This window comes from Pseudophryne corroboree, chromosome 2 (assembly GCF_028390025.1).
Source record: "Pseudophryne corroboree isolate aPseCor3 chromosome 2, aPseCor3.hap2, whole genome shotgun sequence".
NCBI lineage: Eukaryota > Metazoa > Chordata > Amphibia > Anura > Myobatrachidae > Pseudophryne > Pseudophryne corroboree.
In genome coordinates this window covers 407,855,263-407,999,441 of record NC_086445.1, presented here as the reverse complement: position 1 = coordinate 407,999,441, position 144,179 = coordinate 407,855,263, and the positions used below count along the sequence as shown (strand labels likewise).

At 45.3% G+C, this 144,179-nt stretch overlaps 1 protein-coding gene across 1 annotated transcript; it reads left to right on the top strand.

Annotated features, from left to right (window-relative positions):
• The first annotated feature begins 24,214 nt into the window (after positions 1 to 24,214).
• Positions 24,215 to 120,584, top strand: IL18R1 (interleukin 18 receptor 1). The gene is made up of 7 exons (XM_063957136.1): positions 24,215 to 24,373; positions 62,678 to 62,746; positions 96,050 to 96,203; positions 112,558 to 112,697; positions 116,718 to 116,879; positions 117,222 to 117,377; positions 119,393 to 120,584. The coding sequence occupies exons 1-7, from the start codon at positions 24,244 to 24,246 to the stop codon at positions 119,767 to 119,769; spliced, it is 1,188 nt and encodes a 395-aa protein (XP_063813206.1). The 5' UTR covers positions 24,215 to 24,243; the 3' UTR covers positions 119,770 to 120,584.
• The last annotated feature ends 23,595 nt before the right edge of the window (positions 120,585 to 144,179 follow it).

Below are 144,179 nucleotides of genomic sequence, written 5' to 3'. Positions count from 1 at the left end.
CTGCGACCGATAAGCGTGTGTGTGTAAAACCCCTATCAAATACGTACATGTTGCGTAAGCACGCCGGCACGCTGTAAGCACAAAGTAGCTACACGTGCGGCGGAATACACTTTAAAATCCCTAACAGGAAAGGAATGCGACACCAATTGTATATGCAATGTTGAGGTCCAACCCAGCAACAAATATTTACTCAAAAGGGGGTTACAATAGTAATACAATCACATAAGAGAATAGGCTACAATCAATAGATACATAGGTTTGTTCGCCAGCACCACCCGGTCCCGGTCCTCAGTCAATCTGGATAGATGACCTTCAGAGAATGTGTCTGACTGGCCAGGAGGCTTGGCTTTTATACATTAGTCCAAATCATGAAACAATAGAAACTGTATTCTCTTCACCCATAGGTCAGGGGTCATAGGTCGGTTTGAATAGGTGGGCGATGCCTGGTCCAGGTGCACTGGCAGATGTTCTCCACTGGGTTCCCACCAAATATCAAGAGTACAGTAAATATAGTGTAACATTAATATTCTGTTCCTGCGCATATCTATGCGCAGGGGCATGCTAACTTCTGCAAACTGCTACCGGAATATTGCTCTTAAAATACTGTACAGCTGGATACCAAACACCACCTGCTAACCTAATTCTGTCCCCTCATATCCTGTAAAGTCGAATCCCTCTGTTGTTATACCTTGGAAGTAAATGTAACTCGCTGGTGTGCATGTAGACTATGTCTAAATTACGTGCTATGTGGATTAAATATGAAATATGTCTTTGTGGCTTTTCCATGCGAATGCATATGCCACGGTAATTACTCATACCATGCGCTGATATGCAGGACCTCATTAGTCAATATACGCAACGTGCGAGTGTGCGCACGTACGGCGGAACAAGCACGCGCACGGAGGCCATTTGTGTGGAGTTTGTATGTGATGCGTGAGACCCTAATATTTTCGACTTCAACAGTCCACCCTTTGGCAGTCAACAATAACTGCCACATATTACTAATAAAACTGAAAATATTACATGTACATTATATACAAATTTCAAATATCCGGGGAAGATTTGTAGGTGGGAAATGTATAGCCTAGTGGGATAGGAAAAAGCATGTATGTATGAATTAATGTCTGAGGGGCATGTATCATCATGCCGTATATGTTCTAAGTAAGCTTCGAGGTATTGCGAAGTATACATTAACTCCTTCTCATCCCCTATTAAGTGCTGTTGGCAGCACTTCTCAATTACCTGTTTTAATTACTTTCACTTGCTGCCTCCCCCCTTTTTGAAGCCCAGCATCTCCTGACAGCCCCTGTCTCCTACCCCCACCACTTCTGTCACTAATACCTATACAACATTCATGAACTCCACTAAAGATTTCTTCTGAGTAGGGTGTTTGATTAGAATTCAACAAAATATATGTTTGAATCCTGGGTGGGGCAGTATATCGAAATATGTCATGTAATCAGTGGCGGAACTACCGCCAGTGCAAGCAGTGTCTTGCACTGGGGCCCGCCACTGTCCAGGGGCCCAAAGCATGTAATGAGTCAAACTGAGAGGAGAGGAGCGCAGTGGCCACGGGGGGTGGGGGGGGGTGGAGGGAGCCGCAGCAGCGCTGTGTAATTGGTGCAGGTGCTGCTGCTGTCCCTTTCCTTCACCATAGGCTGTCCTCCGACGCTGTGAATGCTGGGAAGCGCATCCCAGCATTCACAGCGGCGGAGAACAGCCTATGGTGAAGGACAGGGACAGCTGCAGCAGCGCCTCCACAAATTACACAGCGCTGCTGCGGCTCCCTCCTCCACCTTCTCTCCTGCCCAGGATCTCTGCAAGAAGCTGCACCGATGAGCCTGACTGCCAGCGGAGAGAGTAAGTATCATTCTTTCTTTCTTTCTTTTCTGTCTACCTTAATGTGTAAAAAGGGGGATGCTGTCTGCCGTAATGTGTAAAAAGGAGGACTGGCTGCCATAATGTGTAAAAAGAGGATGCTGTCTGGCATAATGTGTAAAAAGGGGGACGCTGTCTGCCATAATGTGTAAAAAGGGGGATGCTGTCTGTCATAATGTGTAAAAAGGGGGACGCTGTCTGCCATAATGTGTAAAAAGGGGGACACTGTCTGCCTTAATGTGTAAAAAGGGGATGCTGTCTGCCTTAATGTGTAAAAAGGGGACGCTGTCTGCCGTAATGTGTAAAAAGGGGACGCTGTCTGCCTTAACGTGTAAAAAATGGGACACTGTCTGCCTTAATGTGTAAAAAGGGGGACGCTGTCTGCCGTAATGTGTAAAAAGGGGACGCTGTCTACCGTAATGTGTAAAAAGGGGGACGCTGTCTGCTGTAATGTGTATAAAGGGGACGCTCTCTGCCGTTATGTGTAAAAAGGGAATGCTGTCTGCCGTTATGTATAAAAAGGGGGATGCTGTCTGCCGTAATGTGTAAAAAGGGGGACGCTGTCTGCCGTAATGTGTTAAAAGGGGGACTGTTTGCCGTAAGGTGTAAAAGGGGCTCTATCTGGTGTAGTGGTGCTACTGTGCGGCGTAATTTGAATAATGGAGACCACTGTGCACCGTTATATGAATTGGTATTATTTTGTGGCCACATCCCTTCCCCACGAAGCCACACCCCTATATTTTTTGCACACGCCCACGGCGCGCACTGCCCCTGTTTTGCATGGAGGGGTGGGGCTCCAATGCCGTTTCTTGCACACAGTGCTAAAATGTCTAGTTACGGCACTGAGATATATATATATATATATATATATATATACACACACATTTGACAGGCACTCCACATAGATTCTGTAGTACCTGGGTGAACTCCCACGAACTCAAATGGAACAATAGACAGCAATGGCAACGAGCAGCACTTCAAGACTTAAAAAAAAAAAAAAAATCAGCTACCACAGTATATAAGTGTTATCGTTTCAGGTGCCTTTATTTAGCGCCTTTCGTCTGGACACTAATATGAAAGACAAACCATGAGGGTCATTCAGATCTGATCACTGCTGTGCTTTTTCGCACAGAGGGCACTCAGGTCCTAACAGCACATGTGTCTGAGCCGCAATGCGCACGCACGTTGTACAGCTACAATGGGCATCGCCGGTTAGCAACGGGATAGTGCGAAGGATCCATTCACAGGCCGTTTGTGGGTGGCAACTGACTGTTTACAGGGTGTGTCCGGAAAAACGCAGGCGTGTCCAAGCGTTTTGAGGGAGTGTGTCTGATGTCAGCTCTGGCCCCAATCAGCTGGATTCAATTGCACTGTAAGAGTAGGTCCTGGGCTGCGCAGAGACTGCACAAACTGATTTTTAGCAGCTCTGCTAACACATAGGAACACACACTTGCACAGCGAAAATACACTGTCCCTGTTGGTGGCGACTATCTGATTGCAGGACAGCAAAAAAAGCAGCCCAGCGATCAGATCTGAATTAGGAGCAGCACAGGTGGCGGGCCAGTAACCATAAGAACCAAATCTAAACATAAGCAGACACAGAAAAACATATATAAATGACAGTGGGACACATTATATTACAATAACAAACTGCTATTGACAGCTTATGCAGCATGGGCTAGTTTCCAAATAGGTAGCAACTACAATCTGTTATGTATCTCTAGCATAGATGCATATTCATTATGTTATTTGTAAATATTTACCAGAGACTAGTGTATTTCTATAACTATCCGTACCTGAGGCAATACGGCCCCAGCTAGATAAGGTGGGCAGACTATTGACTTATGACATTACTTAATGACAGTGTTTAAATAACACATATAAACAGGCACAACAAGACATCAAAGAAAGCACAACAGGGACAAATTCTCATTCAAACCCGCAGGCAAAACTGTGTTCAAGTCATAGATCCACTTTGACTTTAACTGCAGCAGTTTCTTATTTTCTATCCCCTCCCCTTATCATGGGGGGAACATGATCCACCAGCTTACATCGTAGTGTAGCCATCGACTGGCCAGCCTCTTTGAAGTGTCTCGCCACCGGCTGATACGCATTTTTTTTTTCCAATGACAATCTGTTGACAGATCTGTGCTGTGCTGCTCTTTCACAAAAAGAACATATTGTTTCTTTGATGTATGCTAGCCCGCAAAAGCACTTTATTATGTATATGACATATTTCGAAGTACATGTAAGAACATGTCTGATGGTGATCTTTTTTCCAGAATGTGGATGCTACACCATCGAGCCAGTTTCCAAATATCTACAGGTCGTACAACCAGTACATCTATATGAAGAAGGTTTGCTTAGAAAATGTGACCTTAACTCTCCACCTTGATTAGTTATGTCATTGTGGACTAGCCAGTCCTTGAGGTTTCTCCCTCTCCGATGACAATTGAGCAGGTGGCTGTCTTTCAGTGTTGGTATTGTTTTATCAGTTTTTATAATCAGACAAAGCCTCCTTGCCTTCTTTCTTCACCACAGTACTTGCCACATTAAATGTTGTAATTAGTGGAATTACTTTACGTTTTGATATTGTTTTCTTCATCAATTATTTATCACGTGTTACTGCTAGCGCTTTTTTCTTTTTCTTTTTCCAAATCACACTTGGATATCCTCTTTGAAGATATTTTTGAATCATTCCATCAATCTTTGACTCTGCATCCATAGGGTTGCTAATTATTCTTCTTCCTCAAAGAAATTGTGAGAATGGTAGCCCTTTCTTCAATGCCTCTGAATGGCAACTCGTTGCATATAACAATGTGTTCTTATTTGTGGGCTTGTGATATACCGAAGTCTCCAATCCCTCACCTTTTCTAGTGATGGATAATGGATGGCATCAGTACTAGATTTGAAAGTAAACTTAATTTTGGTATCCAACAAATTGTCTTCATGTTTCAATGAACACCTCTTGCTTGCCTGACCAAATTACAAGAAGGTCATCTATATATTGCATAAACACAATCATGCCTTCAGAAAAAGGTTAATTCTGCAAGAATAATTCCTCTCTATAACCAGCATACTGTATAAGCGTTTGCAAATGAAGGGGCCACATTGCTCCCCATTGCGCAACCTTCTCGTTGCAAGCAATACTGTCCATAATAGTAGAAAAAGTTCCTAGCGTCATTTCTACCAATTGTAAGATTTTTTTACATCAGATCCTTTGTAATGGGGGTTCCTGTCTAAAAGGACTCTAATAGCATTGATCCCTTCAGCATGAGGGATGTTGGTATATAAGCTTACATCAATGCTGCTTAATACACAATCCTCAGGCAGCTTGGTACAGTTCTTCAGTAATAACAGCAATTGTGTTGTATCCAAAAGCACCATCGGTTCCGCTTGTATCACCAGTTGCAGAAAGTAATCTAAATATCTGGCTATATTGCTGTATAAAGAGCCCCGAGCCAAGATTATCGGATGTCCAGGCAGCATGATAAGGCTTTTGTGTACCTTAGGTAGTGCATATAAGACAGGAGTGACAGGATGGTCTACTGTTAATGCATTCAAAGTAATCATATCAATCACTGCTTTCTGTTGTGCTTTTAAGAGGATTCCATCAATCTCTTGTTTATATTTAATTGTCGGATTAGCGGAGAGTTTGCTATATACATGTTAGTCCCCCAATTGTCGATATATTTCCTCATTGTAGCTTGTCAGGTCTTGTAGCACTATGGCACCACCTTTGTCCGCTACTTTTATTTCCAAAGTACTATTACCACTTAAGTTCTTAAGTGCTTCATACTCACCCTTGGTGAGGTAAGATGGTAATCTTGGTAGTTGTTTAGCCTCCGTATCCACCAAGGATTCCAGCATCCATGAACAGCTTCTTATCGATGCATTGAGTTTGGGGGTCAAAGTGTGACCTTGGCCTTAAAGGATGTTCCAGGGGTTCGGTAAGAGGCATCTCATTTTGCTTGCCAAAGTGCTCTTTTAATTTCAAATTTCTCTGATGTTTCCACGCATTAATTTTCCACCTTTTGAAGTTTCAAAATTTTCCACTTTTAAATTTTCTGTTACGTATCTCTAGCATAGATGCATATTCTTTATGTTATTTGTAAATATTTACCAGAGACAAGTATATTTCTTTTTTTCCAAAATATTTTTATTGAGGTCAAAAAGGCATGTTGAATCATAACAGATGAGGACATATAATGACATATAATTCAACTGTACCTGGGGCCACATTAGCCACCCGGAACCGTCGTGTATGAAAAGAAAGAGAAAATAGAATCCGAAGCCCAGAACAGAGAACCTCACATTTTCACTTTTTACATCGATACGTTTAGATATATGTTATATCATAGTATTGTGTAACCAAATAGCAAAGTTAGTAAACATAAAATATGATGGAACAGCTAATGTGTTCCTGCTAATTAGCAGATTCTTTGCCAAGCAGTAAAGCATATTAATGCGTCTCCCCCTTTGGGGATCGCTAAATCCTAAAACAATAAAAATACTAACAGTATTAACAACATTATTAACATTATTAATCGTACCTGCCAGGACCCGGGGGCCGCCGACCCATCCACGGAGACATCAACAGTGTGATAAGAAGAGATAGACGATAGATATCCAGTGTTAGGGAGTAGGAGGAGGTAGATGTAAGAACTTAAGGGTCAGGTGCGGGCAATCAGAGTTGAGATGATGAGAGGGAATAGAAAGCAAGAAAACAAGAGAAGAGTAGAAGGTAGGGAAGAGGAGAGGGGGCTAGGGTGCAGTTATGGAAGAGCGATGGGGGGTCATCTGCTAGAACTTGGTGTCCGTACCAGGTGGTGCAGTGAAAGCTTTGTTTGATGGCTGTTTTTGTCGGAGTGGGTAGTGTGTTGATAAATCGTCTCCAGCAGTGAAACAGGGTGGGGGTTAATATTTCTTTGTTAAGGGAAGTCTCCAGCCAGTCCATCGTGAATAGGAATAGTAGTCTAGAGGTAGCTAGAGGTAGTGTGGGAGGGGTATTGGATATCCATTGTTGTAATATGGCCTTCCTGCCCACCGCTGAGAGGATCATAATTAGTTTCGTGTCTCGAGAGGGAATATCGTTTTGGTCACGGACATACCCGAATAGCGCCCAAGAGGCAGTACATCGGAAGCGCAAGCCCAACTCGGCAGTTCCGTAGGTGTGTAGTTCTGTCCAAAATTTTTGGATGTGGCTGCAGTGCCAGAAGCAGTGCATAAGATCTGCTATTAATGAAGAGCATTTTAAGCATTTAGCCGAGTCGGACAAGCCCATCAAATGGCTCCTCCTTGGTGATATGTAGGCTCTGTGTAGTATTTTGTATGCCATTTCTTGATAGAGGCTGGCAGGGATAAGTTTGAGGGAGCTCGCAAAGCTATCCACTATGTTCTCCGGGGACATTGACGGGATTTGGGTGGACCATGTTTGTATTTGTGTGAGGTCTGTAGTGGGTATGTGTTCCGTGCGTATGCGGGTATATATTGCTGAGATGGAGCAGGTCCCTGAGCGCAGAAGTGCGTCCAGAGAGTTAACCAGGTCTGGGGCAGTAAGATGTGAGAGGGTCGATCGTATGTAGTGTGATATTTGGTAGAAATAAAAGCGATGGCGGAGGCTAATTCCATATTTGGTTGACACCTCCGTGAAGGTGAGTATTCTTTTGTTGGAGTCGAGAAGGTTTCCTATACATGTGATACCTGAGGTGTGCCAATTGGTAAAGGGGATATGGGCCTGACCATTTTGGAATTGTGTATTTCCGACCAAAGGGAGAAAGAGTGAGTAGGTGTGGTGTAGCTTAAGAGATCTGCGGGAGAGTCTCCACGCTACAATAGTAGAGGTTAATAGAGGGTTATCCAAATGAAGGTTAGATATTTCCGATTTGTTTGCATGGAGGATGTAGCTGAGGGATAGGGGGGCACAGAATTGGGAGTCGACTAGTGAGTCGGTAAAGGTAGATGTTCCGTGGATCCAGTCCACAGCGAATCGGAGGAGACAAGCATGGTTGTACTGCTCCACGCTCGGCAGATTCACCCCTCCGTTTTGTATTGTTTGGGTTAACTTAAAAAGACTTATCCTGGGTCGTTTATTGGCCCAGATAAATTTCGAGATCGAGGAATTGAGATGAGATACATCAGCTTTTGAGAGTATGATGGGCAACATCTGCAGAACGTAGAGCAGTCTGGGGAAACTAACCATTTTGACCAGATTACAGCGCCCCAAGAGATTTAAGGGTAGTGTTTGCCATAGCGTAAGTTCTGTCTGAATCTTAATGAGAATTGGGTGGATGTTGTCGGTGTATAGATGGGTGGGGTCAGCGGGTAGTATGATGCCTAGATATGTAATGTGGGTGCTAGCCCATCGGAATGGGAAGGGGGTATCCCAGCCTTTAGTAATCTGGGGAAATATGGCCAATGCTTCCGACTTGTCGAAATTGACGGTGAAGCCTGCAAAAGAGGAAAAGCGGTCAATAGCTTCATGTAGTGCTGTTATCGACTGTCGTGGGTTGGAGGTAAGTATAAGGATGTCGTCTGCAAACGCCATAAGTTTAATTTCCCTGTTGCCAATTTTTATACCACGAAAGGTGGGTAAGTTGGTGATATATCGTATAAGGGGTTCTAGGGCGATGTTGAAGAGGAGGGGGGAAAGGGGGCAACCCTGTCTAGTTCCTCTCTCTAGGAGAAAGGGTGGGGAGGGGGTATTGTTAACTATCACCTGCGCAGATGGATTAATGTAGAGAGAGTCAACCAGTCCCCGAAACGTCTCGCCAAATCGCTGGTAGAGTAGAACTCTTGTTAAGTGAGGCCAGGCGATCTTGTGGAAAGCTTTTTCAGCGTCCAGGTTGATTAGGATGTTGTCTGTGATATTATTGGTGTGGGAGTGAGTAATGGCTGCCAGCGCCACTCTGATGCCTCGCACTGATTGTCTGTGTTTAAGAAATCCCATCTGCGCTGGCGATATAATACGGGAAAGGCATAGCTGTAGTCGATTGGCCATCAGTTTGGTGAGGACTTTAAAGTCTTGATTAAGGAGTGAGATCGGTCTGTAGGACCCAGGCAGGGAGGGGTCTTAGCCTGGTTTTGGTATGACAATAATTGTGGCTTCGTTAAATCTAATGGGGATTTGTTTAGAGGTGAGAATATGGTTATAGAGTGATGTGAGGGTAGGGGCGAGTTCGTCTCTTAATATTTTGTAAAATTCCGCTCCGTATCCATCTGGGCCGGGGCTTTTGTTGTTTGGTAGGGTCTTAATGACCTCCACCACCTCCTCCACTGTTATCGGTTTATCTAGGGAGTCCCTCTCCTCTTGGGTCAAAATGGGGAGGTCTGCTTCCTTCAAAAATTATTGGTTGGCAGCAGGATCATCAGGGCCTTTGGTATATAAAGATTGGTAGAAATTTCTAAATTCTGAACAAATGAGGTCAGGAGTGGTGGTCAGTTTGTCTGCATGCATGATCGCGTTGACCCAGTTACGGGATTTGGGTCCTTTGATTAAATTTGCTAATAATTTGCCTGATTTGTTACCCCATCTGTGGAGTCTATTCCGCTGATAGTCGTAGGAGAGCTGAGCCCGTTCCGTGAGAAATGTATCATATACAAGCTTGGCTGAGAGGTACGCCTCTTTGTGGGCGGGGGTGTCGTGTTGTGTGTAGCTGCGGTATGTTGAGGTGAGAGTGGAGCTCAGGGCGTGTAGTTGGGAGGAAAAATTTTTCCGTTTGGCGTGTGTATAGGACATGATGTGTCCCCTAAGGACGGCCTTTGCCGCCCCCCAAAAGATTGGTGAATCTAATTGTTGATCGCTATTGTCTGAGGTGTAGTTATGCCAGGACTGTTTGAGGTGAAGCATAAAATCAGTAGACTGGCGGAGGTAGGCTGGAAATCGCCATCTCAAGGCGGTGCGTTGTGGTAATCCTAGTTGGAGACGGAGAGATATAGGGGCGTGGTCCGAGATGATAATATTCTCGATAGACGTATAAGTGATTTTGGGTAGGAGATTGGTGCCGGTAAAGATGTAGTCGATTCTGGAGTGGGATGAATGGGGGTGGGAATAAAAGGAATAGTCTTTTTGGGTGGGGTGGAGTATTCTCCACGGGTCTAGGAGGTTTAGTTGGGTACAGAAGGAGGAGAGCAAGTGGGTGTGGGGAGTAGAGGTAGTAGCACTTACCCTGGATCTGTCCATGGATGGGTCGACGACCGTGTTAAAATCTCCGCCAACTATCAAGTTTTGGCCTCCCCAGGTTATAAGGGTCGATAGCAGATCTGCAAAAAAAGAATCTGGTGAAGTATTTGGTGCATATACGTTAAGGAGAGTGTATGTCGTGTTTTGTATGTTTATATCTAATAATAAAAATCTGCCCTCTGGGTCAAGCTGTTTTCTGAGGATTGAGTGTTGTAGGTTGGCATGGATTAAAATCGCCACACCCCTAGATTTCGCGTGATAGGGAGAAGATATGCAACTCCCTATCCACGGGGCACGGAGGGTGTGTCTAGGATCATCCAACCAGTGTGTCTCTTGTAAAAATACAATCTGAGGAGACAAACGTTTCAAATGAGCCAGCACTTTTTTCCGTTTGACCGGGTGATTAAGGCCCTCTACGTTCCAAGATACCATGTGGAGTAGTGTGGCCACGGGGTCTACGTCTATGGGAGTTTGTGAGTGGGAGTCGGAGGGCATATTATCCCACTCCCATCGGGAAAAATATCATTAGAAAGGTTGGAAGGATAAGATGGGGTCCCACCCCGACCCAGCGAACGGGGGGGGGGAGTTTCCCAGTGGGGGGAGGGGGCTCCGACTCAGGCAGGCACAACTGACAAAACATAAAAACAATAACATAAGTAGTTTCCAACTATGGAAACCTAAACAACAGAAAATATACATGAGTGCGGGATATTCGCACTCCTTATATTCTGCATTTGAGACCCGAAAAGAAGGTTCGGATAGTGTTTAGCCATAATCAAAAAGAGTCACATGGTGATCAAGTGGAAGGAAGGGCGAAGTGTAGCCTAGCTTCGTCTGGATCTTCAAAGAACTTCGGACGTCCGTCTTCAAAAACTCTGAGGCGCGCTGGGTATAGTAGTGCGAATTTGATCTTTGCCTCGAAGAGGTGTCTGCATATGGGGGCAAACTCTTTGCGTTTCGCCGCCACCACAGCTGAGAAGTCCTGAAAGATGAGAAGGCGTTCTCCGTTGATCGTCAGATTGGCTGTTTTTCGGTATTGGTCTAGGAGTCTCGTTTTATCTGCGTAATTTAAGATCCTCATGATGACCGGACGTGGGCGGCCTGATGGGTTTTTCCGTTCCGGGCCTAATCTGTGTGCTCTTTCAATGATCAGGGGGGATCCCTTGAGGTTCATGGACAGTTGTTCTGGGATGGCTAGTGAGAGGAGATCTAAGCGCTCGTGGCCTTTTACGGATTCGGGGATACCGATGACTCGTAGGTTATTTCTTCTGCTGCGATTTTCCAAGTCATCGAGCTTATCCGAGAGATCCGCGACTTCGAGTTGTTTCGCCTGTAAGGATCTTTGAGCTTCAGTCAGGTCATCCTCTAGGGCCGAGATCCTTTGCTCTGCCTCATCCAGGCGAGTGGAGTGTTGGGTTAATAGAGTTGATGATGATTCGATAGCTTCCTTTATGCCCGCTAGTTTTTCGTCGAGAAGAGGGCCTAGTACCGCCAGTAGGTCTTTGTGCTTCATCTTGGGTTGTTTGGCAGGCAGTTTAGATTTGCGGGAGCTTCTGGAAAGTGAGCGTGTAGTAGAGTGATCAGAGTCCGATGAGTGTATTTCCGGGGTGTCCTCTCGGGTTTGTTGGTCAGTCCCTGCGGGCATTACGGATAGGGGTATCAATAATTTTTCCATGCAGGGTCGCCCAGAGGGGGAGGTTAAGGCTAGAAACACTAGGTGCTTAGGTAGTAAATGATGTAGTGGGTCTCATGTGCTAGGTGGTTATTTATTGCTGGTCTTCATTTAGTGCGTTGCAGGTGCTCATCAAATATGGCATCTAGCTCACTAAAGCAGAGATCAGGGTGAGGGGGGTATGGGTATCTCTTGACCGATGTTGAGGAGGTTGTCAGAGGTATGGATAAGAGTTGCAATAGGCTTGATTTTCGCTATCAGCAGCCGCCGCCCCGATTCCGCAGTCCGGGTCTGGTGAGAGCGGGGTGTTGAGGGATGTCTGACAGGGAGGCAGGTGTCGGCTGAGTCCTCAGGCTTCCGGCGCGGGAGCCGCCGAAGTTGAGGCCTCGGCTTTTGCTCTGTGACTGGGCCGCAATCTGCGGGAGCGTCCACGTTGCTCCCCGATTCCGCGGTCCGGGTCTGATGAGAGCGGGGTGTTGAGGGGAGGGTTAGTGAGTGGGGGTAATGGATAGGAGCGGGTCTTGACGGTCCTGGAGGGGATTTTTGATGTTTTAAAGCAGGAGCTCCTCCAGGCTGCGACTGCTCTTCTCCTGTGCCAGGCCACGCCCCCCAGGCCTCACCTCCTACATCCGCAGGGTACACCCGTCGGTTCCACAAACCTCACCAGCTGTTGCAGGTCTCTGTTATACAGGAGAATATACCCCAGGTCGCCAGGGAGCAATGTGATTAATATAAAATTTGATCCCAAGGCAGGAGTTCCAGCTCAACACATCCGCTCGGGCTGCTGCCAAGCCACGCCCCTCCACATCGGTTATTTCAAGATGATATACAATGATGATGATGATTCCCCTCCGGTTGTCAGAGAGGAGACCTGTGGGCATGCAGGATTATAGGGATAAATGTGTAGCAGCTGTAAATCCAGAAGCAACCACCAGAGGGAGCTCCTATTACAGCCTATCTCCAGCTATGAAGCAGGATGGGTGCCTCGCCAACCTCAAGATGGCCGCCGCCAGTCGATGAGACCAGGTCCCTCCGGAGCTCTCCTGGTCGCCATCCACCGTCAGCGGGGTGGGGGAGCTATCAAACGGGGGTATGTGAGGCGGGGGGGCGGGTGTCAGGCGTCCGCGGTGGCCGGGGGGCCGGCGAGGCAGCGCAGATGATGGGGTTTTAGGCGGCGCCAACCACAAGATGGCCGCCGGACGTCCGTTCTGTGTGTCCCGGCCACTGTCTCCTGCAGGCCGCACGGTCTCCGGTCCTCTCTGGGGCTTTGGGGGTTTACTGGGCAGGGTGTCCGACCTCCGGAGAGCTGCTTAGGTGGAGGGGAAAGTCTGTGCAACCGCCGCTCCGGGCCCGGCGGTCCCCCGTCCTCACCCCAAAATCGAGGCCCCGGCTTCAGGGACAGAGGTAGGCCGCAATCCGCAGGGGGCAGCGCAGGGCCCCCCCGATTCCGCAGCCTCAACCTCTGTATGCAGGGTGGTTCAGCAGGGCTTAGGGGCTGTGTGATTATACAGAAGCCCTCAGATTTGGGCCAGGGGGTCCCTCTTAAAAAGTTGCTGGCTGGAGCTCTGCACAATCCTGACCTCCCTCGATGCCAGCCAGGCCACGCCGACAAGTATATTTCTATAACTATCCTTACCTGAGGCAATACGGCCCCAGCTAGATAAGGTGAGTAGACTATTGACTTTTCAAAATCAATGTGTATAAATGTGGATATACAACACTGCGCAGTAAAAAGAATAGTGCAGCCCAAATCCAATATTAAATGGGGGACGAAACACCAATTCCCAACAAACTGGACAAAATAAATAAATAAATAAAGGATTCCTGGCGCTCTTTCCTTATAGATTTAAATTACCCTTAGTGGGGATATTACAATAGCAGAAATAGTGGGTGGAACGCAAATACGTCACTTCCAGCTGGCGAACCCGGAAGTAACAGCGGAATTGATTGTTTCAGTTAATTAAAGTTATTGGAAGGGGTATATAAGGACTATTGGTTTGAGGTTCCATATCCAGCTTGAAAAAGGTCATGTTTATGACTGAAACGCGTTGCTGTTATATGGAGAAAGACTGAAGACTGTGCCAGGTGCAGTGGGACTTCATGCTGAATCTGCCCAGTGTGGTGGTGCTAGGCTATTCAGCCTAGAACATACAAATGAAAGAGCGCTATTCACATCCAAAGTGGATTTTATTTTACAATACCCAAATATAGCAAATTTCTATGCCGGCCGGCAATACATATACATATATTAAAAATAACAATATAGCTATTTAGAATCCTAAAAGCAGATAAATGAATGATTATATTCAAAGCAATCCTTTACACCTGCTTATTTAAGAACAAACGTCCCACTTGTTTATTTACGTCTCCTTATTCCTCAGATATCCAGAGTTATTGCTATACTTTCAATCAGCCGGATTTTCTGTGAATGCCTTAAGTCCAGCAATAAAACATTTTATATTCACAAACGTTGTTCACTTGCTCCCCAGCCTTATGCTAGAACGTGCTTATGTCCATATATCCGTTTATACTGATTAATGGAGCATGTATTAGTCATATATAAGGTGCATCCTTGTTCACAGCTGGTTCATGTTTTAAAGTGATTAGTGCAGAGGTATTTCTTATGACCAAAAAGTAGGTATACTATGCATATACTTCTATTTGTTCACAATGCAGGTATTATTCCTCCTGGCTTATTCGCCGTGGTAAGCTTTATATATAATAAATACGACCTTGAGCTTTATCCCCGGAAAAAGTGCTTTGTCCTCCCGGCCGGTGCTAGTATTCTCGGCCTTATCTGGAGTCCGTGGGCAGATGAATCATCTAGCGCTCCCCTCCTAAAGGGTGATATACAGCCGGCCAGCTGATACTGATACGGTATCAGCTGGCCGGCTGTATATCACCCTTTAGGAGGGGAGCGCTGGATGATTCATCTGCCCACGGACTCCAGATAAGGCCGAGAATACGAGCACCGGCCGGGAGGACAAAGCACTTTTTCCGGGGATAAAGCGCAAGGTCGTATTTATTATATATAAAGCTTACCACGGCGAATAAGCCAGGAGGAATAATACCTGCATTGTGAACAAATAGAAGTATATGCATAGTATACCTACTTTTTGGTCATAAGAAATACCTCTGCACTAATCACTTTAAAACATGAACCAGCTGTGAACAAGGATGCACCTTATATATGACTAATACATGCTCCATTAATCAGTATAAACGGATGTATGGACATAAGCACGTTCTAGCATAAGGCTGGGGAGCAAGTGAACAACGTTTGTGAATATAAAATGTTTTATTGCTAGACTTAAGGCATTCACAGAAAATCCGGCTGATTGAAAGTATAGCAATAACTCTGGATATCTGAGGAATAAGGAGACGTAAATAAACAAGTGGGACGTTTGTTCTTAAATAAGCAGGTGTAAAGGATTGCTTTGAATATAATCATTCATTTATCTGTTTTTAGGATTCTAAATAGCTATATTGTTATTTTTAATATATGTATATGTATTGCCGGCCGGCATAGAAATTTGCTATATTTGGGTATTGTAAAATAAAATCCACTTTGGATGTGAATAGCGCTCTTTCATTTGTATGTTTTAGTCTTGATTTTAGGGACAAATAACCAATTGCCCCTGAAGGAGCAGCTTTTACATCCGTAGAATCATAGCGCCAGGAATTGTTTGGTTTTTTACTATTCAGCCTAGGACTGCATTTGCTACCTTTTTAAAGCTAGCCCACCGCAATCATCACTATTGGTGAGATACTTTGATCTTTGCACAGAAGTCACCTTTATCTATTGCACTTTATTTATGAATTTGTCCTTTTTAAATCTATTATGTGTGCATATTTGCATTTGTGGCGTTTTTAGTGGTATGCCATTAAAATATATTTTTTCATGTCTACAATACGAAATTTTTATTGTAATATCCCCACTATGGGTAATTTATATCTATAAAGAAAGAGCGCCAGGAATCCTTTATTTATTTATTTATTTATTTATTTTGTCCAGGCTATTGACTTATGGCATTACTTAATGACAGTGTTTGAATAATACATAAAAACAGGCACAACAAGACATCAAAGGAAGCGCAACAGTGACAGATTCTCATTTAAGCCCGCAGGCGTAACTGTGTTCAATTCAAATATTCACTTTGACTCTAACTGCAGTAGTTTCTTCTTATTTCCATCCCCTCCTCTTATCATGGGGGGAACATGATCCACCAGCTTATATTGTAGTGTAGCCATCGATTGTCCAGCCTCTTTGAAGTGTCTCGCCATTTCCACATTTTTTCCTTCCAATGATTGTCTGATGGCAGATCTGTGCTGTGCTGCTTCACGAAAAGAACACCTTGTCTTCCCGATGTATGTTAGCCCGCAAGGGCACTTTATAATGTATATGAAATATTTTGAGAACATGTCTGATGGTGATCTTTTGTCCAGAATGCGGATGCCACACCATCGAGCCAGTTTCCAAATAGCTACAGGTATTATAACCAGTACATCTATATGACCCAGGAGGTTTACTTAGAAAATGTGACCTTAACTCCCGACCTTGATTAGTTATGTTGTTGTGGACTAACCAGTCTTTGAGGTTTCTCCCTCTCTGATGACAATTGAGCAGGTGGCTGTCTTTCAGTGTTGGTATTGTTTTATCAGTTTTTATAATCGGCCAAAGCCTTCTTGCATTCTTTCTTCACCACAGTACCTGCCACATTAAATGTTATAATTAGTGGAACTACTTTATGTTTTGGTTTTGTTTTCTTCATCGAGCATTGATCATGTGTTAATGCCATCCATTATCTCGATGTATCCATCACTAGAAAAAGTGAAGGATTGGAGACTTCGGTATATCACAAGCCCACAGATAAGAACACGTTGTTATATGCGACGAGTTGCCATCCAGAGGCAATGAAGAAAGTGCTACCATTCTCCCAATTTCTTTGAGCAAGAAGAATAATTAGCAACCCTGCGGATGCAGAGTCAGAGATTGATGGAATAATTCAAAAATATCTTCAAAGAGGGTATCCAAAGTGTGATTTGGAAAAAGTTAAGCAAAAAGGGCTAGCATTAACATGTGACCAATGCTTGATAAAGAAGACAAAACCAGAACGTAAAATAAATGTCAAGAGTGTCACAGACAAGAACACAAAACCCAAGATTTGGGCCGGTGCACATTAGAGATGAGCGGGTTCGGTTTCTCTGAATCCGAACCCGCCAGAACTTCATGGTTTTTTTCACGGGTCCGAGCAGACTCAGATCTTCCCGCCTTGCTCGGTTAACCCGAGCGCGCCCGAACGTCATCATGACGCTGTCGGATTCTCGCGAGACTCGGATTCTATATAAGGAGCCGCGCGTCGCCGCCATTTTCACACGTGCATTGAGATTGATAGGGAGAGGACGTGGCTGGCGTCCTCTCCATTTAGATTATAAGAGACTGAGAGAGATTTACTGGAGCTGACTAGGAGGAGTACTGTTACTGTAGAAGTGTAGAGACTGAGTGGAGAGAGTTTACTAGTGAGGACAGTGCAGTTTACTTTATAATCCGTTCTCTGCCTGAAAAAAGCGATACACAGCACACAGTGACTCAGTCACATACCATATCTGTGTGCACTGCTCAGGCTCAGGCCAGTGTGCTGCATCATCTATTATCTATATATAATATTATATATATCTGTCTGACTGCTCAGCTCACACAGCTTATAATTGTGGGGGAGACTGGGGAGCACTACTGCAGTGCCAGTTATAGGTTATAGCAGGAGCCAGGAGTACATAATATATTATATAGTGAGTGACCACCAGACACACAGTGCAGTTTATTTAATATATCCGTTCTCTGCCTGAAAAAAGCGATACACACAGTGACTCAGTCAGTCACATACCATATCTGTGTGCACTGCTCAGGCTCAGGCCAGTGTGCTGCATCATCTATTATCTATATATAATATTATATATATCTGTCTGACTGCTCAGCTCACACAGCTTATAATTGTGGGGGAGACTGGGGAGCACTACTGCAGTGCCAGTTATAGGTTATAGCAGGAGCCAGGAGTACATAATATATTATATAGTGAGTGACCACCAGACACACAGTGCAGTTTATTTAATATATCCGTTCTCTGCCTGAAAAAAGCGATACACACAGTGACTCAGTCAGTCACATACCATATCTGTGTGCACTGCTCAGGCTCAGGCCAGTGTGCTGCATCATCTATTATCTATATATAATATTATATATATCTGTCTGACTGCTCAGCTCACACAGCTTATAATTGTGGGGGAGACTGGGGAGCACTACTGCAGTGCCAGTTATAGGTTATAGCAGGAGCCAGGAGTACATAATATATTATATAGTGAGTGACCACCAGACACACAGTGCAGTTTATTTAATATATCCGTTCTCTGCCTGAAAAAAGCGATACACACAGTGACTCAGTCAGTCACATACCATATCTGTGTGCACTGTGCAGTGCACTGCTCAGGCTCAGGCCAGTGTGCTGCATCATCTATATATATTATATATCTGTCTGACTGCTCAGCTCACACAGCTTATAATTGTGGGGGAGACTGGGGAGCACTACTGCAGTGCCAGTTATAGGTTATAGCAGGAGCCAGGAGTACATATTATATTAAAATTAAACAGTGCACACTTTTGCTGCAGGAGTGCCACTGCCAGTGTGACTGACCAGTGACCTGACCACACTGACCACCAGTATAGTTAGTAGTATACTTATATTGTGATTGCCTGAAAAAGTTAAACACTCGTCGTGTGACTTCACTTGTGTGTTTTTTTTTTTTTTTATTCTATAAAAATAAAACTCATTCTGCTGACAGACAGTGTCCAGCAGGTCCGTCATTATATAATATATAATATATACCTGTCCGGCTGCAGTAGTGATATATATATATTTTTTATATCATTTATCATCCAGTCGCAGCAGACACAGTACGGTAGTTCACGGCTGTGGCTACCTCTGTGTCTCTGCACTCGGCAGGCAGTCCGTCCATAATTGTAATACCACCTAACCGTGGATTTTTTTCATTCTTCTTTATACATACATAGTTACATAGACATCTTCTCTTTATCAACCAGTCTATATTAGCTGCAGACACAGTACAGTACGGTAGTTCACGGCTGTGGCTACCTCTGTGTCTGCACTCGGCAGGCAGTCCGTCCATAATTGTATACCACCTAACCGTGGTTTTTTTTCATTCTTCTTTATACATACATAGTTACATAGACATCTTCTCTTTATCAACCAGTCTATATTAGCTGCAGACACAGTACAGTACGGTAGTTCACGGCTGTGGCTACCTCTGTGTCTGCACTCGGCAGGCAGTCCGTCCATAATTGTATACCACCTAACCGTGGATTTTTTTCATTCTTCTTTATACATACATAGTTACATAGACATCTTCTCTTTATCAACCAGTCTATATTAGCTGCAGACACAGTACAGTACGGTAGTTCACGGCTGTGGCTACCTCTGTGTCTGCAGTCGGCAGGCAGTCCATAATTGTATACTAGTATCCATCTCCATTGTTTACCTGAGGTGCCTTTTAGTTGTGCCTATTAAAATATGGAGAACAAAAATGTTGAGGTTCCAAAATTAGGGAAAGATCAAGATCCACTTCCACCTCGTGCTGAAGTTGCTGCCACTAGTCATGGCCGAGACGATGAAATGCCAGCAACGTCGTCTGCCAAGGCCGATGCCCAATGTCATAGTACAGAGCATGTCAAATCCAAAACACCAAATATCAGAAAAAAAAGGACTCCAAAACCTAAAATAAAATTGTCGGAGGAGAAGCGTAAACTTGCCAATATGCCATTTACCACACGGAGTGGCAAGGAACGGCTGAGGCCCTGGCCTATGTTCATGGCTAGTGGTTCAGCTTCACATGAGGATGGAAGCACTCAGCCTCTCGCTAGAAAAATGAAAAGACTCAAGCTGGCAAAAGCAGCACAGCAAAGAACTGTGCATTCTTCGAAATCCCAAATCCACAAGGAGAGTCCAATTGTGTCGGTTGCGATGCCTGACCTTCCCAACACTGGACGTGAAGAGCATGCGCCTTCCACCATTTGCACGCCCCCTGCAAGTGCTGGAAGGAGCACCCGCAGTCCAGTTCCTGATAGTCAGATTGAAGATGTCAGTGTTGAAGTACACCAGGATGAGGAGGATATGGGTGTTGCTGGCGCTGGGGAGGAAATTGACCAGGAGGATTCTGATGGTGAGGTGGTTTGTTTAAGTCAGGCACCCGGGGAGACACCTGTTGTCCGTGGGAGGAATATGGCCGTTGACATGCCAGGTGAAAATACCAAAAAAATCAGCTCTTCGGTGTGGAGGTATTTCACCAGAAATGCGGACAACAGGTGTCAAGCCGTGTGTTCCCTTTGTCAAGCTGTAATAAGTAGGGGTAAGGACGTTAACCACCTCGGAACATCCTCCCTTATACGTCACCTGCAGCGCATTCATAATAAGTCAGTGACAAGTTCAAAAACTTTGGGTGACAGCGGAAGCAGTCCACTGACCAGTAAATCCCTTCCTCTTGTAACCAAGCTCACGCAAACCACCCCACCAACTCCCTCAGTGTCAATTTCCTCCTTCCCCAGGAATGCCAATAGTCCTGCAGGCCATGTCACTGGCAATTCTGACGAGTCCTCTCCTGCCTGGGATTCCTCCGATGCATCCTTGCGTGTAACGCCTACTGCTGCTGGCGCTGCTGTTGTTGCCGCTGGGAGTCGATGGTCATCCCAGAGGGGAAGTCGTAAGCCCACTTGTACTACTTCCAGTAAGCAATTGACTGTTCAACAGTCCTTTGCGAGGAAGATGAAATATCACAGCAGTCATCCTACTGCAAAGCGGATAACTGAGGCCTTGACAACTATGTTGGTGTTAGACGTGCGTCCGGTATCCGCCGTTAGTTCACAGGGAACTAGACAATTTATTGAGGCAGTGTGCCCCCGTTACCAAATACCATCTAGGTTCCACTTCTCTAGGCAGGCGATACCGAGAATGTACACGGACGTCAGAAAAAGACTCACCAGTGTCCTAAAAAATGCAGTTGTACCCAATGTCCACTTAACCACGGACATGTGGACAAGTGGAGCAGGGCAGGGTCAGGACTATATGACTGTGACAGCCCACTGGGTAGATGTATGGACTCCCGCCGCAAGAACAGCAGCGGCGGCACCAGTAGCAGCATCTCGCAAACGCCAACTCTTTCCTAGGCAGGCTACGCTTTGTATCACCGCTTTCCAGAATACGCACACAGCTGAAAACCTCTTACGGCAACTGAGGAAGATCATCGCGGAATGGCTTACCCCAATTGGACTCTCCTGTGGATTTGTGGCATCGGACAACGCCAGCAATATTGTGTGTGCATTAAATATGGGCAAATTCCAGCACGTCCCATGTTTTGCACATACCTTGAATTTGGTGGTGCAGAATTTTTTAAAAAACGACAGGGGCGTGCAAGAGATGCTGTCGGTGGCCAGAAGAATTGCGGGACACTTTCGGCGTACAGGCACCACGTACAGAAGACTGGAGCACCACCAAAAACTACTGAACCTGCCCTGCCATCATCTGAAGCAAGAAGTGGAAACGAGGTGGAATTCAACCCTCTATATGCTTCAGAGGTTGGAGGAGCAGCAAAAGGCCATTCAAGCCTATACAATTGAGCACGATATAGTAGGTGGAATGCACCTGTCTCAAGCGCAGTGGAGAATGATTTCAACGTTGTGCAAGGTTCTGATGCCCTTTGAACTTGCCACACGTGAAGTCAGTTCAGACACTGCCAGCCTGAGTCAGGTCATTCCCCTCATCAGGCTTTTGCAGAAGAAGCTGGAGACATTGAAGGAGGAGCTAACACGGAGCGATTCCGCTAGGCATGTGGGACTTGTGGATGGAGCCCTTAATTCGCTTAACAAGGATTCACGGGTGGTCAATCTGTTGAAATCAGAGCACTACATTTTGGCCACCGTGCTCGATCCTAGATTTAAAGCCTACCTTGGATCTCTCTTTCCGGCAGACACAAGTCTGCTGGGGTTGAAAGACCTGCTGGTGACAAAATTGTCAAGTCAAGCGGAACGCGACCTGTCAACATCTCCTCCTTCACATTCTCCCGCAACTGGGGGTGCGAGGAAAAGGCTCAGAATTCCGAGCCCACCCGCTGGCGGTGATGCAGGGCAGTCTGGAGCGACTGCTGATGCTGACATCTGGTCCGGACTGAAGGACCTGACAACGATTACGGACATGTCGTCTACTGTCACTGCATATGATTCTCTCAACATTGATAGAATGGTGGAGGATTATATGAGTGACCGCATCCAAGTAGGCACGTCACACAGTCCGTACTTATACTGGCAGGAAAAAGAGGCAATTTGGAGGCCCTTGCACAAACTGGCTTTATTCTACCTAAGTTGCCCTCCCACAAGTGTGTACTCCGAAAGAGTGTTTAGTGCCGCCGCTCACCTTGTCAGCAATCGGCGTACGAGGTTACATCCAGAAAATGTGGAGAAGATGATGTTCATTAAAATGAATTATAATCAATTCCTCCGCGGAGACATTGACCAGCAGCAATTGCCTCCACAAAGTACACAGGGAGCTGAGATGGTGGATTCCAGTGGGGACGAATTGATAATCTGTGAGGAGGGGGATGTACACGGTGATATATCGGAGGGTGATGATGAGGTGGACATCTTGCCTCTGTAGAGCCAGTTTGTGCAAGGAGAGATTAATTGCTTCTTTTTTGGGGGGGTCCAAACCAACCCGTCATATCAGTCACAGTCGTGTGGCAGACCCTGTCACTGAAATGATGGGTTGGTTAAAGTGTGCATGTCCTGTTTTGTTTATACAACATAAGGGTGGGTGGGAGGGCCCAAGGACAATTCCATCTTGCACCTCTTTTTCTTTTCTTTTTCTTTGCATCATGTGCTGATTGGGGAGGGTTTTTTGGAAGGGACATCCTGCGTGACACTGCAGTGCCACTCCTAAATGGGCCCGGTGTTTGTGTCGGCCACTAGGGTCGCTAATCTTACTCACACAGTCAGCTACCTCATTGCGCCTCTTTTTTTCTTTGCGTCATGTGCTGTTTGGGGAGGGTTTTTTGGAAGGGACATCCTGCGTGACACTGCAGTGCCACTCCTAGATGGGCCCGGTGTTTGTGTCGGCCACTAGGGTCGCTAATCTTACTCACACAGCTACCTCATTGCGCCTCTTTTTTTCTTTGCGTCATGTGCTGTTTGGAGAGGGTTTTTTGGAAGGGACATCCTGCGTGACACTGCAGTGCCACTCCTAGATGGGCCCGGTGTTTGTGTCGGCCACTAGGGTCGCTAATCTTACTCACACAGCTACCTCATTGCGCCTCTTTTTTTCTTTGCGTCATGTGCTGTTTGGGGAGGGTTTTTTGGAAGGGCCATCCTGCGTGACACTGCAGTGCCACTCCTAGATGGGCCCGGTGTTTGTGTCGGCCACTAGGGTCGCTAATCTTACTCACACAGCTACCTCATTGCGCCTCTTTTTTTCTTTGCGTCATGTGCTGTTTGGGGAGGGTTTTTTGGAAGGGACATCCTGCGTGACACTGCAGTGCCACTCCTAGATGGGCCCGGTGTTTGTGTCGGCCACTAGGGTCGCTTATCTTACTCACACAGCGACCTCGGTGCAAATTTTAGGACTAAAAATAATATTGTGAGGTGTGAGGTATTCAGAATAGACTGAAAATGAGTGTAAATTATGGTTTTTGAGGTTAATAATACTTTGGGATCAAAATGACCCCCAAATTCTATGATTTAAGCTGTTTTTTAGTGTTTTTTGAAAAAAACACCCGAATCCAAAACACACCCGAATCCGACAAAAAAAATTCGGTGAGGTTTTGCCAAAACGCGTTCGAACCCAAAACACGGCCGCGGAACCGAACCCAAAACCAAAACACAAAACCCGAAAAATTTCAGGCGCTCATCTCTAGTGCACATCCCTAATAATAATAAATAATAATAATAATAATAATTGTATAATACTGTATTTTTTGGGAAGCATTGTTGACGGTCTTCTGTCTCTCGCAAGGCCACTTAAATCTCTTGTATTATCCTCACTCGTGAGAGGGTTGGGTATGAGTTAACGGCGGTCAGGATGTCGGCATTCAGTGTACTGACGCAGGCATCCTGACAATTGTTAGAACCAAAACCAAAACTGAAGAACAAAAACAAAACACTGAGTGTAGTTTTTCCCAAAACCAAAACACGAGGGTGCATCTCCCGTTCTAATACAGTAGTTCCTCCTACTAACGAGAACCTCCTGCATCAGAAATTTTAAAAGCTGTATTAAACACGTAACAGTGTTTTCGTAAAAACAAAAAGATTGCCCAACATTTTCCTGCAGAAAAAACTTCAGCAGCAGTAATTTCATAATTGCTTCCTTAAAAAAAAAAGAGCATGAATTGCACGTGAGTTCTCACATTCTTAGTCTGATGTGTCACAGGAAACCAATGCAAGTGCTGAGTGGTCTGTTGAATGCCAGCTAGTATTCTATCACTGCTGATTACAGGCCAACAACAAAATAGTTCAACCTGTGAAGGCAAAACAATGTTGAAGGAAAAAATAGTCTGCTTCCTTACTGTGTTGGTATATCTGCTGAAATTAGGTAAGTGCTTTATTTTCTGCATTAGAGACAATTACAGTATGTGTCTGTTTCATTAGTTTCTGATAGGACAAGGAATATCATGTTTAAATAGTAGGTATGTTACCTCCATCTGTGATTTGCATTTATGTGTTTTAGAATTGTTCCTAAAGCAGAAATTATACTGTATGTCAACTATGGATACAACTACAGTATGTTTTAGTGACCTACACATAGGACATTGAAATTTGCATTTATTCCCTTACTAATAGTTACTGCATTTGAAAACTACACATGATACTGCAGAATTTCAAACTTGTGCCATTATTACAAGGCTTTCAAATAAAATGACTAACAACTAGCTGTGCTCTTCAATGTGAGAGATGTCGAAAAGAGCAAAAGGTCTGCACAAACGTAAAACGTCTATGAAAATTAGTGTTTCATGACTGACAATCAGTTCACAAAAGTGGAGCTCAAAAGAAATCCATAATTTAGAGAAATGTTATATTTGTAGGGGAATTCAATTGTGCACTGGAAATCTAAAAAGCACTGCGATGCCAGGTTCTCCCATTCAATTAAAGAAAATGAGACGTGTCTTTTTTCACGCACGCCCAGAGCAAGTCTGATTTTTCCTAAAATCGTTACATTTAGGAAAAATCTGCGAGACTTGCTCTGGTACCCTTGCAGAACCCCCTCCCCAAGGACTAATTAAGTTTCCAATTAGCTTAATTAGTCCCTGATTACTCACCTTCACAAGTGGTGTCGTCTTCCTCCAGCATCGGGATCTTGTCTTCTACAACAGTGGTGTGTGTCTTAAAGTATGTGTGAGTGTGTGTGTAAGTATGTGTATGTGAGTGTGACTCCCGTGTGTGTGTGTGACCCTCTCCCGGAGGCAGCAGCAGGGAGAACTAGAGAAAACCACTGGGTGCTGCGGAGACCACTGGACTGGTATAATTTTTCTTTCGCACCATGGGGTTTTCAAAGCTGAAAACCCCAAGTGCATTTTTTCAAATTGGATACCGCGGTTATCGGGATTGCTCATATCATATGACTGACTGAAGCTGAATCTGTGTAAAAAGTGTTCCAATGCAAGCAGCCATGTTTTTGTCTCCCATTGAGTTCTATTGTGCTACATCTGCTAATTTTTATGTCAGTAAAACCATTTCATGTGCGGTTACCGTCGCAGTCTAGCATTTCTAGGACAACGTGAGAGGCTTTCGCTGCATATGCAATGTGATATAGGGGTCTATTCATGAAGCAGTGAAAACTGTGGAGAAGTGAGCCAGTGGAGAAGAACCAATCAGCATTGAAGTAACATTTATAATTTGCATAGTATTAAATCATACAGAGCAGCTGATTGGTTGCCATGGGCAACTTCTCCACTGGCTCAATCTCCTCTCTTTTCACTGCTTCATGAACCCCTAAGACTTAAAATTTTAAGAAAATATAGTACGCTACTCCAGAGTGTCTCAGGCATGCCAGGCATCTGTACCCTATGATATCTAGATGCTAAGTGTATGAGGACACTTAGCCGATTTCTATATTTCTGTTATAATACCATGTATTCATCTCCATCACATGTGCACTGAGGCACTTAACTGGTGTAAACATTTTGGGGCTCATTAATCAACGAGTGCTAAAACTCCTTAAAATATGAATAAAAAGAAGCGCTAAATGTAGATCATATAATATTGCGCTAATACCTGTAGGAAAAAACGGGGGTTAAATTAATTTCTACAGCCCTTTTTGTGTTTAATTATTATGAAAAAAGAATAGCTGAACACATGTATAATATAAAAATAGGATTTTGATAACCTACCGGTAAATCCTTTTCTCCTAGTCCGTAGAGGATGCTGGGGACGACATCAAGACCATGGGGTATAGACGGGATCTGCAGGAGACATGGGCGCTCCAAAGACTTTTCATTGGGTGTGAACTGGCTCCTCCCTCTATGCCCCTCCTCCAGACTTCAGTTGTAGGAACTGTGCCCAGGGAGACTGACATTTTGAGGAAAGGAATTACTTAACTAGTGGTGAGATATCTACCAACTCACACCCTCAACCATGCCGCACACATGGCATTCAACATAACACATGCCAACAGGCATGAACTAATTGCAGCAACATGCTGAAACCAAGATAACGCAACTTGTGTAACTCGAATAACTAAACTGCAGGTAAAGTACGCACTGGGATGGGCACCAAGCATCCTCTACGGACTAGGAGAAAAGGATTTACCGGTAGGTTATCAAAATCATATTTTCTCATACGTCCTAGAGGATGCTGGGGACGACATCGAGACCATGGAGTCTATACCAAAGCTCCAGTACGGACGAGAGAGTGCGGATGACCCTGCAGCACCGATTGACCAAACTTTAGGTCCTCATCGGCCAAGGTGTCAAACTTGTAAAACTTAGCAAATGTGTTTGACCCTGACCAAGTAGCTGCTCGGCAAAGTTGTACCAAGACACATATTTTCTCCAAATATGGTGGTAATGTTTTGATGTTACTCCCTTTCTGGCCTGAATAAGGGTGGGGATGACCTCCTTAGGAATACCCTTCCTGGCTAGGATACGGCGCTCAACAGCCACACCGTCAAACGTAGCCTCGGTAAGTCTTGGTACACATACGGCCCCTGCTGCAGCAGGTCCTCCCGAGGAGGAAGAGGCCGAGGATCTCCTATGAGTAACTGCTGAAGATCTGGGTACCAAGCCCTCCTTGGCCAGTCTGGGGCAATGAAGATTGCTTGAACCCTTGTCTTTCTTATGATCCTGAGTACTTTTGGGATCAGCGGAAGTGGAGGGAAAACATACACTGACGGAAACACCCACTGGGTCACCAGTGCATCCACTGCTACTGCTTGAGGATCTCTCGACCTGGAACAGTATCTCTGAAAGACGAGACACCATCATGTCTATTTGAGGAACTCCCCAAAGCCTTGTCACCTTGCAAAGACTTCTTGGTGGAGGCCCCACTCTCCTGGATGGAGATCGTGTCTGCTGAGGAAGTCTGCTTCCCAGTTGTCTACTCCCGGAATGAATATTGCCGACAGAGCTTGTAGATGTTTTTCTGCCCAGCGGGGGATTTTTGTAGCCTCTGCCATTGCCGCTCTGTTTTTCGTTCCGCCCTGCCTGTTTATGTATGCGACTGCTGTTACATTGTCCGCCTGGATCTGCACGGGACGGTCTTGAAGAAGATGTACCGCTTGTTGAATGCCGTTGTAAATGGCTCTTAGCTCCAGAACGTTTATGTGAAGGCAGGCTTCCTGTTGTGACCAACGTCCCTGGAAGTTTTCTCCCTGAGAGACTGCTCCCCAGCCTCGGAGACTTGCATCCGTGGTTACTAGGACCCAGTCCTGAATCCCGAACCTGCGTCCCTCTAGCAGGTGAGAGCTGTGCAACCACCACAGGAGCGAAATCCTGGTTTTTGACGACAGGATTATCTTTCTGTGCATGTGTAGGTGTGACCCCGACCACTTGTCCAACAGGTCCCACTGGAATACTCTGGCATGGAACCTGCCAAACTGTATGGCCTCGTAGGCCGCCACCATCTTCCCCAACAACCAAATGCACTGATGGATCGACACACTTGATGGTTTCAATATCTGTTTTACCATTTTCTTGATTTCCAGAGCCTTTTCCAGTGGAAGAAATACTCTCTGAACTTCTGTGTCCAGAATCATCCCAAGGAAAGACAAACTTGTCGTCGGTTCCAACTGTGACTTTGGGTAATTTATGATCCACCCGTGTTGTTGGAGTATTGACAGAGAGAGGGATATGTTTTGTAATAACTGCTCCCTGGATCTCGCCTTTATCAGGAAGTCATCCAGATAAGGGATTATATTGACTCCTTTCTGATGAAGGAGGACCATCATCTCCACCATCACCTTGGTGAATACCCTCGGCGCCGTGGAGAGACCGAAAGATAACATCTGGAATTGGTAATGGCAATCCTGAATCACGAATCTCAGATAAGCCTGGTGAGGAGGATGAATGGGAACATGCAGGTAAGCATCCTTTATGTCCACCGACACTAAGTAGTCCCCCTCCTCCAGACTGGCAATCACCGCCCAAAGTGATTCCATCCTGAACTTGAACCTATTCAGGAAGAAATTCAGATCTTTTAGATTTAGGATCGGTCTGACCGAGCCGTCCGGCTTCGGAACAACAAAGAGGCTTGAATAAAAACCCCGCCCTTGTTGTGACAATGGTACCAGGACTATGACCTTGTCTTGACATAATTTTTGGATTGCCACTGTTGCTGCTTCTCTCTCTGGCGGAGAAGATGGCAAGGTCGATTTGAAAAATCGGCATGGGGGAACATCTTGAAACTCTACTTTGTATCCCTGGGATACTATTTGCAACACCCAGGGATCCAGGCCAGACAGAATCCAATCCTGGCTAAAGAGTTTGAGATGTGCCTCAACCCGAGCGGCCTCCCGCAAGGGAGTTCCAGCGTCATGCTGGGGATTTGGCAGAATTAGGGGTAGACTTCTGCTCTTGGGAACCTGCAGCCGGTGTGGGCTTCTTTCCCCTTCCCCTACCAGCAAAGAAGGGGGAACCTCTCGCCTTTTTGTATTTATTGGTCCAAAAGGACTGCATTTGCGGGTGATAGGTCTTTTTTGCCGGTGCAAGCGCAGAGGGCAAAAATGTTGACTTACCTGCGGTAGCCGCCGAGACTAACGCATCCAGGCCATCGCCAAATAAGATCTCACCTTTATATGGGAGAGCCTCCATGTTTCTTTTGGAATCTGCATCCGCGTTCCACTGGCGAATCCACAACGCCCACCTAGCCGATACTGCCATGGTAGCGGCTTGTGAACTCAAGAGTCCAATATCCTTCATTGCTTCCAACATGTAGGCGGCAGCGTCCTTGATATTCCCTAACTTAAGGAGTATCTCATCTTTATCAATCGTGTCAATTTCTGATGACACGCTTTCTGACCATTTTTCAATAGCGCGACTCACCCATGCGCAGGCAATAGTGGGCCTGAGCAGTGTGCCATTGGTAACATAAATGGATTTCAATGTCGTTTCCATTTTGCGGTCTGCCGGCTCTTTAAGAGAAGCAGTGCCAGGAGCAGGGAGAATTACCTACTTTGTCAACCTGGAAAGTGCACTGTCTAACACAGGGGGTGACTCCCATTTTTTCCTGTCTTCAACCGGGAAAGGATAAGCTATGTGAATCCTTTTGAGAATACAACATTTTTTATCAGGATTCACCCACATCCCTTCAAACAGAGCATTTAGTTTGTGTGAAGGAGGGAACGTGACTTTGGATTTCTTTTCCTTACATAAATAAGCTTTCTCCTGAGGTACAGGGGTGCTTTCTGTAACCTCCAACACGTCCCTTATAGCCACAATCATATATTGTATACTTTTTGCCAATTTATGATCTATGTCTCTGGATTCACTATCGTCGACACAAGAATCAGAATCCGTGTCGGTATCAGTGTTTACAACATTTGCAAATGGTCTCTTATGTGACCCAGAGGGGCCGCCCGCATAAGAAATAATAGCATCCTGAAAAATCACATCTTCCACAGATTTTCCCCAGCATGCGGCCTTAGATTCAGACTTATCCAATCTACGGTTAATCAGATGCATACTGTCACGTAGCTCTTTCACCCATGCAGGCTCTTGGTGTGCCGGTAGCGCCACCACATTACAACTCTGTGTCCCTAAAATGGCTTCCTCCGGGGAGGAACTCCCTGCCTCAGACATGCCTCACACGTGTACACCACACTCACAGACACATTGGGGGTAAATCCAAGTTGATTGCAGCAGGAATTTTGTTAGCAGTTGGGCAAAACCATGTGCACTGCAGGGGAGGCAGATATAACATGTGCAGAGAGAGAAAGGTTTGGGTGGGTTATTTTGTTTCTGTGCAGGGTAAATACTGGCTGCTTTATTTTTACGCTGCAATTTAGATTGCAGATTGAACACACCACACCCAAATCTAACTCTCTCTGCACATGTTACATCTGCCCCCCCTGCAGTGCACATGGTTTTGCCCAACTGCTAACAAAATTCCTGCTGCGATCAACTTGGAATTACCCCCACTCTGACTTATTTTGGGGACAGACCCATAGTAAAGTCTGTCAGAGAGACACAGGATAGGAGCAGCCAGCTCACAAACCCAGTGCCAGTATTGCCTGTGAACACAGTATGTCCACAGCCCAAAAGCGTTTTTAAATAGTAATATACATGATCAAATGCACCACAATCGCTTTGTGCCCCCCTCTTATAGCACCCTGTACTTGTCAGAAGTGGAGGAGAGGACCAGCGTGTTCTCTGCAGCCTGAGGAGAGAGAGAGAAAATGGCGCTGAGTAGTGTGCTGGCTGCTTGAGGAAGAAGCCCCGTCCCCGCAATGGCGCATCCTTACACTCATACAAACACTGTAATATTTATACTGGCGGGGGTAGGGCTGTGCCAGCGGCATCTTATGCCCCCTTTTAGCCAGTTTGAGGCATTTTTCTTTCTGCCCAGGGCGCCCACCCCCCCACGCCTGCACCCTGCTGTGCCTGTGTGTGTGGGCAGCAATGGCGCGCTGCGCTCCCGCCAGCTGCACCGCACCTCAGCCGTCACTTACTTGATTGAAAATCATTCTTCTCATAATCACCTGTCTTCTGACTTCTGGCTCTGTGAGGGGGGGTGACGGCGTGCTGTGGGAGTGAGCATCTAGACACGGCTAGTGTTCAGTTCCCTTCAAGAGCTAATGGTGTCCTGTCAGCCAGAAGCAGAGCCATGAAACTCTGAGGAAGTTGGTTCTGCTTCGAAAGTTCTGCCCCCTCAGTCCCACGAAGCAGGGAGTCTGATGCCAGCAGATCTCCTGAAAATAAAAAAACCTAACATAAGTCTTTTCAGAGAAACTCAGTAGAGCTCCTCTGGAGTGCATCCAGTCGACCTGGGCACATTTCTAAAACTGAAGTCTGGAGGAGGGGCATAGAGGGAGGAGCCAGTTCACACCCAATGAAAAGGCTTTGGAGTGCCCATGTCTCCTGCGGATCCCGTCTATACCCCACGGTCTTGATGTTGTCCCCAGCATCCTCTAGGACGTATGAGAAAAGGGATTGCAAACCCACAGCCTCTCAAAATACTTTTCGGACATGCATGAAAGAAATCCAGTCGGACTCCAATTTATGGGTATTCAAAAAATCACCCAGAATAGGAGAGGTGGCGACATAATGCAGGAATTGAAAAGAAGTGAATCAAAGTGGATTTTTCAACTACAAACATTGGAATCACCAGGGTTAAACATACATTTTGAATTTAATTGCTTATTATGAACCCAAATTTTCCCTTTTTCCCCATTTTTTATTACTTAATTAATATACATGTATACATTTTTAATTATATATATATTGCGCAATACCTGGTGCTACTAAATAGCACCATAACTCCTATGAGGACTATCGGTTTTATAATAAAAACTATTTTTAACTTCATTTAACTTAATTGGTACTAATTAACTAATAAAGAGTGTGCTATAAAGGAAGGATCCCCAGATCACCAGTGTCATCCTTGAGAAAGCGCGACCCCACCCGAAACGCATTGGTGAAACAGTGACTGTTGTATTGGAGACCGGCAGGGTTAAAGTGACGTCACAAGCTGAGCAAGAGCGCGAGCACGGCCGGACGCTGCAGGGGAGCCAGCCAGAGAAAGAGGTAAAGACCGCCGAAAGAAAGAGGAAAGTAGCGATAGGGACAGCTAGCTTTAAACACCTAGGGGTCTATTCATGAAGCAGTGAGTCGGTGGAGAAGTTGCCCATGGCAACCAATCAGCATTGATGTAACATTTATAATTTGCATACTATAACAGTATACAGAGCAGCTGCTAGTGATAAAAGTGGAGAAGTGAGCCAGTGGAGAAGTTGCCCATGGCAACCAATCAGCATTGATGTAACATTTATAATTTGCATACTTTAAAATTATACAGAGCAGCTGATTGGATCCACTCATTTCACTGGTTCATAAATAGACCCCCCAGAATCACTTAGCCTGCACGCGGCCCTTAAAGGCGGCTATATTGGAATCCTGGCCCTCATTCCGAGTTGTTCGCTCGGTATTTTTCATCGCATCGCAATGAAAATCCGCTTAGTACGCATGCGCAATGTTCGCACTGCGACTGCGCCAAGTAACTTTGCTATGTAGAAAGTAATTTTACTCACGGCTTTTTCATCGCTCCGGCGATCGTAATGTGATTGACAGGAAATGGGTGTTACTGGGCGGAAACACGGCGTTTCAGGGGCGTGTGGCTGAAAACGCTACCGTTTCCGGAAAAAACGCAGGAGTGGCCGGAGAAACGGTGGGAGTGCCTGGGCGAACGCTGGGTGTGTTTGTGACGTCAAACAGGAACGACAAGCACTGAACTGATCGCACAGGCAGAGTAAGTCTGAAGCTACTCTGAAACTGCTAAGTAGTTAGTAATCGCAATATTGCGAATACATCGGTCGCAATTTTAAGAAGCTAAGATTCACTCCCAGTAGGCGGCGGCTTAGCGTGTGTAACTCTGCTAAATTCGCCTTGCGACCGATCAACTCGGAATGAGGGCCCCTGGCATCTCAAGCATGGACTCCTTTTAATTAAACACAAAAGGGCTGTAAATATTATATTATCTACATTTAGCGCTCCTTTCTATTTTTTTTTTCTTCAAATAACTTTTTATTGAGTCATCATGAAAGTCACAAAAAGCACATAAATCATAAGGTTATAATACACAAACATTAAGATCAAGTAGTATACATCAACAGTGTCTACATTAATCATCGGTTAAGACATTATTCTTCCAAAAAGAGAGGTTTACAGTAATCATGCTAGTGTTATCGTATATGATATAAGCAACCCAGAAGGAGGCCGCCACAGCCATCCACTCCTAGACCAGGGATACCGGTTGTTCCTGTGTGGCCAGTCTAGTTAGGTACCACGTGGTGTTTTTGAGGCTGTTATGAATGTTTAGGCGTGTGGTAAGGGGCAGGGTGGGGATGTAGGATTCCCACAGGTGAAAGAATCGTTCCACTTGTTTACCCCTGTCTACAATGGCCTCCACCCAGTCCATCCTAAATATATGATGTAACTTGTTTAGGAATAGTGGTATCTGTGGCGGTGTACTATCTATCCAACCCTGTAGTATAGTCTTTTTCCCCGCAGCGCTTAGGGCTATCAGTAGTTTTTTACATTCCGATGGCATGCGGAGGGCAGGATCAATAATGCCCAAGACTGCCCATTCAGGGGTGAAGGGCACGTGGGTAATTAGATTTGCCTCCGCATATCTCCTAACCAGGTGCCAGAAGTATTGCACAATCGGGCATGTCCACAAACAGTGAAAAGTGTCTGCTTCACTCTGATGACATTTTGGACAAGAGTGCGAGTCGGTTGCTCCCATGTGGAAGCGCCGTAGTGGGGATAAGTAGGTGTTATGATATACATTAAGAAACAACTCAGTGTACATGCTTGCCGGGAGGACCTTTCTGGAGTAAAGTAGCGATTTTTCCATAGTTGGTATGGTCAGATCAGGAAAGTGAGCCAACCAAGAGGACATGCCACCCCTCACAGTAGCGTGATCTAATATTTTTCTTAAGAAAGTGTAGTGGATAGAAATGGCCTTATATCTCGGTACCGGATGTGTTAAGAGGCTATCCAGGGAGTTGGTCCAGTCCCCATCCGCAAAATGTGCGAGGACATGTCTGACATAGAATTGTGTCTGTAGATATGGAAGGGAAGATGAGACAATCACCTCATGCCTAGCTGAGACCTCTGAGAGGGTGAGCGGGCGGCGGTCTCCCACTGCCACTAGTGAGCGAATTGATGTTATGCCCTCCTCCCTCCAAGTCTGGAAGGGGTGAGCAGCCATGCCGTCTAAGAAGTCTGGGTTTTTAATAAGGGGTAGATGTAAGGAGTAGTATGGATTTAGTTTTGCATTGTGTCGCAGTATGTGCCACATCTTCCTGGTAGACCATAGAAGAGGGTTAGACCGAATGTGTTCAGGTATTTCCCAGTCATGCTGATGGAGGAAACATGTCAAGGCTACAGTCGGAAGGAAGCTTTGTTCGAGGGATGTATTTGTGTAAATAGAGCTGTTTTGCAACCAGTCCCTCAAGTGTCTTAAAAGAGCAGCGTGGTTATAAACCACTACATCTGGGAAATTAATACCCCCATTGGATTTAGGCTGAGTAAGCTTACGTAGCGCGATACGAGCTCGGCCCCCCTTCCATATGAAGGTTCTAATAAGTTTATTAATCTGCTGTGAGTCCTGCTTCGTTAACAGTATGGGAAGTGTTTGCAAGGGGTATAGTAGGCGAGGTATTGCCACCATTTTCAGAAGATTGGCCCTACCAAGGTATGACAGTGGAAGGCGTTCCCATCTCTTGACATCATCGGTCAAGGTGTGTAATACCTTATGTACGTTGATTTTATAGAGTTCTGAAATATAACGTGGGACACAAATACCCAAGTATGTGATATATGTGGACACCCAATGAAAGGGGAAACGTGTGGCCCAAGTTGGACATGTTACAGCGCCGCACAACAGCAGGGCCTTCGATTTGTCCATATTAATACTAAAACCCGATATGCGGCCAAATTAAGTAATCCTGTCCATGATCTGAGCTAGGGAACATTCGGGGTCCGAAATATAAAGGAGGATGTCGTCAGCGAAGGCTGATAGTTTAATTTCCTGACTACCCACTTTTATCCCTCTAAAAACAGACCAGTCCTGCAATGTTCTAAGCAGTGGGTCAAGGGCCAAGTTAAATAGGAGGGGCGATAAAGGGCATCCCTGACGGGTTCCCCTTTCCAAGAAAAAACGTTGTCCTCTGATCCCGTTAATTAGGAGCGAGGCAGATGGAGTGCTGTAGATATATCGTATATAGTTAATAAAACTCACATCAAACCCCCTTTTCTCCAACACAGTAAATAAGTGTGGCCATAGTACCATGTTGAAAGCCTTATTGGCGTCGAGGCTAAGAAGCATGTTAGAGTCTGTGCAGGGAGACTGGGATGCCGCCACCGCCGCCAGTGCCGTGCGGATCGCCTTAACCGCATGTCTGCCAGTCACAAAACCCATTTGTGTCTTGGTGAGAATATCAGGAAGGATGGATTGGAGTCTCGTTGCCATAATCTTAGCTAAAAGTTTGTAATCTACATTTAGGAGACTAATTGGTCTGTAGGAGGAGAGGAAATTTGGGTCCCTGTCAGGTTTAGGGATAAGTGTAATAAAAGCTTCATTAAAAAGCGGGGACGGGGAACTCCGTTCGTGTATTGCAGTTCCAATAAAGAGGGGACAATTTGGGCCTGTAACATGCGGTAATAATCACCCGACAAACCATCTGGGCCCGGGGACTTACCATGGGGCAAATTAGAGATGGCGGCGTTAACTTCCTCCGCCGTTATTGGACCCATAAGGGCTTCTCTCTGGTCTCTGGTCAGAGGGGGCAGCACGTCATTCGTGAGCAACTGTGTTTGTGTTGCAGTGTCTATTTGTGTCGATTGGAACAAGGACTGAAAGTAGGAATGGAATTGTTCTACTATTTCCTGCGACTTTGTGATAACCCGACCGGTCCTGGGGTGATGTATGGTAGTTATAACATGACGTTTTTGGGGAGGTCTAGAGATGACCGCCAATAATCTACCAGCCTTATTGCCCCATCTGTAGAATTTATTTTTGGTGTAGTCTAAGGAATGTTTCGCTTGGGTGGCTAAGTAGGTTTCAAGTAGGCGCCTGGCCTGTTTGTATTCGTCAAGAGTAGCCTCTGTAGGGTTAGCAGTATATGTTTGGAAGGTCCTAGACATAGTAGCTTTTAACGTTGTGTATTCCAATTTAGAGTCTCTTTTCTTCCGAGAGACATAACTAATAATATGACCCCTCATCACTGCCTTTGAGGCATTCCAGAAAATCTCGGGCTTGTCCCAATATTCTATGTTGTCATCAACGTAATTGGTCCAATGATAGGTTAGGTATGATTTAAAATCCTCTGAATTTGCCAAATATTGCGGGAACCGCCAAGTACGATTTGTCGGGTGCATATGGGGATGGGCCAGCGCTAGCGTGACGGGGGCATGAACAGAGATCAATATATCGAGTATGTCTACCCCCGCGATCTGGGATACTAAGTCATCAGCTATTAAAAACCTGTCAATACGAGACAAGGTTCCATGTGCTAGCGACAAATGGGTATGTGTCCTGTCAGTCGGGTGCAGCAATCTCCATGGGTCAGAGAGGTCTAGTGAGTCTCGAAAGGCCAATAGATGCCTGCTCTGGGAGTCAGTAGTTCTCGGCACACTTGGTGATCTGTCAACTGTGGGGTCATCCACCATGTTATAGTCCCCCCCCACTATCAAGGAGTAGTTAGTTCTGCTTAAAAGAATGTGGGCAATGTCCTGAATAAATGTATGTGTATTGACATTGGGGGCGTATAAATTGACAAGTGTGTATTTGGTATGAAAAAGCTCTATGTCCATAATGATATACCTGCCTTCGGGATCTATGATTTCTGACAGGATAGTAACAGGTAGGTTTTTCTGAAAAAGTATCGCTACCCCTCTGGACTTCATTCGAAAGGGGGCAGTTATACAGGGGCCAAGCCATGGTGCCTTCAGGACATTTTCCTCCCCCACCAGCCAGTGGGTCTCCTGTAAGAAAATAACATCTGGGTGGAAACGTTTGAGGTGTGCGGTCACACGTCGTCGCTTGATTGGGGAGTTGAGTCCCCCTACATTCCAGGAAATTAGTTGTATCGGTTTCGGGGGTAGTACCTCATCTGAGGAAGGGACTACAAACGGCATGGCTACCCAATCCCCTCTGGGCAATGTGAAACTTGACTGGTAATCAATAAATTCAGGCGGACAGCGGCGGCCCCCCTCCCACACCTAGGTCGCCAGAACATCAGCAATTTCAACCATACAAACACCAGCATGACATAAAATCTATAAAACAGTCTTAATGTGTGAAACAACAATATTGAACCATGATGACTCGTAACTCCTTTTTCCAGAATTTTCTCAACTTCCAAAACCGTAGTGGGCACCAACTGGGTCCAGTGGTGTGCACACAAAAATTCAACAAAATAAGTATTAAATTATTAAGGTGAACACTTATAGAATAGTACTATATTATCTATAAACTGAATACTACACCAATCAATGGCTAGCACATATCCGCCCGAGGCGGGAGTTCCCGATACAATCGACCCGTTGTTCCCTCCCGACCAACACCCTATCCATTAGGCGATTTTGATGGGGATTTATGAGTCAGAAAACGAGATCTCGCCACTTCCGGGTCCGTGTAAAACATCTGATTACCGTTCTCTGTGACCCGTAATTTAGCTGGATACAACAGAGCAAACCTGATGTGTTTACTGTGTAAATAGGAACAAACTTCAGAGAATTCCTTTAGTTTCTGAGCCACTGCAACTGAGAAGTCTTGGAATATCAAGATTTTATGACCTTTGACCAACAGTTCTCTAGTTTTACGGTAGGCCGAGAGAACCTGTTCTTTGGCTCTATAATCAAGGTAGCGAGCAATGACCGGGCGCGAGCGCTGCTGCGCTCCGTCCTGCATCGCACCCAACCTATGGACTCTTTCGAGATGTGGGATTTCCATATCGTCTATAATTCCCAACGAGTTTGGGAGGTCTACAGAGAGATATGAGGAGAGGGCCTGGCCCATCAAGGACTCCGGAACAACTATAAATCTGAGGTTATTCCTACGAGATCTATTCTCCAGGTCCTCAACTTTATCCTGCAGTTGCTGTATATGGGTATGCTGGGAAGCTATCCCCGCCTGACAGGATTAGACCAGGTCCTCAGTGTCTCCCAGTCTTGTTTCCAACGCGGTAAGACGCGTTGCATGAGAGTCTATGCGAGCCAGGCCCGATTCTTTAGCCGTTAGAGGAGGGGTTTTGTCACTGGGCAAATTAGGTGGTTCCGACCCGTGTCCAACTGGGGAGGGTGGACCTGATTTAGGGAGGGGCTCTTTCCCCTTTCCCCCCTTATAGGAAGTGTTGGACTGTTTCGGGGCATGGTCTTGTTGAGGTATTTGTCCATACCCCAGAGGGTGAAAAATGGGGCAATCAACGTCACCTCTAAGTACTGTTTCCCCTAATATGGACAGTGGCAAAGATACAGAAGCAGTTACATATAGAGCTCGGGCGGAGGTGCTAGGCCAAGCCTATTATCTAAAGCATACCGCAACCCGCATGGGAGACCCCGACTTGGGTGCAAACCTATATCTTGAAAACAATTTGAGATGTCAAGCTATACAGAATGGAAATATCGAATAAAAATAACAAACGTCACATTTGGGCCACAGCGGGCAAAGAGGAGAAGAAAATTATCTCACACAGAATACTTTGAAGCAGAAAAATAACAAACGTCATATAGAAGTTCCCATATGGGAAGAACAGAGAAATATCGCATAGAATTCCTGGTATGTGCAAAATAACAAACGTCACATTAAGCTCTCCGCAGGAGGAGGAAGGAGAATATATCACGCAGAATCCTCAGCGTGAGAAAAAACAATAAACATTACATAAAAATTCCCAGCAGGAGAAAAACAAAAAATATCACATTCAATAGTGTGAGAAATTCAACTAAAAGCAATATTATATATATCCATAAACCATATGTTATGTCAAGCAATACAGAATAGAGAATCTAGCAAAATAACAAGCGTCACAGAAGATTCTCCGCAGGGGAAAAAAAATAAAAAATTAAGATAAAATACAACATTCAATAAAATATGAAAAATAACAAACAGCACAAATAAATTCCAAAAGGAACCAGTGGACAGCGGGGTAAAATTAGGATGCGTAATGAGTCAAAGACTGCAAATAAGGTCTGTGGCCGGCAGTCAAGTAGGCCAAATGGAAAGTTCTCTTCTGAGAGTAGGATTTGCCGGAGCAGTACCAACCGGTACCACGTAGTGTCCGATGATACGGGAGGCCTCCCAGCAGGAGTAAATAGAGGCAATGTTCCCAGCCTAATACCGGTATTGAGGTCACCGGAGGTGTATGAAGGACGGGGTAGGGAAAGGAAAAAAAAAAGAAAGGGGAGGGGGGAGTTTGTAGAGAAGGTCTGAGGGAAAGGGCAGAACACAAGGTGGGAAGGGAAAAGGGTGTTAGTTGGGGCAAAAACAAATACCGGGTGAGTAGGAGATGATGTCTAGAGAGAGCATGGCAGACAGCCCACAACTACCAGAAGGGAGTATCCAAATTTCCTCTAGGGATGCTGCCGGCCGGGATCACTTCTGATGGCAGCCACCCACATCGATTTTGCACCAGCACTCCCGCCCAGAAGGCTACAAACGTCCAGTGAATTGTCCAGGACAGGTCTCAGATGGTGATTCCCGCTGCAGCCGCAAAGGGTCTCTTTAGTTCCACGTCAGGCCACAGGATCGGCAGCCGGGACACCTGGATCCGACGATGAATAAGTGCCCCGTCAGTCTGTCCACTTCAGGTCCACCTCGGCAGCAGTGTGAGGCAGCAGGGCATCAGGCGTATCAGCCGGGTCGCGTCTGCAATACTTGACAGAGATCACCTGTTCAGTAGGAGAGTCAGGCGTCTGCAGGCGGCCGCGGCAACTGAGGGCACACTCAGACAGCCAGACAGCTCGGCGGCACGTCCAGGGAGGTCAGTGTTCCGTCTTCACTTGCCAGAACCACCCCGTCTTAACCCACGGGAAACAGAGGAGATGACCAGCCCGAAGCAGCGCTATACCGCCGGAGTTAGCAACGCGCCTATGCGCCGGCCACTGTGTCCCCGGTGGGAGAGGGACTTGCTGTTAGCGCGGCTGGATGAAAGCACAGCAGGGAGATTGCGGGTGCCGGGATCCCCACGTCGCACTGTCCCCGCCCTTCTCCACTCCCGCAGCCCACAGCCAGGAACTCGTCAGGGGAAGCCAGGTAAGAGTAACAATCAAAGAAAAGGTATCGCCTGCACTCCACAGAGGGTGAGTTGGGAATGGCGTCTTAGGCTGTCACACAGGCCATCCGTTTCGAAGGCCTGACCCTGGTGTAGGAAGATCGCTCCTGGGCAAAAGTGGCATCTATCTCCTCCTCTCAGCGTGATCTTTGCCATAAATCAACTATCCAAGCTGGAAAGTGAAATTAGGAGGAGGATGAGGGTAGATTGGAAAGTTGCCACTGGGAGCTCAATTAAAATGCGGCCATGCTGGATGCCCCGCCCACCCGCGCTCCTTTCTATTAACATTTTAAGGACTTTTTATTTGACGGAGCAGCTTTGGTAACCATACAGGGCACACGGCTTTTGCATTTCCGAGTGCTAAAACTCGTGAATGATAAAACTCATTGCATATGATAACTGGTGCTCCTTCCAATCAGCTTCTGTCATGTGTTCGGCTCCTAAATGTGTTTGAAAAATGACATTTGGGATCTAATTGGCTGGAGGACCATTTATCATAAGCAATGTATTTTATCATTCAGTTCTATGACTCGTTGAGAGATATGGATTATATATTCATTTCTCTGACGTCCTAGTGGATGCTGGGAACTCCGTAAGGACCATGGGGGATAGACGGGCTCCGCAGGAGACTGGGCACTCTAAAAGAAAGATTAGGTACTATCTGGTGTGCACTGGCTCCTCCCTCTATGCCCCTCCTCCAGACCTCAGTTAGATTTCTGTGCCCGGCCGAGCTGGATGCACACTAGGCGCTCTCCTGAGCTCCTAGAAAGAAAGTATATGTTAGGTTTTTTATTTTACAGTGAGACCTGCTGGCAACAGGCTCACTGCAACGAGGGACTAAGGGGAGAAGAAGCGAACCTACCTGCTTGCAGCTAGCTTGGGCTTCTTAGGCTACTGGACACCATTAGCTCCAGAGGGATCGACCGCAGGACCCGTCCTTGGTGTTCGTTTCCGGAGCCGCGCCGCCGTCCCCCTTACAGAGCCAGAAGCATGAAGATGGTCCGGAAAATCGTCGGCAGAAGACTTCAGTCTTCACCAAGGTAGCGCACAGCACTGCAGCTGTGCGCCATTGCTCCTCATACACACTTCACACTCCGGTCACTGAGGGTGCAGGGCGCTGGGGGGGGGGGGGGGGGGCGCCCTGAGCAGCAATAAAAACACCTTGGCTGGCAAAATAATCACAATATATAGCCCCAGAGGCTATATATGTGATAATTACCCCTGCCAGAATCCATAAAAAAGCAGGAGAAAAGTCCACAAAAAAGGGGCGGAGCTATCTCCCTCGGCACACTGGCGCCATTTTCTCTTCACAGTGTAGCTGGAAGACAGCTCCCCAGGCTCTCCCCTGTAGTTCTCAGGCTCAAAGGGTTAAAAAGAGAGGGGGGGCACTAAATTTAGGCGCGATATTGTTTATACAAGCAGCTATTGGGGAAAATTCACTCAGTGATAGTGTTTATCCCTACATTATATAGCGATCTGGTGTGTGCTGGCATACTCTCTCTCTGTCTCCCCAAAGGGCTGTGTGGGGTCCTGTCCGAGCATTCCCTGTGTGTGTGCGGTGTGTCGGTACGGCTGTGTCGACATGTTTGATGAGGAGGCTTATGTGGAGGCGGAGCAGATGCCGATAAATGGGATGTCGCCCCCTGGGGGCCGACACCAGAGTGGATGGATAGGTGGAAGGTATTAACCGACAGTGTCAACTCCTTACATAAAAGGCTGGATGACGTAACAGCTATGGGACAGCCGGCTTCTCAGCCCGCGCCTGCCCAGGCGTCTCAAAGGCCATCAGGGGCTCAAAAACGCCCGCTCCCTCAGATGGCAGACACAGATGTCGACACGGAGTCTGACTCCAGTGTCGACGAGGTTGAGACATATACACAATCCACTAGGAACATCCGTTACATGATCCCGGCAATAAAAAATGTGTTACACATTTCTGACATTAACCCAAGTACCACTAAAAAAGGGTTTTATGTTTGGGGAGAAAAAGCAGGCAGTGTTTTGTTCCCCCATCAAATGAGTGAATGAAGTGTGAAAAAGCGTGGGTTCCCCCGATAAGAAACTGGTAATTTCTAAAAAGTTACTGATGGCGTACCTTTTCCCGCCAGAGGATAAGTTACGCTGGGAGATATCCCCTAGGGTGGTTAAGGCGCTCACACGTTTGTCAAAAAAGGTGGCACTGCCGTCTTAGGATACGGCCACTTTGAAGGTACCTGCTGATAAAAAGCAGGAGGCTATCCTGAAGTCTGTATTTACACACTCAGGTACTAGACTGAGACCTGCAGATAGTGCTGCTGCAGCGTGGTCTGTAACCCTGTCAAACAGGGATACTATTTTGCGAACATAAGTCGTCGTCTTATATATGAGGGATGCACAGAGGGATATTTTGCCGGCTGGCATCCAGAATTAATGCAATGGCCATTCTGTCTGGAGGGTATTAGAGACCCGACACTGGACAGGTGATGCTGACTTTAAAAGGCACATAGAGCCTTATAAGGGTGAGGAATTGTTTGGGGATGGTCTCTGGGACCTCGTATCCACAGCAACAGCTGGGAAGAAATTTTTTTACCTCAGGTTTCCTCACAGCCTAAGAAAGCACTGTATTATCAGGTACAGTCCTTTCGGCTTCAGAAAAGCAAGCGGGTCAAAGGCGCTTCCTTTCTGCACAGTGACGAGGGAAGAGGGAAAAAGCTGCACCAGTCAGCCAGTTCCCAGAATCAAAATTCTTCCCCCGCTTCCTCTGAGTCCACCGCATGACGCGGGGGCTCCACAGGCGTAGCCAGGTACGGTGGGGGGCCGCCGCAAAAATTTCAGCGATCAGTGGGCTCGCTCACAGGTGGATCCCTGGATCCTTCAAGTAGTATCTCAGGGGTACAGGCTGGAATTCGAGGCGTCTCCCCCCTGCCGTTTCCTCAAATCTGCCTGGCCGACAACTCCCTCAGGCAGGGAGGCTGTGCTAGAGGCAATTCACAAGCTGTATTCCCAGCAGGTGATAGTCAAGGTGCCCCTACTTCAACAAGGACGGGGTTACTATTCCACACTGTTTGTGGTACCGAAACCGGACGGTTCGGTGAGACCCATTTTAAATTTGAAGTCCTTGAACACATACATAAAAAAATTCAAGTTCAAGATGGAATCGCTCAGGGCGGTTATTGCAAGCCTGGAGGAGGGGGATTACATGGTATCCCTGGACATCAAGGATGCTTACCTACATGTCCCCATTTACCATCCTCACCAGGAGTACCTCAGATTTGTGGTACAGGATTGCCATTACCAATTCCAAACACTGCCGTTTGGACTGTCCACGGCACCGAGGGTCTTTACCAAGGTAATGGCAGAAATGATGATACTCCTTCGAAAAAAGGGAGTTTTTAATTATCCCGTACTTGGACGATCTCCTTATAAAGGCGAGGTCCATGGAGCAGTTGTTGGTCGGAGTAGCACTATCTCGGGAAGTGCTACAACAGCACGGATGGATTCTATACATTCCAAAGTCACAGCTGGTTCCTACCACACGCCTGCTGTTCCTGGGGATGGTTCTGGACACAGAACAGAAAAAAAGTGTTTCTCCCGCAGGAGAAAGCCAAGGAGCTGTCATCTCTAGTCAGAGACCTCCTGAAACCAAAACAGGTATCGGTGCATCACTGCACACGAGTCCTGGGAAAAATGGTAGCTTCTTACGAAGCAAAATTCCATTCGGCAGGTTCCATGCAAGAACCTTTCAGTGGGACCTCTTGGACAAGTGGTCGGAATCGCATCTTCAGATGCATCGGCTGATACCCTGGTCCTTGGAGACAGGGTTATCTGTACTGTGGTGGCTGCAGAGTGCTCATCTTCAAGAGGGCCGCAGATTCGGCATACAGGACTGGGTCCTGGTAACCACGGATGCCAGCCTTCGAGGCTGGGGGGCAGTCACACAGGGAAGAAATTTCCAAGGACTTTGGTCAAGTCAGGAGTCGTCCCTACACATAAATATTCTGGAACTGAGGGCCATTTACAATGCCCTAAGTCTGGCAAGGCCTCTGCTTCAAAACCAGCCGGTACTGATCCAATCAGACAACATCACGGCAGTCGCCCATGTAAACCGACAGGGCGGCACAAGAAGCAGGATGGCGATGGCAGAAGCCACAAGGATTCTCCGATGGGCGGAAAATCACGTCTTAGCACTGTCAGCAGTGTTCATTCCGGGAGTGGACAACTGGGAAGCAGACTTCCTCAGCAGACACGACCGACACCCGGGAGAGTGGGGACTTCATCCAGAAGTCTTCCAACTGTTGGTAAACCGTTGGGAAAGGCCACAGGTGGACATGATGGCGTCCCGCCTAAACAAAAAACTAGATATTGCGCCAGGTCAAGGGACCCTCAGGCAATAGCTGTGGACGCTCTAGTGACACTGTGGGTGTACCAGTCGGTTTATGTATTCCCTCCTCTGCCTCTCATACCAAAGGTACTGAGAATAATAAGAATACGAGGAGTAAGAACGATACTCGTGGTTCCGGATGGGCCAAGAAGAGCTTGGTACCCAGAACTTCAAGAAATAATATCAGAGGACCCATGGCCTCTACCGCTCAGACAGGATCTGCTACAGCAGGGGCCCTGTCTGTTCCAAGACTTACCGCGGCTGCGTTGGACGGCATGGCGGTTGAATTCCGGATCCTAAAGCAAAAGGGCATTCCGGAGGAAGTCATTCCTACGCTGATAAAAGCCAGGAAAGAAGTAACCGCAAACCATTATCACCGTATTTGGCGAAAATATGTTGCGTGGTGTGAGGCCAGGAATGCCCCAACAGAGGAATTTCAGCTGGGTCGTTTTCTGCACTTCCTACAGTCAGGAGTGACTATGGGCCTAAAATTGGGTTCCATTAAGGTCCAGATTTCGGCTCTGTCGATTTTCTTCCAGAAAGAACTGGCTTCACTGCCTGGAGTTCAGACATTTGTAAAAGGAGTGCTACATATTCAGCCCCTTTTTTGTGCCTTCTGTGGCACCTTGGGATCTCAACGTGGTGTTGAGTTTCCTAAAATCACATTGGTTTGAGCCACTTAAAACTGTGGATTTGAAATATCTCACGTGGAAAGTGGTCATGTTATTGGCCTTGGCTTCGGCCAGGCGTGTGTCAGAATTGGCGGCTTTGTCATGTAAAGCCCTTATCTGATTTTCCATATGGATAGGGCAGAATTGAGGACTCGTCCCCAGTTTCTCCCTAAGGTGGTATCAGCTTTTCACTTGAACCAACCTATTGTAGTGCCTGCGGCTACTAGGGACTTGGAAGATTCCAAGTTACTGGACGTAGTCAGGGCCTTAAAAATGTATATTTCCAGGACGGCTGGAGTCAGGAAAACTGACTCGTTTTTTATCCTGTAGGCACCCAACAAAATAGGTGCTCCTGCTTCTAAGCAGACTATTGCTCGCTGAATTTGTAGCACAATTCAGCTGGAGCATTCTGCGGCTGGATTGCCGCATCCTAAATCAGTAACAGCCCATTCCACGAGGAAAGTGGGCTCATCTTGGGCGGCTGCCCGAGGGGTCTCGGCTTTACAACTTTGCCGAGCTGCAACTTGGTCAGGGGCAAACACGTTTGCTAAATTCTACAAATTTGATACCCTGGCTGAGGAGGACCTTGAGTTCTCTCATTCGGTGCTGCAGAGTCATCCGCACTCTCCCGCCCGTTTGGGAGCTTTGGTATAATCCCCATGGTCCTTACGGAGTTCCCAGCATCCACTAGGACGTCAGAGAAAATAAGATTTTACTCACCGGTAAATCTATTTCTCGTAGTCCGTAGTGGATGCTGGGCGCCCATCCCAAGTGCGGATTGTCTGCAATACTTGTATATAGTTATTGCCTAACTAAAGGGTTATTGTTGAGCCATCTGTTGAGAGGCTCAGTTATATTTCATACTGTTAACTGGGTATAGTATCACGAGTTATACAGTGTGATTGGTGTGGCTGGTATGAGTCTTACCCGGGATTCAAAATCCTTCCTTATTGTGTCAGCTCTTCCGGGCACAGTATCCTAACTGAGGTCTGGAGGAGGGGCATAGAGGGAGGAGCCAGTGCACACCAGATAGTACCTAATCTTTCTTTTAGAGTGCCCAGTCTCCTGCGGAGCCCGTCAATCCCCCATGGTCCTTACGGAGTTCCCAGCATCCACTACGGACTACGAGAAATAGATTTACCGGTGAGTAAAATCTTATTTTTTCTTATAACACATTGGGAAGTATGAGAAAAATTAAAAGTAGCTGAACAACAAACACAGCACTATTTTGTTCTAAAAAGTGGAGTTACATTTATTCATTTAAAAAGTATGGACATTAAACTTTTTTCAGAAGCTCCCTGACCACCCAGTGCATCATTATGTGATCATGTGAGCAAACTTAAATTGAAATGAAACAGTATGTAGAAAAGTATATTGTGATGTGAACCATTTCAACTATAGCTTTTCTTGGATTGACTGTATCACATAACATTGAAAATATTCTGGGACTATTTACCATATTTACCTTTTTGAAAGGTAGCACAGAATAAAAGTAACACCTATGAAAGTAACACAGAAACATAGAAATTAAAGAAATAAAAAAAAAACCTCTGGAACTCTCACACACTCCTTCATCTTATTCCAATAATAGAATCGATGTCTTGCAGTGTACCAAATATAGCAATAAAACTAAGGGGGTCATTCCGAGTTGATCGCCCGCTAGCTACTTTTTGCAGCCGTGCAAACGCATAGTCACCGCCCACGGGGGAGTGTGTTTTCGCTTTGCAAGTGTGCGAACGCGTGTGCAGCCGTGCGGGATGAAAAAGTTTTTTGCAGTTTCTGAGTAGCTCTGGACTTACTCAGCCATTGCGATCACTTCAGTCTTTTTGGTCCCGGAATTGATGTCAGACACCCGCCCAGTAAACACCTGGACACGATTGCGTTTTTCCAAACACTCCCTAAAAACGGTCAGTTGACACCCATAAATGCCCTCTTCCTGTCAATCTCCTTGCGATCGGCTGCGCGATTGGATTCTTCATTAAATCCATTGCCCAGTAACGAACCTCTTTGTACCCGTACGACGCACGTGCGCATTGCGGTGCATATGCAAGCGCAGTAGTAACCTGTTCGCTGTGCTGCGAAAAACTGCAGCAAGCGATCAACTCGGAATGACCCCCTAAGTTTCCAACATTTCTGTCAACACGTTCCTGCATCTCAGCTGACTGCAGCATCAGCTAATCCACCAGACAGATGAGACCGCCACTCGGTGCAGGTAAGTTTTAACTTCTTGTTTTACACCAGGATCAGGTGGCTTGAGCAACAGCAGGAGGGGTAGGGCAGAAAAAGAGGAGGGAAAGGGGAGGGGGTGTTAGCAGAGCCAGGCAGCAGGCGGCCAGGGAAGGTACAACGAGAACAAGAAAGGAGGTAGTCGGGCTGTAGTGATAGGGAGTCGGGGAAGGTAGGAGTAGCGGGGTTCTCATGCACTGCCACATTCTCACTGTATTTTTACTGAAAAATACAGTGAGAAGTGTTTGGAGGGGATTTGCAGGGATAGAAATCTCTCACAAGCACTGTCCCTGTGAATGATTTTTGATACTGCCAAGTGATATTTCCGCTGCCTCCATTTTGTGGGAGTGCAGAGGCCAGGGTTTCCATCTTTCAACAGAGATATCCTGGCCTCAGTGATGGATCTGCAGTGGCCGGTCTGCTAAACCACATGGGTTAATAGTTAATAGTGTCGCCTATATATATTATATTATATAACCAGGCACAATGTGATTAAAAGTCCTGAAATTTAAATAACCAATTTGAAAAGCCATCAAATAAATGTGTATGGTACATATAAAAACAGTTATTCTCAATAAACTCAAAAAAATAGGATTTTAATTACCTACCAGTAAATCCTTTTCTCGTAGTCCGTAGAGGATGCTGGGGTCCATTTTAGTACCATGGGGTATAGACGGTTCCGCAGGAGCCTTCGGCACTTTAAGACTTTTCAAGAGTGTGAACCGGCTCCTCCTTCCTCTATGCCCCTCCTCCAGACCTCAGTATAGGAACTGTGCCCGAGGAGACCGACAACTTCGAGAGAAGAATTATCATTAAACTAGTGGCGAGAGTCACACCAGCTCACACCATACAAAACATGCCGCCTAACATGGCCTTCAACATAACCCATGCTAACGTGCATGCATAACGCAACAGCTGTGAACATCTTAACACATGAGAACCTGTGTAAAAAGACAAAGTGTAATTTGCAGGAAAAAATTAGCAGGGGGCGGGCGCCCAGCATCCTCTACAGACTACGAGAAAAGGATTTACCGGTAGGTAATTAAAATTCTATTTTCTCTTACGTCCTAGAGGATGCTGGTGTCCATTTTAGTACCATGGGGATGTACCAAAGCTCCCAGTATGGGCGGGAAAGTGCTAATGTTCCTGTAGAACTGGCTGACCAAACTGAAGGTCGTCAGCAGCCAAGGTGTCAAACTTGTAAAACTTAGCAAACGTGTTTGCCCCTGACCAAGTAGCTGCTCGCCAAATTTGCAACGCCGAGACACCCCGGGCAGCCGCCCAGGAAGAAACCACTTTCCTTGTAGAGTGGGCCTTTACCGAACTCGGTAATGGCAATCCTGCCGTGGAATAAGCGTGCTGAAAGGTACCTCTGATCCAGCACGCAATAGTCTGCTTAGAAGCAGGACCCCCAATCTTGTTGGGGTCATAGAGGACAAACAAAGATTCTGTTTTCCTTATCCGAGCCGTTCTTGCAACATAAGTCCTCAACGCTCTGACGACATCCAAGGACTTTGAAATGGCTGAGGTGTCAGAAGCCACTGGCACCACCACAGGTTGGTTGATATGGAAAGAAGACACAACCTTTGGAAGAAAATGCTGACGCGTCCGCAGTTCAGCTCTATCTTCATGAAAAATCAAATAAGGACTCTTGTGTGACAGAGTCCCTAATTCAGACACTCGTCTGCCTGAAGCCAAGGCCAACAGCATGACCACTTTCCAAGTGAGAAACTTCAACTCCACCTCTTGCAGAGGCTCAAACCAGTCTGATTTAAGGAACTGCAACACCACATTAAGATCCCATGGCGCCGCAGGAGGCACAAAGGGAGGTTGGATGCGCAGAACCCCCTTCTCGAACGTCTGGACCTCAGGAAGGGAAGCCAACTGTTTCTGAAAGAAAATGGACAAGGCCGAAATTTGGACCTTGATAGACCCTAATCTCAAGCCAGCATCCATACCCGCCTGTAGAAATAGGAGAAGACGTCCTAATTGAAACTCCACTGCAGGAGACTTCTTGGATTCACACCAAGATACATATTTTCTCCAAATACGATGGTAATATTTGGTATTTGTTATGTTACCCCTTTCCTGGCCAGAATAAGTGGGAATGACTTCATTGGGAATACCCCCGCGGTAAGTCTTGATAAACTAACGACCCCTGCTAAAGCAGCTCCTCGCGAAGAGGAAGAGGCTGAGGATCTTCCAGAAGTAACTCCTGAAGATCTGGATACCAAGCCTTCCTTGGCCAGTCTGGTGCAATGAGAATTGCTTGAACCCTTGTTATCTGATGATCTTAAGAACTTTTGGTATTAGTGGAGGGAACAGATACACTGACTGAAACACCCACTGGGTCACCAGTGCATCTACTGCTATTGCTTGTGGGTCTCTCGACCTGGAACAATATTTCTGAAGCTTCTTGTTGAGACGTGATGCCATCATATCTACTTGAGGAACGCCCCAACGACTTTCTACCTCCACAAAGACCTCTGGATGGAGGCCCCATTCTCCTGGATAGAAATCATGTCTGCTGAGGAAGTCTGCTTCCCAGATGTCCACTCCTGGAATGAAAATTGCCGACAGAGCTTTTGCATGTCTTTCTGCCCAGAGGAGTATTTTTGTCACCTCTGCCATTGCCGCTCTGCTTTTTGTTCCGCCCTGATGGTTTATGTAAGCTACTGCCGTTACATTGTCTGACTGGATCTGTATGGAACGACCTTGAAGAAGGTGTGCCGCTTGATGAAGGCTGTTGTACACAGCTCTCAATTCCAGAATGTTTATGTGAAGGAGTACTTCTTGACTTGACCATTTTCCTTGGAAGCTTTCCCCTTGCATGACTGCTCCCCAACCTCGGAGGCTTGCATCCGTGGTTACCAGGATCCAAGTCTGAATCCCGAACCTGCATCCCTCCAGGAGGTGAGAACTTTGAAGCCACCACAAGAGTGAAATTCTGGCTTCTGTCGACAGGATTATCCTCCGGTGCATGTGTAGGTGCGATTCTGACCACTTGTCCAGTAGGTCTCATTGGAACACCCTAGCATGGAATCGGCCAAATTGTAGAGCCTCATAAGCCGCTACCATCTTCTCCAGCAGGCAGATGCACTGATGAATCGATACGTGTGCTGGTTTCAAAACTTTTTTTGACCATCCTCTGGATCTCCAGAGCCTTTTCCACTGGTAGGAATACTTTCTGTGCTGCCGTGTCGAATATCATTCCCAGAAATGATAACCTCATTGTGGGTTCCAATTGTGATTTGGGAAGGTTTATGATCCAACCGTGCTGTTGAAGCACCGTCAGGGAAAGAGCAATGTTCTGCACTAGTTTCTCCCTGGATCTCGCTTTTATGAGGAGATCGTCCAAGTATGGGATTACGTTGGCTCCTTTCTTGCGAAGAAGAACCATCATCTCCGCCATCACCTTGGTGAATATTCTTGGAGCCGTGGAGAGCCCGAAAGGTAATGTTTGGAACTGGTAGTGGCAGTCCTGCACCGTAAACCTCAGGTATGCCTGATGCGGAGGGTAGATGGAACATATAAATAAGCATCTTTGATATCCATTGACACCAGAAATTCCTTTTCCTTCAAGCTGGAGATCACCGCTCTCAGGGATTCCATCTTAAATTTGAACCTTTTCAAATAGAGGTTCAGAGTCTTTAGGTTTAAAATCGGTCTGACCGAGCCATCCGGTTTCAGCACTACAAACAGGCTTGAATAAAACCCTTTTTCCTGTTGTGACACAGGAACTAAGGAAATTACGTTGTTTTGACATAATTTCTGTATTGTGTTCAGCACTTTTGTTCTGACCTGAACAGAAGCTGGTAAGGCTGATATGAAAAATCGGCATGGGGGAAGGTCTTGAAATTCCAATTTGTACCCTTGGGATACTATCTGTAATACCCAAGGATCCAGATCTGAGTGAATCCAGACCTGGCTGAAAAACTGTAGACGTACCCCCACCCGATCGTACTCCCGCAGGGGAGCCCCAGCGTCATGCTGAGAAAGCAGAAGTAGCTGTTGACTTCTGCTACTGCGAGCCTGATGGTGTTGTAGATTTTTTACCTCTTCCTCGACCTCTTCCTGCAAAGAAGGGGGTACCCTTTGCCTCTTTGGACTTGTTGGGCCGAAAGGACTGCATTGTATGAGAATGATAACCTTTCCTAGGTGGAGCAGCTGCAGAAGGCAGAAATGCTGACTTGCCTGATGTAGTTGTTGAAATCATGGCATCCAGCTTGTCTCCAAAGAGGGCTTCTCCATTGTAAGGGAGCGCCTCAATATTAATTTTTGATTCCGCATCAGCATTCCATTGGTAGATCCACAGCGCCCTGCGGGCTGAAACTGCCATAGCGGAGGATCTTAAACTCAGCAACCCAATATCCTTCATAGCTCCAACTAAGTAACCTGCAGCATCTTTGATATGGCCGAGAGTTAGGACTATTTCATCCCTGTCAACTGTGTCTATGTTAACAAGCAAGTTGTCAGACCATTTTTCCACAGCGTTACCCACCCACGCACAAGCAATGGTGGGCCTGAGCACCGTTCTGTTAGCCGTATATATGTTTTTTTAGGGTTGTTTCTAATTTACGGTCAGCTGGATCTTTTAAGGAGGCTGAACCAGGGGCAGGCAAAACTATTTTCTTAGACAGCCGAGAAACTGATGTGTCTATCATTGGGGGAGTCTCCCATTTGTGCCTGTCTTCCTCAGGGAAAGGGTACGCTACACGTATCCTTCTGGGAAGGGTAAATTTCTTCTCAGGGTTAGCCCAGGATTCTTCAAAGAACGCATTCAAATCCTTTGAAGGAGGAAAAGTCACAACCTGCTTTTTATTTAATTTAAAATAATCCTTTTCCTCTGGGACCAGTGTTGTTTCAGGAAACTCCAACACTTCCTTTATAGCAACTATCATACATTGTATGCTTTTGGCTAATTTGGGGTCTACCCCTCTCAAATCCCCAGTGTCGACGTCAGAGTCGGAATCTGTGTCTGTGTCCCCTTGCATTATCTGGGCCAGAGACCTTTTCTGGGAACTGGATGGGACCCGAGTGGATGATATGGAGGGGTCAGTAAACAGTGCATCCTCCACAAACTGCCTCCAATATTTAGTCTGTTGTTCAGACTCAGAGAATTTCTTTGCAAGCATTGACATATTCTTTTGCAACATTCTCACCCACTCCAGCTCCTTCTGAGAGGGAAGGACCACCACATTACCCTCTTGTGCATCTAAAATGGGTTCTTCCTGGGAAGAACCCTCCCCAATGTCTGACATGCTACACACTTGTGTACACACACACACACACACACACACACACACACATCACATCACATCACACAGGGGTGCTATTGGGGACAGACTCACACTAAAGTCTGTCAGAGAGACACAGAGGGATTTGGCAGTCTCACACATTGCGCCTTATTGTGAATTGTGGAAATATTACCCACTTACAGCGCATAAACCAATAATAGGCCCATAGACCTAATTATAATGAACACTCTCTGCCCCTTCTATAACACCCTGTACTTGTATCAGCATTGTTCAGGAGCCTCACACTGGAGTTTCTTCAGGAGAAAATGGCACCCAGTGAGTGTTCTGGCAAGTCTGAGGAGAAGCCCCGCCCTTCAGCCTCAGCAATGTAATATTTATACTGGCTGGGGATGGCACATCAGCGGCTGTACATGTATGTACCCTTTTTGCCAGTGAGAGTAAGGTTTTAAAACATGCCCTCAGAGCCCCCCCAAATCCCCCCCCCCCCCCCCCCGCGCTCTGCACCCTTGTGCTGAGAGACATGGCACGCATCGCATGTACCTGTATGCCACCAACGATGACCGGAGGATCCCCTCTCTGCAGGACACCGGTAATATACTCACCAGCCTTCTGACTTCTGGCTCTGTTAGGGGGTGGCAGCAGTGCTGTGGGAGTGAATGCTGGCCAGGCTTGGGCTGTGCTCCGTACCCTTCAGGAGCTAATGGTGTCCTGTCAGCAGAAATAGAACCATTAACTGAGAAGTTGGTTCCTACTTCCCCTCCTAAGTCCCACGAAGCAGGGAAGCTGTTGCCAGCAGCTTCCCTGTAAAATAAAAAACCTAAGAAAGTCTTTTTCCAGCAAAGCTCTGTAGAGGTCCACTAGTGTACATTTTCTAAACTGAGGTCTGGAGGAGCCAGTTGACACTGTTGAAAAGTCTTAAAGTGCCGAAAGCTCTTGCGGAACCGTCTATACCCCATGGTACTAAATTGGACCCCAGCATCCTCTAGGACGTAAGAGAAATATAATAAATATATAAAAAAATAATATCAAGTGCCACTATTAGACTCACTTAATCTTTTATTTATTTTTTGGTGCTTACTGTGAATAAATGTGTTTTTATATGGATCTATACAAATGTATTTGATTGCTTTCTAATAGGTGATGCGCTCCAATTAGTGAGTTATCTATTTCCCCTATCCCTTTCTACTTATACCAGACTCCTCCTGCTGCATTCCCATATGAAAGCATCGCTGCTTCCAAGTAAGCAGTAGCCATGCTATTTCAGTCCACATCTGAATCACCTCCAAGAAGCGTACAGTAAAAAAGCAGAGAATTGAGAACAGAGCCTTGTTGGACCCCAACAGACAGTGAAAGCGATGAGGAGCTGGTGTCTGATACTATGTAGAAATAGTGAAGTAGTAATCTTAAATCAAAGACATCATGCTGGGGTTTTCTATTCCTTCAGTCAAGCCAGCAGATCCATCACTATGTCCTCCTGATCCGACTGCTTCCAGATAGATAGTATCTATAATAGGTGTAGGCAGGGGCAGATTTAGGAGTGAGCGTGCCCATAGGTACAACAGTAACACCCCCCCCCCCCCCCTTTCCTTCTCCGTCAGCCTAAATGTATTATGTTTCCCTAATTTTAGGATAGCTACTTTAATAGAATAATTAAAAGCCACTATGAAATTTTTTTTAAACAAAATATGTATACATATTTACAAAGTAGGACAGTTTATAGGGGCAGTATGTCCTACCTGTTTACACTCCATTCAAGATGGCATATGGTAGAGAACAGTGGAAATGTTTGCAGTTACTGGTACTTTTTGGGCCCACAGTACCAACAGGAGCATCCAAGTGACGCACCTGGGCATGTGGCATGCTCCTAATGGGAAATTCGCCACTGGGTATAGGGTGTGCGGTGGGGCAGCTCTGCAGAACTCACTGGGAAAATTACATGGCAGTCAGTTTCCCAGCATTTTGCACATGCGCAATACAAAAATCAACAGTAAAATGGCTACCACACCATTTCTCCATAGACCTGTCCATGCGCAGTAGACACTGGCAGCTAGAAAGAGGAGGGAGCCCAGCAGCTGTACATGGGGCCTTTCCACTCTTGAAATGCCCCTGACTGATCCCCTTCTCCACCCAGATTGCATTACGGTGATTACCTGGCTCCTTCTAAGCTCTTAGCTTTTGACCTGGAGAATAATTATGGACTATCCCTGCAACTTGCCCTGCTTATCCTGGCCTAGAAATGTGAGAATCCTCCCTCCACTGCTAGTTGTTTCAAGTGCCTAACTGTTCTAGCCATCCTTCACTCATGTTTGGAAACATCATCTTCTTTCCTTGGCATAACTGCACTCATGTCATTCCCTTGCAACCTGATAGAAGCCTCTTGCAAAGCAACAAGTGGCACCGGATCTCACCACGAGCTGTCTCTTTGGATAGAACTCTTGAGCTTCAGCTTAGCACTTATAGGAGTCTATTCATGAAAAGTGTGGAGAAGTGAGCCAGTGAAGAAGTTGCCCATGACAACCAGTCAGCATTGAAGTAACATTTATAATTTGCATACTATACAATTGTATGGAGCAGTTGATTGGTTGCCATGGGCAACTTCTCCACAGGCTCACTTCTTCACTCTTTTCACTGCTTCACGAATAGACCTCTTAATCTGTAACCTAATTCATGATGAGTTCCAGTCCCCTTGTTGGGCACTGATACCAACCTCACCAGCGATAACATCACCAGGAATATGACACAATCTGGTCTCTCTATAACCACACCTTGTAAGCTTCCCACACTATTGTTTATCTGCGACCTATGCACAAATGATACAGGCTACACGACAGTCTGCCTGAACATATGCTCTGCTGGCCTTCCCTTAGTGCTTAGTTATTTCACACTCTTCTGCAAGCACCCATCACCATTTCTGGCCTATAGCTGTGTACTGGACTTGTACTAATAGTAACCACCAAACGGTTTTACCTAAAAACAGATTAATTGTTTCAGTCTACAATGTCTCAACCCTCCATTATCATGTGATCACTCTGACATATATACAAGGTATACTTATCCCAACATTGGGCATTATACATTGTACTCCTACCATCAATGCATGATGGCGACCTTCACTGCTGGATCTTCCCACCATAGCTGCCACTATTGAAGGTCCACAGAAGATCCAATCAATTGACATGCATCCACTGTATCAACTTTCCTCATGAATCCACTACCTCAACAACGAATTCTCCTGCAACTCCTCACATTTACAGTCATCAATCATTCCAATCAGTAAACTGTCCTATAACTTTATCACGATTCCTCTCCTGCAACTTCCGTGTCACTCCTCTCGTTAACCATCTCCTTTTACTCTCCTGCAGAATATTTTTCTGATGCCCAGTTCCTGTTCCTGCATATAATCAATCACTGCATGTCTGTCTCCTATGTCTACATTACCACTTGTTCTCCTCTCCCTTGTATGCTACTGCTTGTTGAGCTCCATCTAGCATGAGTGTCAACCTGAAACACAGACTTGTTTTCCCTTTCATGCATTAATTTTTATTTACAGTATACACTGATCAGTGACATGAAGTGAGGTAAATGGCAGCAGAGGCACTGGCTAGTATCAGAGCCAGATTAACACACACACACACACACACACACACACACACACACACACACACACACACACACACACACACATATATGAACCAAAGAAAGGAGTCATGTGGGCATTATACAAGGTGCAGCAGTGTATACTGCTGAAAATTTGGTGAATTTTGAATTGATTAGAGATGTGTGGACGAGTTAAGCAGGGGAGGCTGTGCCTCACCTATCAAAGTCCAGTATACTCCAGAGTCTGACTATAAAAATGATTTATAAATAATATCTTATTTGTAATTCTTAAAAACTTTTGAGTATACTGGACTATGACAGGAGAGGCTCTGCCTCACCTGACCGCATGTCATTGACTGATACAGAGAGCTTTACTCCTACACCCATCTCCCTACCCCTTGCCAATTGCATTAATATCTAGGTACATACATAAAGTATACAGCTACACAATATACACTAATTAAGACACCCAAGAAATGGTCTCACGAATTTCATGCAAGAGTTTTCCTTTTTATAGCTATTGAACATGTTGAGAAACAATGATGATTTATTTGTGTAGAGCAGACTTTTTCAACCAGTGTGCCGTGGCACACTAGTGTGCCGCGGCCAGTTGCAAGGTGGGCCGCAGAGCCAGAGCAGCTTCCTGTATCTTCAGAGTAAACTGTTGGCCCGTGCTCTTCTTAGAGGATTAGTCGTGCTCTGGCTGTGACCTATGCCTTGAAGACGCGGCGGTGTGATATCATAGCTCACGGCCGCCGCATCTCACCACCCAGCTAGCCCACCCGCCTGCATACACATCTTCCAGTTCCTGCCTGCATACACAGCTTTCCTTGCCCACCCACATCCACACCTGCCCGCTGCTCAGTATTCGCAGCACTCCACTATGAACAACCCCACCACTGAGGGACAGGAAGGAGGACAGCTGACCGGTAGGGGCTAATATTTGTTATTTTAATTCTCTTGTGGGGAACAATAGGATTTATGTGGGGAGAATAAGGATTTATGGGGGGAACAATGTGAATAATTCATGTGGGGAGAAATGTCATTGATTTATGTGTGAGCAACATGATTTATGTAGGGAGCAATGTAAATGATTTATGTGGGGAGCAATAGGATTTATGTATTGAGCAACATGATTTATGTGGGGAGCAATGTGATTATTTTTCTGTGTAGGCCAATGCATGTGTGGATTTTTTTTTTACTGTGGGGAACTTATGGTGTGCCTTGGCAATTTTAAAATATTGTTCGGTGTGCAGCGAGTAAAAAAAGGTTGAAAATCACTGGTGTAGAGCATTCATTTCCATTTACACTACAAAATATTAGGAAAATAAAATAAGCTAGAAATAACTTTCCCACTGACACCAGTTCATCAGATAAACATGACATTTGAGTCCCAGCTAATTGTAGACTCTTTTACTATTTGCTACAAACTGTGGGTATAGCTTTATCATTTTGCTTGTACAGTAAACTTTTTTTCATTGTGATATTGAGTTATAGTTAAGGGTCATACAAACACTGCGATTCTGGCAATGAACGATTTTGGTTTAACAATTGCCCTTAAACTTACCCAGAGTCCAGAACCAATGATATTGACACATGGAACAATTTTCGCTATGAACGATTCTGACTATGTATAGTCTAGTCATGTTCTAGCCAAAATTGTATGTGTATGCACAGTCTATTTTTACCAACAATGACGATCTGCGGGAGCGCACATCGTTCATCACTGGTTCATTACACCCAGAACGATATGCACTAGTTAGTCTACCGATATAGACTATATAGTCCATATCGTTAGCTCATATCGCTCCGTGTGTATGCCCCTTTACAGCTGAAGGGTACACCCACATAGGAGTCTTCACTATAATGCAATGCAACAGAACTACTAATCTGTATTGATTACAGGCAGCAGGTATTGAATTATTAGGAGGAAATGGTGTCTGCATTATTATTTTGTGGTTACCCCAGAGTGTGTATGTCAATGCTGTATATGTGGGCAGCACAGGCAATGCTACATACAGTAGAGATCAATGGAGAATTGCTAAATGAGAAGTTGTAATATGATTATGGTGATAGGACATTAATTAGAGTTAGTAACAAATCCATTTGCACCTAAACAATCCACATTGCAATTCATAATCTTTTTGCAGGCAAATACTGTTTACTTTTGCAGGGTTTGCGGATGCTTCATGCTTATCTGATGCAATGGACCTTTTTTCTATTAAGAGTAGAGCTTGGGACCTAGGAGCTTAGAGTTGCATCATTGGGACCTTATGAAAATGCTATGTGGCCCAGCAATGCAATGTACTGTCCCTGACTGAATAGCTTTATTTCTACAGCTTTAGAGTTAAGTTACAGTACTAATCATTACCTGGTAAAGGATAACTAACTAACCAAGCATATTGAAGCATATCAGCCACAATCACACGTAAGAATACAGAGTTCCTGTCAAATAAGATCATGGCAGTAAGCAAGAGGTCATCTCAGCTTTTCTGTACAGTGGAGATGTTTTGCAAACAAACATGTCTCATACCTCCCAACTGTCCCGATTTTCGCGGGACAGTCCCGGTTTTTGGGGACTGTCCCGCTGTCCCACCCGCGGGCCGCAGTGTCCCGCGGTGTGGGTGGGGGGGCAGTCGGGAGGCTCCTGTCATCGCTGCCCTGCTTAAATAGACGCTGTGCGCGTGCGCACAGCGTCTATTCACTTGAGACAGGAGGAGAGGGGGCATGCCAGCAGCTCACGGAGCGCTGGGCATGCCCCCTCAGTGACCAAAACGGGGGCGTGACTTGCGATTGCGGGTCCTCCCGTGAAGCCACGCCCCACTTCCAATAAGCCACGCCCCTTTTCTGGAGCGCGGCTTTGCCGAGCATGCGTCCCTCTTTCAATATTTAGAAAGTTGGGAGGTATGATGTCTGCAGGTCTCCCAGTCAAGAGGCCTGATTAAAGTTTGTAAGTAAAGCAAAAAAAGCAAGCAACTGGGCAAAACCATGTTGCATTGCAGGTGGTGCAGATGTAACATGTGCAGATAGATTTAGATTTGGATGGGGTGTGTTCAAACTGAAATCTAAATTGCAGTGTAAAAATAAAGCTGTTTAACAGTTGTGGGCTACATGCAAAAGTGACCAGTATTTACCCTACACATAAAAAATATAAATATATCTGCTCCACTTGCATTTCAACATGTTTTGTTCCAGACACAAAGTTATGTGCTTTTTTTTTTGCTTTACTTACCAACATGAATCAATCCCAAGATGCGATAAGTTTACAAACTTCTTTGCAGATAAAGTATCCTCTATCCAGGCTGGAATCCCCACACTGCCTTCGAAGGAGTGACACATTTCTAAGCCAATGGATGTAAAAGAATTTGGTGTCCCACCACCTGTGATCTGGACCCTGTATCAACCAAGCTTCTAATAGGGTGTATGCAGGGCCGTCTTAACGGCAGTGTAGGCCCCTGGGCACAGCAATGCATTGGGCCCCCTACCCATCCTCCAGCGGTAGGGGTGGGGTGTGCTATCAGCGGCAGCTTTGATGTCCTGCGGGCGGTAGGGAGTGTTCTATCTTCCTTTCAGCATGTAGGACCTGGAGCAGTAATTTCTGCTAATTGCTCCTTTACTGCACAGATGGGGTGGGAGGGAGAACACTAAACTGTAGAAGGGGGCATTGGGCTGAATGACGGCGCTCTGGTACTTGACTTCCGGGGTGGTAGGGGGTGTTTAATACGCTGGGGAGGGGTGGCTAATGGAGTGTGCTTAATATTCATCATTTTCTGGTGGGAGGGCAGCTTGCTTGACTGCAGATATCTCAAGTTCCTGAAAATATATTTCTTAGCTTTGAATGGGATAAAAAACTAGAGAGTCCCACCTTTCAGAAGGTTCTGGGGACTTGGGGATCAGAGGTCAGGAGCCAGAGCAATCCTCCAATGAATATATAAAACTGTATACCAGGCGTGTGGAGCTGGAGCAGGGACCAGCTGCTGGAAGGCTGATATCTCTAGTTCTGGGCACAGTAGAGACAAGCTGATAGTGTCCAGCAAAAGGGGAGAGTCTCAGCTTTTGGATTATACCCTCAGAAAAACTCTATGTTAGACAGAACCTGAGATATCTGGCTGGGAAGAGCAATTAATAGGCTCGGATGGGGACCACTGCTTTCACGTTGGATATCTCCGGTTCCCCAAGGCCGATTTTCAAAAATCTGGTACCCCTGGAAAGAGGGAACCCTCAGCTATCAGCTTAGGGCCCTTATACTCCTGGGGCCCTTGGGCAAGAGTCCATTGAGCCCATACGAAAAGACGGCCCTGGGTGTATGGGCATAATAGACCCTGCATTTGCAAAAAATAGTTCAATGCTCTTTGCAGACAGGCATTTTTAATGAACCACTAAAGGAATCAATTGTTATACTTAAAAAAACCTAACTTAAATCCCGACTGCATTACCAATTACATACCAGTATCTAACCTTCCTTTTATAGGAAAGGTTATTGAGAAACCAGACTGTCATCCCATGATATTTATTATCCAGTCTAGTCAGGATCCAGGAAAACACATAGCACTGAAACAGCCCTGGTGTGCATGCTTAATGATCTTCTGATGACAAGAGATAGGTGACTGATCAATCTTAAACCTCCTGGATCTCTCTGCAGCATTTGATACCATGCAATTCTGATTGCGCGCCTAAAAATGTTTTGTGACTGTATGGCAGCCCTTAGTTGGTTAATATCATTTCTCACTGGCAGGTCACAGAAAGTTTAGTCTGGAGTATACTCATCGTCACCAGTCCCACTGCCATTCAGTGTTCCACTGGGTTCTATACTATCTCCCACACTATTTGCAGTATACAGTACATGCTATGACTGGGTAAAATAATCAGATATCATGGCCTGGTCTACCTGCTATGCAGATGATGCACAACTGTACCTGTCACTTGCTCCAGGTACTGAGAACTCAATAACAGCCATTAATGGCTGCATTGCTGAACTCCAGGAGTGGTTGAGATCCAGTTGGCTGTGAATCCTGTTAAAACAGAGGTCCTTATGAAGGGTGCAGCAAAGTCTATCCAATGTACATATACACGGGGGTTCAGAATTACTAAACACTGAACAAGTGCAGAATAGTGTTGTCCTGGATAGTGGCTTGACACTTAAACATCAGATATCGGTCAGATCCTCATTATTTCATCTGAGAAACATAGCCAGAATGAAGAACTTAGGGGTCTATTTACTAAGCCTTGGATGGAGATAAAGTGGACGGAGATAAAGTACCTTCCAATCTGCTCCTAACTGTCATTTTCAAACCCAGTTTTTGACATGGCAGTTGTGAGCTGATAGGCTGGTACTTTATCTCTGTCTGCTTTATCTCCAGTCAAGGCTTAGTAAATAGACCCCTCAATTCCCTCAGAAGATTTGCCTAAAGTCATACATGCATTTGTATAATCACATCTAGACTACTGCAATGCCCTCTACCTCGGTCTCCTAGCAAAAGAATTGCACTGCTTGCAGCTGGTACAAAATGCAGCTGCCAGATTATTAACCAACCAGCCCTGTTACACCCACATAAGACTCATTCTCTACTCCCTTCACTGGCTGCCTGTACAATGGTGAATCTGTATCAAGATTGGCTTACGGACTATCAAAGCCCTACATGACCAGAGCCTAAGGTACTTAAAGCAGCTTCTGATTCCTTACTGTCCCACTCGATTACTGCGATCTGTTGATGAAGGACTGTTAGTAGTACCTAAAATCTACCTGAATTCATCTAGGAGTTAAGCTTTTAGCTTTGTGGCTCCGTCTCTATGGAAATTGCTTCTCCGTGCAGTTCAAGAGGCCTTTACTCTAGATTCCTTTAAAAAAACCTCAAGACTTACCTGTTTACTCACACATTTCTCTAGTGCCCCTTTACTTCCTAAGAAAAATACAACCCGCATGCAAATGTAAAGCACTTTGAATCCTATTGGGATTCAAAGTGCTATATAAATAACATTATTATTTTTATTATTACATGTTCCATTCCCAACTCTAAATCTCTGTGCACATTTTAAATGTGTTCTCCCGCACCACACTACACTACATGGTTTTGTGAAGATGCAAGATTGTACCTTCTGCCCAGATTTACTCCTTTAGGAACAACTCCTTTACTATTTACTTGCATCGTTGATCCTAGTATCAACATTTGTGGCACTATACTCTATTTGTCACTACTTTGATTTCTTTCTAATTATTATTCCACTTAACTAGTCTGGTTACTATAGCATAATAATATGCCAACTAACATTATTATTTTGCTTTTCATTTACCGTACTGTAGGCCGAGAAGAAAATGTCGAGCCTAAGATAAAAGGAGTCGAAAAGGTTATAACCACAGAAGTAGAGCTGGGTATGTACTGTACCATGATTCAACATTACTCAGCTTCTGATAGTCGTCAGTTTGAGAATAGGAGAATCACAGGTATATTTTATCATGTCAGCCCTTCCTTCATGGGCTCCGAGTTTAAAGAGCAAGTAAAGACAACTTTGACATTAAATGATAGTATATGAAAACCCATATATATTCATAAGCTAAATATTGTACCTGAAATGACTAAAGGGGAGATGTATCAAATCTTGGAGAGAGATAAAGTGAAGATGCCCATAGCTACCATTCAGCTCCAGCTTAATTTTACGGTCTGTGCTAGATAAATGACAGCTGGGTACACAGCTAAACAATGGTGCGACCCAGCAACACAGTGATGCTCTGTAACGATATACTGCATCGCTGTGCACACCACTTGATGCTTCATATGACAATGCAATACTGTATATTGCTAAATGCTTCATGTAACAGTACCGCATCACACATGGAATCATCCTATTGGATATGCAGAACATCCAGTGGGGCAATGCGGCCACCCAATTCATCAAACAATGAATTTGTTGCATTTGAGGTTACACCCTACATGATGGTCATTGCCATCCATGGTGGATCGCAACATTATCCAATATATCATAGAGTGTGTACCCAGCTTTAGACGCTGATTGAATGAACTGAGCAACTTCTCCACTTTATGTCTTCATGATGTGCCAAATCTCCACCTAAGGTATTTATATTTAATTAAATCACTGCAGTGTGCAGTGTACCGTGAAAGCAGACAGAGTTGCTGAAGGTGATGATTTCTTGCAGCAGTGCAACACTACAACTTATGTGATAGGCTAGCAAGTCTCTAAGGCAACAACCTGCACGGATTCCTGATTGGAGGATTGTACATGAATTTTGGCAATTAATGTCAGTACAGGATAACCCTATATCTCATGTTTTGTATTAGAGCTTGCTGTGTCATATCTTAGATCCCATTAGTTCAATGTCCTACTGTAAAAATGGGAAATGTGCTTCATCTGCCTCTAATGTAGGAAGGAGCAATCGTTCAGTCTCACAGAGATAAAGTAGAATATCATGGTGAAAATGTACAGTGCATCTTATCTTCATGCTTCAGTATACAGTGCACAGGTCTTACAGGAGGAGAGGTACTGTAGTAAGCCTTGGAGAGAGAAAAAGTGGAGAAGTTGCCCAAAGCAACCAATCAGCTTCTTTCAGCTGTTTTCCTAGGTGTTTTATAGCTGACAGGACCAGACTGCCCATCTGGTACTTCTGGCAAATGCCAGAAAGGCCGATGGTCTGATGGACCGGTCCAGCCACGGAGAGAGGGACTGTCAAAGTAGCTCTGCCTCCTGACTCTCCACGCAGCCACCCAGCATACAGAGACAGAGGGGCATGCTGCAAGGCCACACCCATGAGCCATGGCCACTCCCCCTTTTATGCACATTTTTACTGGGGCTCTAATACAGCCCTAATCCATCCCTCATAGCTGATATGCTTAGTGGAAATCTTACCATTTAAAAGCCAGTGTGCAGGTGAGCCTCAAACCAGGGAGCATATCTTATGTTTACACTAATGTGATTGTAGTTCTCATGTTTATAACTCTGAGTGTTATTGGAGTTTGACTGAATAGATGGGGAAGACCAGGGCATAACTAGAACTCTGTGGGGCCCATAGAAATGTTTTGAAAGGGGTTCCCCCATAAAAAAAAAACACATTGCCCCCACTTGACAAAAAAAACAAAAAACATACCCAGCACTGCAGGTTCTGCTCCTCAGTGCCCCACTGTGGTGCAGTACAAGTTATTACCTGCTAGCTGACTGCTGCTCATCCTCTCAGCACCACACAGTCCCAAGGACAAATGTAATGAAATCCAAGTTGGCCGGAGGTGCGAGTTCACGGCCGAGCTCGGACCTTTTTTTCAAAGAGGCAATCATGCCTTGTAAATGATTGCTATTTTAAAAAGTTTGGCCAGGAACCCACACCTGCGGCCAAATCGGACTTCATTAGATCAGGCCCCCAGTCTTCACCTGCGTCATCAGTCATTAAATCACTTTGGGTCCTGCCTTAGTGGGCAAGGACAGTGTATGGTAATGTGACCTACAGATGTGTCCTTATATGTTGTTGTTGCTGCTGGCATCATGACATAGCACGGCCTCTTCGCTACCTCTGCCACCTCCCTGCTACCTCCGCTGGCTCCCCCTTTGCTATCTTACCTCCAGGGGACTTGCAGGGGCTTATTTATCATTAAGATATGAGTAGCAGGAGCATCAATGCCCACTACCTCCGCTGGCTCCGCCAGGTACTGTATGCCATGCAGCCTGCTTTAGCAAGAAAGGACACACTTCCATCAGTAGGGTCACGTCTAGCAGTGTCCGGGCCACCTTGTAGTGTGCAGAGCTGCCCAAGCAACAGCCAAGCGTGATGGTTGTTCTAAAGCAGTGGCCTCTCACCCTCCATATGGCCCTCCCTTCCTTCACTAGTACAGCCACCTCAGCCAGTGTAAGACACTAAGGGGGAAATGTACTAAGCAGTGAAAAGAGTGGAGAAGTGAGCCAGTGGAGAAGTTGTCCATGTCAACCAACCAGCATTGAAGTAACATTTATAATTTGCATACTATACAATTGTACAGAGCAGATGCTTGGATAGTTTTCACTGCTTAGTACATCCCCCCCCCCCCCCTTTTAAGGGGTCTATTCATGAAGCAGTGAAAAGATTGGAGAAGTGAGCTGCTCAGTGCAATTGTATAGTATGCAAATTGTAAATGTTACGTCAAAGCTGATTGGTTGCCATGGGCAACTTCTCCACTGGCTCACATGTGAAGAGGGGAGACGTGAAAGACGAGGGGGGGAGAAAGGTGTGGTATAAGAGCAAAGTGAATGATTCGGGCACTAGTGATGGGCAAAGCAAGACATTAACTGAAACAAACCACATGTATCACCTCAGTAAACAAAACAGTTTCTCAACACACGACTCTTCTAGGAATGCAAACTGCCGGGACTCGCGAATCGCGATTAATTTATTGCACGTTTGCAGAACTTAAGTTCCAATCCCAACATGTTACCTGGGAGTGAATTGGCTGCCATATGCATGTGGTACAGCAAGGAAAGCAACTGCTGTATCAGCTCACCGATGCACTGTGCTTGCTATGTAGTAACTGACAACTGCAGTATTATATTATTAATAATCAATTCATACTAGAAGTAAATACTATTTGCAGTACATAACTACTGTTTCTACACTCCACTCCCCGCCCAAGCAGATGCGCATCAAAAGGAGAGACGAGAGAGGGCGGACTGCTTCTGCATCATCTCCCCAGCCCAGTACAGTCAGTGAGTGCACAGCATTACCAGCTTGTGTTTAACTGGGAAAAAGGCTCCTGCTGAAGCAGTCATGCCTCAACACACCAACTTTTTGTGACTCGAATCTTTCAGTCATCTGCAACAGTCAAACCAACGTGTTGAAACATTCACTCAGTAGCCATCTCTATCGCATACTTGCCTACCCTCCCAGAATGGCCGGGAGGCTCCCGAAAATCGGGTAACCCTCCCGGCCCCCCGGAAAGGTGGGCAAGCCTCCCGCTGTCCCCCTCGGCCGCCCGCAGCAGTGAACAAGTAGGCGGGCCAAGGGGGTCCGATGACACGATTCGCTCTGAATCGCGTCATCGTAGCCCCGCCCCCCGCTATGCAGCGCCTCGTTTCTCGGCACAGCACAGCGGGCGGTAGAGTCACGATGACGCGACCCTGATGCAACGCCCCTGGACCGCCCATCCTGCTGCCGGCCACGCCCCCGAACCACCCGTCCTGCTGCCGGCCACGCCCCCATTCACCTACAACGCTGCCTCCTCCCGGAGGAGGAGGCAGCAAAGTAGGTAAGTATGCTCTATCGGACAGATAGATAGTAGAAGAAGATTGCGGAACAGATGGGTTGTGAAGAAAGAAGGGATAATGTGACATAGAGGAAGAAAGAAAGTGACAAGGGGCAAAGGTATACAAGTGGAGTTGAGGAAGGCCAGAGACACACATGGGGGTACATTTACTATTATTATTATTATTATTATTATTTATTTATTAACAGTTTCTTATATAGCACAGCATATTCCGTTGCGCTTTACAATAAGAACAACAGTAATAGAACAAAACTGGGCAAAGAAAGACAGACATAGAGGTAGGAAGTCCCTGCTTGCAAGCTTACAATCTATAGGGAAATAGGCATTGATACACAAGCATAGATGCTACCTATTGCGTTACTAAGATGGGATTTCTATTTAAGATTGGATGTTGCCCATAGCAACCAATCAGATTCTACTTCTCATTAATCTAGCACCTTCTAGAAGATAACACGTGGAATCTGATTGGTTGCTATGGGCAACATCACATCTTAAATAGAACTCCCATCTTAGTAAATTTTCCTCATGGGATGTGGAGTGGGAAGCAGATGCAATATGGAGGTGTGATTCAGAATAACCCATGTGGATGGGAGGGGTTCAGAGGCACACATACCCTGCAGCCTCTGCATCCTTCTACATACTGTAGAGACAATGACAGTGGGAGACAGGGACAGATATGCATGGTGGTAGGGAGGGACTATAGAGATGCAGAGCAGTAGGGAGGGGATAGAGTGATGCAGAGTTGTAGGGAGGGGATAGAGAGATGCAGAGTAGTTTTGAGGGGATAGAGCGATACAGGGCAGTAGGGAGGGGATAGAGAGGTGCGGGGAGGTAGAGAGGGGATAGAGAGGTGCAGAGTGGTAGGGAGGGGAAAGAGAGATGTAGGGAGGGGATAGAGAGGTGCAGAGTTGTAGGGAGGGGATAGAGAGACGCAGGGAGGTAGGGAGGGGATAGAGAGGTGCAGAGTTGTAGGGAGGGGATAGAGAGACGCAGGGAGGTAGGGAGGGGATAGAGAGGTGCAAAGTGGTAGGGAGGGGATAGAGTGAAGCAGGGTGGTAGGGAGGGGATAGAGTGAAGCAGGGTGGTAGGGAGGGGATAGAGAGATGCAGGATGGTAGGGAGGGGATAGAGTGAAGCAGGGTGGTAGGGAGGGGATAGAGAGATGCAGGATGGTAGGGAGGGGATAGAGAGATGCAGGATGGTAGGGAAGGGTTAGAGAGATGCAGGACGGTAGGGAGGGGATAGAGTAAAGTAGGGTGGTAGGGAGGGGATAGAGTGAAGCAGGGTGGTAGGGAGGGGATAGAGAGATGCAGGATGGTAGGGAGGGGATAGAGTGAAGCAGGGTGGTAGGGAGGGGATAGAGAGATGCAGGATGGTAGGGAGGGGATAGAGAGATGCAGGATGGTAGGGAAGGGTTAGAGAGATGCAGGACGGTAGGGAGAGGATAGAGTGAAGTAGGGTGGTAGGGAGGGGATAGAGAGATGCAGGATGGTAGGGAAGGGATAGAAATGCAGAATTGTAGGGAGGGGATAGAGAGGTGCAGAGGCTGAGACTGGTCATCAGACAGGGGTCTGCAATGGAATGTGGCTTCATTAGACAGGGGTTCTGTCTTAGGGGCTGGGAGTCATTAGACATGCATCAGACCCTCCAGGCTCCAGCTGTACTGTTTTGGCCAGTACAATACTGTTTTTTAATGGTCTGTACAGCAAAAGGGGCTTCACTGACTTCCACTTGGAATGGCACTGTTGGTAATGGCCCACAATAGTCCTCCCCCCTATACTCACCTTCCAGTCCTCCAGCACCTCATGGAGCCCCTCTCTTCCTTTGTTGAACATTGACATTACAGCCTATAAATTAATTGTGGTAGGATAGGAACTTTTGTGTGCCTCCTTTGTTGTATTGGGGATGGTTTTGAGCATGTACTGTACAAGTTTCTATAGTTGGGCGCTGCCTGCTGCTAGTAGACAGCATGGAGGAAAGGCTTCCTTTGGCTTACATCTATAGCCTGGGGTTTGTGCAGCTGAAAGTGTGCAGAAAAAAATGTGACGTGCAGGGTACGACGTCTGCATATACTACAGACGGGGAGCTGATGGGACCAGAGACGGATAGTGGGCGAGGGATACTGCATTAGTGAAGACTAGAGGCGGAGGAATACATGTTATATGATCTGTGTGGCAGAAGGTTATGTTGCTGGGAATTACATGTGATGTGGATGAGAAAAAGTAATATCAAAATAGGGTGTGTGTGGGGACACTGAAGCTTTTTTTCACACAGTGTGCCAAGAGGGCACACAAAAACATATCTTATCATCACAGAATAACCATGAATAAAGTGTATGTGAACATACATATGGAAAATAAAACACAAAGTGGTAGAAATTAAATCGGGTAAATCGTAAATGTAGCTAAAAGAACCTGGTAGGGAGGCCCTGGACAATGTAATTATGTAATAATGTAACACAAGAAGATAGGTGGGTCCTGTGCAGCCATCCTGGTAAGATACCAGCTAGTATGGCAGAGCTTGTGATGAATTTGTTCTCTGGTTGTTTGTGGGACGGTATCCATATAAGATTCCCATAGCATAAAAAAGTGTTCCACCTGTCTCTCCTTATATAAGATTGTTTCCATCCAATCCATTCTGAATATAAAGTGAGGATTATTCAAAAATAGAGATATTTGAGTAGGTGCACTATCAATCCAGCCCTGTATGATAGCTTTCTTACCCACAGTACTTAAAGCTAGTAAAATCTTTTTGCTCTCAAAGGTCATGCATTGTTTTGGGTCAAAAACACCCAATATTGCCCATTCAGGAGTTTCTTCATGAAATGTGAGTATTATATGTCTTCATAATATTGAAGTTTATATGTCTTTTATATATGCACCAAAAGATTAAATATACATATTAGTGAGGGAGGGAAAATATTTACACCTCTTCTTATCTAGCCTTCACATCTCTTCACTTCCTGCCCTAACCCGAAGTAGGTAACAAAACAAAGTATTAGTATTTTATGGTTTTAGACTCTGAATAACTACAATTTGTTCCTTGAGATTCGCAAGATAAGCCACACTTTCTTAGAATGGTTTGTATAATTATTTAATCTGCAAGCTGTAAACAAGGTCACATCCTGGACTAAGTTTTCCATACTGTGTTATTAACACTAAATGCACAGAGAGATTCTGTTTTAACCCATTTTGGCCCGGTACCTGAATCGGTTGAAATTTTTTTGAGATTTCTTGAGGGATGGCTAATCTTGACCCAATTAAGAAAAATCTGGTGGCAAATATTTTTTTCGCTGTACCGATTTCTGAGAAACAGACTGGGCAGTTTTCTACCCAATGGGCCAATGGAGTAAGTAATTTTGGAGAAAAAAACAACTTTTACAAGAAAACATGAATTTATTCAACTATACCCCTAGTGATGACAACAATATTGATTAGTATTGAGTATTAACAGTATGTTAGCAGTATTAATCAGCAGTAAATGTAAGGTAAGTACTCATGTATGGGCTGCATATTTTTCAAAACACTTTGGATGCAAACTCACATTTCACTTTTTGCAAATAAATGGAGTCTTGCTATGGCAAACTTTGCAGCATTTAGGCTTATCTGGAATTCTACAAATTTAAAATGTTGAACACTTGTACTTGGCCTTTCATCTTTTTCAACCTCCCTATCAGCCGATTGATGATACCCCTTTCACACCGCAAACCCGGGTCCGACCCGGTATTTTGAATCCAGGTCCAACCCGGGTTGGACATGCGTCAGACCCTTTCACACTACACTTTCAACCCAGGTTATTGCAGAGTTGGCTCCTTTTAACTTAAGCCGGGTCAGCAATTAAAACACCATGGATGTCATTTTAAATGGACTTTTGTTGACTCAGAAAGAAGAGGTGTCAGAAGGGGACAAAAGGAGAGGGTGGGGACAGCTCACAGCATTGCAGGAATCGTGGATGACAGAGCTATGTTTATATACACAATTGCATCTTTAACATACCTCCCAACTGTCCCATTTTTCACGGGACAGTCCCGTTTTTTTGGGACTGTCCCACCTGCGGGCCGCAGTGTCTCGCGTTGGAGCGGGGGTAAGCTGGGAGGCTCCTGTCACTGCTGCTCTGCGTAGCAGAGCAGCGGTGAATAGACGCTGTGCACATGCATCTATTCACAGGTGACAAAGGGAGAGGGGGCATGCCAGCAGCTCAGGGAGCGCTGGGCATGCCCCCTCAGTGACGGTACAAGGGGGCATGACAAGTGATCAAGGCTCTGCCGTGAGGCCATGCCCCTTTCATATAGGCCACACCCCCTTTTCGGGCACGCGCAAAGGTCCCTCTTTGTACTTTGAATAAGTTGGGAGGTATGCAGAAAGCTGCCTAGCAATCTCTACCACACCTCTAATTCATAGTAGCTGTTAATGCTCTCTTGTTCTCTGTCTTAATGCTCTCCTGTGTAGCAGGGCTCAGGCTGCTGACATCATCAAGGCACACAAAAAACAGCCAATCAGCACTTTTACATGAATGCAGGGTTGAATAACCCGGTTTGGCACTTTAGAGTGCACATTGACCTGGGTCCAAACCGTGTATAACACTGCTTTTATACCGGGTTGAAATGCAGGGTTACTCGACCCGGGTTATTCAAAAGTGGTGCTTTTAGACTGCACTTCGACCCGGGTCGAGCCAACTCAACCTAGCAATATCCCGGGATATATTTGTGGTGTGAAAGGGGTATAAAAAGTGCATGAGTGATTTCATCTCTGAATTCCAGCTGTGATAAAGGATGTTTTTTTCTCTTTTTGCTACCAAAACATGTAATTTCCAAGCATTTACCATCATGTTTGAAAGCGTATTGGTGAAAGTGGCCACCACCACTTCTTTGAGTGAATACCAATTCAGTAATTGCCTAAAGTATTATTGTGATGGTCAAATTTGCAGCACAGCGTTCAGGTCTGAATTACCCCCCTTCTTCTACTACAGAATAAAAGGGGTAATTCAGACCTGATCGCTGTGCTGCAAATTTTGTTGCCCTGCGATCAGATAGTTGCTGTGCAGGGAGAGTATAAATTCGCCCCCTACAAGTGTGCAATTGAATCTGTATGCCGTGCAAAAATGTCCCTCAGTCAGCGGACAGCTGCAAATCCATTCGCAACTGACTCCCCATCGAATGGTTTTTCCAGTGTGTGCGCAGCCCAGGACTTACTCCTCCAGTGCGAAGAAATCAGGCTGATCGGTGCCGGAGCTGATGTCACACACCCTCCATAAAAACACTTGGGAATGCCTGCATTTTTCCGGATACACCCAGTAAACTGTCAGTTACCACTTATAAACAGCCTCTTCCTGTCAATCACCTTGCAGACGCGGTGCATACGCATGCGCAGTCATTCCATAATCAGCTGCTGTAAGAAAATGCACATCAGTGATCAGGTCTGAATTACCCCCAAGGTTTGGTACAAGTAACCATTTGCAGAACACAGACACCAGGTTTTGAATCCGAAGCTGATAGGCTTCCTGTGAATGAACATTTTACATGAGTGACGAGTAAAATAGAGGATCATTTGCTCATTGATCAAGAAATTGCAAGAAAATACACCAAACTGCATGAACTGCTTATTTGCTGCATAAATATATGGTCTAATCTAATATCAATAAATATATATAAATATAACTCTATTTCATCTTTTCTAAACATGTAACTCCAAAGTTACATGTATTTTTTTTAAACAAATAAATATATATATATATATATATATATATAGATACAATTATTCAGAGGGCGCACAACAGAGTAGCTATTTCAAAAGAGAAATCAAACCAGCGTAACCCAAAAGACAGTACATTTAATAAAATGAATTAAAATTCTGATACATTAAAATGTAATACAATGGTACAATCGTCATTTGTACAAAGAAATGATACTTTCTAAAAAGATTTTTTCACAAAAATCCAACGCGTTTCGTCCGCTATGGACTTCATCAGGGGTACAGATCATAGGCTGGTGATGTAAATAGAGGAAAAAAGGAGGAAAGAACAAAAGAGAAAATAAGACAAAAATCAGACATCAGTTGATATCACATTTCTTATTAGCCTAACTTCTATGACAGATGTAGTTATTCAATCCCAAAAACAGATACAATTTTCAGATTTGGGAGGAAATACATTCTCTAATATTCCAAAAAACACACATTAAAGAAAAGACATATTGAGAGAAGAATGGTATTGCCTATTGTCTAATTCAGTATAGCCCAATTTTACTTACTGTGAGGATACTTTATGATGATCCCCCACGTGATCTCACTGTGAGTAAGGATATAAAGTGGTGGGCATTTCTAATAAAAGAGATCCATATGATAAGTACTGATTTCACAGGATAATTCAAATGTTAATATGGTGGTAGAATGATTATCAATCACTCACATAAATGGGATTAGAACTTTTTATTGAAAGTCAGATGTTCTTTATTGAGATTTCTAGATAAATACGAAAAGTAATTTAATTCCCAATCTAATTCATATAATTTCTACCTATATTCATATATATCATACTCACATTCGATTTTAGCAATAGGTATAACCAGTTAGGGAGTATCCTCCAGGGTTAATAAAGTACCATACGATATCTACATAAATTGAATATTACATTAATTGGTACCTAATTCTTTTTCCAATTTTAATTTTAAGAATTACCTATATTCTCATGTGTCATACTCACATTCAATTCTAGCAATGGATATGACCAGTTGGAAGAGGTCCTCCAGGGCTAATAAGGTACCAAAAGGTATCTATATGGATTGAGTTAGAATTAAAGGTACTTAATGGAGTTCAGAACATAAATTAGATAATTGGAATCTTATTCACTAATGGACTTACTTTAAACAAGGTAAATCAAAAGACATCAGGTCAAGGTATTCAGAGGAGTTAAATATAATAAAATATAATAATAACATCACTCCATTAGAAAGAAATGCTATTAAGAACCTAGCAAAGGATCCTAATACAATTATTAAATCTGCAGATAAAGGGGGTGCAGTAGTCCTCCAAGACAGATCATTATACCTGAAAGAATCCTACAATATACTGGATGATGAACTAACTTATGTTAAACTTGAAAAAGATCCGACTTCAGAGTTCCAGGATTCATTGTATAACCTCCTGAATAGTGCTAAAAGGAACAGTTTAATTTGCAAAGAGGAGTTTGATTACCTTTATAAGAAATTTCCAACTATGCCTTTATTCTATCAACTGCCCAAAGTACACAAAAACAGAGAACTTCCACCGGGCCGTCCTATTATTGCAGGAGTAAATTCCTTGACATCCAATCTCTCGCATTATATAGATTTAAAATTACAGCCTTATGTGTTACTTAATAAATCCCATTTAAAAGATTCCACAAGCCTACTGAGACTTGTGGAAAATTGTAACTGGACAACTGATAATAGATGGCTAACGGTGGATGTACAAGCCCTCTATTCCTCTATCCCACATGACAGGGGAATAGAGGCAGTGAGACATGTACTGGAAAATGATCCTAAGAATACACAATTAGAAGTTATATTCATTATAGATTGCATTAAGTTCATTTTAGAACATAACTTTTTTGAATTTAATGGTACCTACTTCCTACAGAAGCAGGGTACTGCGATGGGGACCAAGTTTGCCCCATCGTATGCTAACTTATTGATGGGAGAGTGGAAAAGTAAATTCATGTACGATACAGAATTCGAAAAGATGAATATAAAACTATATAGAAGGTATATTGACGATCTGTTATTCATATGGCAGGGAGACCTTAAGAGTATTGAAACCTTTATGGACCATTTGAATAAGAACGAATATAATCTCAAATTTACATATAAGACAGATCCCACGACCATAGATTACTTAGACCTGGAATTAAAAGGATGCAGTTTAGGAGGGGTGACCACTAAGACCTTCTTTAAATCTGTAGATGCAAACAGTTATATACCTCAATACAGCTGCCACCATCCAGTTTGGAAAAATGGAGTACCCTATTCCCAATTTGTTAGGATTAGAAAAAATTGCAGCAATATTACGGAGTATTGGGAACAATCAGCCATTCTACACAGTAGGTTTATAGAAAGAGGGTATGACATCGACCTCTTGAATGAAGCTAGATCTAAGGCTTCAAAAAGGTCAAGGGTAGATCTTATAAGTGAAAAACCCCAGATAACTCCCTTTAGTAGGAGTCAGTCAAGATCCTTTGTCACTCAGTACAGTAAAGATGCAAATAAAATAAAGAAAATAATGACAAAACACTGGAGTATACTACAGAAAGACCCCATCCTAGGACCTACATTGCCAGACAAACCCCAGCTAGTGTATAAAAAAGCACGAAATCTTAAGAGTCTGATAGCACCAAGTAGTCTGAAGATTGATAAGTCCTTGAATCCTTTAAGTGATCATTTTTTGGGCAAAAAAATGGGGTTGTTTCCCCTGTAATCAGTGCATATGCTGCAAATACATGCAAAAGGCCTCTGTTAAACTAAAAATGGATAATGGCAAATTTCATATACTAAAAGATCGGGTTACCTGTATCACAGAATATGTAATCTATAAAATAGACTGTCCATGTGGTCTCTCATATGTAGGAAAGACAAAACGTAAGTTGAAAATCAGGATCCAGGAACATTTGAGAAATGTTAAAAACAAAATGATGTCACATAGCCTACCTAGGCATTTTGCAGAAGTACATAAATCAGAAGTGACTGGTCTGACTTTCACAGTATTAGAACACATAAAAATTGATAAACGAGGAGGAGATAGAGACCTACTATTAGGGAAACGAGAATCTTATTGGATCTATACACTAAATACTCTATATCCGGTAGGTCTCAACGAAAATATAGACATTGTCTCCTTTTTAGGCTGTTAGCAGGAGATCTGGTCTTCCATACATTATTGCTTACATTTTCCATCATAGAAGGTGTATATATAGTAGTAGAATTGTAACCTAAAAACAATCGGATGACCATGCTATTTAAACATAAGTGTTTTTTGCACTATTGCTGGGAAATGATTACCTTGAAATGTGACCTTATGTTTGCTTAACCATTTAAAAGTTTTATGGTAATATCATTTAAGTATAAGTACCATTACTGACAGATAGTATTTCTAAAATATGACTGTATGTCTACCTAAATACCAGTCTACTACCTTATGGATATATATTACTTTTAAAGGTAATGAATATTTCTGTTTCCTCAATATTCTAATATATGGTACTTGATGATCATTTGAATCAGACTATGTAATATCGAATTGTCAACTTATGCATTGTAAAGATATTGAGAAAATAATGTTAAACTAAGCAAATAAAGGAATTGTTAGTATATCATTGAAGATGTTTACCCCTATAACTCATTATGTAATAATATTGTAGGTGGAACCCACTGCGCGCCACACTAATGAAAGTGGAGCGCATTGTCTGAGTGTTCGCGCAGATCCGGAAGACGTGCGTTCCACCGTTAAGACGGGTGGAACGCATAGCCGGATCCGGAAGTGACATGGCGCGGTCCATCTCTGTTCTGGATGGAACGCGCAGCGGGAAAACACTATCTCCGATCAGGACTCAAAAGAGATCCTGTATCGGAGTTTACCTTCCTGGGCTTAATCAGTATACCATTTTATCGGTATAAGTGGTTTGAACGCAAATCGCTCTAACAGGAAGTGGGACATAAGGCGGAAGTCCATGCGTTCCACCATGTTGTAGGTGGAACGCAAGGTGGAAGTCATGCATTTTTGTTTAATAAATTAACTATTTAAATGCTAGTCATAAGCTTTTAAATGAGGACTATACTATAACGCTCACTACCATCAACCTTACCATTATATTCAACTCTAACTAGCTTAGTATTCAGATGAATTCATGTAATTTAATTAACCTATCAATTAGATACAGGAAGTGAGGTAATACCCATTTGGGTATAAATAGGCCAGACCTACACTCTCTAGTTCACTTGGCATTCAGGAGAGGAGGCAACCACACATATCCAGAATTCTCCATTGTAAGTAGTAACCCTTGGATTCTAATAGATTAGGCCTTTCAATTGAATTATTCTAATTTTATTTTAACTTTAATTATAGTTGGATATTATCCACTCCTCTGAATACCTTGACCTGATGTCTTTTGATTTACCTTGTTTAAAGTAAGTCCATTAGTGAATAAGATTCCAATTATCTAATTTATGTTCTGAACTCCATTAAGTACCTTTAATTCTAACTCAATCCATATAGATACCTTTTGGTACCTTATTAGCCCTGGAGGACCTCTTCCAACTGGTCATATCCATTGCTAGAATTGAATGTGAGTATGACACATGAGAATATAGGTAATTCTTAAAATTAAAATTGGAAAAAGAATTAGGTACCAATTAATGTATTATTCAATTTATGTAGATATCGTATGGTACTTGATTAACCCTGGAGGATATTCTCTAACTGGTTATACATATTGCTAAAATCGAATGTGAGTATGATAGATATGAATATAGGTAGAAATTATATGAATTAGATTGGGAATTAAATTACTTTTCGTATTTATCTAGAAATCTCAATAAAGAACATCTGACTTTCAATAAGAAGTTCTAATCCCATTTATGTGAGTGATTAATAATCATTCTACCACCATATTAACATTTGAATTATCCTGTGACATCAGTACTTATCATATGGATCTCTTTTATTAGAAATGCCCACCACTTTATATCCTTACTCACAGTGAGATCACGTGGGGGATCATCATAAAGTATCCTCACAGTAAGTAAAATTGGGCTATACTGAATTAGACAATAGGCAATACCATTCTTCTCTCAATATCTCTTTTCTTTAATGTGTGTTTTTGTTATGCACACCAGTGCCTGCAGGAATGTACTGGTGTCAGAACTGTTATGCACTCCAGTGCCTGCAGGAATGTACTGGTGTTTGAACTGTTATGCACACCAGTGCCTGCAGGAATGTACTGGTGTCTGAACGGATAGGTATGCAAAGCAAATGAACTCACAGACAGACACAGAAGGTGATAGGGTAACAAAATACACACAAAGTGAACAGAGAAGCCCAGAGGCTAAGGAACTGGGTGTCTCCCTAGTATTAGTAATGCTCAGATGGGAAAAGCAAGATGTTGTGTTTTAATACGTAGAGAACCCGAAATGCTGTTGCTAAGGGCAACAGCAAAACCCTAAAGGGTTACCAACGGGTGTGGCAGTAAACTCCTTGGTCAGAGATGGAATGATAGACACAAGGAGAGTCTCCACAATCCTAATTCTCACTTGCAGTGCACAGGTTCAGCTTACTGCCACTAAACTGACACCTGACACCTTGCACAGTGAGACAGGATTTAGGCAGGCAAGTCTTAGAATACAGCCGCAAACTTGCTAAGTTCACAGAGTAGTAAAAGAACCCCAGCAAGCTAAACGACTGACTCCAGTCTTACTGCTAGGTCTGGATTGGCAGAGTGTAGTACTAAATCCCCAGGCCTATTTGCAGTAAGCAACAACAAATACAAAGCTACACAGTACTGGCTAACTTTCAGGAACTGACTAACCAACAAAGATTCAGCAGCATCTGCTTAACCTGAGAAGAGGCCTTATAAAGCAGGTGCTGTCCACGCCCCACTCAGACCTCACAGACTGTGGGCACAAAAACCAGCACCGGATCCCCTGCCGTGCACAGAGCCTGTAACCACTGCACAGCAAAAGACCCGAACCGGAGTATCAGCTGCGCTCAGGTTACTCCGCTAGCACTTGTCTCCCGGTTGCCATGACGACGTGGCAGCACAGGGCAGGAGACCCTAACAGTACCCCCCCTCTGACGAGGGGTCAAAGAACCCCTACCACCGGGTTTATCGGGGAACTGCGAGAAGAAAGAGCGTATCAGTCTGGGGGCATGAAGATCACAACTGCGCACCCATGACCGCTCCTCCGGGCCATACCTCTTCCAGTGCACCAAAAATGACAGCCGACCCCGAACCATCTTGGAGTCAAGAATCCTTTCAACAACAAACTCCCTCTGGCCACGTATCAGAAGAGGGGAAGGTCTTCCACTGGAAGAAGGATTACTAATCGCCCGTTTTAAAAGGGAACAATGAAATGTTTTATTGATACCCAAAGAACGGGGCAGATCTAACTGAAATGCCACCGGATTGATAACCCTGGTGATCTTATAAGGGCCGATGAACCGGGGGCCTAACTTATGAGATGGCTGTCTCAACTTCAAATTCTTGGTAGACAACCAGACGAAGTCTCCTAATTTGAAGCTGCAGGGTCTTTTCCGCTTATCAAAAACCCTTTTGGTCACTAATGACACAGACACAAGGGCTTTCTTCACTTTCCGCCAAATACCTCTAAGGACCGAAACCACAGAGGAACCACCAGGCGTGGAGTCCAGGGGGTCAAAAGAATTGGCCTTAGCAACCCGTGGAGACGCACAACATGCAGCATAAATAATTCAGACAGGCGTCTGGCCGATGGCAGCCCAACCAGTGGAACGAAGTGCGCCATCTTCGAAAACCTGTCAACGACAACCCAGATGGCTGTCATCCCCGAGGATTTGGGCAAGTCCACCACAAAATCCATTGAAATGTGGGTCCATGGCTTAGATGGGATAGAGAGTGGATGTAATGGGCCAACAGGAACCCCTCTAGGAGTCTTATTTCGGGCACAGATGTCACATGCCCGAACCCACTGATCCACATCCTTAGCCACCGAGGGCCACCACACCGCCATAGATAGCAACTCCCGAGTTCTGGCAATACCCGGGTGACCTGCCGACTTCTTGGCATGGAATTCCAGGAACACTCGCTGTCTTAACCTAGGAGGCACAAACAAAAGACCTACCGGAAGGTCTGGAGGAGCCTGCTCCTGTGCTCTAAGGACTAATGATAAGAGGTCCTGGGTAATGCCCACTTTAATACATGATGGGGACACAATGGGCAACGGCTCCTCGGTGGTCTCCTGGATTGGAGCAAAACTCCGCGAGAGCGCATCAGCCTTGATGTTTTTTGACCCAGGGCGATATGTTATCAAAAAATTAAAGCGAGCAAAAAACAAAGCCCATCGTGCCTGCCTGGCATTGAGACGCTTTGCTGACTCTAAATATGCCAGATTCTTATGGTCGGTGAGAATTGAGACCACAAACTTAGCCCCCTCAAGCCAGTGTCTCCACTCCTCGAGTGCATCCTTAATAGCCAACAATTTCCGGTTACCCACGTCATAATTCATCTCGGCAGGCGAAAATTTACGGGAAAAGTAAGCACAGGGATGAAGGCGATTATCAGACACTCCCATCTGAGAAAGCACTGCCCCAATACCCATCTCAGAGGCATCCACCTCCACCACAAAAGGACGCTCTGGATCTGGGTGTCGCAGCACCTTGGCCGATACAAATGCCCTTTTGAGACGGGCGAAAGCCGCTTTAGCCTCACAAGACCAGTGAGCAACATCCGCCCCTTTCTTAGTGAGTGCCACCAAAGGCGCCACTATAGACGAAAATCCAGCGATAAATCGTCTATAAAAATTCGCAAAGCCCAGGAAACGCTGAAGCGCCTTCAAACTAGTGGGCTGCACCCAATCCAGGACTGCCTGTACCTTGGAACCCTCCATTTGGAAACCTTCTGGGGAGATAATATATCCTAGAAATGCGATTTGCTGAACTTCAAATTCGCACTTCTCCAGCTTCGCCCCAAGCCGGTGGTCTCTGAGTTTCTGGAGGACTAAGCGTACATGCTTCCGATGTTCCTCCAGGGAATGGGAGAAGATTAGGATGTCATCTAAGTATACAACTAAGAATCTATCCAAATATTCCCTGAGCACATCATTCATGAAATCCTGGAAGACTGCCGGGGCATTACAGAGCCCAAAAGGCATCACCAAATATTCATAATGCCCTGAGTGGGTATTAAAGGCAGTCTTCCATTCATCCCCCTCTCTTATTCGGATTAGATTGTACGCACCGCGTAGGTCAATCTTAGAAAAAATGGTGGCAGTACGAAGCAGGTCAAACAAGACCGAAATGAGAGGCAGTGGGTATGAGTTTTTAATCGTGATACGGTTCAATTCCCTGAAGTCGATGCAGGGTCGCAACGAACCGTCCTTTTTACCCACGAAGAAGAACCCCGACCCAACTGGAGACTGTGAAGGTCTGATAAATCCCTTAGCCAAGTTCTCCTGAATGTACTCTGCCATAGTCTGAGTCTCAGGACGTGACAGGGAGTACAACCTGCTCTTGGGAAGCTTAGCATTTGGCAACAAATCAATGGCACAGTCATAGGGGCGATGGGGAGGTAGTACCTCTGCAACTTTTTTGGAGAACACGTCCGCAAAATCTGCATAACACCCTGGCAATCCTGGCAAACTTAGCTGCGAGAGCCTGACTGGAAGGCTCAAGCAACTCCTGAAACAATCAGTACCCCAACTAAGAATCTCCCCAGAGACCCAGTCAAATTGAGGATTGTGGGCCCTTAACCAGGGTAACCCCAACACCAATGGGGCAAAAGTACAGACAGTCACATAAAAGGACAATTTTTCAGAGTGTGTGGCTCCAATAAACAAAGAAATCTGGCTAGTGCAAGAGGTAATTTTACCTTGGGATAATGGTTCCCCGTTTAACCCACAAATCTCAATTTCCGATGCCAAGGGTACTAAGGGAACAGAGTGTTTCAGGGCGAATTGGCGGTCCATAAAAACCCTGTCGGCCCCACTGTCCACAAAGGCCTCAGTCTTGACAGTTTGACCGAGGATCTTCAAGGTCACCGGAATGATAAAAGTCTTCTTGGGAAATTCTGACTTCTGGCCTGACAGGATATTTCCCATCACCCTCAGGCCCTGAAGTTTTCCGGCTTTTCTGGGCATGATACTACCACATGACCTTTATTCCCACAGTACAAACACAACCCCTGCTGTCTCCTCCGCATCTTCTCACGCAAGGAGAGGCGGGTAGCCCCAATCTGCATAGGCTCCTCGGAAAATTCCTCAGAGTCTGAGGTTCCCTTGGGAAAGAAGGAAACCTCAGTCTCCCTTTCAAGCCTACGCTCTCTCAGCCGTCTATCCACCCGGATGGATAACTGCATGAGCTGATCCAAGCTATCAGGCAAGGGATATTGTACCAGTTGGTCCTTTATCTGGTTAGAAAGACCTCTTCGGTACTGGTGTCTCAGGGCTGGGTCATTCCACTGGGTATCATGGGCCAACCTCCGAAACTCCGTACAGTAAACCTCAACTGGCCTTCGCCCTTGCTTAAGGATCGAAATCTGAGCCTCGGCTGAGGCCGTCTTGTCAGGGTCATCATACAACATGCCCAGTGCCGTAAAAAAAGCATCAACACTTTTAAGCGACGGACAGTCAGGCTGCAACCCATATGCCCAGACCTGTGGGTCTCCTTATAGCAAGGAAATCACTATGCCCACCCACTGAATCTCCGACCCAGAAGACTGAGGCCTAAGCCGGAAGTATAGCTTGCAGCTCTCCTTGAAACAAAAGAACTGCGAGCGATCTCCAGAAAAACGATCCGGGAGATTTACTTTCGGCTCCTTAACCCCTGAAGGTGCTGCTGCTGCGGGAGCTCCGCCAGCGGCCTGGGAGGTGTGCATTTTAATGGACAAATCATTAAATTGTCGAGTCAGGACCTGCACCTGATCGACCACCTGTTGCAACGTATTTTGAGGGGTATGCTCCATATTCCCACAAAATTTCAACAGGAGTATTAGGCTGCTGAATATGTTATGCACACCAGTGCCTGCAGGAATGTACTGGTGTCAGAACTGTTATGCACTCCAGTGCCTGCAGGAATGTACTGGTGTTTGAACTGTTATGCACACCAGTGCCTGCAGGAATGTACTGGTGTCTGAACGGATAGGTATGCAAAGCAAATGAACTCACAGACAGACACAGAAGGTGATAGGGTAACAAAATACACACAAAGTGAACAGAGAAGCCCAGAGGCTAAGGAACTGGGTGTCTCCCTAGTATTAGTAATGCTCAGATGGGAAAAGCAAGATGTTGTGTTTTAATACGTAGAGAACCCGAAATGCTGTTGCCAAGGGCAACAGCAAAACCCTAAAGGGTTACCAACGGGTGTGGCAGTAAACTCCTTGGTCAGAGATGGAATGATAGACACAAGGAGAGTCTCCACAATCCTAATTCTCACTTGCAGTGCACAGGTTCAGCTTACTGCCACTAAACTGACACCTGACACCTTGCACAGTGAGACAGGATTTAGGCAGGCAAGTCTTAGAATACAGCCGCAAACTTGCTAAGTTCACAGAGTAGTAAAAGAACCCCAGCAAGCTAAACGACTGACTCCAGTCTTACTGCTAGGTCTGGATTGGCAGAGTGTAGTACCAAATCCCCAGGCCTATTTGCAGTAAGCAACAACAAATACAAAGCTACACAGTACTGGCTAACTTTCAGGAACTGACTAACCAACAAAGATTCAGCAGCATCTGGTTAACCTGAGAAGAGGCCTTATAAAGCAGGTGCTGTCCACGCCCCACTCAGACCTCACAGACTGTGGGCACAAAAACCAGCACCGGATCCCCTGCCGTGCACAGAGCCTGTAACCACTGCACAGCAAAAGACCCGAACCGGAGTATCAGCTGCGCTCAGGTTACTCCGCTAGCACTTGTCTCCCGGTTGCCATGACGACGTGGCAGCACAGGGCAGGAGACCCTAACAGTTTTTTGGAATATTAGAGAATGTATTTCCTCCCAAATCTGAAAATTGTATCTGTTTTTGGGATTGAATAACTACATCTGTCATAGAAGTTAGGCTAATAAGAAATGTGATATCAACTGATGTCTGATTTTTGTCTTATTTGCTCTTTTGTTCTTTCCTCCTTTTTTCCTCCATTTACATCACCAGCCTACGATCTGTACCCCTGATGAAGTCCATAGCGGACAAAATGCGTTGGGTTTTTGTGAAAAAAATCTTTTTAGAAAGTATCATTTCTTTGTACAAATGACGATTGTACCATTGTATTAGATTTTAATGTATCAGAATTTTAATTCATTTTATTAAATGTACTGTCTTTTGGGTTACGCTGGTTTGATTTCTCTTTTGAAATAGCTACTCTGTTGTGCGCCCTCTGAATAATTGTATCTATATCCTATGTTTATCTCCCACTAGCAGGGAGTTTTTCAAGAGGTGCTGCCTGACTTTAATACAGCGCGAGATTAAGGGTATTGTTGTTTCTTTTGATATATATATATATATATATATATATATATATAACATAAATATAATAGGTATAACATAAATATATAAATATAATACAGTAAACCTCTACTGCTTGAATATCCAAGATAAAATAGCACACCAGTCAGACACCATGGGGTATATTTGCTAAAGTGTGGGTTTTTAAAAGTAGGGATGTTGCCCATAGCAACCAATCAGATTCTAGCTATTATCTTCTAGAACAGTGTTTTTCAACCACTGTGCCATGGCCCACTAGTGTGCCCTGAGCAGTCTCCAGGTGTGCCGCCATAGAAGCACCGCCAGGCCCGTCAGTGTTTTGCCGCTACTGAGGCCCTGGAACGATCAATACTGGTGGGTTTAGTGGTTGCAGAGCCAGTTCTAATATTGGGCCCAGGCAGTGTAGGGCTCTTCTGGCTTTCTCGTATGTGGCTCAGACATTACCTATGGAGAAGCTGCAACATGACATCTTAGGACACACAACTGCACCATGCATCACCATTATATTTGAATGTGCCTTGTCAATATTTAAATCTTGTTTAGTGTGCCGCGAATTGTAAAAGGTTGAAAATCTCTGTTCTAGAAGGTGCTAGACAAATTATAAGTAGAATCGGATTGGTTGCTATGGGCAACATCTTAACGTCTAAAAAACAGCACTTTAGTAAATATAAACCCATATGTACATTTCAGCTACATTTCCCCCATTGCACCCCTTCTCCATGTCTCTGCCACCCCATTACCTTTATTCTGTGTGGCAGACTGTGTGGCTGGGGCAGGATCCTGCTGTTACTCTGCACTCTCTGGCTTTCTCCAGTACTCAACTTACCAGCCACAGACAGAAAGTGAAAGTAAACACACTTCCTGGTATCAAATTTCAGTGGCTAACCAAAAAGCTCCAAAATGACTAAATCTTATGGCCTATTGGCTAGAAAACTACCCACTAATACTTACATGCAGATTACACAGGTGTGGTGCACGTGAGGTGTAAAATTATGACATACAGTATGATGCCAACCATGGCACTCTAAATCAACAAGACACCTACAAAAACTGTCACGTAAAGTAGAACGTCAGTGGCGTAAATCTCAGAATCCAAGTGACTTTTTCACATATAAGACTACCTACCACTCCTATCGTCAGGCCCTGGACACTGCCAAACAAACATATTTCAATTCTCTCATCTCTTATCATGCCACCAACCCCAAGAGACTTTTTAATACATTCAAATCACTTCTTTACCCTCCCTCACCTCCCCCACTAGCTACTATCAGTGCACAAGAACTTGCTTCCTACTTCAAGGATAAGACTGATAAAATCCGAGATGAACTGGTGTGCTCTAACTCAGCCAGTGACCTGCTCAATTCCCTACCTAAAGCCTCTGGCACTTTCTCTTCATTTGATCCCACAAGTGAAGATGAAGTATCAACACTTTTCATCCTCCTACTCCACTACCTCTCCTCTTGAACCTATACCCTCACAGGTCAGTAAAACTTTGTCTCCTGTGCTTATCCCAACCTTAACTAAAATCTGTAATCTCTCCCTCTCTCTCTACTGGTATCTTTCCTTCTCTGTTTAAACATGCAGTGATTAGGGGGCGTGGCCTGGCAGCCATTTCGAGTTGCAGCACGGAGAAGGAGCTCCCTTCTGCACCATCGCCTTTCTACTCCCTGCGGCTTCCCTGGTGGCCCTGTTACTGCATCGTCGCCCCTCGGGTGCCTCTGGAGGGCCTGACTGCCGTTCGTGGCCCCCGGGACGTGTCGCTGGTCCCCCCCCCCGCGCGGGTTGTGGCCTGTGCACGGGCCGGAGCCGGGACCTTGTTTCAACTGTGCTCTCTGTACCTGCTCGCCGCTGTGTGGATGCCTGGCGGCTGTTCTCCTCCGTGTCGCGGGTGCTGTGTGGTACCCGGGATCCCCCTGCTCTCCTGCACACCCGCTGGCTGCCGCCCGTCTCTACACATCAAGCCCCGGTGCGCTGCTGCCTGAGGCGCTGAGACCAGCGGGCTGTCTGCGGCCGCCGCTGCCCCTGCTTGTTCCCCTGTCTGAGTGGTGCCAGCTCCCCCTGTGTTGAGCTGGATCCCTGCTGCCATTTTATTATTGTTAGCCTTCACACCCTGCTGATTGGCGCCACTGCAGTGGCGTCTATTCTACCTACGCCCCGTTTCCCCACCTGGGCACCCTGTCACACTCGGGCCCTCTCTACAAGATCGCACCTGAGAGCACACCCAGGTGTTGGGGGCGATTACACTGTTTGACGGCTGGACTCCACGGCTCTGCGCTAGATAATCCTCCGCTGCTGTGTGGATACCTGCTTTTCTGGGCTACCGGTGCTGCAGGTTGGTTCTACACATGTTACATTCTTATGTTACTCTCGTTGCATAGCCTGCTCTCTGCCTCCATACTGCCCATGTGACGTCTCGCCTATGCACCCATGGAACCGCTAATGCTTCTCCTTGCCTGCTCAGAACCACAAATCTTTACCTTTTTGACATTTTTACTGCTGTTTATTATTACACTCTTCAGACGGGCATCATGCTTCCTAAAAAGTCCAAGATATCTGCCCTCGCACCTCCTATTAAGTTTGTCTATAATCACACCCCTGAACCCGTACCAAAGGGTAAGCTCAGTGCGATCTCCACATCTACCGTTACACACTCCCCACTCCCTGCCCCTGGGCCTGATCTTGCCTCGGATGCACCTCTTACAGTCCGTATGCTTCATCAGATGCTCCAGCCCTTACGGACGGACATCACCACCGACCTCCAGTCCTCTTTTACTCAACTCGCGGGTGAAGTGACCGATATTGGCATCCGCACCAACAACTTGGAGGATAAGGTACAGGAGTTGGTCTCTTCTCCCAACGAGCTTCTTACCTCCCACAACTCAGCCTTGGCGGAACTGTCGGTCCTTAAAGACAAGCTAGCCGATCTTGAGGACAGGTCCCGTAGAAACAACATTAAAGTCAGGGGTGTTCCGGAAACGGTTCTGACCAACGACCTCCAAGATTTCGCTCTCTCCCTCTTTAAAAAATTACTGCCCTCCGCCGACACCCAGGATCTATTGATTGACAGAATACATCGTCTGCCGAAGCCTCGTTCCACTCCGAGTAGCTCTCCTCGAGACGTCCTCCTACGTCTTCATTTCTTTCACATCAAAGAGGATGTTCTTAAGGCCACCCGTATGGCAGAGGATTTGGATGTCTTGGATAACTTACAAATATTTCCAGATCTGTCACTCCACACTATAAATAAATGTAGATCCTTCCAACCTATTACGAAGGCCCTCCGTGACAGGAAATACAATATAGATGGGGTTTCCCGGTTAAACTGCTGGTTCGGAAGGATGGCTCCACCTTCGTCATCTCATCGCTGGATGCTGGCGTCAAAATCTTGACCGACTGGAACATCCCTGTTTCGGTCCCGCTGTCTTCTCAAGGCCCTCCAGTGCTATCGGACTGGTCCAAGGTGGGCTGACATTCTGCCGACTCGATGCCTTTACCTTTTCTAGTTCCTGATGATTGGATCCAGGACGCCTGATGCCGGGACATTTTATGTTCTTTAGTTCTGATGTCTCTTCACGTTATTATGGATTGTCCCTGATGTGGGTTTTCGTTTTTGAAGGGACTTTCATTACTGTGCTCCCTGGACTGGCACTGGGTTCTGATGTTACTCTCACAAATATTGTTTATTTCTTGTATCTGTATATGATGTCTGACGTATTTCCTATACTTCCACGCTTTGTTTATATGCATAAAGTTTGTGGTTCTTCCATGTGTTGTTATGTCTCAGGTTCCATGGGTGGGGCTTGCAATGGCCTCCCCCACAAGTTAACTATGTTGCTGCCTTTTCTTTTTGCGGCACCTACTGTGGCCCGATATTTTGGACCTTTTGGTTTTTTATTGTGTTTTCCTGCTTTTTCCGACCCCTTTTTTTTCCTTTGTATTTTTTCCCTTTTTCGTGTTCCCCGGCCAGGTACTTCCATGACACCCATACACGCTTTTGCTTTTCTGTTCATTGGTGGTTAAGGTTATTTCTTTCAATGTCAAAGGCCTCAATTCCCCTCATAAGCGTAGACTGGCTCTTTCTACGTTTCATAATTATAGAGCTGATATTGTGGCTCTTCAAGAGACACATTTTTCTTCTTTGTCCCCCCCCCTGTTTTTCGAGACCATAGGTACCCCATGTGTTATACTGCTAATGGCCCCGCTAAACGTTACGGCGTGGCTATACTGTTTCATAGACACACCCCTTTCACTCTACAGCGACAAATCCAGGATAAAAATGGCCATTAGCTCATCCTCGTTGGTACTATTGACAACACCTTAGTGACCCTTGTATCCTAGTATGCCCCTAATTCCCGTCAAATCCCGTTTTTGCGGGATCTCCTTTAGGAATTATGTAGGATTAGACAGGGGGCGCTTATACTATTAGGAGATTTTAATGTTGTCCTCGATCCTAAAGTGGATAAGTCTTCCTTGCAAGGCCCTAGTCCCCCTCTTCGAGATATGGGCCTGTCCCTTGCTTTTAAGAAACTACTTGCGGAGTTCGACCTGTATGATGCCTGGCGTGTCTTCTCCCCTACAGAGAGAGATTATACTTTTTTTTCTGCTGTCCATAACAGTTATTCTAGGATCGACCTTATTCTTCTGGACAAGAGGACTCTCCAACACACTCGTAAAACTGAAATCCTTCCCATTACTTGGTCGGATCATGCCCCTGTGTTGTGGTCCTGGGACTTGGGTTCGCATCCCCCCCCCCCCCCCACACACCGCCCTTGGTGACTCCCGGAATATCAATTGACGAATCCTGAGACTCTGAAGGCCCTTACTGACTATCACTGTATATGCAGACCAATGCCCCTGAGGATACTTCTATCTTCATGTATTGGTGCGCTCTGAAAGCCGTGCTCCGTGGCACGTCTATCCAAAAAGGGGCTCATTTCAAGGCTCATTCTAAGAAAACGCAGGCTGACTTAGAGTTGTCTTTACGGTCTTTGGAGTCTCAGAATCAAACCCTTCCCACTCGGGCTTTACGTAAACAACTTCAGGAGGTGCGAGATCAATTCCAGAAGCTTTTTATGCTTCATATGCAATCGGCCCTGGCTCGCTTCCGCAGCAAATTTTATACGGCAAGAAACAAGGCCACCCGCTTGTTAGCGCGCAAGCTTCGTAGCCGCCAGGCCCGTAATTGTATCAAATGCCTCATTGCCCCTTCAGGCAAACCGTGCCTTAATCCCATTGATATTGCTAATTTATTCTCCAAATTTTATGCCAAATTATATAACTTGCGTGAGGATTCCCCTATACCTCAGCCCTCTACGGCTTCTATCTCTGCCTTTTTGGATGGTCTTCCCCCTCCCCTCCTTGGATGAAGACACTCTGACATCCCTGAATGCCCCTTGGTCTCTGGAAGAGATACAACTCGTAATTCAGCAACTGCCAAAAGACAAAGCCCCCGGCCCTGATGGCTTTATTAGCTCCTTTTACTCCACGTTCAGTGCGGTACTCTGCCCTCTCCTCCTGCAGCTCTACTCCCAGGCCTCCAATACAGGGTCCTTCTTGGCAGAAATGGTTGAAGCCCAAATTGTAACCATCCCGAAACCGGGTAAAGACCCCTCTGACTGCAAGAATTACCAACCTACTGCTCTCCTTAACACCGATCTCAAAATTTATGCTAAGCTAATAGCCAATTGCTTGAATCCCTTACTCCCGAGTCTCATCCACCCAGACCAAGTAGGGTTTGTCCTTGGCCGTCAGGCCCCTGACAACACCCGGAGAATCCTCGATCTTCCCGTACTAATTCATCTTTTCTCCTACTCTCTCTCGATGCCGAAAAGGCGTTCGATCGCCTCCATTGGGGTTATATGTGCCAGGTGTTATCCAGGTTTGGTCTCCACTGGGACATCCTCCGCTTTATCTTAGCTCTTTACGATGGCCCTTCTGCTAGAATATTTAGTGATGGGTTCCTTTCCTCCCCATTTCATATCTTCAATGGTACCAGGCAGGGGTGCCCCCTTTCCCCGCTGATATTCGTGTTAGCTATTGAACCCCTTGCCCAAATGATTCGACTCTCTCCAAAATTTCCCGGTCTTGCTGTATGTGATACTTCCCATAAGCTCTGCCTTTTCGCAGACAATGTTTTACTGTTTGTTTCTGACATGGGGACCTCGCTGCCCGTCCTACATGATATTTTGGGGCGCTTTAGTGCTGCTTCATATTATAAGTTGAACACTGTGAAATTGGATGCCCTCCCTATTAATATTCCAACCTCTGTTTTACAATCTCTCAAGGCGCGCTTTCCATATACTGTACATGGAAAGACTCCTCCTTAACTTACCTGGGAATATCCATTCCCTCTCATTTTCAAAATGTCCACTCTCTCAATTATGTGCCTCTACTGGCTCACCTAACCTCACTGACTTCAACTTGGATGGGCTACGAGGTCTCCTGGCTGGGCCGCTTAGCGGCATTTAAGATGATGTTGTTACCAAAACTCATGTATTTATTCCGTGCCATCCCCTATGCGGTTCCTCGTAAACTGTTATCCCAGATGCGAAGGTTGATGTTATTGTATGTTTGGAAATGTAAACCTCCTCGATTGGCCTACACATGTATGATTCGCTCTAGGTCACAGGGAGGCCTCACACTCCCCGACTTACTCAGGTACCATGAAGCGTCTCTGCTCTCCCAATTGTCCGATCCGTCTCTCCCTCCCCACTCTAAACCATGGGTGGATCTAGAACGTGCCCTATTTCGGGACTTCCCCTTTACCGATCTCTTGTGGCTACCCCGACAACTCCGCCCTTGCTATCCATTGTCGCCCTCTTCCATAACTGACGCCCTGACATTTGGGACTCTAGACTCACACCTTCCTTTAACATTACAGTACCCACTAGAAACATTTCTCTCTCTGCATTAGATAAAGTGTTGACTTTTCTCCATTTCTCCTACTGGAGACGTTTAGGTTTGGATTCCCTCACTGATATCTTCTCCCCGACCTCCCTATTGCCGCTTCCTGATCTACAAGCTAAATATAACCTCAACCCTTCAGCCTGGATCTATTATTACCAACTTAAACATTGGATAGATGGTATGGCCACTAACCCTAACATCTTTCAACTCCCCACTACCAGTGTCCTGAATAGATTGACTAAACTTTCATCTCGTGGAGCCATTTCTGACTGGTATAATTTTTTGTCACCTCCGATTGCCATGACTAAATCTGCCACTCAGATTAAGTGGGAAGCCGATCTCCATCGTACTTTCACTCTTAAACAGTGGGAATCTATTCATCTTTCTTCTTTCTCTCTTTCTAAATGTACTAACCACATCGAAATACACATTTAAACTATTACATAGACTGTATTTCACCTCTACTAAACTACACACGATCTGGCCGACCACCTCTAAATTCTGCTGGCGCCTCTGCCACCACGAAGGTGCACTCTTGCATGTTTTCTGGGACTGCCCTGCCCTACACCCCTTTTGGGATAAAGTATATGACCTTATTCATTCGGTCACTGACCTCAGCCTGACTCAGGACCCTTCCTTGGCATTGCTGCACTGGTAACCAGACACTGTCCCCAAGTCAACTTGCTATGTCCTTGGTCACGTTTTAATTGCAGCCAGAGCTACAATTGCTCAAAACTGGAAATCACCCTCCCCCTCCCTTTGCAAAAGTTATTTCTAAGACCCACTTTCATTTTGAGATGGAAACCAGGGATGCTGCATACTCTACATCCCCCTCTTCCCCTATCATGAAGTGGCTCCCATGGCATACATACATTTCCAAGAATAAGGCGATCTTACCTTCGTCCCCCACCATACAGAGCCCTCCCTGTGACTTGGGCGACCCTCTACCCGTAGAAAATCCATGATTTATGTTTATTCTTGTGTTTTCTGTATTGCTATTGGATGTCCTCTCTCCTCCCTATAATATTGTTTTTGCCCCATTGTTATTCTATTCTCTTTTGTCTTTATGCTGTTCTTGTTTTGATTCTATACCATAAATAAAAAACTTAATGTTGAAAAAAAAACCATGCAGTGATTACTCCCATTCTAAAAACACACAACTCTGACCCAAACACACTCTCTAACTATCGTCCCATTTCTCAGCTACCAGGTCCCTCCAAGCTACTTGAGAGACTTGCCTACACTCGCCGTACACACTTTGTTAATTCCCACAACTTATTGGACCCACTACAGTCAGGCTTTCGTGCCCAACACTCTACAGAGATGACACTGACCAAAGTAGTGAATGATCTAGTCACTGATATATCAAAAGGCCATTACACACTACTTATTCTTCTAGATCTCTCTGCTGCTTTTGACACTGTTGACCACTCTCTTCTCATACAAACACTACAATCCCTAGGTCTTCAGGACACAGCCCTTACTTGGTTCTCATCCTACCTATCTAATTGCTCTTTCAGTTTTCACTTCTCTGATTCTACCTCCTCTTCTCTGCTCTATCAGTTGGAGTACCGCAAGGCTCAAGCTTAGGTCCTCTGCTTTTCTCAATCTATACCTCCTCTCTTGGTAAACTAATCAGCTCCTTCGGATTTCAGTATCATTTCTACGCTGATGATACTCAGATCTACCTATCCTCCCCAGATTTATCACCATCTGTATTGGCTTGTGCCACTGGATGCCTGTCTGCCATTTCATCTTGGATGTCCTCTCACCACCTCAAACTCAACATTTCCAAAACAGAATTATTTCCCCACCAGCCAAGAGTAGTTACCAACCTGATATCTCCATAACTGTCGACAATGCAACTATCCACCCTACCCCACAAGCTCGCTGCCTAGGTGTCACCCTTGACTCTGAACTGTCCTTTGTTCCACTCATTCAATCTGTCTCTAAATCATGTTACATGCGCCTTAAAAACATATCCAAAATATGCCCTTATCTTACACAAGACACTGCAAAAACTCTAATCCATGCACTCATCATCTCCCGTGTTGACAATTTTAATAGTCTCTTTACTGTTCCCTCACACAGGCTCTCACCACTACAATCCATTTTGAATGCAGCTGTGAGGCTAATCTTCCTCATCAGATGTTCTTCGTCAGCTGATCCGCTCTGTCAGTCCCTCCATTGGTTACTGGTATTCTACCGTGTTAAATATAAAATACTTTTACTTATATACAAGGTTATTAACCAAACTGCACCATCACACATCTCCTCACTCATCTCAAAATATCTCCCTACCAGACCTCTCCGCTCTGCACAAGATCTGCGTCTCTCATCCACATGTATTACCTGTTCCTACTCAAAATTACAGGACTTTACCCGGGCTTCACCCACCCTGCGGAATGCCCTCCCACGCACAATAAGACTCTCGTCTAGTCTCCAAACCTTTAAACGTTCCCTGAAAACTCATCTCTTCAGACAAGCCTACCAAATTCCAGACCCACCCACATAACCCTCAATGCTTCCCTATCCAGTTACATCCTCTCTGTACAGTCTACATAACCTCACATTTTGTCTTCCAACATTGCTGGGTGATCATATCATACAACCCATACAACCTAGCAATCTGGGGACCATTATGCAACAGGTAGCATCTATCCTTGTGTATCAATGCCTATTTCCCTATACATTGTAAGCTTGCAAGCAGGGCCTTCCTACCTCTATGTCTGTCTGTCTTTGCCCAGTTTTGTTCTATAACTGTTGTTCTAATTGTAAAGCGCAATGGAATATGCTGCTCTATATAAGAAACCGCTAATAAATAATAAATAAATAAAATATGTGGTGACTACTATTCATGGACATCATGACAAAGGATTAATTTTTTTCTGTTTTAAAAATGTTTTACATCAAAAATGTAAATTTTTTGTAGTGTTACTGTCAGCTTCAAATAAAGTTGCTAAAAAGGGAACGAGGGTTGAAAAAACAATATGTGATGACTAACATTATGGTTTATATATATATATATATATATATATATATATACACACACACACACACACACACACACACACATTTCATTTTGCAGCATTCATTATTCTAGAAAAACATTTTAAAGTGCTGGGTAAAAAACTTCCCACCCGAGCCAAAATGGGTTAAAGTCAGTTATAATTACTATGATATTTACTATTTATCTTTGAAAGACTGGGTTTCTTAAGGCCTCATAAGAAAATTGGACATGTTCGATGTCTTGGGAGCAGGAGTGAATGTCTGATAAAGAAAAATGCTGGGCCCCAAGGAAGGAAACACAAAAATATAAAAATAAACCTAAAATTCAAAATCTTTCTTAAATAAAGAAAAAAAGAAATTACTTTTGGGCTGATTCTTAGACACAAAATGGCTGTACATGCATGATGCTATGGAAGCCTGATTTATTACCGTATGCTAATGGAAGGATCCATGTGGCTTGAAGTAGGAAGCTGTTCAACCCATTGTTTTTTCATCCACAGGCGCAGCAGTTATCTATAGTATGGGCACTTGCACCAGCTCCATGCCAGGTGCAGCAGAGCTACAGTATTTGAAACGGGCTTCCCTTCTCCAAAATGCATGACTCATGATAGCACAGAACTCAAGCTAAATGCCCATGATACTCCCAAAGGACAGAGCATCTCCATGGCAATCACATTGTTGCCTCCCAGTTCCCACCCCAAAATGCCCATTTGAAGGGTCCAGCAAAGATTCTTCTGACTCAGAATAGGACGGAGACACACAAAAATAAGTAAAGTCGTATCATGTTAAAACCAGTGGCGGAACTAGCGAGCGGTGGGCCCAGGTGCGACAAAATGCTTTGGCCCCCCACCATCCCATCCAAGTCCACCCCCTCACCCCTGGAGAGGATCTGGTGAGGGGGACCTGCTCAGGGCCAGAGAAATGGATACTTAGCAAGAGTGCCGTAACTAGACATTTTAGCACTGTGTGCAAGAAACGGCATCGGAGCCCCACCCCTGCATGCAAAACAGGGGCTGTGTGTGCCGTAGGCGAGCATCAAAAAAGGGTGTGGCTTCGTGGGAAGGGGTGTGGCCACACAATAATACCAATTCATAAAACGGTGCACAGTAGTCTCCATTATTCAAATTATGCTGCACAGTAGCACCACTACACCAGGTAGAGACCTTTTTACACCTTACGGCAGACAGATTCCCCTTTTTACACATTACGGCAGACAGCATCCCCCTTTTTACACATAACGGCAGACAGCGTGCCCTTTTTACACATAGCGGTAGACAGCGTACACTTTTTACACATGACGGCAGACAGCGTGCCCTTTTTACACATAACGGCAGACAGCGTCCCCTTTTTACACATTACGGCAGACAGCGTGCCCTTCTTACACATAACGGCAGACAGCGTCCCCTTTTTACACATTACGGCAGACAGCGTCCCCCTTTTTACATATTACGGCAGGCAGATTCCCCCTTTTTACACATTGCAGCAGACAGCGTCCCCTTTTTACACATCACGGCAGGCAGATTCCCCCTTTTTTACACATTACGGCAGACAGTCCCCCTTTTTGCACATGAAGAAAGTAAGAAAGAAAGAAAGAAAGAAAGAAAGAGAATTATACTTACCCTCTCCGCTGGCTCAGGCTCCTCGGTGCCACTTCTGGCAGAGATCCCGGGCAGGAGAGAAGGAGGAAGAGGGAAGTGGAGGAGGGAGCCGCAGCAGCGCTGTGTTATTGGTGGAGGCTCTGCTGCTGCTGTCCCTCTGCTTCACTATAGGCTGTTCTCCGCTGCTGTGAATGCTGGGATGCACTTCACAGCGGCGGAAGACAGCCTATAGTGAAGCAGAGGGACAGCAGCAGCAGCGCCTCAACCAGTAACAAAGCGCTGCTGCGGCTCCCTCCTCCACCTCCCTCCTCCTCCTTCCCACCTACCGCTGCGCTCCTCTCCTCTCTCTCCGGGCGGCTGTGTGCTGCGGGCAGCGGTTGCCCGCAGCACACAGTGGCATGTAATGAGTCAGTTTGACTCATTACATGCTTTGGGCCCCTGGACAGTGGCAGGCTCCAGTGCAGTCTGGTTAAAACTCATTATTTGCATCCGTAAAAAGAGAATCATCCAACTCAGCCCCAAAATGTATTATATACAGATGTCTGATGATGGGTGGGAAGAGAAATGAAGGGAAGCTATGTAAATGACTCATTAATTAATATAACTTGTTTCTCTTTAGATGTGTTGAATCTTCTATAACTTCTATATTTTTTGGATTGTTTATGATTTAGTTTTCATTATAAAGTGTTAGAGTGTTACAGTTTTGAGTTGATTACATTTTTATTTAATGCTTAGGACAAAATCTAAGTATTACATGTGAATCTGCAGTTGATAAGCCACGTTTTGTACTACTCTACTGGATAAGAGCGGACAATATGGAAAAAGACGATTTGAAAAACATTTTGAATGACTGTGATCTGTTCAGTAAAATATGTGGCACAAAACAAAGGTAAGTGTTGGAAGCTCAATATTTACTAGCATTGGTACTGTGTCAGTTAGTTAAAGAGGTATTTGGACATGCAAGAATATAAGCAGAATTATCATGAAAATATACATGACTAGAAGGCATCCTGACTGTTTAGTATTAGAACATTCAGGGCAACATGTACTAAGCAGTGAAAAGTGTGGAGGATTGAGCCAGTTGAGAAGTTGCCCATGGCAACCAATCAGCTGCTCTGTATACTTTTATAGTATGCAAATTATAAATGTTACATCCATGCTGATTTGTGGCCATGGGCAACTTCTCCACTGGCTCACTTCTCCACTTTTATCACTGTTTAGTACATCTCCCGCTATGCTGACTATTCTGTATATATGGCTACATTGCCCCTAGCCTTCCACTTGTAAAAATATCTGTCATCACTATTAGTATTCATGTGTATCAGCCCTATACCTGGTGCAAGAAATCCATGTGAAATCAGACAGATCTCTGCATATACTCAACTCTGAGCAGCCTATAACTCTGATTACACACCCAAGGCACTTTCTCAATGAACTTTAGCTTGGAAGTGAATGCTCCACTGATACTGAGCTGCATACATTCAGCCACATGCGAGATGCATAAACACACAAAAAATACTCCCACAGCGGTAATAAATGTGTTGACTTGTTGTTCTCTTTCCCTTTCACCAGTGATGTTATATAGTATTGATTATTACCTTCTTATACCACTAGTCGGGAGTGCTACCCATAGCTTTGGGATTACAACGTATAGACACAGAAACAGAAGCTGTTATCTGGGTGCACTGAGAACCTCACAATTAATTTTTTTAAATAATCTTTATTATCATCTTTTAAAAGAGACTGTAATTTTTATTCAGCCATTATGAAATATATTAAAAATAACAGAGTGAATAGAAAGTTAGAAAATAAGTGTTTAAAATTAAATAAATCTTTTTAACAGAGACTGTTAAATATTCTTCCAGATGTTACTCTTCCTATAAAGGCATTATAGCTGCCGCTGATGTGTTTTAATGTATGTTTGCATGGTCCTGTTATTATATCAGTTTAATTTTGTGTTATTTCCAAGGAACTCAAAACTATCATAAACCAGATCTTGGAATGTCCTATAATGATACAATGTTGCTAATAACTGTTACTGTAAATATCCTGAAGTATTTGTAACATTTGTATCTCTTTTTTTTCTGTTCTAATAAACAGTGTTTTTAAATGTCTGTATTGTTTTTTCTATAATATTGCTGGTGGTTAATAAGCGTGCAAATAAAATATGTATATCTTTCACAATATTTCAACAGACAGAATTATGCTTGTATGATAATACATATATATTATGTCATGCCTTTATTCTCAGTGCTAGTGACCTGCGGGTCCGCCAGTGACACTGTGCCCAGTGAATGTTATAGCTCTCCACATTAAACAACAAGTCCCTTCTGTCTTGTCTTATTATTGCTTGGATGATATCCTTAATTAGCTAGCAGTGTGTTATCCTATAATTATGTTATTTTGGGCAATGAATGTTATTTTTCAGATGGGTAGACATTTGGTGTTTTTATCACATAACTCATTGTGAATCACTTTCTGTGGATGCAGTGGAAAGGTTATAATTTAGGCACTTGTGATAGGTCCGTGTCAGAGACCTGTTTGTGCCTTTACCTTAATATACTGTACTACGCAGTGCTTCACTTTTTCCACATTTTGTTATGTTACAGCCTTATTCCAAAATGGAATAAATTATTTTTTCCCCCTCAAAATTCTACACACAATACCCCATAATGACAACGTGAAAAAAGTTTTCTCATAATTTTTGCTAATTTATTATAAATAAAAAATCTAAGAAATCACATGTACATAAGTATGCACAGCCTTTGCTATGAAGCACAAAATTGAGCTCAGGTGCATCCTGTTTCCACTGATCATCCTTGAGATGTTCCTGCAGCTTAATTGGAGTCCACCTGTGGTAAATTCAGTTGATTGGACATGATTTGGAAAGACACACACCTGTCTATATAAGGTCCCACAATTGACAGTGCATGTCTGACCATAAACCAAGCATGAAGTCAAAGGAATTGTCTATAGACCTCCGAGACAGGATTGTCTCGAGGCACAAATCTGGGGAAGGGTACAGAAAAATATCTTCTGCTTTGAAGGTCCCAATGAGCACAGTGGCCTCCATCATCCATAAATGGAAGAAGATCAGAACCACCAGGACTCTAGGCCCTAGTGAGGGAGTTGACCAAGAACCCGATGGTCATTCTGTCAGAACTACAGCATTCCTCTGTGGAGAGAGGAGAACCTTCCAGAAGGACAACCATCTCTGCAGCAATCCACCAATCAGGCCTGTATGGTAGAGTGGCCAGACGGAAGCCACTCCTTAGCCTGGAGTTTGCCAAAATGCACCTGAAGGACTCTCAGGCCATGAGAAACAAAATTCTCTGGTCTGATGAGACAAAGATTGAACTCTTTGGCGTGAATGCCAGGCATCATGTTTAGAGGAAACCAGGCTGCGCTCATCACCAGGCCAATGCCATCCCTACAGTGAAGCATGGTGGTGGCAGCATCATGCTGTGGGGATGTTTCTAAGTGGCAGGAACTGGGAGACTAGTCAGGATATAGGGAAAGATGAATGCAGCAATGTACAGAGACATCTTGAATGCAAACCTGCTCCAGAGCACTCTTGACCTCAGACTGGGGCGACGGTTCATCTTTCAGCAGGACAATGACCCTAAGCACACAGTCAAGATATCAAAGGAGTGGCTTCAGGACAACTCTGTGAATGTCCTTGAGCAGCCCAGCCAGAGCCGAGACTTGAATCCAATTGAACATCTCTGGAGAGATCTGAAAAGGGCTGTGCACCAACGCTTCCCATCCTACCTGATGGAGCTTGAGAGGTGCTGCAAAGAGGAATGGGCGAAACTGCCCATAGATAAGTGTGCCAAGCTTGTGCCATCATTTTCAAAAAGACTTGAGGCTGTAATTGCTGCCAAAGGTGCATCAATAAAGTTTTGAGCACAAGCTGTGGATACTTATGTACATGTGATTTCTTAGTTTTTTATTTTCAATACATTTGCAAACATCTCAGAAAAACTGTTTTCACATTGTCATTATGGAGTATAGGTGGTCATTCCGAGTTGTTCGCTCGTTGCCGATTTTCGCTATGCTGCAATTTGTTGCCAAATGCGCATGCACATGGTACGCAGCGCGCATGCACTTAGTTATTTAACTAAAAACTTAGCAATTTTGCTGTTGTTCGTGTGGCGCTTTTCAGTCGCACTGCTGATCGGTGAGTGATTGACAGGAAAGGAGCGTTTCTGGGTGGTAACTAAGTGTTTTCCGGGAGTGTGCTAAAAAACGCAGGCGTGTCAGAGAAAAACGTGGGAGTGTCTGGAGAAACGGGGCAGTGGCTGGCCTAACGCAGAGCGTGTTTGTGACGTCAAACCAGGAACTAAACGGACTGAGGTGATCGCAGTCTAGGAGTAGGTCTGGAGCTACTCAGAAACTGCAAGAAAATATTTAGTAGCAAATCTGCTAATCTTTCGTTCGCTATTCTGCTAACCTAAGATACACTCCCAGAGGGCGGCGGCCTAGCGTGTGCAATGCTGCTAAAAGCAGCTAGCGAGCGAACAACTCGGAATGACCACCATTGTGCGTAGAATTTTGAGGGAAACAATGAATTTATTCTAGATTGGAATAAGGCTGTAACATAACAAAATGTGGAAAATGTGAAGCACTGTGAGTACTTTCCGGATGCACTGTATATCCACATCACTTTTGTCAGTTAAATGTTCATGTACTGCCACACATATATTTCCGCGGAAGTGTCCTATGTGTAAAATGTTGCTGTGTTTATACGTCAATGTGTAACATTCTGGTCACCCCGCCAGATAGCTCAGCTTTGTGTGTGCAGCGGCGGTGTGAGTGCTGGGGAGACAGCTAGCCGTACAAGGCTGAATGTCTCTAAGCGGCTACACATGGCCAATCTGGTGGTAGTGGGTAATAGCAGCTTGCAAACGGCTGCAGTATAGACGCAGGGAGACAACAAGTCAGTGTCAGAGAGATGATCCCTGAACCCATATCAAAAGACAGTGCAAAATATATGTGTGGCAGTACATGAACATTTAACTGACAAAAGTGATGTGGATATAGGTAGTACAGTGTATTAAGGTAAAGGCTTAGGTACAAACAGGTCCCTGACACAGACAGTGGTGCAAGTAGAAATATTTTCATATGGGTACTGAGTGCCGAAAAATGGGCGTGGTCATGTGTTGTGATGGGGCGTGGCCACATGCTGCTAGTGGGAGTGGCTACATGACACTAGCGGCGTGGCCACATGACACAGACCCTTTTTTGGGGGATTCTGGAGGCAAGGTTAAAAATATATAGTAATGCCTCCAGTATAATAGAAATATATAGTGATACCTCTAGTATAATAGAAATTTATAGTAAGGCCCCCAATTTAATAACAATATATAGTAATGCCTCCATTATAACAGGAAAATACAGCCACTGTCGCACTCCCAGTAACCCTGACAAAGTAGGAGGAGCTGTCATGCTGCCAAGCACCATGTTCTTGTTGCTTTGTGGCCCATTATAATTGTAGCAATGGGAAAGTGTGTGGCAGGTGCTACTGCGTACCCACTGCCAATTTTCTTAAGGGTACTCCGTACCCGAGCATACCCACATACTTGCACTGCTAGACACGGACCTATCACAAGTGCCTAAATTATAACCTTTCCACTGCATGTCTACCCATCTGAAAAATAACATAATTATAGGATAACACACTGCTAGCTAATTAAGGATATCACCTAAGAAATAATAAGACAAGACAGAAGGGACTTGTTGTTTATTGTGGAGAGCTATAACACTCACTGGGCGCAGTGTCACTGGTGGACCCGCAAGACACTAGCACTGAGAATAAAGGCATGACATAATATATATATATATTATCATACAAGCAGAGGCGTAGCATCGAGCAATGGCACCCTGAGCAAGCTCACATCACGGCGCCCCCCCCCCCCCCCCCAATAACCCCCCCCCCCCACCACCTCCCATATACACACAAACACATAGGGGGTAATTCCAAGTTGATTGCAGCAGGAAATTTTTTAGCAGTTGGGCAAAACCATGTGCACTGCAGGGGGGGCAGGTGTAACATGTGCAGAGAGAGTTAGATTTGGGTGGGTTATTTTATTTCTGTGCAGGGTAAATACTGGCTGCTTTATTTTTACACTGCAAATTAGATTGCAGATTGAACACACCACACCCAAATCTAACTCTCTCTACACATGTTATATCTGCCCCCCCTGCAGTGCACATGGTTTTGCCCAATTGCTAACAGAATTCCTGCTGCGTTCAACTTGGAATTACCCCCATAGTTCCTGACATGAAAAAAAGCATGGACCCCAACATGAAAAAAAACCCACAATAGCCTCCACAACACCCTCAGTCCCTCAACACCGCCCTCAGTCCCTCAACACCGCCCTCACCCACAGCCCCCATCACCATAGTCAGCCACATCACCTTCCTCAGCCACAGCTCCCATCATCATCCTCAGCCTGCCCCATCACCATACTCCGCCACCTGCCCCATCACTATCCTCTGCCCCTTGCCCCATTACCATACTCATGCTCCCTGCTGCTGCCATCCCAGGCCATGTCTGGGAAAAGCCGGTGCTGGCTACAAAGGACGTGCAGCGTGGGTTAGGTCTCTGCAGCGCCGCCGCTGCCCAGGGGCAAACACAGGATTTCTGAGCTGGGGTTTCCGTGGGCACATGTGTGTGTACATACAGAAAGTCCGGAGGCACTCAGGTAATAAACAATTCTCATAAAGCTCAGGTCATACCAACGTGATGCCCTGATGACGTTACAATAAACTAGTGAAATGTTGATATGACCAGAGCTTTATGAGTACTTGAGTGCCGCCAGACTTTCTGCACATTGTTGGACCCAGGCTGGGGTTACCCAGAGAGGGCACCAGGGCTGTAAACTATATTGGTGTACGTGCTGCCTATAATGGAATATATATATATATATATATATATATATATATATATATGAAGTAATATTACCACCCACATGCTTTTATACAGGTGTATTGCCAACATGAAACACACACAGACTGCCCACCCCCTTACAGACACACACAAGCACATGCACACAGACTGACAGTCCCCCCTCAAGCACCCACTTGGACTGCACCTGCTGCCCTGGATGCCCCTTCCATGCCACCTTCTCGTGCCCCACTCCTGCACCCGATCTCCTGACAGTAGCTGCAGCAGAGCCGGACACTGCCGCCGGGGAGACTGGTCCTCACTTGCACCTCCTGCTTCTTCTCCGGGAGGCTGCTGTTGATGGGCTGCATGTTGGGAGGGGGGGGGGAGCCGCTCTCTCTGTGCAGCACTCCAGGGGGGGGAACCACTCTCTCTGTGCCGCACTCCGCTGCCCAAAGCACTCCTGATCCCTCCTCCAGCCGCTCCTCCCTGCGCTGCAGTAGCAGATCGAGTTAGCAGGGGGGGGGGTTCTAGGTAGTCAGAAACCCCCTGCATGCGCTAGTAGCGGCCCGGCGCCATCTGAAGTTTCCGGCGCCTGGAGCTTGCGCTCCACCGGAACCGCCCTCCCGACGCGCCTGCATACAAGCATAGGGGGTAATTCCAAAGTTGATCGCAGCAGGAAATTTTTTAGCAGTTGGGCAAAACCATGTGCACTGCAGGGGAGGCAGATGTAACATGTGCAGAGAGAGTTAGATTTGGGTGTGGTGTGTTCAATCTGCAATCTAAATTGCAGTGTAAAAATAAAGCAGCCAGTATTTACCCTGCACAGAAACAAAATAACCTACCCAAATCTAACTCTCTCTGCACATGTTACATCTGCCTCCCCTGCAGTGCACATGGTTTTGCCCAACTGCTAAAAAAATTTCCTGCTGCGATCAACTTGGAATTACCCCCATAGGAGGTCATTCCGAGTTGTTCGCTCGCAAGGCGATTTTAGCAGAGTTGCTCACGCTAAGCCGCCGCCTACTGGGAGTGAATCTTAGCATCTTAAAATTGCGAACGATGTATTCGCAATATTGCGATTACACACCTCGTAGCAGTTTCTGAGTAGCTTCAGACTTACTCGGCATCTGCGATCAGTTCAGTGCTTGTCGTTCCTGGTTTGACGTCACAAACACACCCAGCGTTCGCCCAGACACTCCTCCGTTTCTCCAGCCACTCCTGCGTTTTTTCCGGAAACGGTAGCGTTTTTTCCCACACGCCCATAAAACGGCCTGTTTCCGCCCAGTAACACCCATTTCCTGTCAATCACATTACGATCGCCAGAACGATGAAAAAGCCGTGAGTAAAATTACTAAGTGCATAGCAAATTTACTTGGCGCAGTCGCAGTGCGAACATTGCGCATGCGCATTAAGCGGAAAATCGCTGCGATGCGAAGATTTTTACCGAGCGAACAACTCGGAATGAGGGCCATAGTTCTGTCTGTTGAGATATTGGGAAAGATATAAATATTTTATTTGCACGCTTATTAACCACCAGCAATATTATAGAAAAAACAATACAGACATTTAAAAACACTGTTTATTAGAACAGAAAAAAATACAAATGTTACAAATACTTCAGGATATTTACAGTAACAGTTATTAGCAACATTGTATCATTATAGGACATTCCAAGATCTGGTTTATGATAGTTTTGAGTTCCTTGGAAATAACACAAAATTAAACTGATATAATAACAGGACCATGCAAACATACATTAAAACACATCAGCGGCAGCTATAATGCCTTTATAGGAAGAGTAACATCTGGAAGAATATTTAACAGTCTCTGTTAAAAAGATTTATTTAATTTAAACACTTATTTTCTAACTTTCTATTCACTCTGTTATTTTTATTATATTTCACAATGGCTGAATAAAATTACAGTCTCTTTTAAAAGATGATAATAAAGATTATTTAAAAAAAAAAAATTGTGAGGTTCACAGTGCACCCAGATAACAGCTTTTGTTTCTGTGTGTTTGGCATGAGAGATGCAATTGACAAGTATACAGGTATTGCAACCATAGATGCATGCACCCAGCTCTGGAGAAATTGCTACAACTGCTCGCATAAGGGACATTTGTGCAACGCTGATTCAGGCCTGTAGTACATACTACAGCCCTTGAAAATGGGTGTGGTATGGAAGGTAGATAGTAACTAGGTCGACACTATCTAGGTCGACCACTATTGGTCGACAGTAACTATGTCTACAGGGTCTCTAGGTCGACAGGGTCTTTAGGTCGACATGGACTAGGTCGACAGGTCAAAAGGTCGGCATGAGTTTTTAATGTTTTTTTGCTGTCGTTTTCTTCGTAGAGTGACGGGAACCCCAATTAGTGCACCGTGTCCCCTCGCATGGCTTGCTTTTGGGCAAGGTGCCTCACTACGCTCGGTACAGATTACCGTTCCAATTGGAGGTTCAAAAAAAGAAAAAAATTGGGAAAAACACCTGTCGACCTAGAACATGTCGACCTAGAGACTCTATCAACCTAGTTACTGTCAACCAATAGTGGTCGACCTAGATAGTGTCAACCTAGTTACTGTCGACCCAGAGACCGGATCCCCTTGAAAATAGTCTAAATAAAAGTGTTGAGTTTTAACAAATGACTTAGGAAACTACACAGTGGGAATTTTTGTAACTCTTAAATATTCATTGTGTATGTCAACATGTCAAGCGTCAAAATGGAGAACCCATCAGCATTCATTCTCGTGTTGACAAGCAGACAGTCTACTGTAACTCAGCCAGGATTGGTTATCATGTACAATATAGCCATTCTGGACATGACAATCAGGTTTTGCCTGAAGCAGCTGTTTTGTGAAACCCATGTTGCGTGTTCATTCTCACTGCTGCCTTATGCGAGCCTATACACCAACCCTGGTGTAGTAAGTTATGTCGGCGCTTGGGATCCCGGCGCCCAGCATACCAGCGCTGGGATCCCAACTGCCAGCATGCAGGCAGCAGGGTGAGCACAAAAGAGCCCCTTGCGGGCTCGCTGCGCTCACCACACTGTGGGCACGGTGGCACTCGCTATTTAGTCTCCCTCCAGGGGTGTCGTGGACTCCCCTAGAGGGAGAATAGTTGTCGGTATGCCGGCTGTCAGGATCCTGGCGTCGGTATGCTGAGCACCGGGATCCCGACAACCAGCATATAAAATGCCTTCCACACCAACCCAAACCCTACTTTAGCATGTATTACAAGAGATTGATTCTTGGTGTATCTGTACACTCATATTTCTATGTTCATCACTGTATTAAACACATTTATATATTGAATGTATCAACCCTATAGAGGAGACTGATTCCCAGTGGAGGTAGATACCTACACTGAGGACAGGACTATTATATTAATATAATTTCTAGTATGCATTGTGTTAATAGAGAATTCCTCTCCTTTCACACTGATAATAAATCGGTGGTCAATTATCTAATCCTATTTTATAGTGGGGACATTTTCATGGGATACACCTCTAATTATATCATGTTAATGTAACTTTGATGATCATAAAGTAAGCCCCCATTTACAAGGGTAACAACATATATAATCTAACACAACCCTCTTTAGCAAATGGTAGGCATGCATTCCACAGGGAAAAGGGGTTTCACATAGACATACTAATTATTTCATCCCCATGCACTAATAGCTGCAGTGACACTATTATATTGAACTGAATAATCCTTACCGGCAGTTGGCATACTATCATAATGGGGATACATATAATATCCCGGCAGATGGAATGCCGACTGTCACTATGCCGACAGCGGCATCCCGTCTGCCGGGACTGAAATGACGGGATCCCGACAGCTGGTATATTGACTGCATTGCCATAGAAGTCACTGTGCAGCACAGAGTAACACTCTAACAGACAGTACATTGCACATTTGTATCACTGTATGAGAAGGTGATTACAATCTATGTTGTAACATTCTTTCCTGTATAGTGACGTGAGATCCATTTGTTGCAATATTCATTCCCAGCCTGTGCAGAGGAATAAGAACTTGACCGTTTCTTACATTATTTGATAAGATTTTAAAAAAATTAATATATTCAACATCAATTTAGGGAAATATTAGGGAGACTAAGATCTAATAATTTGTCTAAATCAGTGATGGGGAACCTTTGGAACCCCAGCTGTTGTTGAACTACACATCCCAGCATGCCCTGCTACAGTTTTAGTATGGCCAATTATCACTGGATAATAAACTTGGTATTCTATATTCTAGGCAGCAGACTATTTAAAGATTTGGAATGTATCCATATGCTTTCTAATTGATTTCCCATCTTGACATACTGTATATATTATCTATTTCCAGCCTGAGGTATACTGTATATCTGCCTTACTTACTCAGCAGTCTAGATAAGAGCAGTAATAATGCTTATATTACCAAAAATTAATTATCTACCCTGATATATACTCGGATTCTTAATTGCTTTTATAATAGATGTGACATTTGTGTCACTGTCAGCAGACAAAATAACAACAATCCATCTGCATATAATAGACAAACCAGATATATTACTGTCAGCAGAAGGTTCAAGTGTAATAATTATACATGATTTATTTCCAGTCTAAGGGATTTATCTGTCCAATTCTTTAACAGTCCTGTCTGCATAAGAGCAGAAACATCATATATTCCTATTTTAACTGAATGGAATATTGCTTTGGAACAATATATACTATTATATATTCACTGATGTGAATGTCATTAATATTTTAAGCATATTTCTGCCACCCACATTAAGCGGAGCCAGGGCCAGTGCTAGTGTTTTCAGCACCCCCCCCCCCCTACCCTGCACACTATAAATTAGTGCCCTACTTACCACAAAGAAGAGGCATGTCACACAATTGTACTCCCCAAATTCAAATTACACCACACAGTAGCACAATCTTATTCAGGATCAGTATGGGAAGCCTGTGTGTGGGATCCCGACTTTCGAAATATCGACGTCGTGATCCTGAATGCGTAGAAGCCGACAGGGGTGAGCAAGGGGAGCATAGTAATGCCCATTATTCAGGTTATGTCACTCAGTAGTGTCCTTTTTTAACGTTGCGCTACACAATAGTACCCTTTACATACGTTGTTACACACAGTAGTGCCCTTATATACAATGCCAACAGTAGTGCCCCTTACAGTCAATTCTCACAGTAGTAGTGGCCCTTACACCTAATGCCCACGGTTGTAGTGCCCCTTACAAATAAGGAGCACAGTAGTGTCACTTATAGACATAATGCCCACAGAAGTGCCACTTATACACAAAATACCCACAATAGTAGTGCGCTTATATAATGAATGCTCACAGTAGTAGTGCCCCTTACACATAATGCCCACAATAGTAGTGCCTCTTACACATAATGACTACAGTAGTGCCGCTTATACACATAATACCCACAGTAGTTCCCCTTATACATATCTCTGCCTGTCACTCAAGCAGCTCCATGCCCTGTATCTCTCCAGCAGCTTCCCCACCTCTCTTGTCACACCAGCCACCTCTCATCTTGTCTTCAAGATGCACAGAGCCTGCTCCTCTTCATGGCTCGTCTTCACTTCAGCAGCAGCGACAGAATGACATCACATATGCTGTGCCAAAAAAGGAAGCCACTCGGACCTGAGGAGGGGATGAATGCCATCCAACAGACACAGCATGTGTGAGTACCAGGAGGGGTGGGCTGTAGACAGGGGCGGATTGGGAACATAAAGCGGCCCTGGAAAAATTTGTACTAGTGGCCCCACATGGGTAGCACCAGAGGTGTAAGGTCTAGCCATGGGCCATGGCAGCAGCACCCTTCCCCCAAGACTTTCCAGATAGTGGGCATGTCCAGCATCAAGGGGGAAGTTAAAAATAAAATTAAATATTATGAGCACATTATATGATACACCTTCAGAATTTAGGAAACGATATAATTCTGTAGAAAGATATATTTTCTTGCTTATTACACCAACCGCGTATCCCAATCACTATTCACTCAATCTTATATGTCAGCCAAGCAGGCAGACAGAGTATACACTAGATCATCTGCAATCACAGGCTAAGTGGCAAAGTAATTTTCATATATGCAAATTATTTTGCATCTTATTCATTATGTCTATAAAAAGGACCACACGTCCTCAAACGAAACAGGCCCCGCGGGTGCGTCGGCCCACCGGGAATCTTCCCTGTAAACCCTATGGCCAATCCGCCTCTGGCTGTAGATGTAGGAGGACCATGGAGCCACCAGGGCCTGAGGAAGGGGGAGGTGACTGCAGCTCATCAGTAACACCATCGCCGCCTGCATCATCTATTGACATAGGTTATGGGGCAGGGTTTTCTGTTGGAATTACTGTGCAGGGCAATGGAGGAGGTGGAACAAGTTCCGCCTACAATTACAGTTGGTGGAACTCAGTTCCACCACGTTCCTCCCCATTTTTACCCCTGTACGAGTATATACATATTGCTGAATGATTAGACAATTATACTAAAGACCACTAGGATAAAACTAATATAACACAAATAGGAAAAAAATTAACCTTGTATGTGGTACATTACGCCTCTATATTGAGTTACACATTATTCAATCAATAGACAGAGGAATATGTATGATACATATTTGATTAAAAAAAACAGTAAAAAAAAATAAAAACACAATGAGATATGAATTTTTATTCACCAATTTATTTTTATTTTTCACTTTATGTATGGTTTTACTTCACAAACAAGATGTACTTAAGTAATATGGAATAAAAGTTATACAGTATTTAAAATATTCCCTCTACAGTGCGCCAGCAAAGAGGCAACCCTTTTCTTTGCTGGCCTCGTTGTTTGTATTAGCACACACTATTAAGTTTATTAGTAAATGTTAAAGTTGCATAACCTTATTTTTAAACAATATATATAGTTAGAATTTAATGAAGTGTCATTTACAGAAGAGATGATTTTGTCTTGACAGTTAGCAATGTGCTGCTATTGCTATAAGGCCTGGATAAGAGGTGTATGCACTGCAGTTACATGCGCATCTGCGATTTTATTCTCAGGGTACTTGTGAAACTATGCTAATGGGTCAGCAACCTTCTAGTGCATAGATATGGCCACTGCCAGCATCTCACATCTGCCGGTCACACTGTCCTTTATTACATTTCGGGATGCTTATGTGCCCAGGATTTGAACCCGTTGCCTATGACATCGGACACTCTATTCATTGAGCTATCTGCACTTGCATAGAAAGCTAGAGAATTCCAAGCTGGAGAGTTTTAATTATTTGAAGCTTAGCTTGTACTTTGTGAAGGGGTGATCATGTAGTGTGTGGCTGCAAGGGATTGCATGTGTGGCTGCACACTGCATTGATCTGCTCAATGATAGTGCTGTTTTTTTTATGGGGTACAGGCAGTGGTGGGATTCAAATAAATGAACAACCGGTTCTATGTACTAATGACCATTTTAAGTATACCGAAAGGTAGTTTAATAATTCATGCATTTAATACTCAAATAACACCCATTATGCGTTATGCCACACACTGTAATGCCAATTACATATTATGATACACACAGTTATGGTCCTGACACCATTTTATGCCCACACACAATAATGCCACTTACATTGCCTGGGGTCTCCTGTGCGTTGCCAGGGGTTTCATGCGCGTTGCTAGGGGTCTCCTGGCATTGCCAGGGGTTTCATGCATGTTGCTAGGGGTCTCCTGTGCGTTGCCAGGGGTTTCATGCGCGTTGCTAGGGGTCTCCTGTGCATTGTCAGGGGTTTCCTGCGTGTTGCCAGGTATCTCCTGGCCGCTGCCCCAGTAAAGTTGAGAAGGGTGGGTGCGGACTTCAGTGGTTACTGCTAGCCCCCGCAGTAGATTGAGACGCGCTGGGGGCTGCGGAAGCGCTTCTGTAATAGCAGTCACAGCAGTGTAAAAAAAACACCCTCTTAAAATGCCCGCCGCCGAGGAGACTGGCGCTAGAGGTCAAATGTGACCTCTAGCATCTGTCTCCTCCTTGGCGGCGGCCATTTTTTTTTTTTTACATTGCTATGGTACAGAAGCACTTCCGCAGCCCCCAGCGCGTCTCAATCTACTGTGGGGGCAGCGGCGGCTATCGCTATTGGGGCAGCGGCGGGTTCCATGGGTGCTCCTCGCGGTCCATGGGTGCTCGGGCCCGGGAGCACCCACGCAATTAGCAACCGGTTCTAAGAACCATACCTAACTTTAGGTATCGGTTCTGAAGAACCGGTGCGAACCGGCTGAATCCCACCACTGGGTACAGGTAGCTTCATATAGTTAAAAATCTCATCGTTTTTATGCGGGATCAAGTGGCTCCACGAGTGGGGTGTTTGGTTGGGATGCAGCAGGTTGTGGGTTTGAGTCCTTGGTGTGGCAATATATTAAAATGTGTTGTTTAGTGAGGGTTATTGTGGGTGAATGGCGGTAAGCGATTGGGTTAAGTGCATGAATATGGCATAAAAAGGATTTGTGTCCCAATCCATTTCTTGTGTGTGTGTTCATGTATATGTATATACTATATATATATATATATATATATATATATACAAACAGAAAATGCCTCTTTGCCTTATGTCTCTTTTGGAAAAATGGGGTGGTGGGCACCAATTTTCTTTCTGGCACAGAGCACCAAAAAGTCTAGTTACGGCATTGACGTCAGGGCCTCTTCAGCTATAAAGGATTTGCAGTGGCTGACTAGGGGATGCCCAGAAATGTACTCTGGTATGCCTGTGTTTTTCTAGCTCCCATTACCTCCCCCAAATGCTGATTAATTGTCACTAACTTTGTGAAGTAGGGGGATTTACTAAAAGCAGAAAGGCGGACACATTTTCCAAAAATGCAGTTTTCAGCATTTTGCCCGCATTCCCATATTTACCAAGTTCTGGGATGCAATCCATCAGATCCCAATCCGATCCCTCCCAGCACCACCGCAGTCATCATACAACTCATGCTCAGTGTGTCCTAAACCCAGAAGTCCTGTGATTGCTCTTATTGGGAAAGCTGTAACTTTGTGATACTAGTTGCATTTCTAAGTACGTACTGGTATTATTAACCCCAGTATGTACCCAATAAGTGGCGGGATGTGATGGGATGCATAGTACATCCCGCCCTAAATCTTATGTGCGCGCACAATCGGTACTCAATCTCATCATGTGCACAGTGCAGCTGTTGTGCAGACGCAGGAGAAAAAAATTGCTCCCAACATTGACATTGCAGGCACCTCAGAATCAGCTCCATTATACATCATTATACCCTCCAGTATTGACAAGAAATGTGATCATGTACGGTATGGAAATTAGTATTTTGAGCAGCATAACAATGGTGTATATTCAGTCTGAAATGGGTCTCTGGGGCTGTTTCTGAGTTAACCTCAGTGGCAATGTCAGACCCTGTGGAGTGATTTGCTTTCTTCTACGCATGTCTAAGTCACACTGAGCATGTGTCCAGATTCTGGATGCACAGAATCACAGTTGTGATTGAGTTGCACGGGAGATGCAGTCTCAGAAATGTTTTGAAAATGTATTGGGTGTTCCTGGGCAGAGAGGGAGTTACGGAGATACAGAGATTACAGAATTGTCCACAAAGGAGGTCATATTCGGGCAGATAATCTGCAGCTGCTATAGGGCTGGAGCAAATTTTGATTGTGCGACCAATGGTGCATCTAAATAAGCATCAAATGGTATTTCAGTGTCTGAAGACGCTCCATGTGTATCTCAGCCGTTGCACACACAGACGCATATACACCAGGGAATAGCTCTTAGCAGTATTTGCATAAAGTCACAGCAGCAATTCCGGCAAAAGATGCATATACAGACCAGGGCTGTCTCAACAGCATAGTAAACCCTGGGCAAAGCAATGCTTTGGGGCCCCTACAGACCCATTCTTGGGAAGCAATTTAAAAAAATTATTATAATATGTCCTTCCTGCGGTTCAACACCTTCACTCTTCATGCTTCAATACAGTGAATGGCTGTCAGCACTCTGATTGGTGGATAGCTTCAGCCAACCAGCAGTCAGCATGCTGACATCCTTCCACAGTGTAGCTGCAGGCTGGGAGGCAGGTTGAGAATGATGCCTGGTCGATCTGATTGTGTGACCACCATCTATCCCTACTCAAGAGCCCATAGAATTGTGGGTCCCTGGGCAGCTGCCCAGTGTACCTATATGTTAAGATGGCCCTGATATCGATGCTACTCTCTGTGTTCTACAATGCTACAGTATGTACCCAATGTAAGGGAATACAACCAAATATTTATGAATATCACAGAATTTCAAAGTAGAAAGTAATCTCAGGCTGCACAGTACAATTTCAAACATTGCTAATATAACCACATTTTATATTACAAGTTACAGGAAAGAAGAACAGACTTTGAGCACTGAATTACACATAATAAATATAACCACAGATGATATAAAATATCCATATATTTGTAAACTGGCTACCACCTACGGTGAGGAAATAAAAACATATGCTCTTAAATTAAAAGGTAAGATATGCTATTTGATCATGTCTGTTATCAACATGGTTTGCAAATTTGGGCATGACTCAGAGATGTACGTTAACTCGGTTCCGGTATGAATGGTCGACCATGTTATGGTCGACAGTCATTAGGTCGACCACTATTGGTCGACATTGACATGGTCGACATGGACACATGGTCGACACATGAAAGGTCGACACATGAAAAGGTCGACATAAGTTTTTTTACTTTTTTTGGTGTCGTTTTTTGCGTAAAGTGACTGGGAACCCCAATTAGTGCACCGCGTTCGCTCGCCATGCTTCGGGCATGGTGCCTTCGCTCCGCTGCCGCTTCGCTCGGCACAGATTACCGTTCCAATCGTAGTCCACGTGGATCGTAAAGTATGGAAAAGTTCCCCAAAAGAAAAAAAGTTAAAAAACTCATGTCGACCTTTTCATGTGTCGACCATTTTCATGTGTCGACCATGTGTCCATGTCGACCATGTCAATGTTGACCAATAGTGGTCGACCTAATGACTGTCGACCATAACATGGTCGACCATGTGAACGGATACCCGTTAACTCGATGTTGATGCATATCTCCAATAGTATAGTTTGAGATCTGAGCATGAGTAGAACTCGTTCTGCGACATCACTGTTTGGAGGAGGAGCAGAGGTGGCAATGTGGAGCGTTTGACAAAACGGGGCATCAGGCCGAGGCTAGGATCTGCGTCTTCCGATTCAGATTTACGTGCTTTTGAAGATTGATTACACCAGACACTCTGAGTGCCCTGACGGTATATTCATCTGACCACTCTGCACTGATTTACTGTAGAAAGGGAGACACAAAGGGGCCGATTTATCCTCAGATGTGGATAGGATGTGATACAGTAAAATCGACCCAATCCACATTGCGATAATTGACTACATCGCATGGATGTATCAATTACTGCATGCAGGGACAGAGTTTGCGTGAAAGCTCTGTCCCTGTGATGCCTCTCCGCAACATCATCAGGGTATTTTTCATTACAAATACCCAGAGTAAATGTTGTGCATGTGCCGCCACTGATATCACCATTACTGCACCTTGGTCGACCCACTTCTCCTGTCATGACTGCCTACAGGCAGAGAAAGCTGTCCAGAAATACACAATCCGCAGTGAGGCCTGTGATTACGCTGAAGCTGGCGTTATCACAATGCTCACTGCTGTGTCTTTTACAATTTTTATTTTGTAAATCTGGTCAGATCGCATTTCCCATTATAAGTATGAGAAATGCTTACTAAAAAAAAGTGAATTAAAGGGTTTGGAGCAGTTTTTCATGAAAATTGCTCCAAGGGTGAAAACACCCTTTTCCACATTATTTTAGTAAAAAATGTTTGAATAAATCTGCCCCAAAGTATCTTCCCAATGGTTTCTCAGTATTTAGTATTACTGGATATACTGAATTTACAAATCAGATTTTTAATATCATGTGTTTGTACATTTTTCTTCTCTAATCCTACTATTTTACCATGACATAATAAATTATAAATGATATTTTAAATAACTACACCAATCAGGAGTATTTCTTTCAGTCTTTCCTTACAAGACCACAACCCTTATACTGTATGTACCCTGACGGTTACTTAGATGTTCGATGGTCACGCAGTTATTCCGATGCTGCATCCTCAGGTGCAGAAGCAGAACACAGAATCCTGCAGTGGGCAACTTTTAACTGAAGACGCCTCCTGTGGCTTTAGCATATTTCTGCACGTAGTTAGCGTCCACCCTCTTTATTACCCCTATAATAGTGACTATTGGGGATTTTAAGTTTCAGCAGGGCTTTGCTAAATAAATAATTTCATAATCAATATTTAGTAATCGTAAGCGCAATAATATTTGTCAGAATCAAGTCTGCAAGGCCTACAAAATAAAAATGTTATTAAATGTACAGTATTATTATATTTGTCACAGTAATGTTCTGAAGTGAAAACCAGCAATGGTCAGTGCACTCCCTCGTGGTTACTCTCCTCGGGTGTAGTGTGAGTGGCCAGTGGCCGAGATCCTGGGGACCAGCATACCGGCGCCGGGATCCTGACCGCCGGCATACCAACAGCTGGGCGAGCGCTAATGAGCCCCTTGCGAGCTCACTGCGCTCGCCACGCTGAGGGCACGGTGGTGTGCTGCATGCGCCACGCTATTTATTCTCCCTCCAGGGGGGTCGTGGACCCCCAAGAGGGAGAATATGTGTCGGTATGCCGGCGGTCGGGATCCCGGCGCCGGTATGCTGGTCGCCAGGATTCTGGCCGGCGGCATACTGAAGACCACCCCTCTCCTCTGCTCCTGCTACTGTATGTTGTCGTGAGTATAGCAACCATGACCAGAAGGGCCCCTGAGTACTGGGTTATTTATCACATAAACTGCAGTTTTGAGTGAGGATTTAATTTTTCTTTTATGCTTTATTTTTATGCCTGATTTTTAACTTGTGATACTGCATTTTCAAATTCTGTTCAAATTATTTGTATTCTTCAATTTTTCTGCTAACCATTGTTGTCTACCGTAGTGAAAACTAAATTATTTAAAATGTTGTTTGTTAATGACAATAGTGAGTTGTATTATGAAACCATTAATCTAGTTAATAAAATCATTTGATTATTGATTATCAATCTTTTTTGGGTCCTCCCTTTATTTGCCTATTGCAGCTCAGATTTCCTGTTTGGGTAAGAGGGGGATAGACCACTTATATCTTAGGTACTGACACTAAAGGTGCGTACACACTAGACGATATTGTGTACAATGTTCTCATAGTCGGACACATCGTTCTTGATATTGGGCCTAATGCAGACTTGGTTGCTGTAGCGGCAGCGATCGCAGGCTGAAGCCCAGTGAGGTGTGCACACGCACAAAGGCATCTCACTGGTGCGATCGCCTCTGCCTGATTGACAGGCAGAGGTGGTCGTGGGCGTGTCGACGGCGTTCCAGCTGCATTTTCTGGCATCCGAACTGACAATGCAGTCATGTCCGGACCATTTGCAGGATGGGCCGCGGTGGTGGCGTGACATCACACGCAGCCACTACGGCCAAAAACATGGAGGGTAGCCATCTGCCTTTGCAGGCAGGGAGCTATTCTTTGCCGCTGTGCAATACTTTCGCACATCTGCGAGGTGGGGGGCAGGGCCTGGCATCCAGGACGGACTAGCCCCATGCTGGGCATCTCCCCACATGTCAGAGATTTTGAGCAATGTGATTTTTTTTGCACATCCATGACAGGTCTGAATTAGGCCCACTGTGCAGTGTGTATGTACTTTGGGCCTAATTTAGACCTGATTGTAGCAGCAAATTTGTTAGAAGTTGGGCAAAACCATGTGCACTGCAGGGGGGGGGGGGCAGATATAGCGTGTGCAGAGAGAGTTAGATTTCGGGGGGGGGGGGGGTTCAATCTGAAATCTAAATTGTTGTGTATAAGTAAAGCAGGCAGTATTTACCCTGCTCAGAAACTAAATAACCCACCCAAATCTAACTCTCTCTACACATGTTTATATCTGCCCCACCTGCAGTGCACATGGTTTTGCCCAACTGCTAACAAATTTTCTGCTACGATCAGGTCTGAATTACCCCCTATGTCACTGACAATGTGCGCTCCTGTGCATCGTCCGCGGCATCCTCTGTGGTGACATCGCCAGTGAGGGCCCCCCCACCGTATGCACTTGCCAATGCCGACACCACCGTCAGGTCCCGTCACAGATGACATTGCATCATTTGCGAGTAATCTAGTGTGTAAGCACCTTTACTTTAACAGTCCCATATTGCTTTGCTCCCATATATGGAGAGTAATGGACTAGTTTTACATAGCAGAAGTGTCACAATGAAGATCTGATCTATAAAGTAGTCTTCTCAGTGCTTCAAGTCTACTGTACTTATTTTGGGTTAAGTTGGTTGGGAAGTCCACTAGTTGTCCTTAGGCTGCAAAGATTGGGTGCCCATTGGCACTGCCCTTACATTCATGTTTAGAAAGTGTGATATGTCTTCCCTAACATTCCTGTGTTGTTGTTTTTTTCTTTTTAACAGATAAGAATCCGGACATTTCTAAGAGTATCTTCACAGCTTCAATTATTGCAGCTATCACTTGTTCTGTCTCCACTGTGATTCTAGTTGTTTTGTGCATTTTGTTTAGAATACAAATTGTTTTATTGTACCGCAATGTAACAGGACTGGATGAGACCATTGGAGGTGAGTACCAGTGCTGTGAGGCAGTAATGCTAACCATGACACCATCTATGCTGCCCCATTCTTATTCATTTTTCAGAGCTCAAGAGAATGTCAGATAAGTCACATATACCGGATAATGACATAGGCAGATTCCATTTTGTGGTTACATTGCTTCTATTTTGCTCACTTCCACGAGGACAGCTCCCAGCATCAATATAACTATAAGTGTACAATGCTTTAACAATATTGTAGAGTAGCAAAGACATTTATACTATATTATTGGTTTTGACTTTTTAATATCTTAGCTGATTCAAACCTTTCATCGTAAAAACCATATAACTTGAGATTGTTTTATTTATCCAGACGGAAAAGAGTACGACGCTTACCTGTCTTTTGAAGGTCATTGTAATACTGAAGCAGAAGAAAGAGACTTTGCATTCCAGACTTTTGTTCCAATTTTGGAAAACCACTTTGGTTATAAACTGTGCATTTTTGAGAGAGATGCTATTCCAGGAGAAGGTGACAATACATTCATCTCTTATTATTTTTCTTCATACATTTGTACATATTTTTTTTTTAAAGTGCAGTAATTGTACTGTGGATAGCAGAGGAGTTGCCTGAAGCCCAGAGCAAGTGCATGGTATGCCCCATGTCCTGTACTGAAGTGTGTCCGGGGAGAGGGGGTGGTGAGCACGGGGGTGGAAGTTGAAGTGCAAGACTAAATAAAACTACAGCAGGGGGAAGAGTCCCACTGGAGTGAAAGAGTGTATGTGCTGTCATAGAGCGACACACCACTGAAGGAGCATATACAGCTGCAAGAAGTTGGTGTGGCCATCTGCATACATAGAAGCATGCAGGGAGGACAGCATTTAGATGACTACAGTGCATGGCTGTACAATTTTTGCCTGGAAAAAGCACACACCACTGGTCTATAGTGCATGACCAGTGGCCCAACTTTGAAGATGACTTTAGAGTAGATTACTTAAAGCTTAGAGAGATGAAGTCTAGAGAGAAAAAGTACCAACCAATCAGCAGATGTGTCCTCTTCAGTTGTTACTGCAATGCGTACATACTGTATAACTCGTAGCATAGCCCTGCTATGCATACAATTCAATTGAAGCCAACCATTGAGTTCTATGGGAGTCAGTCAAATGCATGTGGCTTGCCACGATGAGTTTGCATTGCAATCCTGCCACAGTAAGCTGCTACACACAGCAAAGCTGTAGTGGGACACATCTGTAACTGTCACTGCAACATGGCAGTTAGGAAACAGTTTGGGGTCTGAAGCACTGCCTGTGGTGGTCGTGCTTGGCCAGCCGGATCACTGCTCATCTTTAATGTCTGTCCTGCTGTTATGAAAGGCAGGTCACCAAATCCACACCTGTGTCCATGACATGACGTATAACCATACACCTCGCCAAGTTGGCGATGAATGTCAGCTGTTGATGTGCCCTTTAGATGCAGAAATCTGATCACACTACGCACCTCAATGTATGACCATGTTTTCGCCAGCCCCGCCATTTTACAACTGATGTTAGGACTGTATGACTAATATGAGGTGCAGTCTAATGGCCATGAGGGGAAGCAGTGGTCTACCTGCTCTGTCCTGGTGAGAAATAAATGGAATAGAGAACATTAAACACCTGAGAGGTCTTGTAACCTTACTTATTGAAACACCCGCATATAGGGGGTCATTCCGAGTTGATCGTAGCTGTGCTAAATTTATCACAGCTACGATCATCTTCCCTGACATGCGGGGGGACGCCCAGCACAGGGCTAGTCCGCCCCGCATGTCAGTTCGACCCCCCTCCCCCACACAAATACAAAAGCATCACACAGCGGCAATGCCCTTGTATTTGAGGAGTAACTCCCGGCCAGTGCAGCTACTGCGGCTGGCCGGGAGTTAATTGTTGCTGCCGCTGGCCGCAGCGGCTGTGTGAGACATCAGGCAGTCGCCGCGGGCCGCCCCCCCCCAACGGTCCGGCCACGTTTGTGTTGACCGGACAGCTCCCCCTAAACGGCGGCTTAGCCCCCTCCTGCCCAGCGACCGCCTCTGTCTTAGAGGCGATTGCTAGGCAACGAAAGCTGCCATGCGCCGGCACACTGCGGCACCAGCGCATGTGCAGTTCCGACCCGATCGCTGTGCTGCGACAAACTGCAGCGAACGATTGGGTCGGAATGACCCCCATAGTCCCCACCACATCTACACACAAACAGACTAGGGATAATTTTTTGTCAGGAGTCAATTAACCCACCAGAGCACCAGGATCACTTTCTCCAACTTCCTTCAGAGACATCAGGCCTCTCCATATCAATTGTGCATTTTACATCAGTCAAATTCATAGAGTTTCACAAAAAGGTCCAAAACTACTGGTTTACTCAAGAGCAGTTGTTTCATAGCTATGTGATAGTTGTTTTTTACTTTAAAATATTCTTGTTTCCACCACAAATATATTGTTTGTATATCCTGCCATACATATTGAAAGTGTACTCTACACAGTAGTGATGTAACTGTACGTGTTCCTATTTCACAGCTTTGGTTGATGACGTGCATTTGCTTCTGGAAAAAAGCAGAAGATTGATTGTTATCTTGAGCAAAAACTACATCACTGACAAAGCCATGTATGAATTTGAAAGTGGTTTGCACAAAGCAATGGTGGAACGGAAGATAAAAGTTATATTGATTGAGCTCACCCCTATAAGTGAGCTGAGTATTAAACTGGAATCCCTGCAACTTCTCAAAATGAGAAACAAGGTTAAGTGGGAAGGAGATAAGTCTCAGCCTCTGAATTCTACATTTTGGAAAAAAATCCGGTATTTAATGCCCGCCAAACCGGTGAAGCCAAAAATTCAATTATTTAAAAATTCCAAAGAATACAGACTTGAAAAATCAGATCCAAGAAATTGGTAATTTCAGCATGGACCTAGTAAACATTTGCTGATACCAGACTACAGTATAAGTGACAACATGTTTGTAGCACTTATCCAAACATTGAGATTGCAGTGATAACTTAACCAGTGTAGGATCTCTCTGTCTTTTTGTACACAACAAGATAAATATACAAACAGATATGTAAATGTTACCACTCTGGACATAGGGTGCTTCTGATGTTCAAACCTTTAGTGTATCTCAATTATTCTTAGTTCCTAATTATGTAAATACAGTATGTAAAAGTTAATAGCTTGATTTGGTCTAATTTTAAGGGGGTTTATTCCACATCGTGGGCAGCAGTTAAAACTTAATTACAGTAACAGAGCAATACAGTATTGTTCCATTCTGGGGACAGCTGCTCGAAAAGGCTGCTGTCACCCCGTAATCTCCTAACACTGCTACAGTGGTAGCAGTAATACCTACCGGAGATGACTGGGCAGACTGATCATGTGTGACCTGAGGCTTGTTTGCCCTGCACCTTTTGTGTCACATGCAGAGCCAAATTAAGGGGGGGGGGGGGGATTTGCCTGGGGCTAAGCGGCAACAGCCAGCAGCCCAGCACAGACAGGACAGCTGAGTGACGGCTTAGCTGTCCCATAATGCCACTCAGTCATTGGCTGGGTGCGCAGGCTGCAGAGAAGGTGGATGGATCCCCTCCCTAGCAGTGATGTGGAGCCTGTGGCCTTGAGCTGTTTGGAGACTATTGTATTGCCAGCAGATCCCCACCAAAAATGTAAGGCTGGCTACATATATATATATATATATATATATATATATATATAAAAATATATGTGTGTGTGTGTGTGTGTGTGTGTGTGTGTGTGTGTGTGTGTGTATATATAGCAATTCAGAACAGCATAAAAACCCAACGCGTTTCATCCATAGGACTTCTTCAGGGGTCTTATTGAATGCCAATGTCTATTTAACGACTATAGAAGAACCGTATAATTGTGCATTGATATAAGACCCCTGAAGAAGTCATATGGACGAAATGCATTGGGTTTTTATGCTGATCTGAATTGCTATCAGAATCTTCATTTTATCGCCATCATCTACATTGTTTATTGTCTAATGCCAAAACTGGATATTAATGTTCATTGCAAACTGTAAATCACACTGTTCTAACTGACTATAATTCATGTTATGTCAAGTTTACTCTTATGAATAAATTAGTATTTTTTTTAATAGTTGATATTGGCGGAGAAAGTACATCTTTCTGTCCATATTAGCTCCCTTTGGAAATCCCCAACTCTGTATATATATATATATATATATATATATATATACATATACAGTATATATATATATATATATATATATATATATCTAAAATATATATCTATATATCATATATGAGGAAAATCCCTGCAGTCGGGATGCTGGCATTCACATGACAACACTGGCATCCCAACAATTAGAATGCCAACAGAGCCCCCTCTCTTAAGTACCCCAGGCCCCCCAAAGCCTTAATCTACCTCACACCAAACAAAAGAAATACATTTTCCAATCTGCAGACCATATGCACGGTCTCTCTGTGCCTCCAGGCACTGATGGTCCAAGTCCATAGCACTAGTGGAAACGTTCCCTGCTCGATGGCCGCTTATCGGCACCAGTGTGTTGAACATTAGACTGAGCAGGGTTTAAATCCCTGCCAGTACAATTAGACCAATTCCGATCTATGGCTGGGAAGGTCCAAAAACCTGGACGAGAGCTGTGTGGTTGAGAGCCCACCCTTCTCTCCCTCAACCACACATCAGAGCCCCTATCCGGTCTTTGCACTGAACCAGGTCCTTTTACCTGGCTGCAAAGCACTTTCTCTGAGGCTGGATGGCTTTTCTTTAACCCTCTACAGCAGGGGTGTCAAACTCAAATTCATCGGGGGCCGCATCAGCAGTTTGGTCCCCATCAAAGGGCCGGTTGTATCTGTAGGTCTATGTGTCCACTCTTTATTATCATAAATTAATGTCACTGCATTCAATTATTATGTGCCCCCTTTTATAGTGCCCAGCCATGTGCCCCCTTTTATAGTGCCCAGCCATCTGCCCCCTTTTATAGTGCCCAGCCATCTGCCCCCTTTTATAGTGCCCAGCCATGTGCCCCCTTTTATAGTGCCCAGCCATGTGCCCCCTTTTATAGTGCCCAGCCATCTGCCCCCTTTTATAGTGCCCAGCCATCTGCCCCCTTTTATAGTGCCCAGCCATGTGCCCCCTTTTATAGTGCCCAGCCATCTGCCCCCTTTTATAGTGCCCAGCCATCTGCCCCCTTTTATAGTGCCCAGCCATCTGCCCCCTCCATTTACTTTACTTACCTTTTACTTCTTTCTTTCTTTTACTTCTTTCTTCTTGCTCCTCTCCGCGGCGTCCGCGCGCTCCTCTGATCCCTGGAGATGTCGGGCGGACGTCACGTGATGACGTCACGTCCGACACCCAGGGAGCAGTGCGGGGCAGGAAGAAGTCGGGCCAGGTCCCGGAAGGTAAGTAAATTTTTTTTTTTTTTTTTTAACTTGAGCCATTTTTAAAATGAATTTACTCCGTGCAGGGGAGGCTGCAAGGCTGGCGGCGGCACCGCGGGCCATCAGACGAGGTCTGGCGGGCCGGATTTGGCCCGCGGGCCTTGTGTTTGACACCCCTGCTCTACAGGGAAGTTGTGACCATTGGAAATACTGCATTCCCTGGTGAAACTAACACTGCCTCACCACAATATAAATACTAAAGACTTGTATGGCGCATACGTTACACAGAGTGTACAGTATGCACAAAGGTGCTGTTGTAATCAAGATGGACATTATTATAAATTTTGTTGAAAAGTGTAAGGTGTTCGTGGGCTGTGATTGGGTGGTTGCTGGCAGTGCATGCAAAAATGGTCAGTTCAGCAGACGTATTATGGGAGTGTTGGAGGAGTGTTAATGCAAGCGGTTGTGGTCAGAATAACTGCACCTGCCACAGATCTGGTGCAAGTCTGTATGGTACAACCAATGGTGGTGTCTAAGGATGCACCAATTGGTATTACTACATGCACTGATTCTGAAAGTGCATGTCTCAGTCATTGCACATTCAGCTGCACAGATGTATAGCAGGGAGTAAGTAAGTATCCGCCGCCACCTCTGAATCAGACCCTCTGTCTGATTCTCAGAGAGATGTCATTTTTTCCCACGGAAAACAAATTAGAGAGTCTTAGATTACACAAACACTTTTTACAATATCATGCTGCCATATGGGCAGCTTTCAAAGGGGGATAATGTCTCTGACGGGTGGAGACTGAGGGTTAGGGATACACTTACAAATTTCTAAGGCCCACCATAAGTCCCCCATGGGAAAAACACACACACATTGTCCCCCACAGACAAAAAATACACACATTGGCCCCATTAGCAAAACACACACATGCTGCCTTCCACAAGAAAAAAAACACACACATACATTTGACCTCATAATATAAAAAACATACACATTGGCCACCACGGGAGAAACCTAGTGACAAACAAAGGAGCTAGTCATATTGAAGCTGTCTTGCACCCCAATAGGTAACTCTTTTTAGGGGACTTATTGTCCGTGATGATGAGTGTTCTGATACCCTCCGTCGATATCAGATGAAGTGAAGGTATGGCTCACACACGCCTAGGAGGTAGTGTCTGTTGTGCTAGTAAAAAACACCCTCAGATTTCACCACATAGCTATTGGGCCTGTTGAAGGATCACTGAATAGGCCCAACGGTAAATACCAAAAAGGGTTCTGGATTCAGACTGCCCAGAGGACAAAAGTCTTAAGCAGTGGGTTGTTTTATCATGTGTGGCTTTCAGCCATGGCCTAAAGTTCTGCAGAACATCTTGCACATTATTTTCAACTTGTGGTCTAAGGGGGTAATTAATTCAGACCTGATATAACATGTGCAGAGAGAGTTAGATTAGGGTGAGGTGTGTTCAAACTGAAATCTAAATTGCAGTATAAAAATAAAGCAGCCTGTATTTACACAGAAACAAAATAACTCACCCAAATCTAACTCTCTCTGCACATGTTCTGTCTGCCTCACCTGCAGTGCACATGGTTTTACCCAACGGCTAACAAATTTGCTGCTACGATCAGGTCTGATTTACCCCCTAATATTGAACTTGGTGGTGGGAATGATGGTGTGGGTATGCCTGGACAAAAGACATTGAACATGAGAGGGAATTTTATCTCTGAGTATTTCAGAGGAGTGCCTTAAACATGTCAGAGTAATCTCTATAACATTTGTCTAACAGGTGCTTCGCAGCACATACTGCCCTTACTGTTAATTCATTGGACTGTGTATAGCGAGGACTAATGGTAACATAAGAGGTGTCCCATTCATAGAGGAAAGTCTGGAACATACCACCGGGGTTGCCATTGGGGGCAAAATGGCAGTGATGTGGATTGGAGTGCACCGCAGCCTGCAATTTTAAATTTGCAGTGGCAGCTTCTGATTGGCCGCCGGTCCATGAGCTCCGATTGGCTAGTCGCCTGCTCCAAATTTGAAATACTGCCGGTGCAGACCTTCTATGGCTGTCTGCTCCGGACTCCTTCCCTGTGTTGCTGCTGTGGTCCCGGCCTGCCGCACGCTTGCCTAAGTGCTCACCTGGAGTTCTGCGGCATTGTCACGGGAGCAGTAACTGGCGTCCAGACAGGTAAGTTGTGGGGGCGGAAGGTGTGGAAGAGTGGGGGGCCCTGCCTATTCTGGCAATCCCGGGCCCCACAATTTCTTATGGCAGTCCTGCACACCACTAATGAAATGCTTGTCATTGTTAGTAAGTTAGTAGCTAGCATGATATGTCATGTGAAAAAAAAGTGTATTTTAGTTTTTATTGATGATGATGACTGGGAGTTTCCCAATGGTATTACAATTGAAAAGATCAGCAAAGTCTTTTACCTCTGGAACATCATGTTGAATGACATGCACATTAACATTTAAAGTCATTAATTCAAGTTTTGTGCTGTTCGGCAAACCTAGGAGTGGTTTGACATTACTGTCCACTATATGAGACTGCATCAGTAAATTATGAATTGCAGCATGGTCTTGGTCCCATGGTCTTATTACCTGGCCACCATAAGCTATTAGATTCATAGGGGTATATTAAAGTGCAGGTATATAGAAGTGGGGATGTTGCTCATAGCAACCAATGAGATGATAAGTGGAATATTATTGGTTGCTCTGGGCAACATCTCCATTCCTATAAACCTACAATTTAGTAAATATACACCACTGTTATTTTGATGGCATTTTTTTTTCTCCTAATCTATTATGCAGGTAAAATGTTCACCCTTTTCAGCCTCCAGGTCAATACACAAACAGTGTGTATGCTGTTGCATGTGTTGCTGGAGGTCACATACATCACACTGTCTTTTAAACTCCCCTGCACTTTTATTGGACTGCTCATGCAGTATGCGTACTGTATGTGTATAGCAGTGTACAGTGTTAATTACTTCTCTCGTAAAAAATGTGTATGAGTAACATCATTGTAAACCCCACACACTGTCCTGTCCCTGATAAGCTCACTTGCTAATGCACCATAATCACATTTCTTTGCTAGTTGTTTCAGTTTGGCAGAGTCGACTGTACCATTAGGAAGCTTTAGGCTGCTGCCTAAGGTTTCTAGCCCCTGGAGGGCACCACTAAATTCATTAAGAAAAGAATATACTGTAGGATGCCTTTGTACAGATGGGTCCACCGTTATCTTGACTAGTTTTCTGTGCCTAGTCACAACATGACTTATTAGCATAAACCCATCATCTATTGTTCTCAGCTGCAATACAATACAGAGAACAATACAGCAGGGGATTAAGTTATTAAAGGAGGGGATTAAGTCCGACTGGCCAGTCTCAGTTAATCCTATTAAAGGTCAAGATAAATGTGGACCTATCTGTATAAAATTAGAAAACAGGCATTCAAAGGGAATGCTGGAAAGACTCAGAGTAGGGTAGAGCACTCTTATGGTACTATCATAAGAGTGCTTCATCCTATTCTGAGTCTTTCCAGCATTCCCTTTGAATGCCTGTTTTCTCCTCTATAACTTTGTTTACCCAGTGGGAGCACCACCACCTAATCTGACCCTCAAATATCCTCTCAAAGATTGATGAATAGTGGTCTATGATATAATTTTCCAATATAGATCTCAATACCTCTGGACCACTGTCGTGAGACGCACTCTCCCATTTCTTCCTTTGTAGAAGACATCATCCTTTTACACTGCGCTGGTGGCAGTTGCAGGTCTATCAGGTGCAGCTACGCTATCAGGAAGCGCCGCATAGTGTCTCAGTGCTTCCTCTGTGCTGACAAGTGTACATCAAGTCAGGTGAAGGCACGTGGGAGGTGAATGTAACTATGGTTCCCAATGGGCGACACCACAGCCAGCCCTCATAGCCCTGATGCACCTCCAGCAGCAAGCAGCAACAGATTACATGTCTGCACCCAGCAGCATCACTATAATGATGCTGCCATCTGTTAGGGGAATCCTGTCAATGATGAGGGAAAACAGGTAAACAGCTTAAGGTACAGTAAGTAACACTTGGGGGTTTCTGCAGGTGCACAGACAGTACAGATCTTACAGCCTGATTGGGGGTTTGCACTTGTAAACAGTACAATAGGGTAAACATGGGCACTGGGGTGCAATACAGTATATATGTATCTCCTATATAATAGCCCTGTGATTCTGTGCCTGGGTTTCTAACGCTGGGCGTGGCTAGAAGCTCTCATTGGGTTAGTGGCAGGTCTATCACACCCAGTCCATAGCTGATTGGGCGAGAAACGCCCTCCCACACAGGTTACATCCAATGGGAGGCTCTGCCCTTTGCCTGCTGTTTTCACAGAGCAGGATTAGCAATGGGACTGATGGAGCTACAGCTCCAGCCCCACACCCCACAATAGGCCCCCTGCATCTGCAGCATCATACCCTCCAACAATTTACACATAAACACTGATACACATTCGAAAAGGGGGCGTGGCCACGGGTACAGCAGTGTGGCCACGCCCCTTTTCCTATACTTTCAATGGAAGCTTGGAGAGTCAAAAAATGGTACAGACCATAAAAAAAAGGGACTGTACCTGCCAAAAAGGTGCAGCTGGAGGGTATGTCACTGCATCTGCAGCAAGTCTCTGCGCTGCAGATAGGGGAAAAAACAATCCTTTTACTACAGCGTCCTATGGGGGTCATTCCAAGTTGATCGCTAGCTGCATTTGTTCCCTGTGCAGCAATCAGTCAAAAACTCTGCACTTCTGCGCATGCGTATGCAGCGCAATGCGCATGTGCGGCTTACTATTACAACGAACTATGTAGTTTTACACAGGGTCTAGCAATGCTCTTCAGTCGCACAGGCAGCCGCAGAGTGATTGACAGGAAGAGGGCGTTTCTGGGCGTCAAATGACCATTTTCAGGGAGTGTTCGGAAAAACTCAGGCGTGGCTGACCGAATGCAAGGCGTGTTCATGACGTCAAATCAGGAACTGAATGATCTGAAGTGATCGTAAGTGCAGAGTAGGTCTGAAACTTTGAAACTGCACAAAAATCTTTTGTACCCGCCCTCCGATCCCTTCGTTCGCAATTCTACTAAGCTAAAATACACTCCCAGTGGGCGGCGGCATAGCGTTTGCACAGCTGCTAAAAGCTGCTAGCAAGCAATCGACTCGGAATGACCACCAATGTCTTGCTGCCAGTCCACCTGCCCCCTCCGGCATAAACAATCCCCACTCCCTAGCCGTGCCGCAGGTGGAACAAAAGCTGCTGTGGCCACCGGCATAGATGTGTATGAAAGCAGCGCAGTGGAAGACTTTCATAGGCCTCCCTGCGCCGCATACTCTCTGAGCCCCGGAGCCTGCTCTGCGTGTGATGTCACAGAAGTGCCTCCCTGCCACAGCCGCACCCAGATCCCCAGAGGCCCTGACTCCGCAACACAGCACCTGGGCTGCCGGCCTGGAAACCCCAAGATGGGTAATGTAATGAATAGAGAGGGTGATATCGCAGAGGGTAATGTATGGACGCTGAAACAATGTAAAAGGTGACAGTGCTGTGCAGTGCAGTGGGTGTGCTGTCAGGGCCGTTGCTAGAGTGTTCGGCGCCCCCCTGCAAACTATAAATTTGCACCCTCGCATACTTTACATACTTTACAAACGCACAGCGCACATAACGACCCCTGTAGTACTTACACATGTAATGCCCCTAAAGCAGAGATGCTTACACATGTCACGCCCCCCTGTACCAGTGATGCTTACACAAATAACACCCCCTGTAGCAGTGACGCTTACAAACGTAATGCCCCCTGTAGCAGTGACGTAATGCCCCCTGTAGCAGTGACGCTTACACCCGTAACGCCATCTGTACCAGTGCCGCTTACACACATTATGCAGCAGTCACACATACCCACACACAACAGACACATATATATACAAACACACACACACATACATACTGTCCATACATTACACACATACACAGTCACACATATATACAGTATACACAGACACTGTATATACACACACACACACACACACACACACACACACACTCACTCTCTTTCCAGACACTTATCTAATGAAGTCTGGCTGGCCGAAGCTGTAGCAGCTCATCCTCCTGCTGCAGCATGGTCCCGTGTAGCTCCGCCCCTTACTCCCATCTAGCTCCGCCCACTTTGGCTCCCTCCCGGCCACTGAATGTCACACAGGGGAGGGGAGGGGGGAGAGGAGGTTTTGTGCTGACAGCGCCGAGGGGGAGAAAAGGTTTTGTGCTTCCGGCGCCGCTGCATGTGTGACAGCAGCCGCCAGCAGCAGGGATAGCAGCAGAAGCTCAGCACAGGGATGCAGAGCAGGGAGAACGTCTCTCCTTCCTGGTGCCTCCCTGCACTGCATCCCTTTGCTGAGCGGCTAGCGCCGGCCCTGAGTGCAGTGTTAACTGACACTGCACAGCACTCTCACCTTTTACATTGTCCCAACGCGCCGCATTACAGGGAAGTAGACGCACTACATAAACTACAGCTCCCAGCAGCCCTTAGCACCGAAGCATTCTGCCCCTTAGGGCTGCTGGGAGCTAGGATAAGCATTACCCGCCCTTCCCCCACTCACAGTACCTCCGGGCCCCATCCGCGGAACCCCCACACCCCCCCTCCAGCACCCGCGATAGCTCCGGACCCCCACCCGCAGCGACCCCGCACCAGTACCTCCCGCCGCACCACTGCATCCGCCCCTCCCTCACCCGGGGCAATCCCTGCAACTGCTCCTCCCCCACCCGCAGCGGCTCTGGACCACCACCCCCATGCACCCTCCCCCACCTGTGGCACCACTCCCGTGACACCCCAGCATCCCATCCGTCTCTTTCCCGCACCCCCTACTCCCCCAACCAAAGCACCTACTAGGTGATTCACCAGGCCCTGCGTGCACTGTTCACGACGTTGCAAGGGCCTTCCACCCCTTAACCATTGCGAGCCCTTTGTCCGTGCAATATTTAACCACTCACACAATTATGATTGTATGTAATACTCCATATAATAAAAATGTTGTACGCCACAAGGGTGTGCAAGGGTTAAGGGGGCATAGCCCCTTACGACAGTGTGAAGAGCGCCCGTAGGGCGCGATGAATCACCTAGTATATATATATATATTGTAACACTGCAGCAGCTGAGGAACCACACAAGTCCAGTTTCTGGTACAACTGGCCCCAGCTAGTTTTATTATACAGAAAATAAAACAAACACCAAAAGAAAATACCTTGCCTGTCCGGCACTAACTAAACACAAGATGTTCCTAACTATCACTAAACAAAAACACAGAGTTCTCCAGTAAACACTGTATAGCTCACTTGTATCAGGAAGCGTGTTTCTCACACAGAGATCCTGCAGTCTTCCCAGGCAGTCTGCACACATTAATCAGTCTAGAAGCCCTATAAGACTCTTGCACAGCTGAAAGCCCTGATTAGCCCTCTGTGAGGCCAAAGATCCGAACTGGGCCCAATGTCTGGAACTTGCCCTATCTCTCTCTCAGGGCCCTTATCCAGCTTTTCCAGCAAACTGAAAAGGTTCTAACAAAACAAAAGCATTTTTCTAGAAGTTTTCATTTTCTAAAACATGTAAGACAAGAACCTAGGACAAACATACCTGCCCTCAAACACTATCCCAGTGTTCTTGTCACATATCCCCCTCCCCTGTTTTGACCTAGGTGCCGGAACACTTGTAGCCCCCAAACAGAAGATGCGGGACAATGCATCTGCGTTGGCCAATTGTGTACCCGGTCTATGTTCGACAGTAAACTTAAAATCCTGCAACGCTAGAAACCATCTAGTTACACGAGCATTCTTGCCTCTATTTACATACATCCATTTTAAAGGGGCATGATCTGTCACTAATCTGAATTGTCTACTAAAGAGGTAATTTCTCAAGGTATCTAGTGCCCACTTAATGACCAAAAGCCTCCTTTTCCACAATGGCATACCTTTTTTCATGCTCATTGAGTTTCCTACTCAATTAAATGATAGGGTGTTCGTCCCCATCTCTGGTTTGGGTCAACACAGCCCCTATCCCTACCTCTGAGGCATCTGTCTGTACCACAAATTCTTTTGAAAAATCTGGTGTTATCAATACCGGTTGTGAACACAAATCCACTTTTAACGCTTGGAATGCTTTTTCTGCATCAGGGTTCCATTTCACCATATTTGACTGCTTCCCTTTGGTAAGGTCTGACAACGGCACCGCTGTGGCCGCAAAATTGGGAATAAACCGTCTATAGTACCCAGTTATTCCCAAAAAAGCCCTTACCTGTTTTTTATTCACTGGACGAAGCCAGTTTTGAATAGCATCAATTTTATTCAATTGGGGCCTAATCAGACCTCTGCCTATGGTGAAGCCCAAGTATTTGACCTCCTCCATTGCGAGGCAGCACTTCTTTGGGTTAGCAGTTAACCCTGCCTTTCTGATTGAGTCCAGTACTGCTTGTACTTTAACCAAATGGGACCCCCAGTCTGTACTGTGAATTACCACATCATCCAAATAGGCAGCTGCATATTTTCTATGGGGCCTCAAAATTTTATCCATCGCCCATTGAAAGGTTGCTGGAGCCCCATGCAACCCAAAGGGTAACATCTTATACTGGTACAGCCCCTCCGGAACCGAAAAGGCTGTTTTTTCTTTTGCGCTATCAGATAAAGGTATTTGCCAGTAACCTTTGGTCAGGTCCAACGTGGTGAGAAACCTGGCTGTTCCCAGCCTTTCTATAAGCTCATCCACACGGGGCATGGGGTATGCGTCAAACTTGGACACCTCATTTAACTTACAAAAGTCATTACAGAAGCATATGCTACCGTCGGGCTTCGGGATGAGCACTATGGGACTGGACCACTCACTGTTAGATTCCTCTATGACTCCAAGTTCTAACATGGTTTTAACTTCTTTAGAAACAGCTTCTCGCTGAGCTTCAGGAATCCTATATGGCTTTAAATGAACCCTGACCCCTGGTTCTGTGACAATGTCATGTTTTATTATGGTCGTTCGGCCAGGCAGCTCTGAAAATATCTCCTTATTTTGGATAAGAAATTCTTTAACCTGATTGTTCTGATCAGCTGACAATGTCTCTGACACCTTTACTGCGGGACGCAACCGGGGTGAAGACACCGACGGGCAAGGCTCCGCTGACAGAGACAACCTATCTTTCCAGGGTTTGATTAAGTTAACATGGTAGATTTGTTCGGGTTTTCTCTTTCCCGGCTGGTATACTTTGTAATTAACCTCATTCACTTTTTCCCTAATCTCAAATGGACCCTGCCTTTTAGCTAGGAATTTGCTTTCCACAGTGGGTACCAAAACAAGAACTCTATCTCCAGGAGCAAATTCCCGTACCTTGGCACTCCCGTTATAGACCCTCTGTTGAGCACTGTGGGCCTGTTCCATGTGCTCTCTGACAATAGGTACCACGGCTGCAATCCTATCCTGCATTTGTGTTACATGTTCAATAACGCTTCTATAAGGAGTGGGCTGTCCTTCCCACGTCTCTTTGGCAATGTCCAACAGCCCTCTGGGGTGTCTACCATACAACAAATCAAATGGAGAAAACCGCGTAGAGGACTGAGGAACTTCTCTGATGGCCATTAACAAGTAGGGCAACAAACAATCCCAGTTTTTCCCATCTCTCTCAACAACCTTTTTTAACATACTTTTTAATGTTTTATTAAACCTTTCCACCAACCCGTCAGTTTGGGGGTGGTAGATGGACGTCCTGAGGTGAGTGACCTTAAATAATTTGCACAATTCTTTCGTAATCCTTGACATAAATGGAGTACCTCGGTCAGTCAAAATTTCTTTTGGTATTCCCACTCTACTAAAAACCTGCACCAGCTCCCTAGCTATCACCTTGGTTGTGATAGTGCGTAAAGGGACAGCCTCAGGATATCGAGTGGCATAGTCCATAATTACCAGGATATACTGATGGCCCCGAGCAGACTTTAACAAGGGCCCCACGAGATCCATGGCTATTCTGTCAAACGGGACCTCTATAATAGGCATGGGAACTAGTGGGCTCCTGAAATGGGGTCTAGGGGCATGATACTGGCATTCAGGACAGGAAGAACAATATTCAGACACTTCTTTATAAACCCCTGGCCACACTCTTTATAAACCCCTGGCCAAAAGAACCTTTGTAAAACTCTTTCAGTGGTTTTTTCTGCCCCTAAGTGTCCTGCGGTAACGTGACTATGAGCTAAATCTAGTACCGTTCTCCGATAAGACTGGGGAACTACCAGCTGTTCCACCACATCCTCACCCCTTTTGATAATGTGGTACAAGAGCTCATTACAGATGGCCATGTGGGGATACGTAACCCTGTCACCTGGTACCACAGGTTCCCCATTAGCAATCTTAACATTCTCTCTAGCCTTTATCAAGGTAGGATCCTTCAACTGTTCAGACGCAAACAGATCCTTCTTTACCTCCAGGTCAGGCACGCTTTCAGTTCTAACTACTATGTCTCTGTTCCCAGCAAGAGGGTCTTCACTGGATTCCCCATCTGTCCCTTCCCCAACCAAACTAGCAAAAGGCAAAGGGTCAGAAAGTTCTGAAGACACACGTACATCCATGAAATCACCGGTATTATCAACTGGCTCTTTACTTCTCACATCTGTTGATAAACGTGATTCCCACAGTTTCCAAAAATGAGGAAAATCCCTCCCTATTATGGCCTCATGCACCAAGGTTGGGACCAGTCCTACTATAACAATTGCTGACCCACAACAAGTTTCTATATTTACTTCAGCAGTGACATAATGTTGGGTATCCCCATGTATGCAAGTTACCCCAATAGGTATTTGCTGGACCTTTAAGGGGTTCACTAACCCCGCTTTCACGAGGGTAACTAAACTTCCTGAATCTAGCAAGGCCTCTACCCGGTTACCCTCTAAGAACACATCACACATTTGTTTTTTCAGCTCAGGTGAAGGTACCACAGTACAGGCTAACCTAGCAAAGAAAGACATTCTGTGACATTCAAAGGCAGCATCACATTGCATGGGTTCTTGCGTGACTGGGCAATTGGCAATAACATGACCTGGCATACCACACCTAAAACATTTAACCACACGATTATCAACCCGTTTGGGCAGCATAGACCGTTCTAGCCCCATTGGCCTGTCTCCAGGGCCAGTGTTTACAGTCTCTCCAGCCTTGCGTTCTCTTAACCGCCCAGCATCATTTTCCCACGGAACAGTCTTACCAGTCTTTACTGAAGGGCGCTGTCAAGGATCTATGGGTTGCTGGGTGGTCATCAGTAGTTCCTCTGCTGCCAAATACCTCTCTACCATGTCCACTAATTGGTCAGCAGTACCCGGGTTTCCATGGCTCACCCACTTGCGCAGGATCATGGGCAAAGATCTCAAGTAGCAGTCCATGACGACTCTTTCAACCATCTGGGGACCAGTTAATGTCTCTGGCTGTAACCATTTTTTTGTTAGCTGAATAAGGGCGTGCATCTGGGAGCGAGGAGGCTTCTCCATGGCGTACACCCAACGGTGCACCCGTTGTGCTCGTACTGACAGCGTGACTCCCTGGCGGGTCAGGATCTCAGTCTTTAGTTTATCATAGTCCCGAGCCTCAGCAGGGCTTAAATCAAAGTACGCTTTTTGGGGCTCACCTGACAGAAAAGGTGCCAGCAGACTGGCCCACTGTGCTTTCGGCCAGTTCTCACGCTCGGCAGTCCTTTTGAAACGTGGTCAGGTAGGCCTCCACATCATCAGCCTCTGTCATTTTCTGCAGGAAGTGACTGGCCCGTATAGAACTAGAGCTGGTCGGAGCACTGATGGCCACATCTCCAATCCGGGCTGCAAGGCTCTGCACCACTTCTGTTAAGGCCTCTCTATCCTGACGCTGTTGCCTGTAAAGTTCGTCAACAGCTGCCTGCTGTTGTCTCCTATTTTCCTCCATTGCCACCTGCTGCTGTCTGTTGGCCTCCTGCTGAGCCGCTGTAGCTTGCAGCAAGGCTTTAAGCAGTTCCTCCATGTCGACAGATTTTTCAGGCGGCTTTGTAGCTGCTTTCACCCAGGACATATATCAAATCCTCAGGGCGAGTCTCAGTAACTTCACACTGGGCTGTATCTGCATAAACCACCGTTTTCTGCAGGCCTCACAAAGCTGCTGCTTTCACTTATGCGCAGAACAGCATGCTTGCATTCTCCACCAAGTTGTAACACTGCAGCAGCTGAGGAACCACACAAGTCCAGTTTCTGGTACAACTGGCCCCAGCTAGTTTAATTATACAGAAAATAAAACAAACATCAAAAGAAAATACCTTGCCTGTCCGGCACTAACTAAACACAAGATGTTCCTAACTATCACTAAACAAAAACACAGAGTTCTCCAGTAAACACTGTATAGCTCACTTGTATCAGGAAGCGTGTTTCTCACACAGAGATCCTGCAGTCTTCCCAGGCAGTCTGCACACATTAATCAGGCTAAAAGCCCTATAAGACTCTTGCACAGCTGAAAGCCCTGATTAGCCCTCTGTGAGGCCAAAGATCTGAAATGGGCCCAATGTCTGGAACTTGCCCTATCTCTCTCTCAGGGCCCTTATCCAGCTTTTCCAGCAAACTGAAAAGGTTCTAACAAAACAAAAGCATTTTCCTAGAAGTTTTCATTTTCTAAAACATGTAAGACAAGAACCTAGGACAAACATACCTGCCCTCAAACACTATCCCAGTGTTCTTGTCACAATATATATATATATATATATATATATATATATATACAATGCAGCTTGTGTCCGGCACTCCGCTATGAATAGATAAATGCCACAGTGCCCTGGTTTTCAATAGCATAGAATTCCATAAATAACTGGCACTCATGGACTAAAAAACGGACAATACTCAAATACTTGCTGTCAGCAAGTATTTGAGTATTGTCCGTTTTTTAGTCCATGAGTGCCAGTTATTTATGGAATTATATATATATATATATATAGATACAGTATATATCTACTATATAAAAGCGTCAATTTGTCCTTCTGTCTTTCTATACAAATCCACAGTTTACAAGTGAAGATCGTGAATTTTTACATACGACCGTATTAAAACATGGCGGAGGCAACTAAAACAATCAGAAATCCCTAGCACCCCTGGGGAGGGGGGGGGGGGGGGTGACATCAGCACAGAGTATATCAGGACCCAGCATAACGCCGGAATTGCTGGGGCAATGTACTAAAAAATTGGTACACACATGCCTTACAATCTGGGAAAAAACATTGTGGGGGTCAGACACTCTTAGCACCCCTAGGGGTGGGACAGCAGCACAGAGTATGTCTGCAGGCAGCGAAACTGTGGAAGGCCTGCAGCAATTTACACCAAACTTGGTACACATATGACTTACAATCTGGGAACAAACTCTGTGGGGGTTAGACACCCCTAGCATCCCTAGGGGTGGGACAGCAGCACAGAGTATTTCAGGAGACAGAATAGCTCCCGAATGCCTGCACCAATTTACAACAAACTTGGTTCACATATGATTTACAAGCTGTGAACAAACACTGTGGGGGTAAGACACCCCTAGCACCCCTAGGGGTGAGGCAGCAGCTAGGGTTGCCACCTCATGCATCATCGATTCCTGGAGATCAACCCCCCCCCCAATCCCAACCCCCAACCCACCCCCTCGCGGCACCAAGCAATGTTCATGTAAATAAAATTATGTACCATATTTATAAAATATTTTCCGCACAAACAATCTAAATGAAACAGTGTATCTATATAAACAGGAATATAATAGTCACCACTTGGATAAATTACAGGCATTTGGTGCCTTAAAACTAGATTGTGTGAAAGAGGGAAGAACCATGGAAGTGTAAGTGTTGCACACAACCTAATCAATGTCAAGCTTCAAAGGGTTAAGCAAACAAATGCACTACTAAAAGGTGTCTGTTAGTGATTAAAAAATATACATATATCTATATATAACTTGAGCCTCTATTTGTTTCATGCCTGCTCATTATATTATAAATATACCTGTGACATGCCTGTCAGCTCTCGTTGCTTTTCTCACATGAGCCGGGCCGGCGTTACTTCACCACCGCAGCCTGGGGAAACACTGAGGAAGAGCTGCCGATGGCAGCATCACGGCAGCTTCGGCTCAGTCTGTGGTCCACAGGTGCAGCCCGGGCAAACGCTGAGGAAGAGCTGCTGATGGCAGCATCACGGCAGCTTCGGCTCAGTCTGGGCTAAACACATTCTCGCAAGATTTGATGTCATCATCTCACAAGACAGTCACTGTAGTTCACTGAGTTCCTTGGCTGCCAAGGAGCACTGCTGATGCTCCCAGGGTCCCTTTATTCCTGGAGAATCCAGGAATCCAGGTGAAGGGAAAAGCCTCCTGGAGGGTTGCCACCAAATCCTGGAGAATCCAGGAAATCAGGGAGAGGTGGCAACCCTAGTTAGCAGCACAGAGTTTTACAGCAGACAGCATAACTCTGTAATGCCTGGAGCAATTTACACCAAACTTGCTACACATATTACTTACACACTGGGAACAAACACTGTGGGGGTTGGACACCCCTAGCACCCCTAGGGGTGGGCCAGCAGCACAGACTATATCAGGACATGTATGATATGTCAGTGATGACAGGGATGCATGTGACTGGGGCAGGGACATGATGTGAGGAGAGGAATGCAGGCAGCACAATATAATGGAAGTAGTACGGTCCCCCAGCAGCACAGAGTATATCAGGAGATACATAATGTGCTATGCTTTATAAGAAACTGTAAAAAAAAACGATAATTTCACAGGAGCACTGACATGATGTGAGGAGGGGAATGGAGGCAGCAGGAAGCCACAGACAGAGTTGTATAGTGGGAAGAGCAGGGTCCCTTGGGGGACCAAAAAGGGGTCCAGCCACTACACAAAGTGCATCAGGGAAGCAAGATTTGCCTATATACTAGATCTCCAACCAACGTAAATTAACGAACAACTATCATTCAAATTTACCATCCTCATCCCGTAGTGAAGCACGGGTATTCAGCTATCAGCTGGTATTCAGCTATGTTATTTATACTGTGTTTAATATTTAAACTTATTTTTGTAAACAGACATTCTTAAAATCACGGGCAATGCTGGGTACTCCAGCTAGTATGTATATATATATATATATATATATATATATGTATATATATAGGGATGTAGCATGGATCGGCACTCCCATTAGACAGACATCGGCGCTGGTGCCCTCAACCGAGTACTGGATAAGTCGTGGGAAAGGAGGAAGCGGCACTCAGCTTTTCAAATAATCAAAGAAGTGTATTAAAACTAGTGATGAGCACCGGAAATTTTTCGGGTTTTGTGTTTTGGTTTTGGGTTCGGTTCCGCGGCCGTGTTTTGGGTTCGAACGCGTTTTGGCAAAACCTCACCGATTTTTTTTTGTCGGATTCGGGTGTGTTTTGGATTCGGGTGTTTTTTTCAAAAAAACCCTAAAAAACAGCTTAAATCATAGAATTTGGGGGTCATTTTGATCCCAAAGTATTATTAACCTCAATAACCATAATTTCCACTCATTTTCAGTCTATTCTGAACACCTCACACCTCACAATATTATTTTTAGTCCTAAAATTTGCACCGAGGTCGCTGGATGGCTAAGCTAAGCGACCCAAGTGGCCGACACAAACACCTGGCCCATCTAGGAGTGGCACTGCAGTGTCACGCAGGATGGCCCTTCCAAAAAACACTCCCCAAACAGCACATGACGCAAAGAAAAAAAGAGGCGCAATGAGGTAGCTGTGTGAGTAAGCTAAGCGACCCTAGTGGCCGACACAAACACCTGGCCCATCTAGGAGTGGCACTGCAGTGTCACGCAGGATGGCCCTTCCAAAAAACACCCCCCAAACAGCACATGACGCAAAGAAAAATGAAAGAAAAAAGAGGTGCAAGATGGAATTGTCCTTGGGCCCTCCCACCCACCCTTATGTTGTATAAACAGGACATGCACACTTTAACCAACCCATCATTTCAGTGACAGGGTCTGCCACACGACTGTGACTGAAATGACGGGTTGGTTTGGACCCCCACCAAAAAAGAAGCAATTAATCTCTCCTTGCACAAACTGGCTCTACAGAGGCAAGATGTCCACCTCATCATCATCCTCCGATATATCACCGTGTACATCCTCCTCCTCACAGATTATCAATTCGTCCCCACTGGAATCCACCATCTCAGCTCCCTGTGTACTACTTTGTGGAGGCAATTGCTGCTGGTCAATGTCTCCACGGAGGAATTGATTATAATTCATTTTAATGAACATCATCTTCTCCACATTTTCTGGATGTAACCTCGTACGCCGATTGCTGACAAGGTGAGCGGCGGCACTAAACACTCTTTCGGAGTACACACTTGTGGGAGGGCAACTTAGGTAGAATAAAGCCAGTTTGTGCAAGGGCCTCCAAATTGCCTCTTTTTCCTGCCAGTATAAGTACGGACTGTCTGACATGCCTACTTGGATGCGGTCACTCATATAATCCTCCACCATTCTTTCAATGGGGAGAGAATCATATGCAGTGACAGTAGACGACATGTCCGTAATCGTTGTCAGGTCCTTCAGTCCGGACCAGATGTCAGCATCAGCAGTCGCTCCAGACTGCCCTGCATCACCACCAGCGGGTGGGCTCGGAATTCTGAGCCTTTTCCTCGCACCCCCAGTTGCGGGAGAATGTGAAGGAGGAGATGTTGACAGGTCGCGTTCCGCTTGACTTGACAATTTTGTCACCAGCAGTTCTTTGAACCCCAGCAGACTTGTGTCTGCCGGAAAGAGAGATCCAAGGTAGGTTTTAAATCTAGGATCGAGCACGGTGGCCAAAATGTAGTGCTCTGATTTCAACAGATTGACCACCCGTAAATCCTTGCTAAGCGAATTAAGGGCTCCATCCACAAGTCCCACATGCCTAGCGGAATCGCTCTGTGTTAGCTCCTCCTTCAATGTCTCCAGCTTCTTCTGCAAAAGCCTGATGAGGGGAATGACCTGACTCAGGCTGGCAGTGTCTGAACTGACTTCACGTGTGGCAAGTTCAAAAGGTTGCAGAACCTTGCACAACGTTGAAATCATTCTCCACTGCGCTTGAGACAGGTGCATTCCACCTCCTATATCAAGCTCAGTTGTATAGGCTTGAATGGCCTTTTGCTGCTCCTCCAACCTCTGAAGCATATAGAGGGTTGAATTCCACCTCGTTACCACTTCTTGCTTCAGATGATGGCAGGGCAGGTTCAGGCGTTTTTGGTGGTGCTCCAGTCTTCTGTACGTGGTGCCTGTACGCCGAAAGTGTCCCGCAATTCTTCTGGCCACCGACAGCATCTCTTGCACGCCCCTCTCGTTTTTTAAATAATTCTGCACCACCAAATTCAAGGTATGTGCAAAACATGGGACGTGCTGGAATTTGCCCATATTTAATGCACACACAATATTGCTGGCGTTGTCCGATGCCACAAATCCACAGGAGAGTCCAATTGGGGTAAGCCATGATCTTCCTCAGTTGCCGTAAGAGGTTTTTAGCTGTGTGCGTATTCTGGAAAGCGGTGATACAAAGCGTAGCCTGCCTAGGAAAGAGTTGGCGTTTGCGAGATGCTGCTACTGGTGCCGCCGCTGCTGTTCTTGCGGCGGGAGTCCATACATCTACCCAGTGGGCTGTCACAGTCATATAGTCCTGAGCCTTCCCTGCTCCACTTGTCCACATGTATGTGGTTAAGTCAGCGGTGCAAGTAGAAAAAATGTCTTACGGGTACTGTGTGCGCGCGCCAAAGGCGCGCGTGCAAAAAAATGGGTGTGGCCAAATGCCACATGGGGCGTGGCCAATGAAAATGGGGGCGTGATACACATATGGGGGAGGGGCAGATACACGTATGACCCCAATAGTGTCAGATACACGTTGCACCACAGTGCTAGATATACATTGCCCCACAGTGCCAGATACATATAACCCCACAGTGCCAGATACACATTGCCCCACAGTGCCAGATACACAAATGTCCCCAGAGTGCCAGATACACAAATGTCCCCAGAGTGTCAGATACACATTGCCTCACAGTGCCAGATACACATTGCCCCACAGTGCCAGATGCACATTGCCCCACAGTGCCAGATACACAAATGTCCCCAGAGTGCCAGATACACATTGCCCCACAGTGCCAGATACACATTGCCCCACAGTGCCAGATACACAAATGTCCCCAGAGTGCCAGATACACATTGCCCCACAGTGCCAGATGCACATTGCCCCACAGTGCCAGATGCACATTGCCCCACAGTGCCAGATACACATTGCCCCACAGTGCCAGATACAGAAATGCCCCCAGAGTGCCATACATTGCCTCACAGTGTCAGCTACACATTGCCCCACAGTGCTAGATACACAAATGCCCCCACTGTGTCAGATATACATTGCCCCCCGTGCCAGATACAGAAATGCCCCTACAGTGCCAGATATGCCCCCAGTGCCAGATATCCTCCAGTGCCAGGTATACATGCCCCCCTGTGCCAGATATCCCCCAGTGCCAGGTATATATGCCCCCCTGTGCTAGATATGCCCCCAGTGCCAGATATCCCCCAGTGCCAGGTATACATGCCCCCCCAGTGCCAGATATCCCCCAGTGCCAGGTATACATGCCCCCCCAGTGCCAGATATCCCCCAGTGCCAGGTATACATGCCCCCCCCCAGTGCCAGATATCCCCCAGTGCCAGGTATAACATGCCCCCCCAGTGCCAGATATCCCCCAGTGCCAGGTATAACATGCCCCCCCAGTGCCAGATATCCCCCAGTGCCAGGTATACATGCCCCCCTGTGCCAGATATCCCCCAGTGCCAGGTATATATGCCTCCCTGTGCCAGATATGCCCCCAGTGCCAGGTATACATGCCCCCCTGTGCCAGATATCCCCCAGTGCCAGGTATATATGCCCCCCTGTGCCAGATATGCCCCCAGTGCCAGGTATATATGCCCCCCTGTGCCAGATATGCCCCCAGTGCCAGGTATACATGCCCCCCTGTGCCAGATATCCCCCAGTGCCAGGTATATATGCCCCCCTGTGCCAGATATGCCCCCAGTGCCAGGTATATATGCCCCCCTGTGCCAGATATGCCCCCAGTGCCAGGTATACATGCCCCCCCAGTGCCAGGTATAACATGCCCCCCTCCCCTACTCACCGCTGCCGTCGCTGTCCTCCTGTCTGTCATGTGAGGGAAGGAGAGTGCAGCCTGCGCCTCTCGTTCCCCTCAGTCTTCGGCGGGTGTCTCAGTTTAATTCAGCGCCGATCCGTGAGCCAATCAGAGCTCGCGGGTGCGAGCTCTGATTGGCTCACGGATCGGCGCTGAAGTAAACTGAAACACCCACCGGAGACTGAGGGGAACGAGAGGCGCAGGCTGCACTCTCCTGCCCTCACATCAGAGGCGTGTGCGGCGGTGCGGCGTGGGGGAGGGAGGGAAGGAAGAGGAGCGGCGGCCCGTCGGTGTGGGTACGGCGTACCCACGGCTAAATTCTTACGGGTACGCCGTACCCACCCGTACCCGCCCACTTGCACCACTGGGTTAAGTGGAAATTGGGTACAACTGCATTTTTTAGGACACAGGTGAGTCTTTTTCTGAGGTCTGTGTACATTTTCGGTATCGCCTGCCTAGAGAAATGGAACCTAGATGGTATTTGGTACCGGGGACACAGTACCTCCAACAAGTCTCTAGTTGCCTCTGCAGTAATGATGGATACCGGAACCACGTTTCTCACCGCCCAGGATGCCAAGGCCTCAGTTATCCGCTTTGCAGCAGGATGACTGCTGTGATATTTCATCTTCCTCGCAAAGGACTGTTGGACAGTCAATTGCTTGGTGGAAGTAGTAAAAGTGGGCTTATGAGTACGACTTCCCCTCTGGGATGACCATCGACTCCCAGCAGCAACAACAGCAGCGCCAGCAGCAGTAGGCGTTACACGCAAGGATGCATCGGAGGAATCCCAGGCAGGAGAGGACTCGTCATAATTGCCAGTGACATGGCCTGCAGGACTATTGGCATTCCTGGGGAAGGAGGAAATTGACACTGAGGGAGTTGGTGGGGTGGTTTGCGTGAGCTTGGTTACAAGAGGAAGGGATTTACTGGTCAGTGGACTGCTTCCGCTGTCGCCCAAAGTTTTTGAACTTGTCACTGACTTATGATGAATGCGCTGCAGGTGACGTATAAGGGAGGATGTTCCGAGGTGGTTAACGTCCTTACCCCTACTTATTACAGCTTGACAAAGGCAACACACGGCTTGACAAATGTTGTCCGCATTTCTGTTGAAATACTTCCACACTGAAGAGCTGATTTTTTTGGTATTTTCACCAGGCATGTCAATGGCCCTATTCCTCCCACGGACAACAGGTGTCTCCCCGGGTGCCTGACTTAAACAAACCACCTCACCATCAGAATCCTCCTGGTCAATTTCCTCCCCAGCGCCAGCAACACCCATATCCTCCTCATCCTGGTGTACTTCAACACTGACATCTTCAATCTGACTATCAGGAACTGGACTGCGGGTGCTCCTTCCAGCACTTGCAGGGGGCGTGCAAATGGTGGAAGGCGCATGCTCTTCACGTCCAGTGTTGGGAAGGTCAGGCATCGCAAACGACCCAATTGGACTCTCCTTGTGGATTTGTGATTTCGAAGAACGCACAGTTCTTTGCTGTGCTTTTGCCAGCTTGAGTCTTTTCATTTTTCTAGCGAGAGGCTGAGTGCTTCCATCCTCATGTGAAGCTGAACCACTAGCCATGAACATAGGCCAGGGCCTCAGCCGTTCCTTGCCACTCCGTGTGGTAAATGGCATATTGGCAAGTTTACGCTTCATCTCCGACAATTTTATTTTAGATTTTTGAGTCCTTTTTTTACTGATATTTGGTGTTTTGGATTTTACATGCTCTGTACTATGACATTGGGCATCGGCCTTGGCAGACGACGTTGCTGGCATTTCATCGTCTCGGCCATGACTAGTGGCAGCAGCTTCAGCACGAGGTGGAAGTCGATCTTGATCTTTCCCTATTTTTGGAACCTCAACATTTTTTTTGTTCTCCATATTTTAATAGGCACAACTAAAAGGCACCTCAGGTAAACAATGGAGATGGATGGATACTAGTATACTTATGGATGACGAGCGACTGCCGACACAGAGGTAGCTACAGCCGTGGACTACCGTACTGTGTCTGCTGCTAATATAGACTGGATGATAATGAGATAAAATTAAAATATATATATATATATCACACTAGTACTGCAGCCGGACAGGTATATATTATGTAATGACGGACCTGCTGGACACTGTCTGTCAGCACTGCAGACTCCTAAAGTAAGCTACTAGTATCAAGAAGATAGAAAAAAAAAACCACGGGTAGGTGGTATACAATTATGGATGGACGAGCGACTGCCGACACAGAGGTAGCTACAGCCGTGGACTACCGTACTGTGTCTGCTGCTAATATAGACTGGATGATAATGAGATAAAATTAAAATATATATATATATCACACTAGTACTGCAGCCGGACAGGTATATATTATGTAATGACGGACCTGCTGGACACTGTCTGTCAGCACTGCAGACTCCTAAAGTAAGCTACTAGTATCAAGAAGATAGAAAAAAAAAAAAAAAAACACGGGTAGGTGGTATACAATTATGGATGGACGAGCGACTGCCGACACAGAGGTAGCTACAGCCGTGGACTACCGTACTGTGTCTGCTGCTAATATAGACTGGATGATAATGAGATAAAATTAAAATATATATATATCACACTAGTACTGCAGCCGGACAGGTATATATTATGTAATGACGGACCTGCTGGACACTGTCTGCAGAATGCGTTTATAAAAACACCACACGACGAGTGTTTAACTTTTTCAGGCAGACAATCACAATATACTGGTGGTCAGCAGACAATCAC

Bases quoted from the DNA above. Each gene is read 5' to 3' on its own strand.
- IL18R1 (XM_063957136.1), top strand. From the start codon at position 24,244: ATGCCAGCTAGTATTCTATCACTGCTGATTACAGGCCAACAACAAAAT. The intron at 116,880-117,221 runs GTGAGTACCAGT...TTATTTATCCAG, and splicing joins ACTGGATGAGACCATTGGAG to ACGGAAAAGAGTACGACGCT. The intron at 117,378-119,392 runs GTGACAATACAT...CCTATTTCACAG, and splicing joins AGATGCTATTCCAGGAGAAG to CTTTGGTTGATGACGTGCAT.